This window comes from Neolamprologus multifasciatus, chromosome 17, assembly GCF_963576455.1.
Source record: "Neolamprologus multifasciatus chromosome 17, fNeoMul1.2, whole genome shotgun sequence".
Lineage (NCBI taxonomy): Eukaryota > Metazoa > Chordata > Actinopteri > Cichliformes > Cichlidae > Neolamprologus > Neolamprologus multifasciatus.
The window spans coordinates 712,148-829,040 of NC_140455.1; the positions used below are offsets into that span (position 1 = coordinate 712,148).

The 116,893-nt window shown below is 39.3% G+C and overlaps 2 protein-coding genes across 8 annotated transcripts; one reads left to right on the forward strand and one right to left on the reverse strand.

The window, feature by feature from the left end:
- Positions 1–242: 242 nt before the first annotated feature.
- Positions 243–76,397, forward strand: ano2b (anoctamin 2b). Of its 6 annotated transcripts, XR_014870371.1 has the most exons (28): positions 243–469; positions 7,399–7,595; positions 9,139–9,180; positions 12,700–13,110; positions 24,245–24,343; positions 24,687–24,838; positions 25,230–25,284; positions 25,377–25,428; positions 28,703–28,758; positions 30,757–30,804; positions 31,481–31,545; positions 33,083–33,217; positions 33,785–33,945; positions 36,311–36,393; positions 36,693–36,779; positions 38,245–38,505; positions 45,524–45,598; positions 46,050–46,251; positions 47,517–47,628; positions 47,759–47,816; positions 47,934–48,034; positions 49,883–50,025; positions 55,720–55,872; positions 56,451–56,503; positions 58,216–58,394; positions 67,435–67,540; positions 69,678–74,022; positions 74,083–76,397. XR_014870371.1 is itself a non-coding variant. In XM_085138748.1 (27 exons), exons 1-27 carry the CDS (start codon positions 433–435, stop codon positions 70,056–70,058), a joined length of 3,504 nt encoding a protein of 1,167 aa, XP_084994874.1. In that variant the 5' UTR covers positions 243–432; the 3' UTR covers positions 70,059–76,397. The 6 variants fall into 6 exon arrangements, 5 of the variants coding, with proteins under 5 accessions (XP_084994874.1, XP_084994875.1, XP_084994876.1 ...); XM_085138748.1 differs by having other exon boundaries at positions 69,678–76,397; XM_085138750.1 differs by having other exon boundaries at positions 244–469; positions 38,245–38,328; positions 69,678–76,397.
- Positions 76,398–88,153: 11,756 nt separating this feature from the next.
- Positions 88,154–103,678, reverse strand: LOC146498639 (uncharacterized). Of its 2 annotated transcripts, XM_085138758.1 has the most exons (5): positions 101,611–103,678; positions 100,185–100,295; positions 99,996–100,064; positions 89,122–89,217; positions 88,154–88,571 (listed from the first exon to the last, which is right to left on the reverse strand). In XM_085138758.1, the coding sequence occupies exons 1-5, from the start codon at positions 101,671–101,673 to the stop codon at positions 88,482–88,484; spliced, it is 429 nt and encodes a 142-aa protein (XP_084994884.1). In that variant the 5' UTR covers positions 101,674–103,678; the 3' UTR covers positions 88,154–88,481. The 2 variants fall into 2 exon arrangements, with proteins under 2 accessions (XP_084994884.1, XP_084994883.1); XM_085138757.1 differs by having other exon boundaries at positions 88,154–89,217.
- Positions 103,679–116,893: the final 13,215 nt, after the last annotated feature.

The window sequence follows — 116,893 nt, forward strand, 5'->3', positions numbered from 1 at the left end:
TTTTAATTTGTCCCAGGATGCATCTCTCTGGTCTTAAGTCCTTTAAGACACCACAGGTTTGCAGCTAAATCTAAACAGAAGGCACAGTAATTACTGCACATTTGATGCCCCAATAATCTCCGCTCAAGTATGTGGGGCTATAAACACCCAATCAGCCAGCTGGTCTCTTACCCATGAGCCTGGTGTACAGTGCATTAAGCAAGTGTACACAATAATCTCAGTTACGGAGTTTCTGCCGCCCTGCCAGCCAGTTGGAGAGGAGCATTATCCCGTCAGAGCTAAGCTTCATCAGAGCTTAGGATTGTATACTGAGTCAGAGTGTTGTTGTTCTTCCTCTTACCTGCTGCTCTCTGCAAAACAGCATGGTTAACTGACCGGCTGACTGGGAACTTATGGGAAACGAGTCTCTGCTTGAGTCACAGAGTTGGTGAAATGGCCTTCCGCAGATCTCCCTCCTCTACCTGTGCAGGTGAGTGCTGCAGACACTGATAGAAAGGCCTTGTCTCTTTCCTTTGTGTGGCCTGTGTGGCCTGTCCCTCCTGTATCTTCACCTAACAAAAGACAGGACCACTGTAGAGTAACCCACCTTTTGTACCTTCCCTGTTCCCCCAGTGTGTGTGTTTGTGTGATTGTGTCAGCAGGCCACGTGGGGCAGCCATCAACAGGCAGCTCTTTACAGCAGGCAGGGTATATGGTTGCATGTGAGTTTAATACAGTTATGCAGTCAGGCCCCTCTTGAGCCTCTTGCTGTTCTCAGCTTGTCTCGGAGAGGAAATCCTTTGTCATATTTGAACAGAATTAATCAGTTTTGAGAGATGACTGTTTCTCAGACATGTGCTCTCTCGGGGTAAGCCTCAGGCAGAGCAGTAATCCCAATTTATTTACATGGCTGACTGCTGCTGTGATTCACTGTTAGTCAGGCGAGGAGCCTCCTGGGCCTAAGGTGAAATTTTATTTTTGGGTTTAAACAGCAACAATAAGGCAACATTCTCAGAAACTCAGAAAGACATAGGTTAAAAGAAACCGTCCTTTTATGCCCCACCACCCCCACCTGGAGGCTTTCTCTCCCAAAGTCAATAAGAGAATAATGACTGATAATTTATAACTGTCTTTGATCTACTGCCCATGTTACCTTCTTTTTCATTTAATAGTGTGTACAGTATATGTAGAAAATACAGACACATGAATGAATCTGAAAGACACAAGCAGAAATCTGTAGTTTTTCTTGGGGGAAAGACATGGTGTGACATAAGGTATTGCCGTTGGTAACTTATGGTAACTGTGAAGCATGGTGGCTTTGGCCTGCTTTGTTACCTCAAAGCCTGGATGCCTCTAATTGCTGGGACAAAGCCATTTACCCATATTGTTCATAACAGAGAAAGGCCAACATTTTGCAAGACTTGTACTGAATAATTTGTTTAATTATTAAGTTATTCAGGTAACATATTGGTACATTAAAAAAACTAGTTCTATACGATATTAGACACAAAATACCTTTTACTTCACAGAAAAGTGCCTTCTCATGGATAAAACAATACCATTATGTGGGCTGGACCATGACTGGTCTTCAAACCATTAACTAAGACTGATATACAAAACCCATCAAGAAATGTGAAATTAATTTTTCATCAAAGGGGACTTTGATATTTGTGACAAAAACTCTTGTGCAATTCAGCCCAGCTCAGTGCTCAGCTAATGGTGGAAGTCTCCAGCGCTGTAACACAATCATTTCCCCCTATAATTAGTAGTTAATAACATAAAACCAAATAAGACACCGTTCAGGCAGAGGTGTCCGTGCAATCAGTCAACTAGAGCTGAGGCAGCATGTACTAAAAGCATCAGCATTAAGTCTATGTGCCGTGCTGCTGCCCATTAGCTGTTCTTTAAAAGGTGCCCTTTGTCTCTGCCATTAGAAATCAGCGTGAAAATAGAGAGAGAGTTTATCTTACACAATCATTCTGAGAAACAGACGCTGGATGAAACTGCAAGAGCGAGGAAGCTTTTTTATGTCAGGCACCTCAAAAGAGATACAGCGTCCCAATTTAGAATAATATGTCTCATGGGACACTCCTTGCAGTGCAATCTCTGAACACAAAATACAGAATAAACGTTTTGTATTCACATATTTTCCAATAAATTTTCAGAGTACAGAGATCAAGCTATCACTTTTTCAGATTTGGACCCCCGCACGCTCCCTCTAAGACCCCCTGCTGCTCCCCAGAAAACATTTCATGAACAGTTTGTCATTTGCAAAACATATATTTAATTACCTGCTGTGTTCTTTTAAGTTGGACTGCCTGTTGGTGTGTATGGCATCAGGGCCATAGGGGACACCTCGGGTAGCAGGAATAACCACAAAGGTGGTTTGGAGTGTACTGAATGGTATTTATTAGAGCCTGAATGAATGATTTTGGCTTCTTTTATGGTTTTGGGGAGATACAATATTAGCTTATTAGCAGATATTTGTTGTATAAATGCTGTTACTGTTTGTCCACACACTGAGTTATACTGAGCAGAGAAAATGATGCGGTCATTATGTCACAAGCTAGTTCGCAACTTAATGTAAAGACCGCGCTTGACTCATCACCTGTGCGGCTGTGATGCTACTCTGCGATGTGCCGCAGAGAGTGCTGCAAGCAAGGAGTTGGAGCTGCTCTCCTGTGCAAACTGTGTGATGACCATTGTTTGATGACCCTTTCGGAATAACCCCTGGCATGTTTTTCTGCATTATGTTGTGTAATGTCGAACAAGCTGGTATCTGTGTTAGGCCAATATCAGATGATAATATTGTCAGGCTGTCCTGTGAAGACATGTTTATGTTCTGTGGACTGGGTTTGTCAGTACAGTAGTTTTGCAGCTGTGTAAAACTGTTGCAGGTGTTTATTAACGGTCATGTATGAAGATGGGCGTGGTCTGGCTCAGCACTACTACTATATCGCTGGTACACATTCTTTTTAATTAACTCTGCCAAAGAGGTCGTGTTTTTTTTTAGCATTTGCATATCATACTGTCTGTAAACATGGCAGCTCACAAAGATTTAAATGAATTCTGATGGCTTACATCCAACAAGATCTCCGAGGTCAACCCAATAATTTCTTGGTTGAAAATTGACAACAACAAAAAGATTTTTACAAGTATTGTGTGTATTGTCAACACGTAGAAAATACCATTTAAAGATTTCAAATAACATATTTGACTTCTGACCTCTCCTTCAAGGTCAATAGATTGATCCAAAGGTCAAAGTGATAAGAATGCTTCATGGAGCTGTTTATTAAAACTATGTTTCCACCTGCTATTGTTTATACTGACAACATATATGCATATAGGGAATGATATAGGGTGATTCTAAATGTCATTAAATGTCACTACTTTGGACCTTTGACCTCGTCTTCAAAGTCAAATAAGGTTAAAAATTCAGAAATTTTCCGTTTATCTTTAAAACGATGCTGAAAATTCTACTGTCTTTGTTCGTATTGTATTGTATGTAGGAAACGATGCAGTTATGTGGGGGTTTTGACTATCACATTATAGTTTGCATCCAAATATCATCTCACATTTAACCTCAGATCTCACTTTTACATTTCACATCTGCCTTTCTTTTAATTGTTAAGAGAAATTATTAAGAGAAAGAGAATGAACTGCCTAGTTATTTAGAAATATACCGTAGTATAATATTATATAATAACCTAAAAATATTCTTTACAAATCAACACCTATTATCCGTGACCTACTCCTACATAATGTTTGTGTAATCAAAGAAAACATGTCATACTACCCTGCACTACAACTTTTTTGGTCATCTGTGTTTGAAGCTTGTGAGCTTTGTGTCTCTTCTTGTGCCCTTATTTTTCTTCCTGCTATTCCCTGAGTAAGAGTATTCTTTTAAACACTTTCATTTAATCTAATTTTGACTGTACCTATTTGTTCAGAGTGTTTTTACTTTTTTGGGGTGTGTGGTGTTCATCAAAGTAAAGGTAAAGTTTGAAGATGGGTGTAGTTGGAGAACTTGCTAAGATGATCTCAAGTTCATGTTTTATTTTACAATTTAGACACACTAACCCTGTTTTCAGCAAAGCTCTGCCTTATTTTTTAAAGTAGGGCTTTACATAAACATAACGTTTATGGGGATATTCTCAATAATTTCCCCCTCCTACCACATTTAAATTGGTATATATATATATATATATATATATATATATATATATATATATATATATAATTGTGTGCTTGAAATCCTAAAAACATTTTACCCCTGTTGACCTCACGGATAGATCTCATTGTCATACCATATTTTTTAGCATGGTGCAACTATTTGGATGACCAAGAGAAAGAGCTGTCCGTGGTACTGAAATGAGAGCACAGCACGTGGCCTGGTGCGTTACTATGGCTACAGCTGTCTGTATCCCTAAAATAACCATACACACACACAGAGAGTAACCTTATTACAAAAAAATGGCAATCTGTTCAGTTCCTGACAGCACAGTGGTCACACTGATAAAAGCGGACAAATATCGTTTTTGTCACTAATGCTCTCAAACTCCCTCCGAGGTACCATTTGGAAAATCAGCACTCAGTGCTATGCAACAAGTAACCTGCTGTTTTTTTTTCCTTCATGCCCTTAATGCAGGATAAAAATGAAGGCTGCACATTTACAGTATTTTTTGGGTTTTTTTTGTTTCTTGTATTTTTTTTTTTTGTGTTACAATGTGTCCTTTGTGCTCTGAGGCAAACTGAGAAGTTGGCACTTTGTAGGCTTGTCTTTTGTAAAGTGCTTTGAGACAAACTTTGTGATTGACTGACACATGCATCAATTTGCACAGTGGGAAACAAAGCTCCACCGGGCCACTTTGCATATTTGCAGCTCCAAATACAGAGAAAACTGGCTGAAAATGTTGAACGCAAGACTGCCAAACCTGTGTGACACACTGACCTGGGGATAAAATAGTGTATATATCCATTTTCAAAAGGACAGATGGCAGCACGTTTATTGGTGGGTCACCTTACTTTTTGAAGCTGAGTATATATTATGTTGCATTATGGAGAAGAAATGCAGTAAACAAAAGCTTAAGATAGTGAAGAATGGTGGAACAAAACAGTTCTGGGATATAAATGATCTTACTGAGAGTTAGAGATGATACCTTCCATTCTCTTCTGCTTACCCAGTTCAGTGTCACTGGAGTGCTGGAGCCTATCCCGACTGTCACAGGGTGAGAAGACAGGGTACAATCTGGACAGGATGCTAGTATTTCACAGGAGAAAATACTAGAATTATTTATGTATTTAATATACACCAAGCAAATGTTTAGAATGTTTTAAACTTTTTAAACAGATACAGTGCATCCAGAAAGTATCCACAGCACTCCACTTGTTCCACATTTTGTCATGTTCCAGCCTCATTCCAAAATGAATTAATTCACAGTACCCCAAAATGACAAAATGAAATAAGTTTGCTTTGAATTCTTGCAAATTTATCAAAAACAAAAAACAAAAATATAACATCTAAGTATTCACATCCTTTGCTCAGCACCTTGTTGAAGCACCTCTGATAGTAACTACAGACTCTTTTTCATTATGATGCTACAAGCTTGGCACACCTATTTTTGGGAATTCTCTCCCATTCTTTTTTTGCAGAACCTTTCAAGCTCATCAGGTAGGATAGGAAGTGTTGGTGCCATTTCTCAAGAGAGGTTCAAGTCTCAGCTCTGGCTTGACTGGTCAAGGACATTCACAGAATGATTTAAAGCCACTCCTTTATCTTGGCTGTCCAGAGTGCTCAGGAGTAGGTTGTCATCAAGGATGTCTTTGTACATCGCTGCATCCATCTTTCCCCAACCGTGACCAGCCTCCCAGCTGCTGAAAAACATCCCCACAGCATTATACTGCCACCACCATGCTTCACTCTAGGGATAGTATCGGCTACGTGATGAGTGGTGCTGGCGTGGCTTTCTTCTGGCCACTCTACCATACGGGTCTGATTGGTGGAGTGCTGCAGAAATTATTGTCCTTTTGGGAGATTCTCCTTTCTCCACAGAGTAAAACTAGAACTCTGGATCGCTCACTTCTTTCCTTTATGGATGTTGGAGCCGACTGTGCTCATTGGGACCTTAAATACAGGAGAATTTTTCTATACCCTTGCCCTGATCTGTGCCTCGATACAATCCTGTCTAGAGGTCTACAGACAATTTCTTGGATTTTATGGCTTGGTTTGTGCTTTGACATGAACTGTACATGACTAAATCTTGTATAGACAGGTGTGTCCCTTTCCAAGCCATGTCCAATCAACTTAACACAAGTGGACTCGAGTTGTAGAAACATCAGAGATATGATCAGTGGAAACAGGATGCACCTATGCTTAGTTTTGAGTGTACCTGTTATATTTTTGTATTTGCTTTTTTAATACATTTTCAAGAATTTCTCTTTGTCATTATGGGGGATTTTGTGTAGAATTTTGAGGTGAAAAATGAAGGAAATCCATACAAGAATAAAGCTGTAACATGACAAAATGTTGAAGAAAAGAAGTGCTGTGAATACTGTATCTGTATGTAAATGTGCAAAATATGTAGACCAAGGAAAAGCTTTCAGGCACTGGAAACTTCCTAGTTTCTGTTTGTACTACACCTGTCGTCCCAGTTTTATTGACTGGGCTTGTATGAGCAGTCTTTGGTTACATGCAGGTAAACAGTCCAGGTGGAGAGTAAAAGAGCGATTTCATTTCAAAAACATCTGCTGTCATGTGATGTTGGACACTAACTTTAAAAACTGTACAAACAATTAGTCTTGAACTGGGTAGCCATTATCTGCTATCCACAGATCCTGGCTAAGTGAACAGACCAGCAGATGTGTCCCACAATAGTCTGCAGCTTAGCATTAAAACATAAGTCAGACAGAAACAATTGGACAATGGTCGCACAGCCTGACTGGCGACCTGTCCAGGTTGTACCCTACCTCTCACCCTAAGACAGCTAGAATTGGTCTAGTTTGCTTCAAATGTAACTAAATTTATTGTTAAGTTCTTAGGAAGTTTGCTGGTTAACATATTTAATCTTAATTGTGGTCAGTTTGGGGTTTTACGGAGAGATTATGTGTTGAACTGTGTCTTGATGGGGAAACAGCAATTTCCTGAGACATGGAAGCCAGTAACTTTAGAAACTCACTGCACCTGGTTACTCAAGTCACACAGTGAGTGTGACTTCACATGAAATCACACACGTGAGACTTGTGTTTCATAATAGACAGATATTTCTACATATACATAAATTACAGCTAGCTCATTGTTGTTTCTTCAGTAATCGTATTAAATAAAGCTAACTGATATGTGAACAATATCAGTTCACAAACTGTTAGAATTAGTTGAATAATCTGCAGCTGTGTTTAATTTCCAAAATAAATGTCTTGCAGAGTCATGGCTTCATGGTGCAGGCTTCAAGCGAGTGGCCACAGTACTCAGTGAATCTTCCTCGATCCATAGTGATGCGCTGTGCTACCTGAACAAGGACATGTCCGGGATTGGACTGGAACCCATGTCCTACAGCACCCTGGAGCCTGGACCTTATAGAGAAGACTCATGGGCTGAGGAATCACAAAGTCTGCTACAGGTAACTACAGGACCAGAGAAAATGTGCATGAGTGGGGAACTATAATAACATGCTTAAAAAGCTATAATATTTTTGGGGAACCAGTCTAATGTTTTTTTCCCCCTTTCATTCTTTTGTTACCAACTTCCTCAACTAAGCCAATCACGTAATATTTCCTGCTAGCTCATGTTTCATTGCATTGCATCATTGTATGCTTTATCATGTCTCATTAAAATGACCCCAGATAAGACTGTGATAATGATGAAGGAGGCCAGTCTCTGAGGTTTAATGATGTTTGTTCCTGTACTCTTTCAAAATAAAAGTCGCATCTGAGATATTTGAACAGCCAAGAATCACATCGGACTGACTTTGAGAAGAAGTTTAAAATGAATGTAAGAGTAAGGAAGAGACTTGAGCTGAATCTGTGTGTGTGTCTGTGTGTGTGTGTGTGTGTGGGGGGGGGGGGGGGGGGTTGTTCTACAGTACACCCTTTATAATGCTTCAAAACACAGCTCACAGAACATGTATATACTGATGCAACACGAAAATGTGCTCACTTCTCTTTCTTTTCTTTGCATACCATTTCCTTCGTTAGTCCCTCCATCACACAAACACAAACGCACAAAAAGAAAGAAAAATCTTTCAAATTTAAAATAGAAAAACTGACATGCTGTGAACAGCACAGATATGCTGCTGGGGCACAAAAGCACTGTTTCAAAAACATTTTGCTGCTTTAATGATGTGAAAACACAGGTCTCCCTGCAAGTTACATCACCGAAGTGTGGAAACAGCCAATGCTGCTCCCTCTCTCCACGCTGCAAAAAGTGTCCAACCTTACCACCTTACCCAAAACTAAAAATGAAAAGTAGCAAACACTTTGGGGAGTCCTATATTTTACTGTAAATAAATTTGGTCTTTTTTTCAGGTGGTTGAATGTCATATACACTCAAAAAAAAATCTACCCAAAATGCTGATTTTAACTAATAATGTAAAATGTCCACGTAATTTTGTTACATAGGTACAATGTAAAATGTAATTTTACATTCAGGTTAGAGATTAAGTATGTAAATAAATTAATAATTGAATATAGCGACATGTATACTCAAAAAAGGAAAAAAAAAAATCTAATTAAAAAACTCAAATTAACTGAGGGTGTTTTTTTTTTCTTTTTTGAGTATACATGTCGCTATGAGCAGCAAGACCAAAACAACATATTGGAGATGGGCATTTTTTACAGCGTGGGACGCTTCTTGCCAAAAGCGCAGGCAGCGCGCAGGCAGCCTCCAGATCACACAGTTGGATAGATGGGTATCACCAGCATGTGATCAGGCTGCCGATTGCATACGAACTGCCTCATACATCTGACAGACAAAGAAAATAATGAAACCTGAGACACTCGATCCGTCGCTCCACCTGGACTGTCGACTAACTGGAGTGACTTCATGAATCTGATGGGTGGGATGGGAGGGATGATGAATCCGGAGGTATTTTTCTGCCTAAACCGCCAACTTTCACTCCTGCTCTTCTTCTTCTCCCACTACTCCTCCTCTGTGTGTCTTTAAAGCGCAACAGCATGCAGGTCTCCCCGAGTGAAGACAAGATCCCAGTAAGTACAACGGCAGCCTCCCCGCACGCCGCTTCTCTTGGTCTTCTGGTCGTGGTCTGGAGTTAGTTTTTACTACACCTCAGTGTTCGTGACATATTTGCGACTCTCTATGGTAGTTTTCATATTCGTTTTACATTTGGTGACATTGCCGAAAGCTCGGCTTTAATTTTTGATTTGAAGTGTTTCTCCATCTACTATATTTACTTGGACCCTATAATTAGTTAATTTGTCCAGGGGACTGCAAGAAACGTAAGACGACGCTTTCGATTATACGTGAGAACATCATAATTGGCTATCATATACCACTTTATGATGAGCAGACAGGTGAGGCTCAGTAAAAGGTTTAGCGACCTCCAGGGAAGGTCTTCCCAGGAGTTTTCATTAAGCTCTTAACAGAACAACAACTACCAGGGGATTCTTGGTACTGGTTAAACTAAAGCAACTAAAAATCCCTGCACACCTGTCTCTCTCGCTCTTTGTTATGTGTGAGCAAACACAAGCACTATAGTGAAGCTCCAGGAGCGTGACTGTAGCAGCGTTTGTGTCCTGTACAGTAGTACAGACAGTATGTATTGTTATGCGGTTATGCAGTCAAAATAATTAGACCTTTCGTAAGTAATTTAAGTAATAGTCTATAGACTTTGTACACATACAGCAAACAGTTTTTGTAATAGCAACTGTAGCTGAAGCACAAGAACACCCGAGACATTAGGAACAATGCGCTGGAGTAATTTACACCGTTACACAGGTGTCTGTTGATTAGACCCTAAGTCGGTCGGCGCTATACTAACTCAGCTTTTCTTGGGAGTCCGCTCAGCAGCGACTTTTAAAGTTCACATGGAGTGTTGTAAACGAAGTGGAATCTGAAAGTGAAGACACGGTTCAAAGGTGAAATAGGGTCTTTCATCCAGCAGGTGCAGCTAATTAGCTTGATAAAAGGAAACACCTTGAACAAACTACACCGATGAGCTAATCTGGTGAGACTTGGCAACACATGCTTCAGGAACATCTAAACTTGTTTTGACTTGCCTGAGCCATGAAATAAGTCGGTAATGCACACCTTCCTGAATTTACACTCATTCGGTTTGTTCTACCAGGGTTTACATTTATTCAGTACTTTGCGAGATAGACAGGAATTCAAATGTCTAAAAAAGGCCTAGCTGTTTGGTGTGGTGTCTGTTTGGTTAACAATGGGCAAGTTAATTTACTTAATTTACTACAGTCATTTACTGCAGTGTGTTTGCCAGGGGTGTGTCCAGAAGAAGGGCATGGGGTGGCACTGCTTCTCCCAAAAAGAAACTATTTCTGTCATGCTTGTTTCTTTGCTTCTATTCTACTATATATTGCATTAACATATTATTCTTTTTTTATTTAGCTTCTAATCACATTGTTTTAAATAATGCTACTCAACAATATATAGGAAATTAAAACCATCAGCTGCATCATTAAAGTGATATAGAGTACACATTACTGAACTGGTAATCATGACATCCTCTACTTAGGATGAATTACAGATACTAGTGTTTAAAAAAAAAAAATGCGCAGGTAAAAGTTCAAGAACTGGTTCATTTTATTTACTCAAGTAAAAGTGGAAAATGAGCAGATTCTGAAATGTACTTTAAAAAAGTAAAAAGTAGCTCTTTGGAGGATGTTTCTACTACCTATTTAACACTAGTGTCTCTTTTTATGCAAAGCAAACTGAATTTTGTGCTATATTAATGTCACATAAAAATAATATTAGAAGACAGGAATACAAACATGATTTCTGTCTAAATTGTAATTCTAATAAAGGTACTCAACTTGAGTCAGGTAAGCAGAACATGAGCAGAGAAAAGGAAGGAGAAAAAAAATAGCTCCATTTTCTGTTGCCTGCATTGTAGAGGGTGACTTTCCCTCTAAACAAGAACATGAGTAGGGTACAGGTTAAAGTGGGATTCAGCAGGTGGGGGAACCCTAAAATCAGCTGAAATGGCCCAACATCGGAACAAGAATCACAACTCACAATAATTTTTATCGAGTGGTCAAGTAGATTTTCTTAATGTACCTGCTGTGATCAGTTGATTGGGGATACTGCAGCTCTGAGGTTTACTGATCTTTGTGGATATACACTGAATTTAACACGATGTCAGCAGGTGTTTCATGAGTTGTCCTGATTAATCTCCATCCTCTACACTGACAGTATGCTGTTTATGCTGTCTTTATACTCTAGGGTATACAGTTGGCGTGAAAGGTGGAATTCAGTTAATGAATCTAAGCATCATCATCATTAAACTAAATTAATCTCTGGTGCCCTTTAAACCATGCCTCATTTTGATTTGCTGCATGTTTCACAATATGAAAACCCTCCCTTAATACCACAAAAACATGAGGACTTGCATGCAAGCTTTAAATTTCCATTCATCAAACACAACTCAGCAGTTCTTCCCTTTAAATCTAACTTCTCTTCTTCCTCTCCTGTCCTGTCTTTCTTATCTTTCTCCATTTTTGAGTGAAGTTCACTCTCTTTCTTTTCTCTGACTGTGGAAAACAAGGATTAGGCCTACACTGTTGTCTCAAAGTTGCTCTTGTAATGTAGTTTTCAATCAGCTTTAGTGATATTAAGTATTGGCAAATTCAACAAATTACTTTCAATAGTGATGCTAGCTTTTTCTAGCTATATCATATCAGATATTTCTGAAAACCAAGCTGTTAAACTTAGCATGTTTTTTTTTTTTTTGTGTGTGTGTGTGTTTGTCTATTTCATGCACAAATAGTTTAAAATGTAAGCACTTTGTGATCGTTCATGTGGTACATCTTCTCTCTCCCTTGGTCTCTGTTTTGTCCTGTTTCTGGTCACGGCAGATGGTTACCCCCTCCCTGAGCCTGAATCTACTGGAGGTTTCTTCCTGTTAAAAGTAGTTTTTCCTTTCTATTCTCACCAAGTGTTTGCTCATGAGGGATCGTTTGACTGTTGGGGTTTTCTCCAGAATACTCTGGTCTTTACTTTACAGTATAAAGATGACACTCGCTGTGATTTGGCGTTATGTGAAAAAACCTGATGTGTATTCAACCGAAGCACAGTGTGTGTTTAGGTTAAAGTGTAACAGAGTAATACAAGAACATACATTGCATCGCTATACTGCTGTCTGGTAAGAAATCTCCCATCATGCTCAGAGTATAGAGCTTTGCCTCTTGTGTCCTCCATGTTTAGTCTCGCTCTCTGCTTTCCCTCTGTCTAAATAAAGAATAAAACAGCCAAAGGTGAGCTGACTGCCCACTCTGCTGCTGAAGGTTCTCACTTCAGTGTTTTTGAGAACCTGCCAAAAGCCACTTGTGGTTGTGTGCACTGACACTGCAGTAATGTTTAAGTTCATTCAAACACTTATTACATAACTCCACTGCTGCTTAAAGGTGTTGTATGCTCTCTATAACCAGTTTGTATTTGATTGGGATACACTACTATAATTATTCTAAATCTTTTAGGTTTTTTAATATATAGTGCACCAGTATTGATGTTTGCTTGATATTTATATTTTACAGGTCATGGGATCAACTTCAGGTCCTCATGCCATCGGAGAAGGCCTTTACTTCAGTGACGGCCGACGGAAAGTCGACTATGTTCTGGTCTTTCATCAGCGAAGGCACACCTCGATACGATCTCCTGCTAGTGCCTCCGTTTCACAAGACCGGTTATCTATTGTTTCTAATGGCAACTTTCCTTCAATGGCGGCCTCAGATGTGGCACCAGGTGGAAGTGGTGGTGGTGGTGGTGGAGGCGGCGGCGGCATTCCAGGAGGGGAGGGTGCGGGTGCCAGCGAGGTGTTCATGGAGCTTGGAGGAGCAGGAGATGGCGAGCCAATGGAGCCCGGTGACCATGAGATACGTCTAATCAGGCAGGAGTTTGAGGCTAACCTACTAGAGGCTGGTTTGGAGATTGAGAGAGACAGAGAGGTGAGTGTGTGTATGGCCATGTTAAGCTTATTTTATTCTCATTTGCACAACACTGGCTAAATTTAATGCAGCTGACAGGTAGACTTTAACAGACACTTTCCAAAGACATGTAGTTAGTGGGATCAGGTTAATTGGTCATTCTAAATGGTGTCAGTTGGCGACCTGTCCAGGGGGTACCCCACCTCTCGTCCTATGGTAGTTGGAATAGGCCCCAGCCCCCCTACGACTCTGATGAGGATAAGCGAAAGTGGAACTGAAAGTGGTATTTTTAACAAAGTGGAAGGAAGCAATTGGGAACAACAGCAACTAAGCCACTGAGTGGTAGAACACGTAAAATCGCAGAGCTAGGTCAGCCAATGCTGAGGTGAATAGTGCGCAGAGTTCAGGCATATGTAAAAACCATTAGTTTTCATTAAGGCTTAGAAAAAACTATAGCTTTGTGGGGGTTTTTTTGTTTGTTTGTTTTTTTTAAATTTATTTATTTATTTTTATCCCAAATCCTTGAGAAATAAATGGGATTATAATTTGACACACTAGACTCTAATGTGTTTTTGAACACAGGCTAAATTCTATAGCTTCACTGACTTCACAGGCTTTTTGAAGTTGAACCTCTACACAGGATCTCACGTAACATATCTTGAGCTATTTAAGGTGAGCGCCTACATAGGAGCCTGGCTCAGATAGTAGAAGGAGGTGGGAGAGACTGTGTAACATTAGCAGTTGTACTTTGCTCCAGCAAAATGCTTGTCTTGAGGTTTCTGCTGATTGTACCAAAGTGTTCAATCTTCTTTAATCATCCTGCTGCTGTGGGACAAAACGACAGAAAACCTACATGAGTCATCTCAATTTAGGGCAGCTGCAAAGTGGGTTTGTCTTTAGGGGCTTTAAGTTGGTGATTATATTTTAGCCTAAACCATATTACGATATCACCAGTTTCTGTCTACTTATGTGAAATTATGAAACTTTATTCCTCTACACACATCAAAATAGAGATGCTTTACAAAATGGAAAGTCAGAATAAATGTCAGCATTGTGGGGAACATGGACAAAATTCATCACTGAAGTTCACCAATAAAAGCAAACAAAAACCTCTAGAACTTATAGCAGTTTCACGGAAACTTCAGTAACATTGTGGTTTTAGAGAATGGCGGCTTTCTGTGTCAGAAATGGCTTGTATCCAAGGGCAACCCACTGATGCATAACTTGGTGCAAGCTGCACCAAACCTGCAAACCTGAGTGATGGGAGAAAAAAGTCAAGCCTGAGTCATTCAGCCTTCTGCCTTCATCCGTAAATGCCTGCAGAAAGGAAACCTTTAACTGTCAGTGTTTTCTACCATTATAGATGGATCTGTGTCTACTAAAAACACAGAGATTGCTCTCTGTTGAGCATGGGCTGGAATATAGCCAAATTATCAGCTCAACAAGTTGAATTTGGTGTGTGCACATTCTACAGCGTTCCCGTACACTGGGCTATGTCTATTTACCACAAGTGATTTCATCACGTCAGATGTTTTGCGATGCACCTTTTGCCGCAAGACATTTGCAAAGTCTTACCTTGTGGCTTACCTTTGCTGCTGTTTTCTGGTTACTGGCAGTCTAAATTTTAATTTTTATTTATTTTAATTTAACATATCAGCAACTTGATGCACTAAGGCAGGTAGACCTGGTCGAGATGACCTGCAGAAGTTCAAACTGAGCATGGGGAAGAAGTGACTTTGAGCATGGCATGGTTGTTGGAAATGGTTGTTTGCGTTGGTGGACCTCTTGCTAAAACCCAGGTATGCCTGCCACTTCTGCTGTCTAAGAACAGGAAACGGTACCTGTTATACAACCTGGTGTGATGAGTTTCAATTACTGCTGTGACATTTTGATCTGAATTTGGCACAAATAAAATGAGGCGTAGATCCATCCTGGCTTGTATGAACTGTTTAGGCTAATGGTGGTGGTGTTTTGATATGGGGGGTGTAGTTTCTTGGCAGACCTTAGTACCAACTGAGCATCAAAGCTCAAATGATCTCAAACTAGTTTCTTGAACATTGTACTTAAATGGCTTCCAGAGTCACAGCTCTCAATCCCGCAGAGCACCTTTAGGAAATGGTGGATCATAGATTATGGATATGCAGTGGGCAAATCTGCAACAACTGTGTGATTCCTATATGGCACTATGAAGCAAAAGGAATATTTAAAACACCTTGTTGAACCATGAAAAACAAAAAGTTCTGATGGCAAAAGGGTGTCCAAGCAGGGTGTACCTAATAAAATGTCCAGTTAGTGCAGATCCTGTTTGTTTTGAGTCAGCATCCACAGTGGCCTTGATGTTTCATCGGTGCTAAAAGCCTTTAATTCTGGTCACTTTAGCTGACACAGCTGCTGCTCTGACCTCTGCATCAATTTCCTAATTTGGCCTAAAACGGCTAATTTTGTTTTGACACACACAAATCACTTTCGCTCTCATTGTGTGTTACTGGCGCTAGCTTGTGTGGCTCTGTCCTGCTTTTGTTGTTTGTGCGTGTGTGTGCGCACGTGCATGCATGCATGCATGCTTGTGCGTGGAACTTGGCACAACACACGGCCTATGTGCTCTGCCTGCTTGTGGTAATGATGCTCCAGGCTTACTGCCACAAAGTTGTACAAATGTAGTTTTTGTTAAACTTCAGTTTGTAGTTAATGAGCTTCTGCTGCACTTTGGCTTCAACAAGAGGATTAAATTGTTAAATTTAAGCGATGCTTACTTGTTTCACTCGTTAAGTAAAAAAAAAACAGATTTTTTACACAGCACAAGGCAAAAACAGCACAACATGTACTCTAAAATGTTTAAGAAATAATAGTGTACTGTAGTGTCTAACTTACCAGTGCAGGGCTTGTCGTGTGTATGATACCCATTTTGCTGTGTGTGTGCGCGCGTGTGTGTTGGCTGGCAGCCAGTTGGCAGTGTGTGGAGTCTGCAGGCTAGTATTAATCAGATTGTTGACAGTGTGGCAATGGAGCCTAAGCCAGGATGAGATTAACTGACTGACTGATAGCTCTTTATCTCATCTCACAGATCTAGGGCTAAAATCTGCCACAGAGAGAAACAAACATCCCAATATCCTTAATTTGAACAAAGTGGGAAGCACTCTGACAAACATAACTGCTCTCCTTCCATCATTGTATAGGCCGCACTGGGTGAGAAGAAGCCTTACAGATATAAGTCATGTACCAAAAATCAATTCTCCACTGTACTCTGTGTGCACATAATAAAATCGGGTGAAGCTGTTCAACATCAATCATAGTTAATCAAGTGCATACAACAGAAGTACAAACTGCACCTCTAACTTAAAATAAAGCAGGTAATTAACCGATGGCCTGCTGGCGTATGCTGGTAGTTAAGTGTTTTCCAAAGGCTTTGGAAGACACTTTTATTTTTGAGAGATTAGGGTCAGTGTAAGTGTCTCACTCGACACTGCTTGGGTAATGATAAATGTCAAATGTCATTTTGCTTGAAATGTTTTAGCATTTTGAAGTTGGTAACATTAGTCTTTTTTCCCCCAGTGAGAATCTGATGCGTTTTAAAATGTTCCTTTATTTACATCTAAAAGCTTTCTATCTAACATTTGAACACATTCACAGTCTGATTAACGCATCAGGAGCAACTCACAGCTTAGTATCTTACGCAAGGGTACTTTGGGACGCAGACATGAGCAATCAGGGATTGAACCACCAACTCTGAGATTAGTAGATGGCCTATCTACCTGAGCTACAGCTATTCTTGAGTGAGTTAGTCGGGATAGTTTTTGCTTTTCTGTTTTAAAGATATATACATTGAGCATCACCAGTAGCAAAGTATATTTTTATATAATAAAAAAGATGATCCTTATTGTGCCCAACCTGTTTGACTTCAGATTAACTTGATGCTGGTAAAGAAGAGTGACTCAAATGTCAAACTTGTTGATTGTGTCTCAGGATTATTGCGCTGACCTTTGATCTCTTAGGGACATCCTCTTAGAGAACACGCTTAATTAAATCAGAGCGAGATTTTAATTGAAGAAGTAGAGCTGGGACTTGTCAAGATTTCAGTCCATGGGGTTTTTAGAAACATTTTAAACACTTAAATGTTATGTTAGTATTTCTAGATGAAGGCATGGGAACATTAATAATCGGAAAAAATAAGCATGTTCCACTCGTCTTCTAAAACATATTTGTGTTGCAGTGGACTCCATGCTAGGATTCATCCGGCATCTTGCCTTAGTTTTAATTAACCAAATGAATAACAGCTCTATACTTGTGCTAAACATGCAAACTGCAAACCATACAGTATTTTTATACATGAAACACTTTTCTTCCATTTTACACCGATACAGTGACTGTGTATTTGGCAGTAAGTGCTGCCAGAATGCAGCACTATGTAGATAAAAATGTAGCGCCGAAACTGGTGCTCTGCTAATATTTTTGTCCTGTTCTTCCCACGTAGACACTTTGTCAGCAAAGTAATTGCAGCTTCAGTCCATCACCTGTCTGTGACTGAGTATATGCATACACAGTATCAAGTGTATGTTACCTGCATTTTGGCTGCGCTCTTCATCTAATACACCAGCAATGTTTAATTTTTTTTTAATTGTTTTCAGTGTAAAGGTCAAAAATCCAACAACACTTGTGTGTGTAGAACACCTTGCTAGTCTAGACCTGTGTGTTTCAGAAGTAGGCTAAGGTGTATGAAAACCACCTACTCTGTTCCTAGTGCAAAATGAAAGAAATATTTTTTTATTTTATATGTATATTTTACTTGGTGAATTGCCTTAAAAAACACACTGCACATTACGAAATCCAGTATGAATCAGTCTACTGAACAGAATCTGAATCAGTCTAGCATCATCTGAACCAAAATAACTGTTAAATCCACTCTGTTAATGTTGCAGATGGGCCACACTAATGACTGTTACAGCTTAGCCTCGACTATAACAGTTACGTTATTGTTAGCCTTAGCAGCTAGCCAAAACCGTCATGATAATAGACCGCTAATGTGGCTAACACTTAACTGCTAATAGTTATATGGGTAGTAGTGATGGGATTTCCGGCTCTTTTTAGAGATCCGGCTCTTTCGGCTCGGCTCACTAAAAAGAGCCGGCTCTTTCAGCTCCGAACCGGCTCTTCAGGTTGTTTTGTTGCTTTAATTATTTAATCATTAACAATAATATAAAATTATGCAGAAAAGGAATTATTAATGTAAAAAAGTGGTTTTATTTATATATGTTTATATATGGCCCCTAGAGACAAAGCACGTACAAACTCTAAAGCATATACAAACTCCAAAACACATTTCTAGTGTTAACTGAACTTCCAAAACAGAGCTACCCAGATCACTTAAATTACACAATTGAAAGCATGTGCGTATTGTTTGTGTATTTATAGACAAGCACTCATATTTATTCAAATAATTTAAAAAAAAATTCATTTACCTGTTATTACCACACACCAAATCCGGTTCTTGATACTTCCTGGCTTGTGTAGCCACTAGGTAACAAACGCTCAACACTGCGCCCAGCATCCTGGAGCACTTCTGTTGACTTTTGTACGTGATTCTGAGTTTGTACGTGCTTCTGAGTTTTTACGTGTTTTGGAGTTTTTACGTGTTTTGGAGTTTTTACGTGTTTTGGAGTTTTTACGTGTTTTGGAGTTTGTACTCCTTTGTCTCTAAGGGCCACCATAAATATACTTTATTTATTCACTCCACATAAAATGTAATAAATAAATCATATAATACAAAGAACAACTATTTACATTTTAAACTTTTAACTATTTAAATTTTCTGCTTTTTCCTTTTAAACAAATTTAACGTGAAACAACACAAAACACTGCAAACCACAACACAATTAAATATAAATTAAAATATTAAAACAAAAAGAAGATGCACATTCTCTGTCATATGGGCCTGTATGATTTCTGAATCCTTTATCATCTGCAACTAAAAATAGTGGATGATTACTATACCTTTCTAATGTGACGTTGTTGTCCCTCGCTCTCTTTCTCTCTGGCTCTGATCCTGTGCTACTGCGAGTTTAACTAACGCCCCTCCCCCTCTGCCCAGCGCAAAGTACAGGCCGCGCGTGCGGAGTTTAGCGGAAAAAAGGGCGAGAGAGAGGGTGAGAGAAAGAAAAAAAAAAACCTCACGGCTCCCAATAAGGAGCCGGCTCGCGTCGTTCACTTCAAAGAGTCGGCTCTAAGAGCCATTTCGTTCGCGAACGACCCATCACTAATGGGTAGCATGAAAGTGTATGACGGCCAGGTTAACGTTAATGAAAAGTGTTTAATACTTAACTGTTTTCAAAACGGGAGCTTTACTCACCTCTCAAACTTTCTCAGTGTTATTTAGTGTTGTCAGCGTCAGCTACGGTTAATGGGAACTGAGTTGTGTGTGTAGGGCTGCTAAATGTCCCGTTTTAGCCGGGACATCCTGTATAATGAGCAAAATTTGTTTGTCCCTTATTCCAACTTAAATGTCCCATATATTGACCATTACTTGAAATGTCACTTTCTGACCAACAGATTTGCATTCTTATAAATATCTGATTTGACCACAATTATATCAGACGAGTGATTGTGTCCTGGACTAAGACGTGACTCGTAAAAAGACGGTGCTGTTTGGTCTGCGCAGCATATTAACCTGGGTAATTGAAGCCTGTATTTACAGTATTTTATTTTAATATTTTTTCTCTTTTGCTTATTTTTCAAAGGAAATGCCCATAGGATTTCTGTCATCACTTAATTTATTTTTCTTTATTGTTTTAGATGAGGTATTGTTTAAACTTAATACTAACATTTTACTGGATTTTTATTGTAAGAAAATGAACATACATGTTTTCACTATACACACCTGTCTGTGCATTGTGCTTCTGGCACACCAGGCTGTCGCTTACTTGATAGTTAAAAATGTAGCAACCCTAGTAGTGTGTCAGCTGCATTGCATTTAGTTTGAATGCTATGCACCTCCTGCATTTAGTTTATTTATTTTTGATGGCTGGAATGACTTCTTGCTGGGGGCTTCATGATAGGCAAGGTACACCCTGAACAGGTGTCCAGTCCATCACAGTGCTAACACAGGTGAGTTTTTGCTAATTGATTTTAACAACAAAGAAAAAATTTAGCTACCTACAGGTACGATCCGACCACTTAGAGATCTGTAGAAAGTTACTGATGTCATCCTAACACCTAGCTATAGATGCTGTAAAAGAGAGACGTACCTTGTAGATTGGAAAATAAAAGTGCCTCAAACCTGCATCTATCTTAAGGCCACCACATAGCGATAGCTGTGGTTGTAAAAGGACTTCTGGTCCTATAGAAATCTGACTTGACCTCTGTAAACACTTTCTTTATCTTCTATTGGCTGCTCCCTGTAGGGGTTACCACAGCAGATCATGTGTCCACGTCTCACCCTCTACTACCCTCCTCTGTCACACCAACCCTCTGCATGTCCTGCTTCATGACATCCATTAACCTCCTCTGAAGTCTTACTCTTTTCCTCCTCTCTGGCAGCTCCATATTCAACATACTTTGTTCAGTGTATCGACTATATATCCCTCCTCTACACCTGTCCAACCATCTCAGCTTTGCCTCTCTGTTTTCTCTCAAACACTCAACCTGAGCGCTCCCTTTGAAATACTCATTCTATCTTGTCCATACTGTCACTCCTGATGAAAATGTTAACATCTTTAACTCTGCCACCTCCAGCATTGCCTCCAAATTCCAGTCTTGGAATTTCGCCTATGCCCATGTTTCCCATGGTTCAATTTGTTGCTTTCTTTTGTATTTTCTTCGTTTATCTCACTCAACCAGTCCTCCCTCATCTCTCTTGATTTCTCTCCACTTCCTGCTATACTTTTCTTCCCAGCCATCCCATCACCCACCTGATCACCCTCTCATAACCCACCACCCTCCTACCCAAAGACGCCCCCGGCTGCGGCCTAGTTACGCCCCCCAACAGAGATAAAGAGCTAATTGGAAATCGCTCTACTAATTAACCTTCTCCAGGCTAAAAGGTATTTATATCATCTGCTTTTTGATGGAGCGATAGCAATGGGAAGAAAGGTTGAGGAGGAGGAAGAGGGAGGAAAGGATTGAGGGAAAAATGATAAATGTTGATTAAGCAGGTGAAACAGAATACTGGTGAGAGGGGCTACAAAAAATTTCAAAGGAGCAAGTCGAGATGGAGTACATCGGCAATCCATTGCTTATTTCTCAGTTTTGTGGCAGATGGTCAGTCCATTGTAAGGTTGCAAAATTTTCAGCCATCAGTTTGCTGCTTGACAAACACAGAAAAACCAGGTCAGTGTGGAGTGAAACCTGCTGGATTGTTTTGTCCTAAATTGACTGAAGTGTCTGCGTTTTTGATGATGGCAGATGGGGAAAGGGGTGAGGGTAAACCCTTGGGGATGCAGAGGGACCTCGGGGGAAATGTAGTCTCTGGATACGTGTAGTCTAATTTTGTAAAAACTTTATCGAACAATAACACAGGCAGTAGAGTTCAACGGTTCTATCAATGGTACTTACGACAAGGATTACAGTTGATTACGCCAGAAGTGTTTACATTTTTTTACTTTTAGTACTATGAATATTGTCATGAATCTAAATTTTGATTTAGACAAGAAAAGAAAACTTTCCTGAAATGATTAGATGAATTGTGGGAGTATCAAAGGAGATTGAAAAGGAACTGAAATATAAATCAAGAAATGCCCACAAATATAGGCCAGGCACTGCAGATTGTATAACGTGTCTCTTAGGATATTCACCTAATGTTCAGGGGTTTCTTGAAACTCTGTGAGGTCTATAGTATTTTCAGTGTTGCACAAATGTGGTCGACACACATGCAGAGTATCTGATTAAAGAAAGGAGACAAAAAAATCTCCTCTCCAAAAAAAGTATGATATGACTTTGTGAAAAGTTGTGAAAAACTGTGTCTGGTGTCAAATATTTTTAGTTGCTGCTTCCCCCTCGACTAAAGATTTCTGGGAATTGCTAAATGCTAATATTTCAAATATTTATTTCAACATACAACTGTTATACAAAAGAGGTGAAAACCATGAGACCATGTTTCACAGGTGTGATAACACAGTTGTCCTGCAGTGGAGTAGCTCCCTTTACCTGAACATAAAACTTCTCATTAAAACAAAAACTTCTATTTTGGTCTCATTCATCCCAATAACAGTCATTGTTTAAGCAGCCATCTGGCTCATCCATGTGATCTTTAGCAAACTGCAGATGGGCAGCAATGTCCTTTTCCTTTTTTGTTTTAATCCTGCCATGTACACCACGCATTCAGTGATCTCCTGGTGATGGACTCATAAACCTAAAACAGTAGACCAGTTTTAGTTGCAGGCTTTTGCTTGATTAGATGTTGCTCTGGACTTTAACACCTCTTACTCGTGGAATGATCTTTGCTGATCGACCACCCGTGAGGAGAGTGGTAGTGGTCTTCGATTTCCTTAATTTTTTACATTATCTGTCTGTTTGGGGTGAATTATGTAACCCTTTTATAGTCTGATAAGCATAAACAACCTCTCAAGTCCTCAGAAATGTAAGCTTTTTGCCATGACACATAAACATACTGTGATGTGACAGATCAGTGTGTAACAGGACAGCAACAAGGTGAAAGCACTTCAATTTCACATTCAACTCAGTCTCCTCGTACTTTAGTGAGATAATTTACTCACTAATTAATTTACTTTTAGTTTCTTTTGGTCATCTGTAAATGGTAAAAGTACATTTTGTGTGTGTGTGTGTGCGCGCATATGGATTATTTATAACAAATACATCTTATTAAAGCGAGGTGAATCTCAGGTGCCTTCGCATTCAGCTGTATGCGATGTGTGGGACTAAAGTCTGTGTGGATGTGACAGAGGGAGAGAGATGATAATGAAATAAGAGCAGTAAGAGTGACAGTGAGGCAGTCAATCAGTCAGTGAAACAGTGTCTAGCGGGCAGCACAAGCTACAGTAATATATGTGAGGAGGGGAGGGTGGTGAGGGGGAGTGAAAGATCTCAGGAGAGTAGGAGTCGAGAGGAGAAAGGGAATAGTTTCAGGTTTCTGTCATTTGCCATACCACCTTTCTCTTTTCACTTCCCCCCTCTTGCAGAACCTAATGGGGGGGTCTAAGGAGGGTAAGGTTACCTGGCTGTCATCCCCCACTGGCTCCGCTTTCATTTCATTTACACTCTCACTCACACTAAAAACCAGGTCCATCAGGCCTGCTGCAAACAATTTTTTGAATTTCTTTTTGGAACAAATGTCTTGGAAATGTGTTGCTTCACTTATACTTTCTATTTATATTCAGCCACAGGAATCCAGAAGAAGTTTTGTCATTGCGCTCGTATTCAGAAATTCAATCATGTATCTCTTGGTGCTATTTGAAGCAACCAATTATCAAATTTTGCTAATGCATATTAATATTAATATACTAATTACCATGTGGGCACTGGAACATGATTCATTAGCAGCTAGATGAGTCAGAATTTCATCTTACACACAATTAATATATTACATTTGAAGTTGGAGGTAAAAACACAAAAAACAAACCTCCAATGTGTTAGGAACATTCTGCACCAAACGGCTCCAGGCTTTGCTGTAGGAGCAGAGGACACATCTATCTTTAATAGATATCAGAGGAATGCTGCTGGCTAAACAGGCTAGCCAAAGCTTTTCTGTAGGTCAGAATGATGGCAACGATTGGTTGCACCTGGCTTGGATTTCAAAGAAAACTCCGTGTTGAATGCAAAATGTTGAGTTGGCCCTTGCAGATGTCAACTGTAAGGCCTCAAGGGAAAAAGCACTGAGAAGCGAAAATATCAAGTGAGGAGCAGAATGTATTTAGGTCTCTCCTGCTAAAACAAAGTCTGCTGTATTGGATTGCAAAGCAGTATTGGCAGATGGTCTGGTAAGCATTTTTAAACAGCAGGTACTGTCAGCCAAGCAGTCTGCTGATACATTTCCCCGAGCATAAAAAGTTGAGGGCAATAAAGCATTATTGGTAGAAAACAAGCTCAGTCATGGTAAGTGCTTGTAAACACTGAATCATTGCTAATCAAAACTGTGTTGCATCTGATTAGCATGTTTAATTTCCCAAATTGTTTACATAAACACAACTGATTTTTTTTGTTTTTTCAGTTAAAGAGCCATGGCCCCAGCTTTACCAGAGTCCACGCACCATGGCCAGTATTATGTCGAGAGGCCGAGTTTCTCAAGATTAGAGTCCCCACCAAGACGGTAAGATCAGAGTACCTCACTGCAGCAGTTTCTTGTTAGGTTAGCAAACAGCTGAAGTTGATATTGTGTCTTTGTAGTTATTTTAAGTATAATGGCTATTGCAATAAACTTAAGGGTTGTAAGATTTTAAGAAATTAAGTCCAAGACTTTGGTATGCCAGTTTTTTTTAAATTCAGTTAAAAGCACAGAGACAGTCATACCCATAATTATATTTACACGTGGGGTTATTACTGCAGCACCACTCAGTGTTAGGTCTTTAATTCTCAGACAGTGTTGAGTTCTTTGGATGTGTGTATCTAACAGGTAGTAACATGGTTAACTCTGTATGTTTTGGTTACCCCAGAGTTATGAAATCAAAGAGGAAACTGGTTTCGGCTCCAGTATGAGCACAGTGTGGAGAACGCTGACCAAGCCTTTCCAGCCGAAAGTACCACATCAAGATCATGGACGCACCAAATTTCTTTCACACTGCTTCTCCAGGGACAAGCTACACTTGTGAGATAAATATGAACACGGATTTATTTTTTATAGAGCCTTATTTTATGTTTTCAGTATAAAATAAGACTAAGTAATGATAAAAAAAACAACAACTGTCTGGTACCAGGGCTGGTCCTTAGTTGGATCTGACTATGGATGCTATAGTCACAACCTTCTATTAACCTAAACAACAAATGATGTCAAATCATTTATTCTGGAAAAAAAAAGTCACTACACTTGGTGGTTTTTTTTTGGTTTTTTTTAAGCCACAAAAGTGTAACGCACAGCCACCTGTTTGGTGTTGTTGCAGGTGTATTTTGTGCTTAAAGTTGAAAAGACTATGTTTTGCAAAAACCTTAGCAGCCCTGCCATAGTGTACCATAGTGTTCATTGGTTGTGTTTCCTTCAGGTACAACATCACATCTAAAGACACTTTCTTTGACAATTCTACAAGGGGCAGAATAGTAAGTCTCTATGTTTACATCACTACCTCCTGTGTCATATTTTTTCAAGATTAGTCAATTTTTCCAGTCTAACAAGCTGAATTGTTCCACAGGTTTATGAGATCCTGAGACGGACGGTGTGTGCGCGAACCTGTCAAACCATAGGTGAGGGTACAAAGCATTTAATTAGAAGTTTGCTGTGCCTCTGCTTTATCAGTGTTTAAATGTGTATTCCAATAGACTCCAATAGCAGATCTCAAGTGGTTTGCTGAAGGCATCAGTGTCTAATAGAAGTCACGAAGTTATTCACTCATTTTTTTTAATTGTCATGTTGCTAGTCTAAAATAGTTTGCAGTATAATTGATCTCATTCACCTGTGCTGGAAAGCAGCAACACTCCTCCAAGCATATCCTTCCCAGCCTCCTGAAATTTGGTCAGCCATTGGTTACTCCCAGAACTAACTCATTTTAGATTATTTCTACACCAGTGCTTCTTACCAGATGGTGTGGAGAGACACACTGGTATGTCTTGAGGAAGGTTTATGTGAATTTATCATTTGCTAGCATAGTGTCAAGCATTTTTTTTAATGCAAAAGGATCTGGTGTTCCAGATGACATAAACACTCTCTTCTGCAGATATAAAAACAGGTGTTGCTGGAAATTTTGCTTTGCTCTTTGGTGTGCCATAAAAACCTCTAAACCACTGGTCTACACCAGAGCTTATGACAATAAAACCCTGCTTCAAAATATGTTTGCATTCAATATGGATGTGTAGGTTCTCAGTCATCCAGATCATGGTAATCTAAGGCACTCGGAAGAAACGTGACTGGACTTTCTGTAGGCTTCTACTGCTGCAGATATGTGGATGACACCTGGGTCAGAATCAAAACCCAAGAAGTCGAAGCCTACACTGTTCACCTCAATTCAGTGGATAGAAACATAAAGTTCACCAGGGAAGACAAGAAGGATAATAGTTTGCCATTTTTGGACTGTGCTGTGCACATTGAGGAGAATGGAAACCTCAACATTGGAAGTTTTCTTAGAAGCCCACACACAGACCAGTACCCAGTCTTTGACTCCACCGCCACCCTCTGGAACAAAACATTGGAGTAATCAGAACCCTAGAACACCGGGCTGAAAACATTCCCTGTAAGCCAGAAAGGCAAGAAAAGGAACACACACATGTAAAGAAAGCTCTTTACACAGGTGGTTATCCCAATTCATCAAATCTGTAAAGATGCACAGGATAAAGGTCAGACACCAACTAGGAAGAAGCAGAATGACAAATGAAACAACATTGTCTTGTCATTGTCCACTTTGGGGTGACTTACAACACCAACTGTCTGCCAACTTACAAGCCAGTTTTGAGATCCCTCCCCAGACACCTCAACGCCCTCTCACATCTTCTGTGACTTGATCTCAATAGGTCACATGATCGGGTGAGCCAAGGTCTCACAATAGTTTCACCTGAAAACTCTGCTGATAATGACCCACACCCTTTTTCACACCTTGGCTCATGTGATGAGGCACATAATCAATAGCGGGTCAACAGCCCTCTTAAGGGACACTCCCACTAGGGATTAAATACTCCACCATTTGGTCTTAGAAATGAAGAAGCTTCTCTGATGAAGGTGAAACATCTTCAAGAAACCTAAAGAAATCCATTGGCTTTTCCTTCCAAGCTACTTAGATCTGTATACAATACATATACAATACTGTAACAGCAATCAGGCAACATTTATTTGAGTCAATGATGATAAACTAAATAACACCCGAGCATCTCATTGTCTTGTTCTCTGTTGTGAAGCATTAAAGGTAAAACTATAGATTTGTAGTTAAATGTTATACAGCAATAATTCTTAGTTTAGGAAGAAGAAGGTACTAGAAGGACGCAGAGCCATGCAAGCTGTTTGTGCACTAGAGAGATAAAGTGACGTTCAAGTGGTTGTCTAAACAATGAGTGCTGTGCTGCATAGTTGGATGACACAGAGATCATTTTCCCAACAACCTATTCCCACCAGGCCGTTCCTAGAAAGGCTGCTCAATAACATTTCCTTTAACCATAGACACCCATAGGGACATTCAGCAGCTAAGTCAATATGTTCAGCCGCACTCTTTGTTTGTGCAATTGTGCGTGACCCATAATTTGTTGAGGTAATCTAGAAAATAAACATGCAAGGCACGCAGATGACGACTGTCTTAAAGGCTTCATTGTACTTTCATTGGAATTTCCATTAAAATATATCCACCACTGTTTGTCTGCATGAGACATGAAAGAACTGCATGGTATCAGGTATCCCCTGATTCCTTGTTAGTGCAGCTCTTTCCTGTTTATATAACTGTAGCATTTAATTAGACGCAGATTATGGTTGCATCTGCCCGTCGCACTAATGCCCATCGGTCCCATATAGATATGCTGATCCCAGTTTCATTTCTAATGTCCACCATATGTCTGGTTGGCTTGCCTATCACAGCAGAAGGTCTCAGCCAGCGGGTACTAATGAAGCTGTAGGGCAAAAAGGGACGAGAAAAATAGAATTGCATCTTTTTAACCTCTATTTTCTCCCCCCCCCCCCTCCCCAGGCTCACACAATCCCCACACACACTCTCCCTCTCTGTCTCTGCTGCTTTACTCCATCTCTTCTGCAAGTGGGTCATACTTCCCGGGTCAGGCTGAGATTGAAGCAGGGGCCACTGGGAGTTGTGGTTGTTTCTGGCTGGTTGAGTGAGCATTCATAAGTAGGTGTATGTGTGTTGGTCGTGATGTTCATTAATAGCACAGCTAATCGCTGCATAGGTCCGTGTCCCCTTTGAGGCACTGATAATTGATTAGTTAGTTTGATGGCAGAGGTAGTTGTGTATGCCGCGTCATGTCATGCATCAGCGTCCACCCCTGACATTGACAGGTAACGGGCAGGCCACGATTTAACGTGTGAAAACTTTCAAGGGCAAAAGACAGAACCAGTCTGTCTGACACTGAAAACCAGACTTTTTAAAATGTTACAGGCTATACAATACGTGTAGGAAAAGAACCATTTTTCTTTTTTCTTTTCTTTTTTTTTTAATATCCTTTTGGGATTGATTCAACAAATCCTTAAAAAATCGAATCACAAGTATGGAGTGCTGGATATTGGATAAATAAAAGGAGGTGCTCTTTTACATTGTCTAAAAATTAATTTCCCCTTAGCCTGGAACAGTTATTTTAACCTCAATCCTTAATTCTTTTTCAATAAAAAATGCCTCAAACACTTCTTTTTTTAAAAGCCCTGCCAGCTGTTTGAGTTTCTGGTTGAAACCTCACTTGCTCTTTCAATGCAAGTAAAAACTGTCGTCTTTTCAGAGGATTCAATTCACGATGCTTAGCAGGAAAAGGAAACCCCTCATAAATGACACTCAAACTCTCTTGGGGTTGTCTCACGTCTCTGCTCTCTCTCTTTCAGGCATCAGCACATTGATAGCTAAAGGCGTGTATGACGCTGCCTTCCCTCTTCACGATGTAAGTGCAAAGTCCCCTGAGACGCTGATGGTTTTAATGTGTTTTACTAGATTTCAATTTTCAGTGAGTGGAAACATTCTTGGAGTTGAAATCTTACAGTCTGACAAATGACGTAGCAAAATACTGACTAGTGCAGGAATTTCTCAAGTTTTGAAATTAACAGGTACATATAAGGAAGAATTACCTGTTCTGTGTTAATTTTTGATTATCTAATTATATTTTGTGTGTGATAATTCAATTCAGTTTTATTTATACAGCCCCCAATGACAACAACAGTCGCTTCAAAGCACTTTGTATTGTAAAGACCCTACAATGACAGAGAGAAAAGCCCAATAAACATATGACCCCCTTTAAGCTAGCGCTTTGCGACAGTGGGAAGGAAGTCTCCAAAAGTTGATTCTGTTCATCTGGACGTAGCATTTTGTGGAAGAAACGTTTCGTCACTCATCCAAGTGACTTCTTCAGTCTGCAGTCAGCTGAGTCTGAAGAAGTCATTTGGATGAGTGACGAAACGTTTCTTCCACAAAACGCTACGTCCAGATGAACAGAATCAACTTTTGGAGATTTACTTACCTGGATGATTGAACATGTATCAAGAAGTGGGAAGGAAGAACTCCCCTTTAACAGGAAGAAACCTTCAGCAGAACCAGGCTAAGGGAGGGGCGGCTATCTGCTGTGACAGGTTGAGGGTGAGTGGAAGGAAACTGGACAAAACATGTACTGAGGAAGAGAGCCAGAATTGAATATCTGATAATTAAATGCTGAGGCAAAAACAAGTGAGTGATAAAGAATTGCTAAGTGAATCATGGAAAGCCCCAGCAAGCCGTGTCTATTGTAGTGTTTAGTTACACTAAATTCAGGATCACCTGATCCAGCCCCAGCTAAGCTTTAACAAGAGGGAAAGTTTTAAGCCTGAACTTAGAAGACACTCTCTCTGCTTTTAAGTTCAAGCTGGCAGCTGGTTCCACAGAAGAGGGGCCTGAATGCTGAAGACTCTGCCTCTCATTCCACTTTTAAATATCCTAGGAACCAGAAGGAAATCTGAGAGCAAAGTGCTCTACTGGGGCCTAATTATTTAAGACCTTGTTTGTGTGGACAAGGATTTTAAATATAATCCCAGCTTTAACAGTGATTGAAGAGGAACCAGTATGGTGAAAAAAAGCTGTTTGTAGTCCCTGTCAGTACTCTTGCTGCAGCACGTTGGATCATTTTTCCTAGAACAAATAAATGCATGGAATAGTTTTTCAGCATCACTCTTAGACAGGATATTTCTATTTTTTAAGAGATTGCACAAATGGAAGAAAGAAGTCCTAAATATTTGTTTAATATAATAGATTCCTTACGGTGATACTGGAAGCCAAGGTAATGAGGCCAAGCGGCCACCAGATTTCTAAGATCCTTAGGAGTGAGTCGAATAACCCCAGTTTGATCTGATTTTGGAAGCAGTAAATTAGAGGTTATCCAGTCTTTTTCTTTAAGACAGCTTAGCTAATTGGTGTGTATCATTCACTTTCATAGATCCCCTGAGTTTCATCTGCATAGAAATGAAAATGTATGTCTAATTATGCTGCCTAAGGGAAGCATGTGTAATAGAATTGGTCCAGCATAGAACCCTGTGGATCTCCATATTTAACCTTAGTGTGTAGAAAAATCCATTTAAATGAACAAATTGGAGTCTATCATATGCCTTCTCTGACCTAAAATGATAATTTCAGTTTCTGAACAGTCTTTGGCTCTAAATTAAAGATATACACTGGCATGGCCCCGTGGTTTAACCAGCTATAAAACTGACAATAACTCTGACATCTAACTTGATTGATATTAACACTTCAGACAACCTCCTCTTACCACATTATCTGCTCTTAACAACTTCAAATACTGTATTTCGAGTGTTTTTAATTTCTGTATTTCTACATGTTTTCCACAAGTGCACTGTGCTGCCTGTTGTCATGCGCCTGTGTGCACTCATGCTTTTCATCCTCTCTTCTCACTGCTCAGGGTGACTACAAGGTCATCGGACACCTGGAGGAGAGGAACGACAGACAGGTGCGTTGACTCAGCCTTTCATTCCTGTCACCCCCTTTGTTCCTTTAAGTGATGTGGTACAGCTATGAAAACTGAATTGTCTCAATCAAGTCAGCTGTCCGAAACATGTTAACTCCCAGCAACTCAAAAAGGGACCTCCACTTTTCTGAACAACTGAGCTCTAGTTTGCCATCCTCATCTCATATTTAATTTGATTTTTTTCCAACATCTGTCTAACATGTTTACAAAACTCCTCTCAAAGTGCAAAAAAACAGGATCCGACTCAAATTTCAAAGCAAAAATATTAATAGAAAATTGAAATGTGAAAATTGAGAGGATCCTTGTTTACTCCAGTTTTTGTAACATGTTCTAGTTCAACCACATACCTTGTTAGATTTTTATCTTTTAAGCACGAGGAGCACCAGGCTTCATAATGCGGTTTTCCTCCTCTCTTACTGCATTTCACTTGGCTGCAGGATAATGTTACTTATACTGCAGCTTGTTGGCTTCATCCACTGAGGTTTAATTCGGCCAATCAGAATGTTACTGCCTACAGATGAGCTCTACCTCTGAGAATCATTTTCAACTTACAACATGACAAAATACGCCCACACTGACTCTCTCTCTCTCTTTCTCTCTCTCTCTCCCTCTCTCTCTCCCTCTCCCTTTCTCTCTATTGCTTTGTCTTGTCTGTCAGGTTCTGCATGAAGAGTGGGCTAGATACTCAGCCTTTTACAAGTACCAACCCATTGATCTAGTCAGGTAAAGTAACCACAGCATCAACACGAAGACCTCAGTTTTTCTTTTAATTTAATATGACTCTGCCATACATGATTAGTGAAAGATGTACATGGGGACCTGCCAGGCACGGGAGCCGCCGCCAGTCCCCTCAGAGCCCTTCCCCAAACAGCAGCTCAGTTCATGTTTATGCCATTCACCTTTATCTACTAAAAAAATGCTGTCAAACCTAAAATAAGAATGTCGGCCAGCTAGTGAAATGGTTCTTAAGATATTCACATGCCCATTTGTTCTTTGGCGTTACTAGTCACCATGTGTATACTGGTCATGAATGATTCCTTACCAGCCAAACCACCTTGTAAGACTGACAAATCAAGAATTTATATTTGTTACAACTCCAAATTTTATATCTCAGCCTGACCCAATATTAACAGACTCAAGAACATAGGAGATTCTAGGAGCACAGAAGTTGCTCTAGGAGAGCTGGACAGGGCTGTACCCATTAGCAGGACTGGTATGTGCTCAAGGAGGAACAGGATGAGCACTACCAGAGCTACAAAATGACCTCCAGCAGACTTCATACAGGTGGCCTGAAGGCCCGATGTCGCTTGTGCTCACTACCTGGCACTGTGGAGCCCATTTGACATTTACCATTGAACACCAGTCATAGCAGGTCCACTACTTGCACCCTGTGCTTTTCATAGATGAGAGCAGGTTCACCCCGAGCACCTGTGACAGTCGTGGGTTTGTAGAAGCTGTGGAGAATGTAATGCTGCATGCAAGCTCATTTAGTATGCCCTGTTTGGTGGTGGTCGGTGATGGTCTGGGGAGGCATATATCCATGGAGGGATATCCACAGACCTCGACATGCTGGGTGTTGGCACCCTGACTGCCAGTAGATATGGGGATGAAATCCTTCGGCCTGCCGTCAGACCCTACTCTGACGGGTTTCACCTAGTGCTCGGCTTCATATGGTGAGAGAATGCAGGCAGTTGCTTGAATATGAAGAAACTGATACCATTCAATGACCCCCGTGCTCGCCTGACCTGAATCCAATAGAACACCCAATAGACTAGGCTGAGGGCTAAAATACTATGTACTGACACAATTATTGACTCAGCAAAATTACACAGAATGAAGAATGTTGCTTATCTCATTACATGTGGACACATTTGCTTTGTGGTAATAAACCTCTAACAATCGTAAAAACTTGATGCTGCTATTTACTATATATTCTGTTGATTTGTACTTCTAAATAGTGTAACTAATTATACTATTTTGATTACTCTCTGCAGTAAGTAGCACAGATTTATCCATTGTTAAGGTTAATTAAGTCCATGTTGGAGTCTTTAGATCTTGCTCAGGCAGAATTTGTACACCAGTCTTTAAGAAGCAACTATTAAAGGCTTTGCAGAGGTAGGAAGCACCTTAAATAATAAGAGCATTAGCCCTCTTAATCTATTTTGGGGTCAAACACAGCATCAGGATCCTTACACCTGTTTTACATACTAATTGCATCTGCTGTGCCCTAACCATGAACTGCATTATTCCTTACCCACAGGAAGTACTTTGGTGAGAAGATCGGCCTTTACTTTGCATGGCTCGGCGTGTACACCCAGCTGCTTGTACCAGCTTCCATAGTGGGTATCATTGTGTTTGGCTATGGAGTGGCGACAATGGACACTAATATACCAAGGTACATTAGAAATCCACTGCAAAAAATCTCTAGTTTTACTGTTGCAGTTTCATTTGAGAGAGAAAATCATTGTACAATCCCACACTGTAAAAAGTGGTTATGGAATGAGATGTTCCCTAAAATACTGATTCTAGCATAATGCAGAAAATAAGGATTTGTTCCTGCCATTGCATGCACATATGCCCATACACACATTTACTAGACAGGGATTGCCCAGATACCTGCTGTATCTGGCTTTAGTCAGGGTTGTGTGGGTGGCGCACAAAAGGCTCAGCTGGCTCTGTGTGTGTGTGATGAAGTGGAAGGCTGATAATTCAGCCTACACCAAGTATGAATAGGGTCAAAGTAGAAAAGCTTGTGTTGTGGTTATGTGTTAAAAGTTCCATTCATTTATTGTGGTTAAATGTAACAGACCCAAAGATCCATGCGCCTTTTTAGCTGAGAGTGAATCCACAGACAGAAATATAGAGCCTCAGTTAATCTTATAGTCATAAACATTAACACTACACCACGTGTTATATAATGGTGGGCACTCTAGACTTGATATTTTTTCCCCCTCTTCTTCAGTCTGGAGATGTGTGACCAGCGTCTCAATTTCACCATGTGTCCTCTGTGTGACCGAGCATGTGACTTCTGGCATCTCAGCACTGCCTGTGGAACCGCCAAAGCTTCACACCTCTTCGATAACCCTGCCACTGTCTTCTTTGCCATCTTCATGTCTCTATGGGGTAAGGTTATGTGTTTGTGCATATGCATACCAAGATGACAGGTGGGCTGGTTATGAAAATGCTCAGAGATACAGTCCCGATCAAAAGTTTAAGACCACTTGAAAAATGGCCAAAAAACCATCTTTGGCATGGTTGGATCTTAACAAGGTTCTAAGTAGAGCTTCAACATGCAACAAGAAGAAATGGGAGTGAGTCAAAACATTTTTTTGAGCATGCAATTTACTGAAAACAATGCTTAAACTGAAACAGACTGTTTTACAGCTGATCAAAAGTTTAGGACCACATGCCTTTAAAAGGCCAAATCTGTGCAAAATGTGGATTCATTGTCATTTTCTGTCCGGTAGTCACACTGTCATGGCGTTCTGATGGCAAAGGCAAAATGTTCCCTGTTTGAACGGGGTCGGGTTGCTGAACTGCATAAGCAGGGTCTCTAGCAGCGCACAATCCACATTTTTGCACAGATTTGGCCTTTTAAAGGCATGTGGTCCTAAACTTTTGATTGGGACTGTATCTTATGACCTGAATTTTATGTCCTGAGAGAATCTGTATAAAATTACATGAGGCTGAACACTAAGGAAGGAGCAGCAGGTTAGAGTGGTTAAGGATAGAGATGGAATTCTACTAATGACTGAATAGAGTATGCTGAGAAGATGGAAGGAGCTCATGAATGTAAAGAACATGACAGAGGAGGATAAATGGTGTATTAAGAAGTGCAGAAGATTAGTAAGGAGGAAGTGAGGACAGCTATGAAGAGGATGAAGATTAGAAAGGTGGATGGTTCAGGTGGCAGACCTGTGGTGGTATAAAGATGTGTGGGAGAGAGGGCAGTGGGCTTTTTAACCAGACACAATCTTGGAGAGTGAGAGCATGATTGAGGAATGGAGAAGAAATGGCTGATGTGCAGAGCTATTGTACAGCAATCCCCAACATTTCTTGCACCATGCACTGGTTTAATGCCCAACAATATTTTCACAGACTGGCCTCTAAGGTGTTGCGGATAAATACAACAAAATAAAACCAGTAACGGTACCAAAAAGAAGATTTATGCATAACACATGGGAAAAGACCCAGGGAAACGGAGTTAACGATAAAAACAATAAAAAAAAATTATGATAAAAAAACCGATAAAAACCCTGAGAACCATAAATTTCACACCCGAGCCTCAACTCTCGCAGCTCGATACCAAACGACTCACGGACCTGTACTGGTCCGTGGCCCGGGGGTTGGGGACTGCTGCCATAGTAGATACAATACAGAGGGATAAAGTTAACAAGCCACACCATGAAGCTGTGGGAAAGAGTTGCTGAAGCTGGGTTAAGAAGAGAGGTGACAATCAATGAGCAGCAGTGTGGCTTCGTGCTGAGAAAGAGAACTACAGATGTGATGTTTGGGTGTTGATGGAAAAGTATAGAGACTGTCAGAAGGAGCTGCACTGTGTCTTTGATGGTCTAGATAAAGCATATGAGAGGGTGCCAAGTGCTGAACTGTTGTACTGTATGAGGAAGGAGTGACAGGGTGAGAGTGCTGGTAGATGACATGTATGAAGATGGTAAGACAGCTGTGAGGTATGTGGTAGGATTGACATATGTTTGAGCTTTGAGTGGGATTAATCAGGGATCGGCTTCTTGTTTGCACTAGTAATGGACAGGCTGATTAATGAGGTCAGGCAGGAGTCTCTGTGGGGTGTCATTTTCACAGATGACATTAAGATCTGTAGTGAGAGTAGGAAGCAGGTGGAAGAGAGCCAGGAGAGGTGGAGGTATACAGTGGAGAGAAAAGGACAAGTCCCTGGAAACAAGACAGAATAAGTTTGTGTGAAAGAGAGGGTGACGGGTGTAAGAGTGAAGCTGCACTCAGCAGATGTTTTGAAGATAGATGAGTTAAACATCTGTTGGCAGCTATCCAAAGCAACATACAGCACATGAGAGGTGAATAAGTGATTTTGTTGATAGCAGGATTAGCGGCAAGTGTGAAAGCAAAGGTTTGCAGGACAGTAGTGAGAGTTACTATGATGTCTGGTTTGGAGACTGGTACAAAGGCAAGATGGGAGGTGGAAGATGTTAAATCCTTCATTGGCAATGACCAGAATGGACACGATTAGAAATGAGTATATATGTTACAAATAAGTCATAGGAACAGCTCAGGTTGGGCAGCTGCAAATTAGGGGGCAAATGCATTATGTCTCTCTTGCTTTCTTGCTTGCCCTATATGTCGTTGAAGCAAATGAAAAAGAAGTAGTTTAGTCAACTCTACAATAAAAACTTAGGGTCAACTTTTAAGTCATATGATGCAGTTGGAAACTTGCAATTGGAGATTTATGATACTGTAACCTTTATTAAAGTTCCTTGTTTGTGTGATCGTGCAGCGGTGCTATTTCTGGAACAGTGGAAGCGACGTCAGATCAGTCTGAGCTTCAGCTGGGACTTGACAGGAATCGAGGAGGATGAGGTAAATGCTTTCTAAAGTGCAAACATAAACACATCAAACCTACAAAATTAGCAGAAAAATTTCTGAACATTCAGATTGGCAGAGGTTTTTTTTTCTTTTTTCTTAACCAGTTTCACTCCTACAATCCGCGTGTGGCCACACTACCTCCTCCTGCAGTGACACTTAACATTGGCACATTATCATCTAATGCTAATCCCACACTAGCCTGGAATGTCCATATGGCATACACATAGGTTCTGGTCATTCTATCCGACTCTCATGTGGGCATCTAACTCCTTCTCACTCCTGTTTTCTTTCAGGAACACCCCAGGCCAAAATATGAGACCGTCCTCCTGCAGAAAAGACAGAAGAAGCAGAACAATAAGAAAAAGAAGAAAAAGAATGAGGTAGGAAGGCAAAGAAAACAAAGCTATACTATTAAAGTGCTTACTATAGGAACGTGTTATGGTAACAAGTCATGTTTTTCAAATTCAGTTATCTGTATACATAATCAAATATGAAGGAAATATATTTCCTTTCACCCATTCCACTCCTATTCCTGTCAGTAATATAAACGGAAAGGTATTGCACAGTAATGCTCATCCCTCATTGATTTACACGGGAAAATACTGCAGTGCATGTTGGTGATGGTTAATAATGAGCCTAATGGTTTGGTTTTCAACATGTCCAAGATTATCTCATGACTGGGAGTGATCTAGATTCTCTGTGTAAACCAGGTCAATCACACTGAGTCCTGTTGGCCCACATACTTTTGCAGTGGTAACAGATGGCTGCCTGCTGCTGCCAGAGGGAAGCAGGGAACTGGTTCACATGACACAGGATCACCATTACACCATCCCAAAATTGATTAGGGAAGAAAATAAGAAAAACGTGAAAGATCTTCCTGGGAGCTGATCATATATAGTTGCAACTCAGGATTTAGTATCTTGCCCACAGATACTTTGGCATGCAGGCTGGAGCAGCCAGGAACCCCCCCCCCCCCCCCCCCCAACCTTCTGATTAGTAGACTCTACCCCCTGACCCACAACCACAATGAAGAAATTGATAGAGCTGTTAGTGTGCCACTTAAAGATTCCTCACCATCAGTGGGTTCAACTTCTTATACGTCGGCGAAAGACTTGCGAAAGTTAGCTGCAGGTCCTTCGGTGGCTTTCAGCCAATCAAATATGGGACACTCTTCAGAGCCAGTGCACTTTGTGTTTGACCAGGTGTTTCCTCAGATTTGATGTGTTGCCATTTTTTTTTCCTTCATTTTCCTCTGCAAATGTTACAGAGAGCAATCGCGCAATTTTTTTTTTTTCATTTTTATTTTTTGAAAGTGTAACCACACCTGAGAGATCTTTTGGTTAACTTGAGTGATAGTTAGTAATAGTCATGCTCTTTCTTACGCTTACCTAAAATTTGGCACCGAATGATTTAGTGTGAGTTGGTTTTCAGTAGATAATTAAATCAGTACCCTAAAAAGTGCAGAGTTTGGTACCCAACCCTGACTTTATCAGAGTCTTTAGGTCCTTCATGTTTTTTTTTTTTGTTTGTTTTTTTTTAGACATTTAACAAACTTGTATAAGGTAATATAATGTGGAGTACAGGAATGCTTGTTGCTGAAAGTGTGCCTCTGTACACCTACACAGATGGCCCATTAAAAAGGAGGTGTGATTCATAATTAATAGAATTGTTGTAAATTGATGCAACTTAAATAAATATGTTATATTTTATATAAACAAATATGCTTTATGTGCAAAGAGAAAAACATTCTCCAAGCTTTTGAGTGATAGTGGGTGTGTCTGTCTGTCTGTGTATCTGTCTGTCTGTCTGTCTGTGTGTCTGTAACTTGTCCCCCCTGTCTTTCAGCCAGCAAAGCAGGAGGACGGGACAGTGACAGGGAAGGACAGATGGAGACAAAAACTACTGTCAGCCATGTCTGCAGGAATACCGGTAACCCCTCCTCTCCTTCCCCTGTCCTCTTCTACCACCTGTCCTCTTCTTTTGTTCTTTTCTTTTCCCTACTGCTCCCACCTTGCTTTCCCTATCCTTTCTTTCCCCTCCTGCAGGCTGCTGTCTGTTCTTCTCTTCCTGTCCCATCCTCAGGGTGCTACAGTTTCCACTTTGCAGGTATTTCTTTGTATGTTTTCTAGCATACCCCTTATATATATCAATCCAGGTATGTGATGACCACAGCAGGAGTTAAAATTGCCCATATAGTTGGGCTAGTTGATGAACCCAAAAGCAGAGCACAGATATGAACAGGAATGCAAGATTGCTCATTGTTGGTGGGAGAGAGTTGGGTTTGAATGGAGGTCACGATGAGGTTGAAGCAATAGGCAGGGCCAGGGCACTAATGCAGCTAAGGACTGCTGTATGAGAAGTTCAGAGAACAGAGAGCTCCGAACTGAGAGAGATAAGAAGGGGCTTAGGCAGATGAATGCTGCAGACAGAGAAGAGCAGGTGTTGGTAAATGCGAATACATGAGTGGGCAATAAACTAACAGAGACTGCATGATCTGGCAGTTGTGTATACACTGTTTTCACAGTCAAAGTGTTGGATCTAGGTATTTATTGCAGAGCAGGATGATGACAAGCAGCTGGCAGTCTGACTTCCCCCGCTCATCACATCCTGCAATCAAGCAGGCAGAAAACAGAAACACAGAAAGTAGGGAAGGAAAAGAGTGCACTTGCCAGCTTGGTGGGAATGATGGCACAAGTGAAGGGCATGACACACAAAATTACCCTGCATTCCACTGCCCACGTCACCCTGTAGAACATGTGCTCTGGGAAAAATTCAGATAGTAGTGTATGATTTTTTTCTTTTTTCTCAGAATGGAATGAAATCCGGCTCAACTTGGGTGCTGGTAGGTGACCCATGTGCTGCAAGGCCCGGTTCTATTCCACCCTGGATGAGTTCGTGCATGTCTTTCCTTTCTCAAACTGCCTTGTCATTAAACAGGCTAAACACACGTTTTACACACTTCTTAAGAATCAAAGAAGTATTAATCCAGGTCTGAAAATAGTTCTCAACCAAAGCACTGTAGTACTGTTTTCCCAGGTAGTTAAGCTAATTAATGTTAAGAAATCCTTCCAATGTAGTCTTTAAAAAAGAAACATTCTTTATAACACAGCAAAGGTAAAATGATTTGTTGGATCTAAAGGATTTCTTTTCTACAAACCTTGTCGCTGGACAGTTAACAGGACCCCCTTATGAATTGGGTGAGCTGCTAATCCTTCTTTGCAACCTTTATCTCTGTGGGCTTTTTCCTCATCGCAGGTGTACCACATGACATTAATGGACTCAACAGAGACATACTGTTTGTTACACCTTTGCTCGTATGACAAGTTAATTGTGGTTAGGTATACTGTCAAAAAACAAACAAACAAACAGCTACAAGTACCTGGGGATCCCACAGGCAAATGGGAACCATGAAGAGGCCAATATGAAAGCTGCAAACACCAAGTACCTCCAGAGGTTAAGGCAAGTCCTGAGGAGTCAGCTGAATGGCAAAAACAAAATCTAGGCTATCAACACCTAGCTCTGATCAGGTACCCTGCTGGGATAATAAGCTGGCTGAAGGAGGAGATGGAAACCACTGACATCAAGACGCGGATGGAATTCTGTGAATGCAGAAATGACTAAGGCTACGTTCACACTGCAGGCGAAAGCGCATCAAATCCGATTTTTTTTGACCCTATGCGACCCATATCCGATCATGGTGTGACAGTGTGAACGGCACAAATCCGATATTTTCAAATCCGACCTGGGTCACTTTCGTATGTGGTACTGAATCCGATACATATCCGATGTTTCAGAAAGCGACTGCTGTTTGAACGGTCAAGTCGCATTAAATCCGTCTTTTACGTCACCGACACAAGACAGACGCTAATTATCAGCGCCAGAGAAGACATCGTGAACGCTTCATGGCCATCCGGTGAAACTGTTGGGAAGACAACGTTGGAGAAACGTGAACATTTTATTTGTACTGTATAATCTGCAGATTCTGACAGAAATCTGCAACTATCCTTTGAAGCTCCGCTCCTCTAAAACAGCAATAAGGATAATTATTAGGTTATCTACATTATTATGTAAATAACAAAATAACTTAAAGCAAAAATTGGGAAACGTGAAGTCCGAAGTCTTTATATTAAGGGCCATCAGTCAAACAATACTGTTGCTCTGGGTCTAAACAGAGCGCGTTGTGTGTGACGTCTTCTTTTGCGCATGCGGGCCGCTTTGAGCGTTCACACTAGAGCGTGTTTGCTGTCGCATTTTATTTGTAGTGTGAATGAGCAGACAAAAATTTGGATTTGATCAAAAAATTGGAATTGAGCATTAAGACCTGCAGAGTGAACGTAGCCAAAGTGTGAGACTTAAAACACAAATTTATATGACAAAAAGATGCACAACACAAATAAGCCGACTTGGAGAAGTAGAGGGATGGAAAGAAACGAAGGGAGGGCGGGCTGAGTGGGAGTGATGCATGCTGGGCAGGAAGCCAGGGGTAAGATTAGTGACCGTCACTATGGCGACACACAACTCCCTCTCTCACACTTGAACCATTGTTACCTGAATGTGCTGTAGGATCAAATCAAAAGATTATATGAACATATACGAGAGTAAAATGGGTCTTTGGTTTTTGAGTCTTCTACGTTGGTCTTGTTATTTTAAAGCAATATGCCTTCGGCATACTAAGCACTTATAAATGTTGGGTAAATCAAGTTGAGCATTCATTTTGGCTACTTTAAGTACAGGCTGCATGCTTACATTTGCAAACTGACAGTAAAAGTGCCGTAACTACATCAGTGGCTAATCTTCTGTGACGGACAAATCACTGTCACAATGTTTCAAATCAGTTTTTGAACTACAGGGCATGTTAGTGCTAATAATACAAGACAAACTAAAAAAAGAAAGGGTCACATGTTTTAAAGCCCAGAATCCTAAAGGGAAGCCAGCACAAGCACTCGGTCTCAGACACTTACATTGCATTAGATGTGCCTGACAATGGTGAAATGGTACTTTATGTATAACATCATTCTCAACATTTAAGCAAATGTAAACATTTATTTGCTAAAACAGCCATGTAGTATACCAGAACAGTTCCCCACTGCTTAATATATTAAATGCAGTGTTTTTCTGCATCTGCTTACATTTTGCAGCAATCAAGCCAGCATAGTTTTTATTGATTCTGGTCCACAATACTCTGGAGCAACTCAAATATTCAAGCACGATGAAGTAGTGTTTTGCAGTCTATCCATAGTGAGTGCAGCAATACGTACTTTAAAAGGGCAACTGGAGTACGAACTGAAAGTGAAATTTAAAAAAGAAGCAATTTAAGAGCCAGGGTTAGTCTGTCACAAATGCAAAGGCTTTGTTGGTCTTTTCTCAGTGGGCATTACAAGCTAAATATAAAGTCTGACCTACCTTTTTCTTTCTCTTGGTCAGGATGGCCATCACACTCTGAAGGTCTTTTTGTATACGCTTTGTGTATGTAGAGGCTTCAGGGTGATAGTGAGGGAGGGAGAGCAAGAGGGAGAAAGAAAAGCATTTATTATGTTTGAAATGAAGGCTCATGTCCAAAAGGCATGATTCTCAAAATTATGATAAATGTACAGATTAAAAAAGTTGCTGATTTCGTTTCTGGTCTTTTATCAAAATATTTTTCACGTTATACTCTGCTCACTGCATAGAAGTGAGAGACTGCATAAATCTGAATAATGGACTTTAGCAGAAAAGCACATTGTGTTCCATGTAACACTTTCATTTCCATTAAAGTTTTTATATTTAATATGTGCATGTTCAGTTAAGACAAAAGGCCCTCCGTTTGAAAGGCTAACGACTCTGTTCCAACAGAATAATGAGAAAGAAAAATGTTAGCAAAATTGTGTATTTTTAAATCAAATGTATTTCGTCACTTGTAATCAGGATAAAACCTGTTTGTTATTTCTCAACATTGCACTCTGAGTGCAAACAAACACACTTTCCAGCGTTCACAAGTTTAAAAGACTCAACGAGGTCGTTTTCAAGAAGCTTGCCAAAACCATCCGGTAAGTTAACTAAATGTGTTGGTTTGTTGTCTGAACACAGTGTAGACATCTGCTGCTGGTTACCATGTAAAAACAAAGTAGAACGCACAAGTTGATTTACACACTTAGATCTAAACTGACAAGTATGCACATAGTGCCAACGTTACATTCAAGTGCTAACATGTTTTATTATTCTAGTAATAGTCTTTTAAAAAAGGTTAATATGAAGAATTTATACTTGGTAGCAGTAATAGTAGTGCATACATAGTACTATTTAAAGTGGTCGTGGTAGTGTCTGTGAAAAGTAGAAACTACTGATGATAACTTGTTGCAGTTTAACGCAGCCTTATTTTACATTTCATTTAAATCTTGTTTTGCTCTTCTGTCTCTAGCAGATTGGAAATTTGTCACGAGTCCCGGTGTGATCAAATTTTCCTTTAGCACTTGAACCAGGCTAAGAGAGAGTCTGGAAAAGGGGGAGGAGAAGTGAGAAGATGGTATGGCTTTATTTTGATTGTTTTTGGTTTTTGCTGAAATATTGTTCCTTTTAAATATTTTTGGTGTTAATGGTTTCTTGGATTTGTTACATGATTTGTCCTTTTGTAGGTCATTATTTAACAAATTAGTAGCTGAACTTTTGAAACACAGCAATGGAGAACCAGTGAGGTGGAGTCTAATTCAGAATGCCAGAGAGATATAAAAAGTCAGTCTCTGTTTTAGCTTTTATTTATTACCTAGCAAATTCTCATTTTTAACTAAAACTTAATTAGGATTGGGTTTTTAAAATGACTTAAGTGTCTTTTTTTTTGTTATAGGTCTTCAATCAGCAGCGAACAACCTACAACCTGACCCCAAGTGAAAGGCTTCTGGGCTCACTGTCTCTCTGGGAATACATGCCAAAAGCTGCAAAGTGAACAATGTTGTAGAACTGAAGTGACAATAAAAAAACTTCACATTTAAGAGATTTGTTTGTAATCCAATAATTTACATGGCAAACACCTCATAATTAATGTGTCTCTTAAAGTTTGTAGTGGGCTTGAAAAACACATTATTAATTTTATAAAAACATAACTTGAATGTAGCATACACACCCCAGATCTGCAGTGCAAATGTTGGAGCAACCAAAGGACTACCTAATGATGTATGCAAGAAACATGCTTTAATGGTTAAGGCTGTCTGAATGTGCATTTACTATTTAGTGAAAAAACCAAGAGGTCCTCAGATGACTAAAGGGCAGAACTCTTGAGTGGTTGAAGCAATTAGACCAGTATTAATGTAGTTCTAATAAATGTCAAAATGTGTCCTTGCATGCAGAAATGTGTACTTCATTTTAATTCTACAAGGTTCAAAATCCGTATTTTGAACCTTGTAAGACACCTAGAGGTGGTGTCTTACTCTAAATCTCAGATTAAATGTCTAACACTCCTCTTTCAGCCCACTGTATAAGCTTATTCGTCACGGTTCATGTATATTTGCCTGTTTCTGTTTTTAAAAAGCTTGTATTGCACGGAGTACAATGTCATCATATTCACTAGATTCACTAGATGGTGCCATTGCACTGCCAGGCTGCATAATCCTTCTTCAGAGTATACAGGGTTTTGATCCACTCAGTTCTGTGTGTGCAAACTGACTTCCTATCACTGTGTGAAGATGTTCATGTATGCATTATTTCCATATGCCTATAAGGTGGTGCACCTGGGGCTGGAAGATTTGAAACAGTTTGACAGCGGGTTTTGTTCTACTGTAAACTGTAACTACTTTCAATTCAATTTTCAATTTCAATTCAATTCAATTTTATTTATATAGCGCCAAATCACAACAAATGTCGCCTCAAGGCGCTTCATAGATACAGAGAAAAGCCCAACAATCATATGACCCCCTATGAGCAAGCACTTTGGCGACAGTGGGAAGGAAAAACTCCCTTTTAACAGGAAGAAACCTCCGGCAGAACCAGGCTCAGGGAGGGGCGGCCATCTGCTGCGACCGGTTGGGGTGAGAGAAGGAAGACAGGATAAAGACATGCTGTGGAAGAGAGACAGAGGTTAATAACAGATACGATTCAATACAGAGAGGTCTGTTAATACATAGTGAGTGAGAAAGGTGACTGGAAAGGAAAAACTCAATGCATCATGGGAATCCCCCGGCAGCCTACATCTATTGCAGCATAACTAAGGGAGGATTCAGGGTCACCTGGTCCAGCCCTAACTATATGCTTTAGCAAAAAGGAAAGTTTTAAGCCTAATCTTAAAAGTAGAGATAGTGTCTGTCTCCTGAATCCAAACTGGAAGCTGGTTCCACAGAAGAGGGGCCTGAAAACTGAAGGCTTTCCCTCCCATTCTACTTTTAAATACTCTAGGAACAACAAGTAGGCCTGCAGAGCGAGAGCGAAGTGCTCTAATAGGGTGATATGGTACTACAAGGTCATTAAGATAAGATGGGGCCTGATTATTTAAGACCTTGTATGTGAGGGGCAGGATTTTGAATTCAATTCTGGATTTAACTTTCCATTATTAAAATTTCTGACATTCCGGGCGAGACTTTTGTTTGCACAGGGTTTAGTAGCTGGGCAAAACCAGATCCTTCTGTCATCTCCTAGCACTTTAAATTATGCATTGCTGTAACCTGGTTTTTGAGGTTGTAGAAATCAATCTTCCTATCTGAATCTTGGCAAGAAAGCAGATACTTGTGTTTTCTTACACCTGAAATCGCTCCAAAGTAGAAGCCAGTTAATGTGGTTAATGCCTGGGAGAATGGATGAATCAGCTGGGAGTCATCTGGATGTTAGAGATTCTCTGGAATAAAACAATGTCCTCAAGCTAGTGTTTGAATTTAGGCTGCGTACAGTAAAACACATTTTTATGCTCCCTTATGTCTGTGCTGAGATGTGGTAATGTTCCCCGTGGTCGTGTGAAATTCACTGGCTGCTTGTTTCGCTCTAAACTCAGTTTTACAAACCATTTAAAAGGAGGAAACGGCTTTCTTTTTCTCTCTTTTTAAGACGTCTCTGTAGGCTCTCTGTTCTGGATGACAGATTTAAAAACAAACTTAAAGATCCACAGATTCCTGTATGACTGATTTGGAATTTTCCCTCTTTTGTCCTCCTCTGTTCTTTCTGTCAGTCTCCTATAGAGAAGCTGACCTGGAAAGATCGCCTTCCCGGATACTTGATAAATGTATCCTCTATCCTCTTCATGGTGAGTATTTAAAGATGTGTTTTAGGGCCAGTGTAGGATGAGAAAAATGTATATGCAGAGCTGGGAATAAAAGGGATTCCTTTTTTTTTCTTAAGATCCATTTGACTTTATAAGGTTGGATTGACCTCATCAAGCAACAGCGGATAACAGAATACAATTAGATCCTTCTTTCCAGTTGGATTTAGCAGTAAAGAAATACTTTTAGCTCAAACTTACCAAAGCACACATTTTTTTTCTTCTAAAGTTACCACTTTAAGCACGAGTTTCTCAACATTACTATCCCCCTCCCTGAGATATGTATGATTTTAAAATAAGGTTTGGTTACATCTGATCTAGCCTAGCCATTTCATTTTCTAAGAATTGAAGTGTGAGAGCATAATAAGTCTAGCCATTGCTCTATAACGATTTGAGTAATAACTACTCTTCCTTTGCTTGTGTTTTTTGCTCCCAGTTTGCGCTGACATTTTCTGCAGTTTTCGGCGTCATCATTTACCGCATCACAATCTCTGCGATCATGGCGATGAGCCCTGACCCGGAGATCAGGCACAATGTTCGGGTGACAGTCACTGCCACCGCGGTCATCATCAACCTTGTGGTTATCTTGATTCTGGATGAAATCTACGGCGCTGTGGCAGTGTGGTTAACTGAGCTAGGTACACACACAGATGTCATTTTACTCTATTCTAGTAAAGTAACTTTGGCTTCAAGTACCAGAGAGAATGGGGGGGAAACTGGATCCACTGGTGAACACTGCTAAAAACCTTGATTGGTTTTCTTTCCTGCCAAGAGTTAAGTAAAAAGATCATTAACATTTGAATATCTTTAATAATGAAGCTGTAACTGCACAAGATGTTAGCTTAGCTTAACAGTCACCATGCATGATATCAAGTTTCACAGTCATCAAAGTCTGATTAACTTTAGAAATGTATTTTTTGAATTGCTATAAGTATAACATATAGTTTTAAAAAAAATATTGCAAGTGGGTCATAAAGTTACTCCCCAAACTGGTCGTTTCTGTGATTTATATATATATATTTATTTATTTTATACAAGCTATTCATACATCCTGTTAACTACAGTTTATTTACCAATATAAACAAAAAAAAGAAAAACAAACCAAAATTTGGAAATCACTTTTTGGGAACATGTACTGGCATGACAGTTGCAACAGACTGATATTTCCTACGTTAAGGATAGGCCAGTAGATTGCCCTGGTTTTGTTTCTAAGCTAAGGTAATCATATCCTGCTAGTAATTTACTCCTTGAATCTAATCTAACCCTGATTTCTGGAAATCAGGGAGTTGTTTCAAATATCCAGAATGACACGTTTACAAATGCTAGGAGTAAAATAATGCCTAGGTCTCTTGATAAACATGTAATCATCTTCATCTTCTGTATCTGAGAAAGAGTCCTTCTGCCTCATGGTGGACAGCTTGATAAAACTTTGATGTTTTCATGCTCCAGCCATCCCATCAGTCATCCCAGGAGGGTTTTCCTACATTTATATTCATATTCAAAACCTCTAAAATAGAAAAAAATTAGATGGAGAAATGTGTGTGTGTGTGTGTGTGTGTGTGTGTGTGTGTGTGTGTGTGTGTGATGATGTGCAATGTGAAAAGTTCCGGTATTTTAACCTACTTCCAGCACAGTGATCATGTTAAACTCTCTTCACTTGCAGAGTTGTCACTTTCTGCTGAACAGATGCCATTCTTATGTAGTCATAACAGTCTAGAGTCACTGTAGAAAAAATAATGTGGACGCCTTAGAAATACAAGCCTAATAAAGCTGTGCATGTGTTTGCTTCATGTTTCTTTTACATGGGCCCCATTTCATTTCTATTAGCATGCCTCTTTTTCTGTAGCCCTCATGAAATACCGTGCTAACTCTTTCTCACTGTTTCACATCAACTATTTTTCAGAGATTCCTAAAACAGAAACCAACTTTGAAGAGCGGCTCATCCTGAAAGCCTTCTTACTCAAGTTTATGAACGCATATGCTCCCATCTTTTACGTGGCTTTCTTCAAGGGACGGTAAGCCCTCTGTGTTTGTGTTCACCATTGTACCATGAACACCACATCGGAAATGTCAGCTATAAAATGACACCAACTTCTTTTTAGTGTCACTACAAGGACCTAATGTTTTTTTTGTATGTTTTTGCAGGTTTGCTGGACGCCCGGGAAATTATGTGTATGTGTTTAATGATTTTCGGATGGAGGAGGTGTGTGATTTTATCTTTAAACATAAGTTTGTTTTTCATTTGGATTAGCAAAATTGGATTCAAAAGTTACAGTGTAATGTGTAAAAAAAAAAAAAAAAAATGATATGTATCCCCCAGTGTGCTCCAGGAGGGTGCCTCATTGAGTTGTGTATTCAGCTCAGCATCATCATGTTGGGGAAGCAACTAATCCAGAACAACATCTTTGAGATTGGCATCCCGTAAGTCCATCGATTTGTATGAAGATAAAAATGAAAAGAAGCAGTCAGGCAATAAGATCGTCCCTTGTATGTGTATTGCTAGTGTTTGATCTCATTTGGACATTGACATAATAACACCCACTTCTTTCCCCAGCCGCTTACTCTAACCCTGAAAATCAAAAATGAATACCTAACCCTTACCCTAAACCTATGCCAGTGCACTGAACCTATAATTAATGGCTACAGAAAAACCAACAATCTTTATACCTAACCATAACTCAATTATAAACCTGACACTAAAACCACATTTTGAGCCTCAACAATGCCTTCAAACACACGGGGACGAGTGTTTTGTGACTGTTGGTCCCCACAAGTATAGTAGCATGCCAATTTTCTATTCCCACAAAGATGTCTAAACACACACACACACAGGCGCACACCTATATATTTGCTGACAATTTCTTGCAGCATCTGCTCTGCCCTTTCTTGTTCTAGTAACATTCCTTCCATGTCTGGACAGTGGTTTTGTGTAATAGCTTAGCATTAACGTGCATGTCTGAAAGCTCAAAGGTCATCTACGTTTATAACAAATGTCAACCTTACACCCTTTTTAGCTTCAGGCTACACTTTTATTGTTGCTTTACTCCCTCACTCATTAGGTGAGCTTCATCAAAAGCTCTGTTAGTCATCTTGATGGATCTGCAAGTCGCAGCACATGCAATCATATCCGCATGCTATCCTTTCCACTGTTACACATTCATCTCCTTAAAAAAGTTTCACACCTGGTAGAATTGCTGTGTGCAGTTTCCAATCTTTGTTTTTCTTTTGACGATGTACCTGATCCTAACAGTACCTGTCCGTATATCTAAGAGACTGATAAAGCCAGCTCAGAGTGTGTGGACATTATCAGTTTGTGCTAGTTATTGAACTAAAATCACGAGAAAAAAATGTACAGATAAAATAAAACAAATACTGGGTTAATCACAAGTATCAAGTCTTGAATTATGTTTTTGAAGGTTGTTACTGGACATTCCCTGTATCCGCAAAGCGTAGAATACATCAAAATACACCTACCCAGTGCAACATTAATAACTCATTGTAGCAGTTGTTCATGTTATTTTTATTTTTTTAAACAACAGCTGCTTAAAGTATTTAGGTGTGTGGCTCGTCACATGTGCCCTGTTGCTCCATGTGTGTTTATGCAAACAAGACATAAAAAATATTTAGGTTGTATTGTATATCCCTTCACCAAACTGCAAACACGCATGCATATTTATGGTTGTATTACTCGTGTAGGAGTGCATTCTTAGAGAAACACCCATGCTCTCACTTGCCTTCACTGTCTCGTCAGTTCTCTGTTGGCTGTTCCCTTTTTCGCTTACATGAAAACCCTAAAACATTCAGCCCCTGGCTGTCAGTTCACTGGGTTTTCAACAAACATCAGCATTTCAGCACCTCTGTAAATACTTATTTTGCTATTATGTTTCACAAGCAGTCTGCAAATCTTTTATTGTTCCAGCTAAGGTCTAGAGAGTTTTAACGACTCTGTGCTGTGCTAGACACTCCAAATGCGATCGTTTTGTTGGAGTCATTGCACTCATTCAACTGCATCGGTGCCACCTATTTTAGTTTCCAGCTTTGATATCTTTTACTGAAAGTAAACAAGAAAGCAGGAATTGTGAGTGGAAGGTATTCATGCCCTGCCTGTGACAACTTTGGAATGGATTTTTGCAGTAGGGATAAATCACAGCTATAACCCAGCAGTCAGCCGGAGCCTTACACATATACTGTATGTGGATTTCAGTACAGTTGCAGTAAAGGTAAAGTCTTTTATTCTCTTTGCACTTTCATCTTCCTTCATTTTAACAGGAAATTGAAGAAATTGGTCCGTACATTAAAGGAAAAAGAAACGACACCAAAGGCGAAGGAGGAAGAGAAGCCACCTCAGCAGTGGAACCTGGACTATGCCCTGGCTCCCTTTGAAGGCCTCACTCCAGAATACATGGAGATGAGTGAGTATGCATGCACACAGAGGAAAATGGCCTCACAGCCTGTAGCCTGAAAACTTATATAAGACATATAAGACGTTTACATTATGCTGCTTTCCAACAGATGTCACTGCAAAACTGTGCAGTGCTGTGAGTTGATGAACTCTGTATACTACAGTGGAATGCAAGGACATTTACAGGAAGGCAAGCAGAGACGAAAGACAGAAAATATTAAAACAGGAGGCATTAGTTTTTAAAATAAGAACAATAGTATTTATAATATTTATTTATAATAATGGCAAGGATTCCAATAAACCACTTTAAGCTGGAGCTGCCCAATTTATCATTGCCTGACACCACTCCATGCTATTTACGCCGTTTTAAATGTATAGGCTTGCCATCAGTGTTGAGTGTTTAATAGCACCTTGGATAAGCAACAACTTCTCAGTTCTTTGTATGGCATCTTAGACAGGTAAGATGCCATACTCCTCAGATACAGTATCGAGGATACTTGAGGGCGCATGAGAGTTTGGCCAACAAGTTTGTGTTTTCTGGACTTGGACATGGCATTCGACCTTGTCCCTGGGGTGTCCTGTGGGAGGTGCTTCGGGAAGCGTGATACAGCTGTTGCAGGAGTTTAGTCCGCTGGCAATAAGTCGGACTCGTTTCCGGTGGGTGATGGCAGAGCTGCCCTTTGTCACCGATTCTGTTCATAATTTCTAGGCGTAGCCAAGTGGCAGAAGGCTTCCACTTAGATGGTCTCAGAATCTCATCTCTGTCTTTTTGCAGATGATGTAGTTCTGTTGGCTTCATCAGGTGATGTCACCCAGTGCATGCTGGAGGCCATGTTAGATATCAGTGAGGTTGCTGACTGGCAGCTTTGAACTCAGTGAAACCTTATAAATGTTGTTTTTTACAATACGGCTGAATGCTATGCTTTACTGTAAACCCTGACAGAACAGACTTCTTGTTTTATTGGATTTTAAATCATTTTGACCATGTTTTTAACTCTGTGGTACTGACAGGTTTTTGGTACCTGGTGGCACTGTGATTAGCACTGTTGCCTCACAGCAAGAACTCCAGGGCCTTTCTGTGTGGGGTTTTCTTGTTCAATCCGTGTCAGCGTGGCTTCTTTTCGGGTACTCCGGCTTCCTCCTGCAGCCCAAAGACATGCAGTTATTAGGGATAGGTTAACTGGTGATTCTAAATTGTTCATAGGCGTGAATGTGAGTGTGAATGGTTGTGTCTCTCTGTGTTAGCCCTGCAACAGGCTGACAATTTGTCTAGCATACTGTTACGAAATCAGTTTCACCCCGGTTCTTTTTATTCCTCGGGCATCCAGAGACGGCACCGGAACTCAGTAGTCATTTCCACAAAACCTTTATTCATCTTTATCCATCTTCATTTAAGCATGCATCTTCTAGAAGGGAAGACGTGCAAGGCCGGTGTCCCTCTGCAGGTCTTCCACTCCTTTGTTTGTCAGCTTTATAGAAGCGACCCCATCATAAAACCCCCATGGTGTGCTGCAAACTCTGTGTCTGTGTGTGTATGCACGAGCACGTGAGTGCCTGTGTGTGCGCGTACTCGTATGTCTATGTGAGTGCACGTGAGTGAGTGTGCATGTAGGTGTGGGTGCGTCATAACAGTCAAAGCACTGTGTGTGTGTCTCTGTGTTTGTGACTTCCTGCCGGTCATAAAAGTAATCTCCTCACCTAAGCTACACCAAATTCCTCTACACAACAGAGAAAACAGAGTTAACATATTACAAACACTGAGACCCCCACCCAGGTCTCCCCTGGGGAATTTCCACTCAACATTAACTTCTCTTTTCACAGTTCAAAGTGGGGGAGGGCCTCCTAGAAATCTACTCCTAAATTCATGACACACTCAGGCCTTTATTGTATCCAGGGCAGTGTCAGTGTCTCTACAATAATTCTGCACAGCCTGCTATGGGGCGAGTTGGATGAGAGGAAGAAGATGGATGGATAGAGGAGCATTTGGACCCAGAAATTGTTACTTACTTCAAAATTAAGAAGGAGATTTCAAAATTTTTTTTAAGCTCATTAGAAACAAAACAAAGCATTTTGTACCTCTCATCAAAAGGCACAGCTAAAACACAACAGCCAATACAGTGAGGATAACCTATGACAGGGGAGAGTAAATTCCATGCATCCATGCCTGTTTTGCAAACAATGAAGCTAGTGCTATTTTGACTGAATTTCATTTAAGCCCCAACATTTTTCTTTGATTGGTTGATTACATTTTTTTGAGTCAATCTAATTTAGAGTGAGCTTGTGAAGCTGCCTCTTTCAAAAGGTTTTACTGAATAGATAAATGAACATACATTTGAACCCAAATTTGTACAGAGAATAAAAGAAAACAAGAAACTGAGATACAATCAACAAACAAATGAAAGACGTGCAATGTTTGAAGGAGACATGCAGTGCTGGCCTCCATGCTGCACGGCTTGAGGTGTCTGATCATTTCCCCACTGCTGATAGAAGTCTAAGCGCTGCAGCAGTTTCACAAACATGCATCAACAAGCTTGACCTGTAAAAGAATTTCGTGTTGATCTCCGTGAACCCATAAAATGGGCCGTGTTTTCCTTGGATATCAGTGCCATATAGAACTTGTGTAACAGTGTTTTCAAAGTGAAGTTTTCTTGGCAGAATTTGATGTTTGTGGGAACCTTACACTTGGTTTCTATTAAGAACATCAAAATGATGGTAGTTTTATACTGCTGTAAAGTAATCCAGGTCAAACTGGATGAAAACCTGATTTTTATGTTTCTGCTGTGTTTTAGTCTTTTGATCATGCTTGAAATGATTTCATGTGACATGAATAGAGTGAGGACGGGCGGAACAAGAAGACTGATGTAGCTGTAGGGCACACAGAGGAATGTCAGAAATGTCTGACACATGCACTATAGCGAGTGTGTGACTCATTTTTTAATTTAATGTATGCGCATCTTTCTTTGTGTGACTGGGTCGAACTCGTTAACCTCGGCTCAGGTAGATGTTGGGTTATTCTAAGCTTGCCCTTTAGCGCTCGCTGTGCCTCGGCCGTATTTTCTTCCTTTCCACTCATTGTCTCAGTGTAGTGTCTTGAGGTGAAGCCGTCAGTCTTCCGCTCGCTGGAAATCCCCGTTCCCACACTGCTAAAGTTCCAATGCTCTGACAGAAGTCCTGCATTGGCCGCAGTCAGGAATACTGCCTTGTGTTTCTCAGGTTTCCTTTCAGCATTCTTCACAAGCGGGTGAACTGATCATGAGACGACTTGTTAGACAATTTATTGCTCCAAACCCAGCCCCATTTTGCTTTGTCAAACCAATCAGACTGTAAGTTAAACAGGTTATTGATGCTAATATCATATGAAAGCTTTTACAATACTAAGTGGGGAAAAATTAGTATCACAGCACAAGATTTCAGCTGACGTCACAGCACATTTGCTCTAACAAATGCCAGTCCAGTTCTACCCAGTGTCCAAATAAACTGCCTAACTGCCTTTATGGTCCTCAGCCAAAAATCCAGACTTTATACTACTTTCTAGGTTACTGCTTCCACTCTGTGTGGTTCATCCATCTAAACCTATTGTTTTTAACTAACATCTATGGTTATACAAAACCTACACGGATATATTGATTATGATGTTTGACAAATTCAGATTAAATCCACCTGATTAAATATCTCAGTCACACAGCACACAGTGTAGATGCACTCTCATTAAACACTGCTTAATCATAAAATGCCTCAGCTTGGCTGCTGCAGCAGAGGGTTTAACCATAAAAGGCATCTTCTGAACCACCAAAAAGCCCAGACTGACAGTGTGACTCTTGACCAGACAAATGACTGTTCATAAATGTCAATCCGAGGGTGTATTAGTGGCTACTGAAAAAATGTGCTTCCTGTGTTGTGGGTTTGATTTCCTTCTCATATTGCGTGAGATGTGGAAGAGCAGAAACACAATTGGAACCCAAAGTATTTGAGCAGTGGCGCTTCTTTGGTAGCTTGCCTATAGTGGATTTTAAACAATCAATATGTGATTGAAGTACAGACTTTTTCAGCTTTAATTCCTGGTCACATCCCCACATTTTCAGGGCTTGTTTCTAATACTTTGCCTTCAAAAAATTTGCATCTGTTACCGCCTGAAGTCTATAAGCCATCAGCATCACCAAATGTAATAGTTTAAATTTGAGATGCTCTTTCAGGCCTTTACTGCAGCTGCTTTCTGTTGCTGCTTGTTTGTGGGTCTCTCTGCCTTCAGTTTTACCTTCAGTCACCGAAGATTGCTGTCTTGGGTTGAGATCAGGTGACTGACTTGACCATTGAAGAATATCCCGTGTCTTTGCCTTGACAAACTCCTGGGTTTCTTTTGCAGTATGCTTTGGATCATTATCCATGTGCACTGGGAAGCACTATCTGATCTGTTTTGCAGCATTTTTGTGAATCTAAGCAGAGAGTACAACTCTGTGCTCTTCATAATTTATCCTGTTACTTCTATCAGCAGTCACATCATCATTTAACACTATTGATGTGGTTCCAGTGGTTGCCATACTTGCCAATCCCATAACACTGCCTCCTCCATGTTTGACAGATGACGTTATGCACTTCAGAGCAGATTCTCTGCTTCTTTGTGTTTTTTTTCTTAACATCATTTTGGTACAAGTTAATCTTGCTTTCATCTGTCTGTTTTCATCCCCAGACCTGTGCAGGCTCTTTTAGATGTTTTTTGGTCTAATCTGGGCTTATTCTTTGTAAATGTGACCAATGGTTTGCACCACTGGTCACATACTTCTGTATTTTCATTCATACTGGCAATTGTAGACTTTGCCATTGTCACCTCTTTGTTGGTTTGTTGATGTTGTGAAGGGTTTTTTCCTAATCAAGGAAATAATTCTGTCATTTTGCACTGCAGGCATCTTCTGTGGCCTGCTGAGCTGCCCCAGTGCATTCATTCTTTTTATGAAGCTACCAGATTGTGGAAACTGGATCGAAAGATAAAAACTGCTTGTCTCTCAATTGTGCGATTTCTTTTAAGCCTATGAAAATGGGAGACTGTGTATAAAAGCTGACGTAAACAGTTAGTCTAATGCTTTTGTTGAACCAGCTGAAAGTCTGCACTTGAATTACATCCTGATCATTTGATTTAAAACTCTGTGGTGGCGTACAGAGACAAAACTGCCAAAAACAAGCATCATCGTCCAAAAACCTGTCGACCTAACTGCAACTTCACAAGGGTTAACTTGAAAACAGTTTTGAGGTAGATCCAGAGATTTTCAGTTAAACAACTTTTCTCTCCAAAGCAAAATGTGCCAAACACTGGGGCTTATGTTAGCATGTGACATAAACTTGAACGTTGTAAACATCTGATTTGTTTTACTTTTCAATGGTTCAATGTTCTTTGTGTGAAACTTTCATGAGTCCCGTTTTTGTTTTGCATGAGGCTTTGGGAGCATGTATTGTTCATCTTTATACTTAGATCATCACATCATCTACATGTAGAATGGCCATTAATATCATCAGCAAAATTACAGTAGGAAGTATGGGATATATCAACAGTTAACATGTAAGCAGTGATTTTTTTTAAATTGGTAATTGTAAGTATTGGTTTAAATATAGAACTTATTTATCTGAATACATGTAGACAAATTACCAAAAAACGTTTTAATGTCCTATATTATACATCCGATAGATGTAATAACTGTTTCTCTTTCTGCAGTCATCCAGTTTGGTTTCGTCTCTCTGTTCGTGGCTTCTTTCCCGCTGGCTCCTCTCTTTGCCCTGCTGAACAATATCATTGAGATCAGATTGGATGCCAAGAAGTTTGTTACAGAGCTGCGTAGGCCAGTCGCTGCTCGAGCTAAAGACATTGGTAAGCTAATCTGACACTCAGTTTATGAATCGCCATTCTAAGCATCAACACGATGCTAAAATCATCTTAAACCAGTCTGATTTGATTCTTTGAGTTAGCAGTGGCATCAGGCAGTTTGGCTAATCTCACTAATACAGACTGAAACCTCTCAGCTTGATTTCCAAGCATTTTTCGCTGTACCCAGATACTTTTAAAGAGGTTTAATAAGCCCAAAAGTCACACTGTAAGGCAACTGATTCAATAACATTTTTCTAGGTAACTGATATCACCAGAATGATGGTTTGCCAGCCAAATAATTCAATTTGGATTTTTGAAATAAGTAAATTCATGATCATCAGATGTATTATTTTGTCTATGTGTAGCTAAGCTCTGGTCTATATGCAGATCTCTTACAAATTAGCAAACATTTGCATCACACTCAGTTATAAATATATCCTTTAAATACTTTATAGGTAAAGTTTAACTGACTGTCTCAGTCCCTATACAGCTTTATTACTGTACCTAATACAGACTTTCCTGTTTTTCCTGTTTATTCCCTTCAACTTGTCCTTCTGTCTTTTTTGCTTCTCACCTTACAGGCATTTGGTACAATGTACTAAGTGGAATGGGCAAGTTCTCAGTCATTATAAATGTAAGTATAAACACAATGTTCCACTCTTCCAGGTTTCTAAATTAGTAAATGAGGAAAAATAAAAACCTGAAGATAATTATTCTACAAATATTGTAGTAATATGTGTGTTTTAATTACTTCACAAAACACCCGAAGACTTAAACATTTATCACTGTTGGTGTAATTGGTAGTCAATTTAAAGTCCTCTACAGCTCAGTTTATCTTGGGGAAAATGGTTGTATAGTATATATGTTGCATATACTGCATGGATCTTCCACTTCTTCATGTCTTTATAAGATTAAATGTTACCTGTTTTTAGAGACCGGAGACAGGAATGCACTAACAAAGTTGGCATAATGGTGCATTTCCAGACTTCTCTAACACAGATCTCTGTGCTGCTATAAGATTCAAAGTGCCTTAGAAATTATCAAAGAACAGAGAACAAGTGTAAAGTGCAAACGGGTCCAAACAGATCTCCTTTGAGCAGCACCTGGTGAGGAAATCCTCCTTTTAAAAGGTAGAAACCTTCAACAGAACTAGTCTCTGGATGGGCGGCCATATTTCTTGACTGATTAGTTAATAAGTAGTTAAATAATTGTGTATTATAGTTTTTTAATAAAAAAGATATTTGCAATTTTGGGTCAAATTTTACATGCAGGCATGGATAATGTGTGAAATACTCTTTTGGATCTGCTGATTAGACCTTTTGTCAATTTCATAACCTCATGAGATCCCAGAGTTGTATCTGAAATACATAAATATGCAATGTTTGTGGAGGGGAGGGGGGGGGAAGGGGGGTCAGGAAGGTTCTGCTTTGCATTTGTCTCTGGCCAGTGAGCTAAAGCCCATCTAGTTTACTTTTAATACTAAACAGATTTGTGGCGAATCCAAAAACAAGCAGCAGGAGTTTTTAATGTAATCTAGATCTGAGGGATTGGACACACACTGTGGACCGTGGCTCTGTGGGTCTTCTCAGCCTGGCTGGGGGGCTTCTTTGCCTCCCTCCTGCTGCGTGCCCAGCCTGGAGGCTGCGGTCCGTGACCGGCTCCCGGTGCAGACGGTTCCCTGTGATAGTGTTTCCTCACCTGGCTCATGTCTGTCCAGCCCAATTTTACTTTTTTTGTGTGTGTGTGTGTGTGTGTGTGTGTGTGTGTGTGTGTGTGTGTGTGTGTGTGTGTGTGTGTGTCCATGATTGTTTATGTTAATGAGAGAGTGGGGAGTGAGTTGGAGGGCAGGGTGGGGTGGGCTGCTTTTAACCATGTAAATGTGCTGCATTGCTGTATGAAAAGTGCTTTATAAATAAAGATTGATTGATTGACCAGGAGCTTCACAACAATGGCAGATGTGTATCTATCAGTTCTACTGACTTTAATGTTCCTTAAACTCAAATGTATATTAAACAAATGCACAGTTTACCAGATTTTTGCTCCTTGTAACCCCTGTCCCTCCTCTCACTGAAAAGAACAGGCATCAGTCTGAGGTTTTCTGTCCTTTACAGCTACAGATAGTTTGGCTTTGAGTAATAGCTGATCGTGTTCTGATTTGATTCTGGTCTTACAGCAGCTTAATAAGCTGCATTCTTCACTGTGAGAATGTTTCCTTAAAAACCAAATTGAAGAAGACGTGAACAGCATAAAACATGATTCAGTTTTTATACTTTTATATATCACTGGTCCTGACAGACAGACAGTTTCACTCTTTCTGTTTTGGTGTCTTTGTCTTTCTGTCTACAGGCCTTTGTGATCTCCTTTACGTCCGACTTCATCCCCAGGCTCGTTTACGAGTACATGTACAGTCCGACGGGCACCATGCACGGCTTCATTGACCACACGCTGTCCTACTTCAACGTGTCCGATTTAAAACCTGGCACAGCACCACACAACTCTGAGCTTGGAAACATAACTTTATGCCGGTAAAACACACACCCATGCTCACGAAGTATATTTGTAGCAATTACGTTTTGCTCACATTTCTTTGGGACGAGCACTTCTGTATTCAGCAAATAGCCAGTCAACATGGCAACATTGTTGCTTTTGTTCCCTCAACTGCCAGTGAAGTATTTGGTGAGCATTCAAGAAAACATTCAGGCCAATTCATCTATTTTTACATCTGAGGAATTTAATTTGGGGAAGGATAAAACAGCATTACTGTGTTTTGTCATAACTTATCATTTTGGCCTTTGCAGAAACATGCAAACAGTCTCTGTAGTAACAATGATTCACTCAGATTATTATGTATAAATATATGTATAAAAGGTTAATGGCCCTTTAATCTTGACTAAAGAATGTTTGTTTCATGGAGTTGAAATCGTCTCTTTATATCTGAACTTGTATTTGAGTTTAGGAACTTTATTTAGTGCTTTCAACATTTATCACTGGTCTCAAAAATGTTTCTGAGATAAATTTAGTTAAACGTTGCTAATTTTGAAAATCATTACAAGTTTGGATTGCTTAAGAGTGTTTTGTTTGGGGTACAACAAACACTTTTTAATGCTCAACCTGAAGGCCTGTTCTGCATCTAATATTATATATCTAATATTAAACTCCACTCTGAGGGAGGGACAGCTGATTTATTGATTGTTTTTCACTTGCTTTTTCTTGAGTTGGGTTGTGCTACAGGGCTAAGGGCTGCAGTTGAATGAACCAAAAACCTTTTGTAGTCGTCATTATCATACCAAATTGATGTATTAATATTTTGTGCTAGCTACAAATATGAAACACTCAATTAAACAGCGAGGAACTAAGTTCTTCATTAAGACTCACCATCGCACCCTCATGCAAACTGTAATGCCACTTTGAATGTGGAAACAACAAGAATGGATCGGAAAGGCATTATCGCAAAATGCACAATTGTATCTTTTATGCATTTTCACTCATTCCGCTGGTAAGCATCTTTCATAATATCAATATAAAGCTTTGCAGAGGAAAAGGTCATGGATGCCGGCGCCCACAGACAACTGAGGCCGACCTGCTGTTACATAAGATGGCAAAGAATTACCATGCGAGAATGCAGTCTTTGTACTACTGTAGGCTGATATGTCACATCGCAAGAATGACCAGATAGTGTTCGCCTTGAACGTTTCATAGGCGTGAAATTGACTGCGGGATGTTCCAGGAAGATTTTGTGTGTCTGCAGTGAGCAGAGCTGTGTAGTCATGTATAGACTGTATCTAGACAGTGCTGCTGATGTGGGCAGTGCCTCTGGGCTCAGGGCAAATGATTCAGCTCTGAATTTCAGATTCTCCAGACAATGGTTGCCTTTTTTTTTCTTCTTCTTCTTTCTGGCCCAGTTAATTTGGGGTTCGGGACATATGGATGAATACATGCAATAGTCAAGATGAATGGATGGATAGTTATGTCAGAGGATGCAGAGATGAGGGGAGATATCATTGAACTGATGATCAGATAACAAACCAAAGGAATGCTTTTTAAGACAGTAAGGAAACTGTTGAAATGGAAAGATATAGAAATACCAGTGAGGAAATGAATGCAGAGGGGGCAGGGGGGAGGTGCATATGGATGGATGGATAAATAGATGGATGGTGTGACAGAAGCTACCCACCAAGGTTTTACATTTTTAATAAAATTTTAAAAACAGCAGTGTGAGGAAGTTGAAGATTCTGCATCAGTGAGCACAGCATGACTGGACATCTCCGCAGTCCTTTTTGTCCTATTGTATCATCAGTGTTGTCGGTGTCATCAAAATTCTGAATGTGAAACAAAGAGTTTTAAGACTATGTCAAGAAAAAGATATTTTCCTTTTCTATTTTCCATCTTTGATGATGTTGTGATGCTGATGTTAGCTGTTTTGTGTAAATTTATATGAAAATAGCAGTAACAGTGTATCTGGTTAAAACTTTAAACAAATAGTTTTTATATTATTATATTTTTTTTAGTGTATAGCTATTTCAAAACTGTTTATTTAAGGAGATGAAATTTGAAGTGTGGGATGTTGAGTAGCCCCTGACGTAGAGTAAAAGTTCACTTTTAAAACAAACAAAAAAATCAGTTTTAAAACACAGATTTGGAGTGGCTGTACCTCCTCTTATATCACATCTTTGACCTTTGACCTCCATGTGTCTGACATCTACTGATATAAGTTGGTTATAATAAAATTATATTTAGCTTGAAAGTGTAGATTTAGAGTGATTTACAGAAAACAAGGAACCTACCATTATAGATAGAAATGTATTGAAAATCATAATCTTAGAGGAAAACTGTTAAAATTGCCATTTAGGTATATACCTGCTTACAGTACTCACTCCTGAGCTGACAGGAAGTTGGCTTTGCTAACAGGCTTATCAGCAGGAAGTCAATTGAGGGTTAAGCGGTTTTGCAATGGATTATCAAATAATTTGTAAGGAGAGGTTTCCTCTCAGCATTAGGAGAAAATATTCTTTATTTTCAGTGCTTGGTTTAGTAATTCAATTCAATTTTATTTATATAGCGCCAAATCACAACAGCAGTCGCCTCAAGGTGCTTTATATTGCACAGTAGATCGTACAATAATTGATACAGAGAAATCCCAACAATCATATGACCCCCTATGAGCAAGCACTTTGGCGACAGTGGGAAGGAAAAACACCTTTTTAACAGGAAGAAACCTCCGGCAGAACCAGGCTCAGGGAGGGGCGGGGCCATCTGCTGCGACCGGTTGGGGTGAGAGAAGGAAGACAGGATAAAAGACATGCTGTGGAAGAGAGACAGAGATTAATAACAGATATGATTCAATGCAGAGAGGTCTATTAACACATAGTGAGTGAGAAAGGTGACTGGAAAGGAAAAACTCAATGCATCATGGGAATCCCCTGGCAGCCTACGTCTATTGCAGCATAACTAAGGGAGGATTCAGGGTCACCTGGTCCAGCCCTAACTATATGCTTTACCAAAAAGGAAAGTTTTAAGGAGTTTTTAGGACATCGTGATAATAATGAATTGCAGTGGTCCAGCCTGGAAGTAATAAATGCATGAACTAGGTTTTCAGCGTCACTCTGAGACAGGATATTTCTAATTTTAGAGATGTTGCGCAAATGGAAGAAAGCAGTCTTACATATTTGTTTAATGTGTGCATTTAAGGACATGTCTTGGTCAAAAATGACTCCAAGGTTCCTCACTGGAGGGTTACTCCACAAGGTTACTGGAGGCCAAGGTAATGCCATCCAGAGTAAGAATCTGGTTAGATACCATATTTCTAAGCTTTTCAGCGCCGAGTACAATAACCTCAGTTTTATTTGAATTAAGAAGCAGAAGGTTGGCGACCATCCAGGTCTTTATGTCTTTAAGACATTCCTGCAGTTTAACTAATTGGTGTGTGTTATCTGGCTTCATGGACAGATAGAGCTGGGTGTCATCTGCATAGCAGTGTAAATGTATGCTATGTCTTCTAATGATGCTGCCTAAGGGAAGCATGTATAGTGTAAACAGAATTGGTCCTAGCACTGAACCCTGTGGAACTCCATAACTAACCTCAGTGTATGAAGAAGACTGGATTTACATGAACAAATTGGAGTCTATTAGATAGATATGATACAAACCACTGCAGTGCAGTACCTGTAATACCTACAGCATGTTCTAATCGCTCTAATACAATATTATGGTCGACATTATCGAATGCTGCACTAAGGTCAAGAAGGACAAGCACAGAGATGAGTCCACTGTCAGAGGCCATAAGAAGATCATTTGTAACCTTCACTAAAGCTGTTTCTGTGCTGTGATGAACTCTGAAACCAGACTGAAACTCTTCAAATAAACCATTCCTCTGCAGATGATCGGTTAGCTGTTTGACAACTACTCTTTCAAGGATTTTTGATATGAAAGGAAGGTTGGAGATTGGCCTATAATTGGCTAAGACTGCTGGGTCTAGAGATGGCTTTTTGAGTAAAGGTTTAACTGCAGCCACCTTGAAGGCCTGTGGTACATAGCCGATTATTAGAGATAGGTTGATCATATATAAGATCGAAGAATTAATCAATGGCAGGACTTCTTTGAGCAGTTTTGTAGGAATGGGGTCTAAAAGACACGTTGATGGTTTGGAGGAAGTAATTATTGAAGTTAACTCAGAAAGGTTTAGTAATAAGTGAATAAGAGTAAATATTCATTAGGAAACATCTGTTAAACCTGTTGACAGCACTAAACATGAGACATTGTGTTTCCAGTATCGACTAATAGTACAACAGTAAGTGATATGACAAAGCTGTGTACTAACACTAACCAGTGCAACCCTGTTAGTCATATTAGCACCAAAAGACAAATTACTTTCAAATTGTCTTTCCTTTTTATAAAACCACATTTATCCTGTGTTGTACTATACATATTAAACAAATATGTTTTAAATACATATAAAAATTAGTAAACATTTCTGTAATCCTGAATATTTGTCACATTTATCATACAGTATCAGCCAAAAGTAATGAATTCCTTTAACCTGCTATCATGTGTAATCCTGTGACTCTGACTTTAACCCTGTTATAATGTAATTTTTAATCAATTAATCATAAATGGTTTGATTAGCGGAGTTGGGTTTAATATATTGCCTCTGTATTAGTTTGCCATTACAGTATATTAATACTGTATTTGAGCAAATATTTGAAAATAAACTGGTATTACAGCAAAAACAAAAATGTCACAAGTGAAATGTTGAACAAGAATTCTAAAGCTGCTTAAACTAATGTCTGTTAAGTCAAGAATTTATGAAACAATAATTTAAAAACTTACTTTTTCAGGTTGGAGAGTACGGGTAATAGGGTTGTGACAAACATAGCACAGTAAAAAAACGTGAAACTTATAGGGAACAGGTCAGGAGAAAGGTACAGTAATCTGTAAAACATAGTGGAACACTGTCATGGACTGGCCTCCCCAGAGCCCAGACCTACAACATTACTGAAGCAGTTTGGGATAATTTTGACAGAACAGAACAAAAGTCAGTCGAAATCCAAAAAGCTTTGGAATGTCATTCAAGAAGCCTCTTAAAGACCGCTACCAACAGACTGCTACTTTTAGCTACTCCCTTATGTATAAGGAGTTACTACAGCTCTGTGTGATTTGGGAGTTTTATTTTGCCAGATGCCCTTCATGAAGACTACTTGAAGAAATTACAAGAAAAATTTCTTAAAGAGTTCAGGCTGTGTTGAAGAACAATGGGTAGCTCTGAACATTTGATTTGATTTTCTGTCAGTTTATTATGTTCTTTGTGACGTAATACCAGACTGATTTGGCTACATCATGGCAACACCGAAGGTGGTCATATAAAATATTGACTTTACATTTTTTATTATTATTATTATTATTATTATTATTATTATTATTATTATTATTTGAATTGTACAACTGTGGTTTTGCCTTATGTTTTGTATTTCCATGCATGTTTGCACATTTAACTGAATCACATTTTCCTAGTGAAAGAGAAAGAGATGGGGACTGGCTCAAGACTTATATTACTGTATGCTGATTGCATTGATCCACATATAGTGTAAAGTTTAATACAGTATATGCTGCCATTTGCCAGCATTAAATAATCCTCCATGTTTTTAGTTTGAAATGAAACGTGACCTCATTGGAAAAACAACATAAAAATTTGTGCCTCCAAAGTCTGCCCTCCTAAAGATTGCATTCAGCTCCATTTTCCTGCCTAGAGCGATCTAGAGACAATAAATAAACTGCACAAGGGTTAAAGGGGTTTGGGGCAAATGTGGGGTGATGCCAAACCTACCAAATAGATCCAATATGAAGCTCATATGTTCGTACAACAAACAGGATGATAGCTAACAGCAACCATGTTGCGTAACACAGGTTTACTGTGTATTTATTTATTTATTTATTTATTTATTTATAGATGGGAATAACCTGACCCTTATCTGGTCTGACCCCTTGGTCCCAGATGAACATGCTCGTCTCACATAGTAACTATAATCTTATTGAGAGGTCTTCTGAAAGAATATTGAGTTAAATGCTTCAGTGCTGCAGAGCTCCACTATTTTAGCCAAACATGGAGCTTTGAGAAAACGCATGAGTGCACACACACAAGAACAGAGAGAAAAATCATCTTTGATAGCACAACTGTATTTGTGATTCCACCTAAGAAGGGTTAAGTGAATTAAACTGACAGAGACTGGTCTTATTTTATTTTTATTTCATTTTTTTTTTTTTTAATATTTCAAGATGAACTAAAACAAAATGTTGCAAAAATATTACTGAGAGACGGAGAGACAGATGACTAGATCAAAGGAAAAAGAAAGGGAAAGAAGACTGACTCTCACGGACAGCATTCCTCACTCATGACTGTATAAGGAGAAGGAGTCAGGCATCATAAGACCACGCTAACACACACACTGGCCCTCCCCTCCCTCTCTGTTATTTCTATACTGTTAGTCAAGTGCTTAGTGAAGCAGCTCATTCAGTCCCTTTAATTTATTTTGACTTCAGAGGAATTTTTTCATGACAGTGTGTGGAATTGAAAGACTTTAGTTGTGCAGTCATTTTAATGTAAAACTTTGATGTGAAACATCCTGTTTGCGTGATGTGTTAAACTGCCCTGCAGTTCGAGCTTCCTGCATTTCTTTTCTGTTATGCTTTTGTTTTGTTTCTTGGGGTTTGCAGTTTTAAATACATCTATGTGAAATATAAGTAATATAGTTTTCAGGTTCAAGCTCTGTCATGATTTGCAGGTTTATTTGAGCCAGTGTTGTTGGGGCTCTTCCAGAACTGATCGAGTTATAAATGCAGGAAAGAAATGACTGACTTTCTGACTTTCATGCTCAAAAGAATATTACAATCTCTGTAATTTCTGTGAAGGCTCTCAGTCATCCAGGTCATTGTAGTCTAAGGAGCTTGGAAAGAAAAGCGTCTGGACTTCTTTGCTTGAAGACGTTTCACCTCTCATCCGAGAAGCTTCTTCAGATCTAAGGGTCAAATGGTGGAGAGTCCCAGAATCTCTGTAATCATGTTTCCATAAATTGCTGTAGAAATGAGAGAGGACCTTTGCACCACACTTGATCCAAGCATAGTGCAGTGTATTTTTTTTTTTTTTTTTTAACAAGCGGTTAAAGTTTGAGTAGTTGATTGAAAATCGTTCTTTGGTTGTGCTTTTCATAACATTTTAAGTCTCCACTAAAGTACATTTTTAAGTACGGAGTAAATGTTGCTTTTTAACCTGATTTTGAGTGTCTCCATGTCTTAAATGTGCACTGATTTGACCTAATGTGAATATGTGACTGCTGTCTATAGCTACAGCTCCAGATAAAGCCAGTCTTTGTCTCCACACTCTTCTGTACATTTAGTGGTTTCGGACGACGCGTTTTCTGCCTAAAGATGTGCTTGAGGTTAACAATAAGAGGGACTGTCTCCTAGTTCTTGGCTTCAAAGGAATGCTCTATGTTGTACTTTGCATCCCACAGAAAAATGCAGCCTCTTTTACAATAGCTGTGAAAACAGAGGCCAAAAGCAGTGTAACATAAAGCCAAGTGTCATTCTCTACATATTTGTAGAAGGTTGGTCGATGGTCAGATTAGTAACCTGCTGCTGAACTCTGGTGAGCTTCAGCGTTTCAGATGTTTACAGGTTAAGGCTGTTCAGTGCTTTTACTGGCATTTTAGTGATATTTCATAACATCTCATAATGCTGCAGGTTGCAAAAGTCTCTCAGCCAGTTCCATAACATGCATAGTAGTATTGTAACTTGGAGTTTCAATACCCACAATTTTACTAAATGTGTTTAGATGGAGGTATTTTAACCCACAGTTATTGCTCATTGCCTTTCTTTTGAAAATGCTTTTTTAAAAATCCTAAAGTAGGATGTAAAGAGGGTGCAACCTTCATTAAGGAGCGAGTGAATTTAAGGAACTTGGAAATCTAAATAACCTTGGCTGTGCTGAAGTTTGATCATCTAGACTGTTAGTTTATGTATGCAGTAGCTCAAATCAGATGCCTGTCCACTTTTATTTTCTTGGGAATTTTTTTTGTCAGTTTCACTTATTTTATTTTAAGAGAGAGTGGGTGGAAAATTGCCAACAAACCACTGAGGTTTTCTCCAACACTCACTCAGCAGGGTCTCTTTGATTTCATAATACTGCTGAATCTCAAACAGTCCAGTTGCAACTTGACATTTGTTTTCTAATCCTCTCTGGTTGCATTTTAGCCAACAGATACAGAAGCAGCAGCAGCTCTGGTTCCTGAATGCACCAGCTGTACCAACTATATTATTCATGACTTTCTTCCAGCAGCAAATAACTCACATTTTTTCTCCAGTGTTAACAAACTGCTTTAAAAAAAAAAGAAAAAAAAAAAGTTAAAGATATAATGAACCAACTGTGCTTTATTTATTTTTTTAACTTCACGTGTTCACTCCTCCTTGAACTGAATTTGGACGACATCTTTCTGTGATGATTAAAACAGACTGACACAATTTCTGTATCACATCTGGTATTGCTGATCCTGTGGGGACCGCAATCGAATTACTCAAGATTTGGGGAACGACAAATCCCCATAATCTCAGTTTGTGCTTTTTAGTATGATTGGTAAGGGTTTGGGTGAGGATAGTAGTAGTTATGGTTAAGTGAAGTTTCCAGGTGAAGTGGTGGTAAAATACCCTGTCTACCTTTCTGTTGTGCACTTGGCTGTTATTCTTAGTCCTTGTTATCTTATTCTGCCTCTGTCCTTATTTGGAGCATGTAGACAGTTTGTACAACATGTGGTTTGAGTTTCCCCATGTTTGTTTTGAAGGTACAATAAAGAGTGTTTACCACAAGGACAACAAATGAAAGGAATCCTGATGAAGTTTATTGCACTTTAAGTTTCTCGACTGAGCCAAGGAGCAATATGTTTTAATTAGGCAAGGTCTCAGCTAGATAAAGATGCTGTAAATCAGTTTAATCTTAGGTTTGCCTCATATTCTCAAACTCTGGACTCGCAGATATTCTTGTCTCCATGGGTGTTTTATTTTTTTATTTTTTTGTTCTAGGTATAAAGACTACAGGGAACCCCCATGGTCTCCAGACGGGTACCAGTTCTCTAAACAGTACTGGTGTGTCCTGGCTGCAAGGCTCGCCTTCGTCATTCTGTTCCAGGTGCAGTTTCAGTGTATTACTCAGTTCCTGTTTTTTTTCTTTTTTAAAATCCTGTCTGCATTTGCAGCGATGCATATAAAAGAAACACATGCCTGTGTGTGTGTGTGTGTGTGTGTGTGGCCAGTCATTCCAAACTGAGTGGATCACACTCTGCTCTCATTATGGTCAGGAAAACAACCAGATGCTTCATGTTTCTCAAATGTCCTTGAACAAGTTGTTAAAGTTTCATTCTTTATTTCCGTTAAGAAATAATCATGACCAGAATTCAGGCACTATACAGTTGCTCTTAAACTTTTGGTTCAATAGTTTTTTTGTGATGTGAATGGAACAGTGAGAAATCATTTTTAGTTTTACCCACCTACGTCCTTTATCCGTGATTGCTGCAATTTCCACTAAAAATCCTACTCCTATAAATAGCTGCATTAGTAAAACTATCTGAAATAGATGTAAAATTGTTGTCCTGAATAAACTCTCATACGGCATCAGAATGTAATCAAACTGTTTGTCAGAGGGGAATTGTAATTTTTACGACCCTTAAGCCTAACAACAGAAAAAACAGCAGTGTTTACAGACTGAAAAGTTCGGGAAATCCTCAACAACTCACTTCAGTATTGCTGTCATTGGTCAGAACTGAGCTTCTCTCACTCATTGGTCCATGTTGGACTCTTTTCAGAATGTGTCACCCAGCACTGACAGCTCAGGTTAACAATAGACTGACGGCCCGCGCAGATAGGAAAAGGTCCACAGTCACTTTGGTATCTGAGTACACACACTACCAGTGTTGGTCAAGTTACTTGAAAAAAGTAATCAGTAACTAATAACTAATTACTTCCCCTCAAAAGTAATCCCGTTACTTTACTGATTACTTATTTTCAAAAGTAATTAGTTTCTTAGTTACTTTTTAAAAACATGATTTACAACCTGAATAGGTGATAAAGCGATAGATCTTTCAGCCCAGTTCTACTTTCTGCCTAAACCATCATATAAAATGAAATCAAATGGAAAAAGTCTCTTTTTAAAATTTGTTTTTATTAGTTTTAATCTTTATGACTTGACTTTATGCATCAAGCAAAAATGTAATTATATGCAACATTCTCTGACTGGAAGAAATTTGTTTAACATTTAAACCTATTTTCTGCACATTCCAGCACATAAAATAGGTTTTTGTGTTTACACTCAGTTTTTCAAATAGATGCAAGTAAAACAGCAGAAAATAAATAAAGTCAAAGACTAGCGGTCCTGTTGCTCTATTTTCACCTGTATAGCAGGAGTGGGGTAGGCGGAGGTTTGCCCTGGTGCAGGTGAGCCGCAACGGTCAGTGGAAGAATCCGCAAGTTTGTCTGTGAATTTCCCATTACGTCGTAGCTACTCGGTGCTTGCTCGGAAATTTAGGGGGTTTTTTGCTGTAAAAAGAAGTTTTCTTCCCACGCAGTGAACAGCGGACGCTAATGTGTTTGTCACTTTTTACGGAATTAAGCTCAAAGTAAGGTCAGTACTTCCACGCTTTAGACGCTGCACGCTCATACTCTCTCCCGCACTCGATATATGCCACAAACGTCGCACTCGCTTACGTCATTGTCATGAGACACTCACAAAAAAAATCCCGGTTTTAGTAACGCAGTGTGCTTACGGGAAAGTAACTATAATCTAATTACCTTTTTTGCAATAGTAATCCCTTACTTTACTCGTTACTTGAAAAAGTAATCGGATTACAGTAATGCATTACTGCCCATCTCTGCTCACTACAGATGAATGCAATCTTCAATCTACTGACGTGTTGCGGTGAAAAATTTACAGACTGTACCTTCTCGTTCTCATCACTTGAACTGGTTTGTCTTTGATTTGACCAAAGACCTCAAAGTTGCACAAACATCAGCTTCTGCATTAAACGGGTCCAAATTGCTATCAGGGATCATCACTGATCAGCTGGTTCTCAGGTATAACCCAGTGGACAATTGTAATAGTGCCAGGATCCATTATTGCAACTTTGGTGTGTTACTCTAGCCGCGTATATATTTTTGACATAATGGCTCAGTGACATCGATATGGTTGATATACAGTATGTCACTGTCACAGATATCATCAATCGCACAATCTTTCTATCACTTATATTTCCACTTTTCTCCTATTCTTCAAGAACCTGGTGATGTTCCTCAGCCTCGTGGTTGCCTGGGTGATTCCTGATGTTCCCAAAACCATCGTAGAGCAGCTCAAAAGGGAAAAGAAGCTCCTGGTCGATGTCTTTTTACAGGAGGAGAAGGAGAAATTACAACTCATCCAGAGCCTGTTTGCCAAGGATGCCACCCTCCAGCCCAGCGGCAACACGCTCCCCCCAGGGCAGGATCTGCCGATCCCGGGTCGCTACAGTACTTTACCATCGGGGCCCACAGCTGGAGAGGACCGAGGAGGAGGAGGGCCAAGGGCAAGATGCAGGGCAGCCAGTTTCAGCCAGTTCAACAGGAATATTGCCTCTTCGCCCATGAAGGAAAACGAGAATTCAAAACACACAGCGGTGTGAGATGAAACACACGTTACGGGGGTGCTTCAGCTGGTTCTATGGATTGTCACTTGGGTGACTCGGTCCATGTATGTCTTTTCTGTGTCTTTTGTGTCCCGGTATGTGTGGTTTACCTTTTGAACAAGTTTCAATTCACTGATATGTGAGTGGTTGACTCTGCAATGTTCACATTGATGGACTAAATGGGTGTGAGCGTGTGTGTGTATGTATGTGTTGTTCCTACTCTCACTGACTGTTTACCTGAAAGAGTTGTCGTTTTTACTTTTTGGTCAAAATAGTGAGGCATACTAGCTTCATAGCGTAGAGAAGCAATAATCATCATGTTAGGTTAAACAACTAAATGTTGCAGGAACCTGGAAGAGACTGAAGATGAAGAGAGGACTATGAACTAATGGGTAGTCTTAATAAGCATTTAACCAACATGATTAAAGTGAAAGACATTGTGGCTCCTCATTAGGGCTGTCAATAGTTTCCTGCTTTATGTGCTTAAGCTATTCATGTATTTTTGTTTACAGAATTTGTAGCAGTTGAAAAATACCACATTTTCTGTACTCTTCTCTTTAGAATTCAGGAATACACTTTGAACCCCTTTTTTCAGAATTCACTAAAATTGCCACTAAAGATTCAGCTGCTGGTCATTGTTTCTCTTTACCTTGCCCTGAGTTTAAAATGATGGAAAAATGCTAATGTGACAAATCATGTCTATGGCACTCATTTCAGTTGAAGCTGTCGTGACGACTGTTGAATGACTTTAATAACTTGTGAATGCAAAGGAAAAGCCATCTCTTTTATAGACTGAGTCAGGTGAAAATGATCACACTGTGTCTTATTGACAGCGAAACAAAAGGCATTAACTGTCCTTTATTATGAAACAGCTGACAGTGTACCTTGACATTCCTTCAGGTAAGTAATCAATCTGAGCCCGTTCTGCTTAAACAGAAGACCTTAACGTGGACCTAACATGCCCATTTAGTGGAAATCTGCATCTTCACACACACACAGATTTCTTTGATTGCGGTTAAATCACGTTTTGGTTTTTTATTAGCTTGTTAGCTAGCTAATATGTAGAATGTTAACCCTAAGGTTCCTGTATTATGAAGGCAGTTTCATTCTCAACAAGTTACATGCAATGGGAACTTATTTTGTAATTTATGCAGCAGACCTAATCTGCTGCGGTGCAGATTATACTCTAGATTAAATATGAACACGTAAGAAATCACTGCCTGCTGACCAATCAGTTCTCTGGAAAATAATACCCCTCTGACTTTGGCAGGAAACTGTTTTACAAAAGTTACTCCTTTGAAAACGAGGCGCCCATTTGTCTTTGTAGACCTAATATCAAATTGGCGTGTACCCTTGAATTCTGTTTTTATATTTATTCTATTTACTCATTCAAATAGCAACATGACTGCAACTGAAATAATGAAAACTGAAATTTTACTTTCAGACCAATAGAGCGGTGATATTGGTAAGCCTGTTAACTTAGCCCATACAATCAGCATTTCTGCTAGCTTTCCTTATTGACTTTAAATATGCCCAATTTTATTAACATGAAAGGTATTCACAGATTTGACTGACCAAAGCAATTCAAGAAGAGACACATTTATACAGCGATTTCCCCCTCTCACAGTCATCCTCTCACTATTGTATTATTCTAATATGATAGTTATGTCTTCCAGATGTTCTGCTGCAGTAGAATTTTCCATGTTTGTGATTGGTCAGATAATGCCAGCACCAACCCTTTCATGTGAATGTGCTCTTAGCCAGATTGATGAACCCTGGGTTAAAATATCCTGACATCCTAGGTACATCAAACTTGCTTTGTAGTAAAGACCCCAGGTCTGTTGGTGTATAGTTAAATGACATACATATTAAAAGAGCTTTTGCATGTTATTCAAAAAATTAAATTCTAAGAAATATAAGCTGTGATCATATTGTAGCTAATGTACATGAAATGGCATAAAACAGCTTCTCAGTAGGCAGTTCCTTTGCAGTCATTGATCGTCTCTTGGAAGTCAATGTTCATCGATGTACCTACTGAAACAGTCCATAGCTATGTAGCCTACAAATGTTAATTTAACAGCTGGTCTCCAAACAAGCCCGCTTGTTGATGGTGTAGAATTTGTGATTTTAGAAAATTTGTCCCTTTAAAACATCCAGTGTCTTGCAAGACCTTAAGCTATTAAGCTACTTTCTTTTATTCAGACAATGTTAATGTGATGTGCATATCATACTGGAGTAAATAAGTTCCCATCATGAAGTAGCGCTCACTCATAACCAAATCTGAGAAGGTTGAATTTGCAAAGCGGTGTTAAAATTAAATGGACAAAGCTACACTGAACACAACATTTTTAAACATCACACATCCATATCAGCATTATTGCTATCTGATATTCCAACAGTTAATACTGTTGTCAGCAAACAATTTGAATGTGCAAAGAATGCAGCTAAGATTAGTTTTTATTTGGATTTCTTCATGTTTAGCGTTTAGGACCCTAATGGATGAGAAGCCAGCTGTTATCCAATAAAAGTGGGTGTCAGTGAGAGAGGCTGGTTACGTGACAGACCTACAAAAGTCATGTGCTCTATAGATGAAAAATGTAAAGGCTATTGTTAGTGGGGTTTTTTGTTTGTTTTATTTATTTTTTTAAAGGGTGAATGCATCATGTACTGTAGTCTGAATACTTTCAGTATTGATGAATCCCCGCAAGACTGCATCTTCTTTTTAAATTCTTGAATTGATGAAGCTTATTAGCTTAGCTTGGTAACTTATTTCAACACCTATGAAATTCAGCTCCTGTACACTTGGTGCTGTGTTCATCCTACATTACAGAAGAAGGTCTGTCATGAGGTATGTTAAATATCTATTTTGTCACAGTAATTGTGATCAGTCTGTGTTTCATAACATGAAATAGACATGGTATTTGCAGTAGGAGTAGATCCGCAAGCTACTATAAACTATTTGTAGGTGTCACGAGATATTAGACTGCTCAATTAACCAAAACTGCTTCAATTCATGCCCTCTTGGAAAAGAAAATGCGGAGAAAGTGTTGTTAATTTTAATCTTCACAGATTTAACAGTGTGGAAGAATCACTCCTGCTGCTAATGTGTATTGCTGGCCAACTGCATATTGTATACTTTTCAAGGATGTGTGATGGGACCGTGAATCTTCACTGGAATGAAAGGGTACTTTCTTGACACTCAATATCTAGTTCTTGTAATAATGTTAATATGCCGACATGCTGTAAACCTTCAGTGCTGTTTCAGAGGCCTTGTAACTGCTCTTTACTTTGCATTTGTCACATCATCTGCCCATCTAATACTCAGACAGACTGTTAACTTTATTTGTATCGACTTTAGGAAGTTGTAATTAAGATCTATTTGTTAAACGACTTTCTGTTGTTCAAAAAATGTTGCTCCTAGTTTAAGATGGTGTACAAAATCCTAAATACAGAATTGTTAGATGGATTGGTTCTTCACATTGTGTGATGTGTACTTTTATCCCATAGTTCTGTTTATTTATTGGTCTTTTTTTGGACCAGGTAGTTTTAGTGTGATTACTTGGTCAAAAGAAAAATACAACATGATGAATATATGAGGCTGTTAGAGCATGGCATTATCAGTAATGTCTTCTGGTAAATCCACATGAACAGACACTGGAATTTATTGACCATTAAAAATCTGATGCATCAAAACTGCAACCGATGAAGAGAATAATCCTCATAAGGGAGTCTCTTCGTGCCTATGTCCAATGAAATACCAAATTAACTTAAAGATGGTTTGCTTCAAAGTACGTCTCATTCTGCCAAACACTGTCATAAAATCTGACGTCTCTTTGGACTCCAGCAAAGGTTGTATTTCTACATTAAATTTATGAAAACCACCTCTTTTGGATTGCTTATACTGCCCTGTATATGTCCATAAACACCTTGATACAAAAGTTGTAGCAACTGTTGTTTTAGGGTTGTTTCTGATTATTTCTGCCACCTGGTGGACAAAAGATGCCCGATACAGCTTTAAAAGTCTATCTTGTATTTTGACCATTGGTTTATGGTGATTTTCTGCAAATGCAAATTGCTGCAGAGAATTTTCCAGTGATGTAATACGTTAAATCTTACTGAGTGAAGTCACTCCTTTGCTGAACCGAAATATGAATTAATGGTTGAGTAGATGCAAAAATAAATACTGCACATTAGTAGCATCTGAGCTTTAACCAGATAAACAGTACTGTTTTGTAATTCAGTTTAATACAGCAGCCAACCAAAACCTGTAAAACGCAGTCTTTGCAATCAAAATTCATACATTATATCCAAAAAGAGGTGAAATAAACCTCATAGGTATATCTAAAAAAATGTATATTATGCATGAAATTAGTACTGATTTCTACCCACATGTTTTTCTACATTCAAATATTTTTTTCAAGGGAACTTTGACAACTTTTTTGCCAGCTTTAGTTGATAGCAGTTGATATCAACTTAAGTTGATATAAGATGTCCTCATGAAGATATGGATTCGTATTAGTTTGTGTGACTTAAAGTTTATGTTGCTAACTGATAATTGAATATCTGAATGGGCAGCCAAGATACTTTCTACAACATAACTGTAAGAGAAAAGAGATGATGTGACACTTTGTAATATGTTTACTCTCTGACAGTATCCAGCTGCAAGTGTGAGCAAGTTGCAGCTGCTCTTCCTTCTATCACTGGACATGTGGTTACTGTTCATACTTTATCTGCTACAGCTGTTCATTCTATAGCGCTGTTGCATAGTGAGTCATTTCAACTTGTGATGCATCTGTGAAAGATGCGTTGTCTTCACCAGCCATCACAACAGCCATGTCCACACTGTTTCATCATTTAGATCAAACAGTCCTAATCATAACAAACATAAAAACAATCATTGCTAGTTGTGTCATCCAAAGTCTGAAATTTTAGTCCTAGATTTGTCTTGGCAGAGCTCTTTGGGAGAGGCAGTCAATCTCTGTTTTGATTGACTTTTAAATGCTGTGACACGAACGGGTGCCTAACCGCGCAGCTGCAGCTGACGGTGCACAGACTCTTACCATAGTCACAACAAGCAGTGCATGATACTGTATCATACAACAGCACTACTCCATTGGTTAGGTGAAATGCAAATGGTATTGCAATGCAAGGTAAATATATTGTTCTTGCATTTTTAAGAATTTAGGTACCAAGATGGTTCGCAATGTTAGAGTGACACTATCCGAGGCTAATGGGTTTTGCCTCTCCCTGTGTGATGGGCTGTTGTCACAACAAACAAAGTGGAAAGTAATCAGATGACAGCTGTGTGAACAGTGTTGACAGACAGTACTGTGATGCAGAAAATGAAAGGTTATATGCAGGCTGTTCTCAGGTGTGTAGATGCCAGCCTGCAGAGACGGAAGGCTACTGGTGCTAGCACTACTAATGTTAGCCACACATGTATACGGTGCAAGGTTCCATACATTTCAGTGTCATTTAAAGCTTATTAACCAAGACTTTGACAGTCCCATATATCTTATATATATACACCCCTAGTACGTATATACACCCCTAGTATTTGTATTGCCAATGTTTATTACAAATATCATTAACTGGATTTGATTTTTCTCATGATTAATCAACTACAAATTAGTCGCCAACAACATTCGTAGTAGTCACTCTAAAAATAAGAAACTACACCCGTAGATGATATTTAACAAAATGTGTAAATATGTTAAATTATGGCCTCATCAATAAGGATTATGCTTTGAATACTTCTTTAAAGTAAAATTTTTCAGTCTGATGCTAGTGCAAGGTAAGAGCACACAGAATGTACTACAGTAAAGTAGTAATGTACTACATGTAAAAAAGTTGTCTCTTTTGTGTAAGATATTTTAAGTGTTGTCAGAATACTGATCAGATACAATAATACACACGTTTAACTGACTTATTAATTACAATATGTTGTTATTTGCATTGAGTAACTGACTATATAATAATCTGGCCCAACCCTGCAAACATGATTGCAACACAAGGCACAGAAATCCGACATCAACACCAAGTAATATGTACTACTGTTTGCGGCATTGCGCTTTCAAGTGTGTTGCAATGAAACACTATGAAAACATAGTTTTCCTTTTTGTAGTGTGATGCCAAATAGCTATGTTGTTGTTGGATGCCTAAGGAAAGCTAAACTTCACCACAGAAAAATGAGCTTGTGGTTACATCAGACGACTGATGCTGGAAATGAACATGCATGGGCACAAGTCTAGCAACCTCTTTTCTCTGCCAACTTGTCCCCAAAGCCAAAATGTGTGCCCTACCATGTGCTGTGCAACCAGTCCACCGGAAACACAAGAGCTAAACGAAGTTAACCTTTGTTCACCATTTGTCAGCTGATTGAAACAGAAGAGAGCAACAACTCACAGAAATATGTGAATTATTCATGACCTCTTAATTAATCATGTGGTGGTAAGTGATGTGTTAAAATTACATAGCTACAACAAAGAAACAATGCCACTGGATGGTTAATTGGTAGCTGTGTTCTTGTGGGAACATAGTTTCCCTTGTGCTTAGAAACTGACAAAAACAGTCTGGCTTAAAGCGGTAGTTACTTATTGAATATAAGACTCTTACTTTGGAGACGGGTTCAACTCCCTTGTTGGACCATTACTTTAAAACACGAGGTTTTTATGTTTATTTTCAGCTATTGTGTGGTTAGGTGTACACCTAAAATGCTGGCTTCCAGTGGCATTCTGTTTTATAAATCTAAACGGCCATATCTTCTTGTGTAAGAGTGCAGTTAATTCTGCTTTGCTTGCTAAGCAGAAAGACAATTAGCAACGCTAACTAGCACAGTTTTGGTTATGTTTAGGTTAAAGAATCTTTCTGTTTGTTTTTTTCAGTTTTACTTCCTCCTCCCATTTGATTACCAAATGTTTCTAATTAGCCATTTCAGCTTAGTCAGCATCTCCTGCCAGCTGCCAGGTTGTCTTTGTGCTTCATGAGCACAAAGAAATGACATTTCTTTGTTTCTTTATTGGATTCATTGTGTATGTTTTTTTTTTCCTGTTCACATTTAGTTTCCAGATTCCATTCCAGATATTCTCCATGTATGGACTTACCCCAGAAATGCACTGGACATGACTGTGATTGCTTGGATGTCTTCCAGTGTGTTCAGTCCCACCATTGGCTTTCCACTCCATGTTGTTCAAAATAGGTCTATTTTTATGGGAACTACATTATGCTGTACAGGAAAGAGGAAAAAGGCAGTTAGGGTGTCTGCTGAAATACTGGGTTGTTGTGAGAGACTCCACTCCTTTCTGGGCTACTTTGAACATCACCTGATGCAGGTATTAATACAAATGTCTGATTTAAAAAAATCTTCAGTCTGTGACCTCCCTAGTACAAAGCCAGAGGCAAGTAACGGCATGTGGTCAATTTTACAGAAAGGTAAGGACGTACACCGGGTGATGCACACACAAACAAAAACATCTGCTTCCACTATTTAAGAATTCAAGAACAACTGTATCAGTTAAAAACAGACTTGCTGTCTGCAATCTACATGGACGTGTTTCTGCACTCCCTCCTGGTTGAACAATTGGAAAATTTTATTACTGCTATATTTAAATAAATAGCTACTATACTCCAAATATACAAACATACAAAGAAAGAGACAGACAGCTACAGTTTCCTATGAGCACCTAACAAGCCCAACTTTCAGTGGCAGTAGCTGACTGTCTCACAAGGTGGCAGTAACGTATGGATTGATGGGAAAAGATCAAAAGCTTTATGACAGCAATGTCTAAGATGAAAGTTGAGAGACGTTGTTTTACTTTGGTATGTTAATTTATATCTATTTTTAGATTTGACAAGGCCTTGTCTTGACAAAACACCACTGGGTGATTGTCCATGAATTCACTGAGGCAATGGCTGTCCTGCTGGCTTCCCGCTCTACCCAGACAGCTCTCTTTGCCTAAGCCAAAGACGGTATTTCCAATGGTGAGAACAGAATCTAGTGTGGACTATCTCCTGCTGAGTGCAATGGGTTGCTTATTCATCTGTGAAAGTAGCTTAAGTTAATTTAGAGAGAGAGAAAAACGAGATAGCAAATAACCTTGTGGCTTTCTGTGGGCCAGACGCAGAATGTAGCAAAAACAGGTGGTTGTTCAAATATTTGTGTAAAACTAGGCTGAAGGACGTGCACACACTTCTTTAGACATGGCCAAAATCTATAGAATCGGTCACAACGGTGTCTAATCACAATCCGCTTACATGATCGTGACACTGAGATTAAAATCAACACCAGCTGCCGAGTTGTGGGTGGTGGCAAACACATTCCTACAAACCGACATCCTGAGTGTGGCATTATGGGATTCACATTCCCCACATGGGTTAGGGTAAGGTTTAGTTGTTGCTAAAATGTGTTTTCTCATCTGTCAAGCAAACTTTTGTCTGACTTTTGTAAGTGGGCTGAGCGATCCAAAATTTGGTTATCTGCTCTCTAAAAGAGAGAAAATCACAGTTGCAGGTTAATGATGATGTAATGACACCGGAAATGTTCAAATTTCCTGTTAACTCAGCTAAAGCCGGATATGCAACGGATTTTTAACCTTATGTATTTGTCAGTCTGGTTTGACGGTCTGATCTCCTGAGTATATGTGTGCTTTCAGGGAGGATTACATTGGCCACGGGCTTAACAGGCAATGTATATTAAAGCCTGTAGCTGGGTCATTTGAAAAAAAGAAAAAAAAAACAAAACAAACGAAAAAACCTTGCTCTTGGGGACCAGAGGCACATAAATATTTGGATTTATTGACTTAGTTTTAGCATGACACACAGTCTGAGCATAAGCTGATAGCTGACCACAAAATCATACGTACCTGTTGCACTCTCTCTGTCTTCATGACCGAAGGGTGTAAATGTAAATGAGGTAAGGATATGCAAAGACACAGAGCTGAATAAATGCAAGTCTGGTTTGAGGCTATTTGATTGCAGAATATCGTATGAATAATGTCATGAAACATAATGAAAACCTTAAAGTGAAAATGTAAATATAAGGGAAGGTTACCAAATGTTTTGGGCTGTTAAGCTCTACAAAGAAAAGAAAGATCAGCAGACAAAGAGTCAGAGAGAAATAAAAACGTAAATCCTCCTTTGTTTAATAAAGGATGTCTGGCTTGTCTGCTAGTCATTTGCTGTGATAATATTTAATTTATACTACAAACTGATTTATATTCTAAGCATGTGACATTTAGTTGCTCTTGTGGTGATTACGTCGTTAGTCTGCAAACACCATAAATTAATGATGCATATCAGACCTTCACAATGCAAAACGTGAAATTCGACAGTTCTCACATAAAGCTTGTGCAGCTAGTTTCCTGGTATGAAAGTGAATGCTGGCACACAGACAACTTTGGTAATAGTACATGTTTTTTTGGGGTTTTTTTTTTTTTGTGCGCATGCACCAACCAGCGTGCAGCCTGTTACAGTCGCTCCTGCTCTTTCTCTTAGTTTAGCTCTGTTTTCTTCTGTCTTTGTTAATGGTTGTTTATAATGGAGCACTGTAACGAAAAAGAATTTCCCCTAGGGATCAATAAAGTATTCAGATTCTGATTCTGATTAAAAGTGATCCACCAGGCACTAAAAGTAGATGACTCTAGATGACATGCACGTGGTGTGCGTTTCATAAATTGTGTTTCATAAAAGTGTGTGTGTGTGTGTGTCAGTCACCTGCCTCAGGCTAATTCCTGACCTGCCCAGATTTGTCTCAAGTCTCCAATAGTGTTCACACTTCTGCTTATGGTTCTCTGCACACACAGTTTGAGAACTACATGTTTAACTAGCTCATCCTCCTTTATTACATTTCTATCATGAATTCTATTTGCAGGAAAAAAACCCTTCATAGTCATAATACTGTTTACTTTTCTGAAAAGTGCTCCTTTTGTCTCTAGGTGTGTCTCTTTAGATGACAAAACTGTATTTCCTCACATGATGCATCAGCTAGGAGCAGTTAACTTGTCTTGTTTTGGGTGTAATAACATGTTCTGCAAACTGTGGCATGTAACAGAGTTTCGCTGTCAGACTTATGTTGGTCACACAAATCTTACACTGAATAATTGCAAGACTTATAGCCAGTCCTTTAAAAAAAAAAAAGTTCATTTAAACAGGCCTCTGGGGCCTGTTCCAGCTGTCGTGGGTGAGAGGCAGGATAAAGCCATCACAGCTGTTTGAGTGTTTTAGTTTTACTATCAACATGATCTGATCCTTTTCTTAAAGTGTATTTATTTATTAATCAGACTTTTCCGGTTGGGTTTTTAATATTTTCTGCATGTCAGACCTGACACAATGCTGTGTCGCACACACTTTTAGTGATAGAAATCAATATTTCCAAGGAGTCTTACAAACTTTTTTGTGGACTATGCAAAAGAAGTGCAAGACAACACAACACTACAGGTTAGTTTTCAACCACTGCTGTTCTCTGCGTTAATATTAGCGTAACGGGAAAGGCTGTCTTAAGAGCTTGTAAAGAAGGTAGCTAGATTTTTTTTAGGCATGTGTAGATGTTTCATCTGTCATCTGAGAGGCTTCTTCAGCTCTAAATACAAAAGGTGGAGACTCACAGTTTTATCCCTGTGTGTGTTTTCCCCCTGAGGGTCATTGACCTACTATTGAGCATGTGAGTTGTCAAATGAGCCAAAGTGTGAAAACATTGCGTGGGGTGGGGGGATTGTTAGAATCACCATTGGGGTTAAGGGTGAAACCACTGTGAGACCTTGTCCCACACCATGATGTGACCGGTGGAAGGCACCTGAGGCAGTGAGTGGGGGTTGAAGCACCTGGTAATGCATCTCAAGACTCCACTGTAGGTGGTGGACAGCTGGTGTCGCTATGGTCGTTCACAGTGAACGCAGATGTCCTCTTTTACCTCCCCTTTAAACCACCTCAGTCTAGAATGTGAACATTAGAATCATTGAAAGAGTGTGCTTTTCTTCTTCAAGTGAAGGTTTATGTTCTCCAAGGTTCAAGTTCCGAGCACATCATACACTGTGCTGTGTAACTTGTGTTTGGGAGCTTGTCCTTGAGTTGAACCAGTTTTTGTTTAAGAGTGTTGCTGAGTCTAAAGTGCACCTTGGCCTATGTGACGACATGATCAATGGTAGTCCAACTACCCCGAGGACCACGTCTAAAGGGGACAACACCCACTAAGAGAACAGAATCAACTTTCTGGGAATTTCCTACCTGGATGATTGAGTATGCATCAAGACAACCCCCACTAGGGGTTAAATACCTGGGACTCTCCACCATTTGCTTTTAGAACCAAAGAGGCCTCTTGGATGAGAGGTAAAAATGTCTTCAGAAAACTTAAAGAAGTCCAATTGCTTTCTTTTCTTAAGCACTCAAGACTACCGTGACCTGGATAACTGACCCTACGCAGACAATAAAAAAGGTCCTACATGCTAATGTGAGTTTGCAATTCTCCAGGAGGATGTTTGAGAACTGAGAAGTCCATTTTGCTGGATATTTGGGAGAGGAATGTTGTATTCTTGTGGACTCATGCACCTCTATACAATCAGAGATGCAGGCTTTTGAAGTGAGAGCTGATAACCTCTTAACCTGTCTTTAGTTCAAAGGACGTGGGGTCCATGTTTTCCAAAAAGAATTTCGATTCCTAAGACAAGGAATTTTCTCATTTTTCAACTTAGCCTCAGGGTAAGAGTTGTTGTTGAGCTGTTTTAGAACACTGGTCAATTAAAGTGGCATCATCCTAAATTTATGCCTTAATAGGATCCAAATGGATGTTTGTTTGTTTTTTTAATTCATCCAGTGAAATGAAATGAAAAGGGAAACCTGAATGGTAACAAAAACTCTTTTTTTCCACGCCAGTATGGTGGTGTGGTGGTTAGCACCGTTGCCTTACAGTAAGAAGGTCCTGCACGTGTTACTCTCCAGGTACCCCAGCTTCCTTACACGGCCCAGAGCTATGCAGTTAGTGGGGTTAAGTTACTTGGCGTTTCTAAATTGCCCACAAAACATATTAAGGATTGTACATTAACATAAAACTGTTGTCAGAACCACACTGAACTTCACCACAGAAACATACACACACACGAAGAGAGAGAATATGCATAGTATGAGAACAGGACAAATCAATGTCAACAGGAAGCCCTGGATTTAACAGGGCTTCCTGTTAAATCCAGAATTGAATTCAAAATCCTGCTCCTCACATACAAGGTCTTAAATAATCAGGCCCCATCTTATCTTAATGACCTTGTAGTACCATATCACCCTATTAGAGCACTTCGCTCTCGCTCTGCAGGCCTACTTGTTGTTCCTAGAGTATTTAAAAGTAGAATGGGAGGGAGAGCCTTCAGTTTTCAGGCCCCTCTTCTGTGGAACCAGCTTCCAGTTTGGATTCAGGAGACAGACACTATCTCTACTTTTAAGATTAGGCTTAAAACCTTCCTTTTTGCTAAAGCATATAGTTAGGGCTGGACCAGGTGACCCTGAATCCTCCCTTAGTTATGCTGCAATAGATGTAGGCTGCCGGGGGATTCCCATGATGATTGAGTTTTTCCTTTCCAGTCACCTTTCTCACTCACTATGTATTAACAGACCTCTCTGTATTGAATCGTATCTGTTATTAATCTCTGTCTCTCTTCCACAGCATGTCTTTATCCTGTCTTCCTTCTCTCACCCCAACCGGTCGCAGCAGATGGCCGCCCCTCCCTGAGCCTGGTTCTGCCGGAGGTTTCTTCCTGTTAAAAGGGAGTTTTTCCTTTCCACTGTCGCCAAAGTGCTTGCTCATAGGGGGTCATATGATTGTTGGGTTTTTCTCTGTATCTATGAAGCGCCTTGAGGCGACATTTGTTGTGATTTGGCGCTATATAAATAAAATTGAATTGAATTGAATCAAAAACTGACAATGACTAATTAATATTAAAATCTGTAAAATAATGTATTGTTTTGAGTTTAGTCTGTTACTGTTACTATTTTTACCATTTCTTCTTGGAGCAACTGTAACCAACATAATTTCCTTAGGGATTAATAAAGTATTCTGATTGTTTCAGGATGACCTGCCATTATCCAATGACACATTTGCTTACCTGTATCTTTTGCTTGTTTCTCGTCCTCTTCTTTTCTCTTTTTTCTAAACTGAGCACCTGATGGATTTGAACTTTTCTTGTCCATCTTCCAGTAGTTTTAATTTTGCACTCCAGTATGAACATCCATCCCCCAACCCGAGAATCACCACAACATAACCTAACAGACCTACACCTTAGTTCACAGATTCTCTTTGTCTAGGGTTTATTTCTGGAATTTCACACAACCCAGGATTCAGATCAGGAATACATAATGGGCTTGGATTTACATCATTATGAATGAAATGTGCTCTATTTGGCAGCAGCCGGCCCCCCTCACCTTTTGACAGGTTGTGTGTGAGACTTTAAATCATCAAACTGTAAATTATAAATTTTAAACTGTTATTGATCCCTTTACCCCTGGTCCTGAAGTGTATGTGTTTATTTTCTTACTCTTCTTATATTTATTGTTTGTTTACTTGCACTGCTGTAACTGGAGCCTCGTCGTCTCGTCTCTCTATATACTGGACTGTATGTAGCGGAGATGACAATAAAGTTTTACTTTGACTTCAGCAGCAAGCAGGCGCACGGAGGGCTCTTGCACTCTCGCGCTCGCTTTTTGCGTATTGAATTTCGAAAAAACACCGGTGCAAATTATAAGTCTGTATTATAATGTCTGGTGTTTTCGTGTTTGTTGTTTTGTTTTTATTTTGTGAGTTGGTTATCTGGTTGTTAAGTGATGACGTGACAAATCCTACTTCCGGGCCTAAAGTAGTCTGCGTTTAATATGGCTTTGGTGTTGTTAACATGTTTAATGTTTTGTATTTTCTTCTATTTAATCTCAAAAAGCTCCTAAAACAGTCAGTGATCACTGTTGACCTCCCTCGGCTTTTATTACCGCTAATCATTTATTTAAGCTCAGTTTTTAAAACATTAGGATGTAACTACAGCCCAGCCCATGCAGCAGTATATGAATGACTAACCTCATATTGTGGATGGATTATCTCAGTTGTTCTCCTGGCTGAAGTTTGGTCCTTTTACAGCATCCTGCCATGCGATTACATTTGTTCCTGACCACCAAGAACTCACACACTCACGTTAACTTTTATCGAGTGGAAAAAAAGTTAGCTTGTTTATATTATGCTAACATAGCTGTGTCGCTAGCGGTCACGTAGCACATCATTATATACCAGCTAGCCAAACTTCAGTAACCCTACAAATGTCACTGCTGTTTAGTTTTCTGTCTTTATTTATGTTGAAAGTGATAACAGAGCTGTACGTTTTAATTTGTTTCCAAAACCCCGCAGTCAGGACATGCTATATTGTATTTAGATAGAAGCTAGCGAGCTAACTTCCTGCTAACTTCTAAATCCGTTAAATGTCATAAATTTTGTTTTCATGGATGCCTGGATGTTAAACTCAATTGTTACACCTGGTAGAGCAGAACGCTGATCATTTTATTAAAGATGAAAGACTTTAGACAGTTTTTCAACTCTCAGTAATGCCATAGTGATCGTTTGATATATGGACCTGCAGCGGAGTTTAGGCCCAGACACGGCTAGTGACGTCAGACTTAACGACTGGATTAGATGCCGCTCCAGCCAGCCAGAGACTCCCCTGCCACCCCGCCCTTTCCTCCCTGTGCCGCAAGCAGCAGGTGCACCTCGCAAACGGAGGGCGCCCTTACTCCCAGAAAATGGGCAATAGAAAACCGATCGGTGCCTATGCCATTCCCAGTATGCGCTGGCATGACGTCGGGCAGCATTAATACGAGCAATTTTTTTTTTTTTTTTTTTTTTCTTTTTTGCCGATGCCCATGATGCCACCCCCCACCACGATGCCGCCCCGGGCAACCGCCCGTGTCGCCCTTATCAAAAACCGCTACTGGGTGTGAATGGCCGTCTCTCAGTGTTAGCCCTGTGGCAGGCTGGTGATCTGATAAGGATAAGTGGAAAAGGATGGATGTTTTTTTTTTTTGAGCTGGCTGTGAACATCCTTTTAGGTTGAATTTTAACACGTGGGGTTTTATAACAAAATTTTGCAATTCACTTTTGAAATCAGCCTCAAGTGGCCACGCTGGGAACTGCAGTTTTTGGCCTTTGCATGTTGGCTTCATTTTTCAGCCCTGCAGGTTGCTTCTTGGGTTACTGAAGACTGTTTCACTGGTTTGCAGAAACATTTGAGACACTGTCTCTTAACCTGTTCTCTCTCCTTGGCTTTCCAATCTTCTCTTCACTATCAATAAACAATAAAAGCCCTCCCAAAATACACTTAAAAATTAACTGTTTTTCTGTTCTGATTTTATATGTAGCAACTAGTAGATTTCAAATTATCTGGAAAACTGACACATGCTGATAAATCAGCTAATACTAAAACTCCCAAAAATTTTCAAGGGAGCAGATTCTGATTGTGCTGTATCACAGACTTCTTCTGCTCCCTTTATTGTTCATCACAGCAAATCAAATGCCTTTATCTCATCCTGTCCTTACCATCCTCCTCTGTCACACCAACCCTCCGCATGTCCTCCTTTGTTATATCCCTGAACATCCTCTGAGGTCTTCCTCTTTCCTCCTGCCTGCCTGTTCTTTATTCAACATCCTCTGTACAGTATATCCACTATCCCTCCTCTGCACATGTCCACACCATCCCTTGTCTCTCCCACTTTGTCTCCAAACTGCTAAACCAGAGCTCTTCCTTTAAAATAACAAAAATCTTATCATCTCCAACTGTTCAACATCAAGCTCTACCACATCGTCCATCATCTCACAGCACTGCAGTCTCGTAAACCTTCCCTTTCAGTTTTTCTGCTATCCTTCTGTCATCTCCACCCTGTCTGCACTCTTTTCTCCACCTCTCTTGTGCACTCTATGTTGCTTTGGGTGTAACAGTTGAAAATGCAAAAATGAATAGTTAACTCCACAGAGCATTTGCTCTGCATATAGTAGGGGCTTTTTGTTCGTTAGAACATTGTGTTTTAATTGCACAATAAAACAAGCAATTAGAATAATAAAGCCTCTTTAACGTGGGAAACCTGTCCACAGTTTTAATAAATAAATATATCATATAAAATATAATAAATAATTATAAACACAGAAAAGGCTCACACTGTGGTATACTATTGAAGAGACACTGTGGGAGGGAGGGAAACGGTTCATGTTCCTGTATGTCTGTGTCCTCAGGCAATACTATACTTTGCATTGTAGGACATATTCTCCTCTTTTCTTTTCCTGATCTGCTCTTACACACTGGAAACTCCTGTTCCTCCTCATCTCACCTTTGCTCACTTCATCTCTTTCGACATGTTTTGTCCTTTTTTCCCCCTTCGGTGCACTGATGAAAGGGTCCTATAGGACCCATGCCGCACCTTAAATTCTCTCACTCACACACACACACACACACACACACACACACACACACACACACACACACACAAAAAACAAAAACTGGTGGGTTAATGCTCTATATAAAATGTCCACACACATGCGCAGACAAATAAGTAAAAGTACTTTATCGCGCATGCAAAATGCACATGCTTGCATGTGAGGATGTGACCGCACAAAGCAGGAACTTTTATCTCCCACACACACATTTACGTATAGAGGGTTCACAGCTGAGACTCACCAAATTGTCTGTCCATCTGTGTCAATACATAAACTTTGAAGTGTGACAGGAGGGTGTGTGTGTGTGTGTAAGTTGTTGCAAGTCTTTCCTGAGTTTTTTCTTCATCGTTTCTTTTTACTTCCAAAAAACCCCAAAAAACTCCAGAAAAGACATTTGGAAATGACGAGTGCTTACAGCAATCCAGCTCATATTACCTTAATCTTGTTTGGCCTTTGCTGGGACATTAAAGCAAAGGCATGCAAAATGGATGTTTACAGTGAACATTTCATGACAGTGTACTCAATCGATGGCTATGCCCTCTTTACACTTAAAACTGGTGGGTTAAGTGCTCTCTTAGCGTAGCTCCTCTCCCTAGAATTTTCTTTTTAGTCAAAAGCCTATTATTAAAACTAAATTAAAATTTCAGTCAAAATTAACACTGCAGAAGAAGCAAGAATGCAATTAAAATATTTCCCACAGTAACAAATTGCTCACACAAATTTTAGCCTAACGCTAACCACCACTGGGACATGGCGTGCGAGCACCTGCCTCCACTGTCAAAGTTCTAAGTAATGTGCTTAGCAGTACAGACTGATATACATACTTGGGGATAACAACTCTGACTATGTTAGGCCTGTTATTTGTTTCCTCTATGACCCTAAAACTGCAGTAGACTTTGAATATATAAAGGACTATTTTCTATCTTTTCCATTTAATCCCTCTATTTAGCCAGGCTTTCTTGACTGTCCTGAATGCACACACCATATTAGTTACATTGTGTTGCTGGAAGCCTAAATCCAGAGACCACTATCAGAGCCAACATACACTGAAACATTTTGAAAAATGCACCAAAGTGTGCATTTTAACATGCTGAAGATTTACGTATGGGTATAATACCTCACTTAAGAAGCTGACCTGTGGACCAGAAGACATTGTTAAGTCTCTCTGGAAACGAAAAAATGAATTTACTTTCAGGTTCATAGTAGTTTTCAGGGGCCTGTCTTTTTGAATGTTCTTTTGGGCTTTTTTCCTCCCTTTAATTCAAACTAGGCTATGTTCTCCTGATAACACATGAGGCAGCCTCAGTAGCCCTTTGGACAACTGCGGTTTAATATAAGAATTTAACAAAAGAAAAGAAAAGAAACAGAAGTCATACAGTGGGATGAAAATGTATTGGGAACAGTCAAATATTATGTGAGCACAAGTTGCTGCACAGGCTCCCAAACTCGCCCTTCCTTAATCAGCCTTCGGTCGTGTCTGCTGTATTAAAATAAGACGTCTAACATTTGCATCATGTCTGGTTGCCTGATGGCTGGTTTGAACTTTCTGAAGAGAAACAGAACTCGATGCTGACAATCTATTTCTTGGATATCCTGTGAAGAATTTTAGAGACATTTTGACTGTTAGTGCCCCCCCCCCCCCCCCCCCCCTCAAAAAAAAGTCACACCAGACAAACAGCCAGCTGATTTGCAACAGCAAGGAGAATGCATGCTTCATTTAGGCAAGATCACAATGTAACCAGTTCTTTGTTACAGTGTATTAAGATTTTTATCTTAATTAGATTTTTTAACACTTGAGGAAAAGAACAGCAATCTCTGGTATAATCCCCAAGAAGCACTGTCAGATACAATAACTAACTTTAAAAGATTAAAGCAGTTCATTCAGTATGTGACTGTTAAATTTATATTTGCATTAGAATGCTATGTTCTGGCCACTGAAGCAGCGGTCCAGCCTTCTTCTTGATTATCCTTTAATGCATCTACATCCTGGTGAGGAGTTGATTGACTGCCTGGCTGCTTGGTGCACCCTCCTCTCCAGACTCCTCTTCCATCACCTTCTTCTGGAACTCCTGCATGAAAAAAAAAAGACTCAGAGTTTTTGAACATTAAACACTTACACATTTGATGATTGCTAGGTGCACAATATGTGTGTAGACAGCAATGGCATAAACCTGACCAGCATAGGAAAAAAAAAAACCCTGATAGTAATATTTGACTGAAAAACAGATCAATGATCTTTTGGCACCAGAATGAATGACATAATGACAAACTCATGAATATCGCTTCAAAGCTACTCACTAGTCTCTTTATCCAGCACCTGATCAATGACCCTAAATTGTAACTGCTCTGTAACTTGATGACTTCGTCCATGACCGCTCAGTGTCTCATAAACTCCATGTCCTTTATTATAAAAAAAGAAAAAAAAAAAGCTTTTCTGTGTTGCTGGAGCAGTGAAACTCTAGAAGCTTTGCGGCTGCTTAGGCTGTCGCTTTGTGGTGTTGAATCTCGTATGGTTAATGTGAATTTCAGCACAGCAACCACATCAAACAACAGCAGGTGCGTGTTTTTCACATCAACAGTTGGTAATGAGATATGGGTGTGTTTGCCTGTCATCCTCACCCTGAATCTGCGCAGCCTTGCCAGTCTGTCTTGCAGAGTCTTCTCCTGGCTGGAGGTCAGCTCTGCTACATGAGTGCGCCACTGCTGCTCTTTCTCCTGAAAGACCAAAATGCAGTTTTAAGAAGACTATATATAAAAGATGGACACATTTGTCTCAGCTGCTGGTTTTGTGAAATCCCTTCATTCCTTTTGAAATCGGATGTTAAGAACAGGAGGTGGTTCTTACTGGGGAAACAAGTACATGGAATAATACTGCATGGTAACAAATTGTCAAACTCATTGTGGGCCACATACAGGCTGCTTTGATATTAAGTGTAACTCTCCATTCTGCCAGTGTAAAGAATCTGAACTGAACCCTGCTTACAAGCAATATTCCATGTAGAGTAGTCCAGCAGCAGGCACTGCCTTTTTATACTCCATTTGTCTTAATCAGCCTGCCATTAGTTTCCATGTGGCTGAAAAATGAGTTTAACTACATCGGTAGTTTCATAATTACAACAGTAACACGTCTGCTGACGGTTAATGTTTCAACACAAAGCCCCTCTGACTGATCCTCACAATGACACTCCACAATCATCAAAACTTGGCAAATTGCTCCCACGAACTTGTCAGTGGAGTTGAGACGGAAAATAATCAACTCAATTTGTCAACTTGTCAGTGATCGCCAGTCTGAGCAAATTTGCACCAAGCGTGCTTCCCCATATCCCTCTCCATAATCATTCAAAGGCCTTTAAAGAAAGAATGTCTTGGTTGTTTGTCTGGAAGTGTGTGTGTGTGTGTGTGTGTGTTCGCATTGACTGTGTAACTGCTTTCACCTTCACTCCATATGTGTCAGCGAGTCTTCCTCTTGAAACTGACTGACATTAGAGCAAATGGCTCCCTCGCTCACATCGACTTCCTCTAAACATTACGGCTCCCCAGACCCACACACAGCATGACGGGAACGCTAATTAATGACAGGCGCTGTTCATTGAGCGCAACTCGCATCGGCCTTCTCTCTCACACACATGTGTGTAAATCCTACTTAAAAATACACACAAACACACTGCAGGAAATTGGATCCAAAAGATTCAACAAGAGATTCAAATTCGAGGTCAGGAACACACCCACCAGCAGACCCAGAACTTTTCATCACACACACACAAACACGCCTACTTAAGGCTCTGCGGTGCAAGCCCAGCAGAATGTATGTACTGTTATATCACAGTACCAGGGGAACTTTAGCCATCAAAATAATCCTACAGAGCCTCAAAATATTATGGAGGATTACGTGAGAATGATTGTGTGTGTTTTCTGTTTTTCTGTCTTCTGAACTGGTTTTTCTTAGATTTTTTGGATGGATGTATAAGCAAGTACTGGATGTACTTGCTTATATAAAGAATTACAGGCGGACACGTGGATGTAACCTCCAGGTCTGTGAAGTAAAACTTCACATGGCCCTGCTGCTCACAGGCTTTACAACCTCTTACATACTTTGAGTTTATGGTCTCAATAACTTTTAAAGTGTCATTCCAATTAAAGTGAAACTTTATAACAGAGCAGTTAAACATAAGGGCCAGAATCAGCCTGGCAAACACTCTAATTTGTTCCACCGGATGGATGGTTTTGGAAAATGTAAAGGCAGGTCTAGATTTTGGATGTTTAACCCTGTAACGACAACTATATCGCATTTGATACATACATAACAAAACAGGAAAAACACAGTTTTTCAGACCTCTACTAAATACATTCACCCTGAAAAAATGAAATAAATTGCAATATACATGTTTAAGCAATAAATTTCCAGCTGTGACTTTTAGTACTAGTAGTAGTAGTAGTAGTAGTACTAGTTTTTAGTTGAATTAACCTTTTAAAGTCTGAACTATGAAATAATTGCCAGAAAATTTAGATTTTGGAGAAAAGGAGTGTTTGGTAAACTTTCTGATAATGTCTTTAATTAAAACGAATTTGCATATATAAGTTTAAATGTGAGAGTGAGAAAATGTACCATTTTAAGAAAAATATTAGCTCATTTTGAATTAGATGGCAACAACACAGTTTGGAACAGCTTAGACGAGGCCATGTTTATCATTATGCAGCATCCCTCTTCTTTTTACAACAGTCTGTAAAACATTTGGAAACTACAGAGACCAGTTGCTGTATTTTTGAGAGCACAGTGTTGTCCCACTATTGTCTGATGTAGGATTCTAGTTGCTCAATGGTCCCAGTGCTTCATTGCTGTGTTTTCTGCTCCATGATGCGTCAGATGTTTTAAGGTGGTGAAAGGTCTGGACTGCAGACAGGCCAGTTCAGCGCCTGGACTCTACCTCAAAGCCGTGCTGTGTTAATAGCTGCAGTGTGTGGTTTAGTGTTCTCTTGCTGAAATATGAAAGGCCTTCCCTGAAAAGAAAAAAACATCAACAGGATGGGAGCATGTGTTCTAAAAACTATATATTGCTGTTGCTGTTCCAAATGTGCAAGCTGACAGCTCTATAGGTACTAATATAGCCACATACAATCAGAGATGAAGGCTTTTTAAAATGAAACTCCTCTTTCAAATCATCTAACTACAGATATGTCTGTGAAGGTTCTCAGTCATCCAGGTCATCGTAGTCAAAGGAGCTTGCAAAGAAAAGTGTCTGGACTTCTTTAAGTTACTTGAAGACGTTTCACCTCTCATCCGAGAAGCTTCTTCAGTTCTAAGGTCAAATGGTGGAGAGTCCCAGATATAAACCTAGAGGGAGCATCCCCCCACAGAGGGACAAAAGGACCTCCTGATGATCCTCTAATTGCCTGAGCCAAGGTGTGAAACTGGAAGCTTCTCGGATGAGAGGTGAAACGTCTTCAAGCAACTTAAAGAAGTCCAGACACTTTTCTTTGCAAGCTCCTTTGACCATCTAACTACAGAACAGTTTTCCCACTTTGCCTCTGTCCATTTTAAATGAGCTTTAACCTGCGTTTGTGGATGGTGCAGTGAACTGTGTTCACAAACAATGATTTCTGGAAGTGATCCTGGGCCTATGCTGCGATTTCCAAGACAGAAAAAATGCAGTGCTGCCTGAGAGCTTGAAGACCACAAGCATCCAAAATCAACTGTCACTGCCACTGTCTCCAAACCACATCACAGCAGGTCCACCATCCTCTAAATGTGCCCATTTACTCTTGCTCCTTCTGTCATAGTTATCCAGATTCTCCAAATCTTTTAATGACATCAAGTACTGGAGATGATGAAAATTTTATTTTAAACCCTGCCTCTCAAAAAGACTCTTTTTATACTGAGTCATGTTACTGACCTGTTGCCAATTAACTTTTATTTCCCCCAGCTTTTTTGATATGTATTATTGCGATCAGATTCAAAATTTGCTAATAATTTTTTTCAAAAATTTAATATTTTCTTAGTTTAAACATTTAATATTTTTTTCTTTTGTACTGAGAATAAAGAAATGGATCTAGATTTTCAAATCCTTTCATTCTTTTTTTTAAAAAGTTTTTTAAATTTAGTTACATTTTGTTTTACATGGTGTGCCAACATTTTGTCAATTGAGGTCGTAGTTCCTAATTAACCTTCATCTTGGCTCTAGTTAAATGTGTCCTGAAAGCAGTCAAAGTGCAGCTAATGAACACATAGTACAAAGATGTACGTAGTATGAAATTTAAAGTTGCTAACTGCAATTCAAAGGCTGGAATCAAGTTTTGATCGCTGCACAGTCCTGTCTGTTTTCTGTGTAATGTTCACTCAAGACTGAGTCACAGCAGCTTTTGTTAGTAATCACTAATGATTTGGAAAAAGTTACAGAAATATGTAAACAAATGTGCGTTCTCTCTCTTTCTGTTTTTAGCAGTTTACATGCCCCCCCCCCCCCCCTTGTGCAGATGACACTAGATGACAGAAGGTCATAATTATTGTATTTCACAATAAAGTTATATAAGCATTTTAATCTGCACTACATGTGTGAAACACACCAAAGTTTGGATGTCAACTATAAAAGAACAAATATTTGGAGGAAGGTCACACTTGGTTAACGTTGGTCTGTCATCTCACAGAAGACTGGAGATGCTATAAGCCATTAAAGAAACTAAATAAAAACGTACTCCCACAGGATGCTGCGGGAACTGAAAGGTGAAGAAAGGTGAACTCCATCACTAACAGAACTAACGTGCAGACATTGTTTGTATTAAAAACCCAAAGGAATGGCTTTCAACACATATAGGGGGAGTTAACAGTAAATATGAGCTAATAGACTGCATACAGCTATCATTAGTTAATTACTAAGTACTGAGAGTGAGACCCTCACCACACGAAAATCTCCTCTTTTCAGTTGAATTCAGTTTTATTTATACAGCGCAAAATCACAACAGTCGCCTCAAGGCGCTTTATACTGTAAGGGGTAAACTTTGTGTTCAGATAAACTTCAGGTTGACAACTTCGGCGATAAACAAAACATCACTATTGACAAAGGCTCTCAGCAAATTCTATTGGTTCCAGGAGTTTTCAATGCGTCCTATTGCTAGTTAATATTTTAGCTTCTCAATCTAAAAACTAGGAAACTCTGAAGAAGTCAGAAGTCTGTCTATCCAGTTTGCTTCAAGAAGGAAAGATGCCAGACACATGTTGACGTGTCTTTGAAGGTCAGCTCTGTGTTGTCCGTTAGAATTAGAGATATAAAAGGATGCCGTAGCTGACCTGTTTTTATGCTGCACCCTATAACTTTTTCCAGGTTGTCAAAGGAATGGGGGGAAGAGGAAAAATGCACATTCCTCAATAGATGGTTCTGAAGGTCAATGTGATAATAATGTTATATAGAACTATAAAATAAGTAAGTTAAAGTGCTGAAGCCTGTTGTAGTTTATAAAACTAAATGTTTTTTCTGTGAGATTTCAGTTGCTTGTTCGGTTTGTCGGACAGCAGAATGCCTCCTAACCATTAAGGATTCTGGCTAATGAAGTGTCACCTGGTAGCAATCAGGATGGTACCTGTCCTATTTAATGTGAAGGACAAGATGTAGATGATCTCCATTTTGCCTCATCTTATTAGAGAAAACAGCAGCTTTCCTAGTTCTGGTTGATGTACAGCATGATCTGTAACATGAACAATATGCATGCAGCAATGAACTATGCTAAGGTTTTCAGAATTTTCACTACAGATTCATAATTTGTATGTGTGTGGTGTTTTTTAAGGACTTTTAATGCAGCGCCAAAGTTGAGCAGCACAAAAGAATCTAATGTAGCCAGTAGTACAGTACTACCACTGTAACTGCCTCCATGTTAGTGATGGGATTTCCGGCTCTTTTTAGAGATCCGGCTCTTTCGGCTCGGCTCACTAAAAAGAGCCGGCTCTTTCGGCTCCGAACCGGCTCTTCAGGTTGTTTTGTTGCTTTAATTATTTAATCATTAACAATAATGTAAAATTATGCAGAAAAGGAATTACTAATGTAAAAAAAGTGGTTTTATTTATATATGTTTATATATGGCCCCTAGAGACAAAGCACGTACAAACTCTAAAGCATATATAAACTCCAAAAAGCACGTACACACTCCAAAACACATTTCTAGTGTTTACTGAACTTCCAAAACAGAGCTACCCAGATCACTTAAATTACACAATTGAAAACATGTGTGTATTGTTTGTGTATTTATAGACAAGCACTCATATTTATTCAAATAATTTAAAAAAAAAGTTCATTTACCTGTTACTACCACACACCAAATCCGGTTGTTGATACTTCCTGGCTTGTGTAGCCACTAGGTAACAAAAGCTCAACACTGCGCCCTAGAAACCTGGAGCACTTCTGTTGTCTTTTGTACGTGTTTTGGAGTTTGTACATGTTTTGGAGTTTGTACGTGCTTCTGAGTTTTTACGTGTTTTGGAGTTTTTATGCGTTTTGGAGTTTGTACATGCTTAGGAGTTTGTACGTGTTTTGGAGTTTGTACGTGCTTTGTCTCTAAGGTCCACCATAAATATACTTTATTTATTCACTCCACATAAAATGTAATAAATAAATCATATAATACAAAAAACAACTATTTACATTTTAAACTTTTAACTATTTAAATTTTCAGCTTTTTCCTTTTAAACAAATTTAACGTGAAACAACACAAAACACTGCAAACCACAACACAATTAAATATAAATTAAAATATTAAAACAAAAAGAAGATGCACATTCTCTGTCATATGGGCCTGCATGATTTCTGAATCCTTTATCATCTGCAACTGAAAATAGCGGATGATTACTATACCTTTCTAATGTGACGTTGTTGTCCCTCGCTCTCTTTCTCTCTGGCTCTGTTCCTGTGCTACTGCGAGTGTAACTAACGCCCCTCCCCCCTCTGGCCAGCGCAAAGTACAGGCCGCGCGTGCGGAGTTTAGCGGAAAAAAGGGCGAGAGAGAGGGTGAGAGAAAGAAAAAAAAAAACCCCTCACGGCTCCCAATAAGGAGCCGGCTCGCGTCGTTCACTTCAAAGAGGCGGCTCTAAGAGCCATTTCGTTCGCGAACGACCCATCACTACTCCATGTCTCTGAACCAAAGGCCTTTGATTTAGGTGATGTCAGATGCTTATGTAAGACTTAAAAAATGTTCTTTTTTCTTGCAATCACCAGTGTTGGGGAGTAACGGAATACATGTACCGCCGTTACGTATTTAAAATACAAAATATGAGTAACTGTATTCCGTTACAGTTACCATTTAAAAAGGTGGTATTTAGAATACAGTTACTTTGTTGAAATAAATGGATTACACGGCGGTACTTCCCTGTTTCATATTGTGGCAGGTCAGGACTGTTTGGGTTTTGTTTGACAGCTACGTTCTGTTGTTCCAGGCGGCAGCGTTACGGTTGCCATGGTTACAGGGTGACGCTCTCTCTGCGTGTTTCCTGGGTGAGAGAGCCAGTGTTGCCAACTTAGCAACTTTGTCGCTATATTTAGCGAGTTTTCAGACCCCCTTAGCGACTCTTTTTCTAAAAAGCGACTAGCGACAAATCTGGCGACTTTTTCTGGTGTTATTGGAGACTTATTTATGACGACTTTTTGACGTGAAAACGCGTATCGCTCTTACTCTCAACAAGCAGCGGTGCTGCCGTGGGCGCCTCACCCGTGCCAAAACGCTCACGGGCGGAGGATAGTCCTCCCCCAGCTGCTATCAGGGCAGGTGATGTTCACACCTGTGCGTCCAACCGGCAAATGAATCGCGCATGAGCAAAGCCTCTGCTCCCGCACTGACTGTAACGCAGTCAGTTCTTTTACTGTTATGCTGTTTTGTGGATCACATGGTTTAAAACTACTTATAAACACACACACTCTCACACACAAAGTAACTCCACCAGAGTGCCAATTTCGGGTCACTTTTGCCGGTCCAGGCCCGGATAAAGGAGCAGGGTTGGAATTGTGACATTAAAAAAACCAATAATTTAATTTGTAGTTCTAAATAAATTCTAAATGCATTTAGGACGTTTTTTACTCACTTTATGTCTCTTCCACGACGTTATTTCTCTCTCCAACAACGTAGGTTACAATTACATTAGCATGACAAATTATGCAAATTAGGTGATGACGTCATTTGGCGACTTCTAGCGACTTTTAGGACAGCTAATAGCGATTTTCCTTACTAAGGAGTTGGCAACACTGGAGAGAGCGCCTTTTTGTCGTTGTTGTGCTAAGCTAATAGGCAGAATGCTACAGGTATAGCTCTAAAGAATGTAGCATCATAGGCAGTGTAGTCCGTGCTGCAGGGAGAATGGACTGCCATACACGTTATGTGTCTGTGAGCGAGGGAGGGAGAAAAAGGAAAAGTACGAGCTGTCATCGAGCAAAAACGGGAGCTGGAAGCATGTAAATATAATAATAACCACTGCAGCCAAGAAGAGAGCCTGATGAGCCCAGTTGTAAGTAAGCTATTAAAACTCGACTGTACACCGTGTTCGTGTTTTCCTCCAAAAACAATAAGTTCTGTTGGAGCAGCCTTTCAAAGCCTCTCTCTGTCTCTCGCTAGCAAAGTTGACCCAGACAACAAAGTAAAGCTAGTTTTCGGCTACGAGCCGACACAGAACCCACCGTATTAGCCAGAGGTCCCTTTACTACGGTTCGGAGCCGCGGACCTTCAGTAACAGTAATAAATCACAGCAATAGTACATTCATGTAGTTGTAAACAGCATGATAATATATTAAGTAATCCAAAGTATTCAGAATACGTTACTCTCATTGAGTAACGTAACGGAATACGTTACAGAATACATTTTGGGGCATGTATTCTGTAATCTGTAGTGGAATACATTTTAAAAGTAACCTTCCCAACACTGGCAATCACTATTCAGTGAGTTTGCCTATAATAGTACATAATTTAGCAAAAACAGGCTCTAAACCAAGAACTTTTTGCCCCAACTTCAGAGAACTAATTTGGAAATGCACAATATTGAAGGCAGACAAGTATGCACTTGTCTGCCTTCACACGCATTCACCAATTTCCTTCGGGGCCAACCTTCAGGATCAATAAAGTTTATTGAATTGAATTTGAACTTGAGTGTCATCCCATTTTTAATGCATAGGGTTTAATACCATGTTGGCCCACACTTTGCAGCTATAACAGCTTCAACAGCTTCTTCTGGGAAGGCTTCCACAAGGTTTAGGACTGTGTTCCCATTTCAGAGGTCAGACCTGGCCTGCAGGCTCTGCTCTATTTCATCCCAAAGGTGTTCTGTCTGGTTGAGGTCAGGACTTCTTCTTCACCAAAGGTATAATCATCCATGGAGTTTGCTTTGTGCACCAGTGCACAGTCATGTTGGAACAGGAAGGGACCATCAACAAAACTGCTTCCACAAAGTTGTGAGTCTGGAACTGTCTAAAATGTCTTGGTATGCTAAAGAACTAAGGGGCAGAGCCCAGCTCCTGGAGATAACCTTACACCATAATCCCTCCTTCACTATACATTACACTTGGCACAATGCAGTCAGTAAAAGTACCGTTTTCCTTGCAACCACTAAACCCAGACTCGTTCTTTGGATTCCCAGGAAAGCATGATTCATCACTCCAGAGAAATGCTTTACACCACTACATCTGACACTTTGCATTTTGCTTGGTGATTCAAGTCCTTTTTCAAGGACTTTCAGTTGTCCGAGACGAGGCTGTAAAAATCAGTAAGTCCTGGATGCAGCTGAATTAATTCCTCACGACAAGTTCAATTATGAGGATATTACAACTGGACTTTTTGCACAGGTGGCATCCTATCACAGTACCAATTCGTTTGGAATTCACTGAGCTCCTGAGCGCGCCCCATTTTTTCCACAGATGTTTGTAGAAGCAGTCTGCATGCCCAGATGCTTGATTTTATCAACCTGTGGCCATGGAAGTGATTACCTGAATTCAATGACGTAGATGGGTGAGTGAACGCTTTTGGCAATATAGCTTAGGTTCAAAAGACACCCATCTATTAAGTTTTTCGTTTGGTTATTTTGGTTGAATTCATTGTAATGCACTCACTTAAATCTCCATGTTGACTTGTCAACATTACAACGGTTTGACACATTCCAGTGGTGAGCACGTGTGACATTTTATACAGATTAACCCTTGTTTAATGAAGACTGGAGGTCTGTTTGGGTTCAGGTTGCTTTTCTGCATTGGCTGTATGTTTCTCTGTGCATATGTCAGAGGTCATAAGTCACTGAGTCCATGCACATTTGTGTGTACTTTTGATGTGTGGCTCTGGGTTAAGTTAGGGTTCAGCAGAAAGTACATTCCATACTGCTGTGAGAGTGACTGTCTACTCTATCAGGGTAAATGTTGTCATCAGCTTCCTGTCTTTTTATTTTTTCTGCAGAGAAGCAGAAACACTGACAGCAACAGCAAGCCCTCGTCCCCTGTTGACCTTAACACGCTCTTGTCAAAAATTGGGCAACTGCTCAAAGCGTCCACAGCTGTTTAGTGTATGCTGCATTCCAAGTCCATGAGAGTGTCCATCTGTTTTGGCAAATGTTTATGTGTTGTGTTGTGTTTTGAATAAATCCAACTATCAATGCAAACCACTTTCTTTTGTTTCATACTGCCAAATGTCTATTTCTTTCTTCTACTGCGTATGTGTCTACATGCTCTCCCAAATCGACTGATAAACCCTGGCAGTCTTGACAGAGGGCCAGAATTGTGTTGCCTAGACTGTTAATTCCAGGGAAGTCGATCTGATTTCGCCCTGAGCAACAAAGTGAACCTCAATGGTAGATTAATGCTCATTGATTTGGCGTCACACCACGGCCCGTCTACTTGATAGTTCAGCTTTCTGTTTCCATCAGACTGATTACTACAACCTGGTCTCACGAAAACCCAAGCTTGCCGTCTTAAAATGTGAATAAATGAATCACCTTCACAGTGTGTGTGCCTCATAAGTGAAGGGAATAAAAAAACAAACAAAAAACACTGAGTTCACATTTGGTATTTGCTAATAACTTAATAAGGAAGCTCATTTTCACACAAAACCCTTGAAAAAGCTGTTTAAAAAGTGTTATGGAAAGCATCCTCCCAATCAAGAACATTCAATTATTAAACTCTGAAAGGCTAAAACCAGTCAGTGCCTGGTTTCCAATAAATAGTGCTGATGGCCGGCTTGATCTATCACCGCACCGGTCACATTCAGTTACTATTGCTTGGCTCCTGGGTCCAACCTGTGTGTGTGTGTGTGTGTGTGTGTGTGTGTGTGTGTGTGTGTGTGTGTGTGTGTGTATGTGTGTGTAACAGGCATGTGGTTTCTAAGAAGAAACAAGTACAAGCTGTTGAGCCTAAGCTGCTGTCAGTTAGCACAACCCTTCATGCTGTGCCAAAGGTTGGAAGTGAAGACTGTTTGTTTTGCAGATGTATGGACTTGTAGAGTGTGAACCATCCAGTCATGTGTGTATGTGTGTGCACGCGTCTGCTCACCTTCTTGCTCTCCTCTATTTCTCTGAGTCGTTTTTTTTCCTGCTGCTCCTGCTCTAATCGCCTGCGGACCTAAATCACACAGACACACATACATGCACACACACACAGCACACACACACACATGGATATACATGAAATTTGTGCATCATAAGTGGGGTGTGATATTTGATTTGGTCACACTTGCCATACCCTCTCTTCTTTCCTGTCCCTCCAGTCGTTCCCCAAAGCCGCCGCTCCTTCTGTCCTTTCCGATGTTCTCAGAAATGCATAGTCCTCCTCTTTACACAAACCTCTCATTGACTAGAACCAGAAAAGTGGCTTTTGTGAGTGTCATGAAACAGCGTCAATGCTGGAACACAGGCAATATGGTGAAGTGGCGAAAAAGTAGTTCCTTGGTGGTGTCTGGATATTTTCAGTATTTCAGTATTCAGTATTTATTTCTTACTAGACACTCATTGAAGTTACATTTCTATGTGGCATTCATTCTTACACACACCACACTTTCTGATTCACATAAAGCTTCTGTTCATAGTTTTATGCCACATATGTTACTGTAAGTGCAACACACGTGACGAGATGCTAATGTCCAGTGATGCACGCTAACAATGCTAAATGTTTTTTTTTCTAGAGAACAGGCAAGTAGGTATTTGATTTGGGCAAAATTACCAAATACAAAAATAAATGTATAAAAATTTTTAGAAAATTTTTATAATTCATTTATTTTTGTGTATTTTAATTCACTTTAAGAAGTCATCAGATTTCAGTACATAAGGGTTAACTTACTTGCCTTTGGGAAGAAGCCATAGCATTCAGAGAAAATTTAGGCACAGGGAGAACATGCTAACTACACACACAGAATTGCCATCAATGTTTCAATCCAGGAACCTTCTTGCTGTAATGCCACAGCGTTAACCACTGCCTCACTTTGCTAGCATGCTGCCTGAGTCGGTATGCAGCCATGCATTGGTTTTTCTAACATGTTTTAGCTAATTATGACATGTTGTTTTTCTTGTCTGAGATTATTTTTTTTTTACTTTTTTACACCACTACATTTTCTGGAAGGTCTGAATGGCTTGTAACTTTGTGGTGACTGGTGACTGTTTCCCCCTTGGGCATATTGACAGCAAAAGACATATAAACCTGCAGGCATCACCTACCATGATGCCTGCCTTCCCTGCTTCCTTCATATTCACTGGGTTGAATCCAGGTTTTACAAATGTTCACTTATATAAACTTGAAGCAGTCAAATGTAGGACATTGTCAATATGTAGGACAGCGGGACAAGAGATAAGTGCTGCTTCATAACTAGGTCACCCTTTTACTGGGATCACCAAAAGGTCTCATGCATATAACAATGACACTAAATGACATCTGCTATGACCTCAGCTGCCTCACAACATCTCAACCCAAATGACAAATACACATGTGGAACAAATGCACCGAGGAAATGGAAACTGTTTATTTGATTTACTGTGTTTCTTTTCTTGGCTCTTCTCAGAATTGTTCTACTTTATGTTATCTGAGGATAATTATCTATCTGGTTGGTGAAGAACTATATAAAGAAACTTTCAACCCTACACCCATGAGTCTTCAATCCCAGCAGCATGTAACTTACCTTTGACATGGGAATGCCTTGAAACCTCTTCTCGTGCGTCATCTTAACAGATCTGCAGCTCATGACACACAGATGTTCACATTCTATTAAGTCTCAGTGATGCTTTTATGTCACACATTTAATTTTCTTTCAAAATCTGTGAAAACTTTGTAGCATTTAGAGTTAAATAGCTAATCAGAAATTAGCTCAACTCACCTGTAGGTCAAGAAGAACTGTGTCCTCTCTTTTTACACACTCTTTCGGGTTCAATGTGTTTTGAGATCTTTCTCACCCCGCTCTAATTGCCTCCTCTTCTGCTCAATCTTTTAGAATACCCACAGATGTGTCCTTACTCAGCTCAGAGTCCCAACAGAGAGCTGACGATCGGAGTCATGGACGTTTTTGTACAGTAACAGTGCAACACTTAAATGCTGGTCATTTCCACAGTGCAGTGATAGAATTGCCACTATCCTGCTAATAAAAAGTCAGGAAGCCAAGAAGAGCATAATAAATAGGTGACGCTTTTTAAAAATTAAAGTTCGTGGGTCACTGTACCTTAACCACGATGACACACAGTAAGAATTAAGTAAAAAAAAAAATTACCCTTGTTTTTTTTTTTTTTTTAAAGGTACAGGCACATTTTAGTCTGTATGCTAATCGAAACAAACCAACAGCTTACATCATTTAATTTAACTATTTAATAAAAAATATGAATCTTTGTATCCTCAGGTATAGAAAAGTACCATTTTAATATGCCAACATGGGTCAAAAATAATTGTCAGCATTGTAAATATACAGCTTCATTTGTGTTTGCAGCTGGCATTCTGCTGCTGGGATGAGTAAAGTTCATGATACTCTGTTATTTTAATTAATAGTATTTTCAGCAGGCTGCTAAAAAGGAGCCTGACAGCCACATTAGCTGCTCTTGTGATGGATATGCAGCACTGAGGCTCTGAGTGTTTCCACTGAACACGTTCTACCACAGTGTTGTTACATTGTTGCTGTATCAATTCAGATCAGGAGATGTGACCAAGAGAAGTCAAAGCTGAGTGAAACTTTTCACAGCAGGGATCACTTCCTTTCCAATTTCTCATTCAGATTCAATGAGACAGTGGATTCTGTCTATAAAACACGACAAAGGCATGGATTTCAGTGCAGATATTTTGCATGAAACGGATCGCAGTAGAATGGACTGAAGAATGAAGCCGACACTGATGCGCCTGCATCTCCTAAAACGACCACTTGAGGCTACCTCCAAAGTCATTCTGGGATTAAAATGTTCTCATGAAAAATCTGACCTGCTGTATGACACAAATCATCAACAAGTTTGTGCTTCAGTTTTAACAAGTAAACTTCTGATATTTTATTATTCTGTTACTTAATAAAATCAAACACAATAACAACAACAAAAATAAACATGGTGGTAATGCTTAAAACTATAAAGTCCAGAAACCGTCTTTTATGTACAGTCTGTGCTGCTATATGAACTTTGAACTTTATTTGCCAGGAACTTTCCACAGATAACAAAACAGTGATATACGAATAATAAAGAACTACAAAAACTTCCTGGTAATAGTTCATTAAACCTCTTTTTAGTTTTCTTTAATAATGTCAAATATTTGAATTTCCCTCAAACAACTCAACTTTGAAATGATTTGTACAGCAGCAGAATACAGTTATAGTCTGGTGTCTATGCATCAGAGTTCATCACTCTTTGGTATATGGTATGGAATTGGGGGTTGCTGAACAAAATCCAGCCAAAGGTGGATGACGGGGTGGTGGAGGGGTTGGAATTGCAGGTAACAATGCAAGGCGACGGTGGAACTGACATGTCAGAGGTAGATATTGGTAAGTGCAGGATAAATTGACCACCAAATTGGGGGTTACTATGTAACTCACACCAATGGACTATAGGTTTGAAAACAAAAATTTATTTCTGTGGACCACATGAACAGACTCTTTCTCCTTTTGCTTGTTGCTTTTTCACTGCTCGTCTTTGAGCTTTCTCTTTACCTCCACTGGTAAGGCTGATGGTCATTCTCTCTAATGCTCGTTCTGCCATAGATTATGTCCTCTGTCCTCTGTCCTACAAATATATATATATATATATATATATATATATATATATATATATATATATATATGTATATATATATACACAAATATAACTGAAGCTATAAAAAAGCTTTAAACAAGTTGTTGACCCCAGGAACAAAGTCACAGAGAAAAATCACATAGTAAAAGACCTCTTTTTGTTGTAGTATGCCTGCATGTGAGTCTGAAACCCGCACAGCCTAAATGAAAGCCATGCATGCTTTGTCCTGTTTAAAACATTTGGTTATAATTAACGATAATTGAAAGGCGATGATCCTTCAGCACTGTAACAGTCCAACAGTTACTGCATTAGTCCTGATCATAATATTGGATGGAATGAGTAAGAAATAACTATGATGACAATAATATCATGGTACAGCTTAGAAACAAGAAACATCTTGAAATCAAAGACCACAAATACACTGATACACAAACGGGAAAACAAACACACACCCTGGTCCTCTTTCCCACATCACGCAAGAATGCAAAACCTCTGGATATTCATCAACTTTCTCCACTGAAATACAGCATAGGGAAATGTGATCCAACTTAAAGTATCAGAGGTGGTTATGCAAATGTCTTTCACACAATCACTATACAGATCATTTGTAATGATTTTTGAGTATTTTGTTTGTGCTCCATCTCATCCCAGACTCAAAACCGATGCTTCTCCATACATGGATTCAGTCAGTGTCATTACTGCCCTCTTGGACTCTTTCATGCCACTGTAATCCATTTTTATTAGAACAAGTCTTCACGTTGTCTTTTATGGGCATGTGGGGAAAAACACACAGAACCAAACTTCTGTTTTAGGATTACTCACTTAATAACTATAAGTTACAGAACAGAGTGGGTTACTTACCATTTGCACAGGCTGGGTGTGTATATCATTTGAGGAAGAATGCTAAACTCCCACTGGGCCTCTGATTCTAGTTCCCATCCTTTTTTGACCAGTGGCATCAGGCTAACTAAGGTAGCCCAGATGTCTTTCTACTCAGTCACATCCTACAGCTTCTCCCTGGAGGCTCCCAAAATGTCTGAGAATGTCGTTTCAAGAAAAATGAGGCAGTTGTCTGGCAAATGCCTGACGAGGGCATGTTTTTAATTCCAACCGATGAGTTCGTTAATGTGAACACAGACAATGTTAATGAAATGAAATATGTTCAACAATATGTTCAAAATGTATACTCGCTTTCATGAAATTATTTTTATATTTGCCAACATGCTTTAATTTAATAACTTCTACATGATTTTAAAAAATCAGTGAGGAAATTTTCTTCACTGCCAAGTGCAAGGCTAGCCAGAATTTTGATGTCAAATCTTTAGTTTTGTTGTGTTGTTATTGTTGTATCAGTTATGCTGTATTTAGGTTTTCGTCATTGTGGACATGACTGTTTCCAGTCATGAATTCATCTTGCTGGCCAAATTTAGCAAGCAAAGGGCTCCTATAGAGAGACTCCTGGGTGTTCAGGATAATTGTTATTGTTGATTAGCAGTGTCTTAGATATGACTGTGTACAAGTACTTCTAATGCTCATCAAAAAATAAAGCTAGGCTTTCTATCACATAAACAAAAGCACATTAAAAGTTAATATGAGCTCACTTACACTATGTTTTTAATGAAATAATTTAAGCTTTGTATTTAAAATTAACAAGTTATTCCAGCTTTCCAGTTCAAAGGGGATCCATTAGCCCAATTTCAGCTAGTTGTATTTGTGAATTCTACTTGATTGACCTTCAAAATATTTCTTATTTATTTTATGCTGGGGCTTAGTTCAGGTTTGCGGTTTATATGAAATACATTTTTTGCTCCTTCCCCCTCAGTTTATGACAACTTTTCTGATTGGTTTCCCCTCAGAAAGAGAACACAGCAAATCCAGCATGTCCAAATTAACACTGTCAGATTTGATTTCAACACTTTTAAAGTGTCTATATGGGTCCACACCAGAGAGTGTTAATTTAACTCTTTTTGGAGAGTTGGTACGTTAACTCTGATTTAGTGTTAAACACCAAATCTGTCTGGAGTTGATAATTTAACACTTACTAATGCTAACTAGGTGTTAAGAGTTTATATATTAACTCTCAAAGAGTATTTTAGTTTAACTACGTAAGAGTTATCTTCTAATTAATTCTAAAAAGCAGGAATTTTACTGTTCTGAACTTCTAGAAATTTCTTTTGGAAATAAACATTTACTAAAAAGATGCAATGGTTTTTGAAAAACATTTATTCTGAACTGTGCACCACAATTTCAAAACATTTTCTGAAAGATGTAACAGTGTACATGTTCTCACTTTCATTAGAATTTCGTTTATCAAAAGGTCTGACATAGGTGAGCTGGTAAATGCAAATAACAGCATTCTCATCACTTATTTCAATAAATACAAAATACAATATACATGTCCTTCATTCATCACTTTGTGGAACTGCAACGCACTTCTGCTCTCCCCCATTTTCCATCTTCACAAGCATATCCTATGTGGAGATTGAATAAAAATTAGTTGACACTAATTAATGGCACAATCAATTGCTGCACAGTAAAAAAAAAAAAAAAAAAGAATCCTTTTTGAGCGATTACTTGTGTAAAGTATTTCCCCACAAGACAAGGACACAGACAACAGGTAATACTGAACTAAATGTAAAACCTCAACCTTTTTCATTTTTACCTAAACCGTGTGCACAAAACTCTGGAGGAATCTAAGTGCTAACGTAGAACCCAGTCAGGACGTCTGCTCCTGCTGTTTGCTTGTTTTTGTTTTGTTTTTTATGGGAGATAATTTTCAGGCTTCAAGTAGCACCATTATTCCAACATTTCACATTCTAGACATTGTTTTAGGTGTATTTGACCAAAGGTTTGACTGAAAATTCACATGCAAGCTTTTTTTCAAGGCTGTGGTATTAGCCTGCAAACAATACCTTTCAGCTAGCTAAAACAGAATATTATGCTATCAGCGAGCAACATGGCTAATGCCTTCCACACAGCTTTGTCTCAACTCCAAAGAGCCACAGAAGTAAAAGCTAATAATAATAATTGAAACAATCTTTGAAAAAATGACTTGCCAAGCTTGGCAAACAACTCAAATATGTAGAGCAAAGTGTTCTGAAACGGCTTCACTTCAGCTTCGATTGGAGCCGTGCTGGGGGCGGAGTCTGTGAATTTACTCTATTGGTGTCATAGCCCCTGTAGGAGTTCAGAGTTAAGAGGTCAAGAGTTAATGTTTCCATTGTAACACCTCCAGATTTGAAATAGAAACACTCATTTTTAACACTCGATTTTAACTACTATCATTTTACACCTCAGAGTTACATTAAAAGAATGTGACTCTACTTAGAGTAAAATTAACTCTAAGACTACTAACACCAAAACATTTAACACTTTTGAATTTGCTGTGAAAGAGCAACAGATGCAATGACCAAAGTCTGAACTTTTGTTTGAAACTTTAGCTGTGTTTTATAAGAGCATCCAACTTTATTACTTTATATAAGTGACACAACATTAGGAATAGAAATACTGGATTTCTAACACGTGTCTTCTGTCTATCTGTCTATCTATCTATCGATCTATCGATCTATGATTGGATTCTGCTAGAAGTTTCTTCCTGTTATAAGGGATTTTTTCCTTCTTGCCATTGAGTTCTTGTTCAAGTTCTTGCTCAGACAAGGTCGTCTGATTTTCATGTTTTCTCTGTAAAATTGTAGGGTTGTAACTTTACAATATTAAGTGCCTTCGGGTGACTGCTAAAAATAGTGCTATAAAAATAAATAAAATTGAACTGAGTTGATGCTCCTTATGCTTCCTTGATTAAGTTTTTTTTCTAAAGCATTAAGTTTGAATTTTATTTTATTTATTTTTTTTGTGTGAAGACTATTTTATAGCACTACATGGTGCAGTAATTAAAAAGTCCAGTTCTTTGGTTGAAAAATGGGACACCTGCATAGGTGACAAAACCCAGCTGTATCAGCTTTGGCTTCTTTAAACTAACTTGTAACAGGCTTGCGATATCTTAAGCAATAAAATCTGATCGAACCTAAAAACTTATATTGTCACATAAGATAAATAGTTTTCCACACTGTCTTGTAATGGTTGTTTTTTGTAAATGCACAAATTGCTCTTTGACTCTACTAATTTTTTCCTAATTTTCAAGGGCATTATCCAAAGCTCATGACTGCAGCTGAGTGTTGGAACTTGGGCAGATTGGCAGGTAAGTTGAGAGCTTAACTACCTCTTTACCACAACATTAGTATAACACCAATCTGTCAGTCTCTGTCAGCACATGTTCCCCTAGCTTTTGAACACAAACCTGAGACACTTTGACGCTCTTCAAGAAGTAATTGTAGTTTTTATCCACTTTATATTCTTAGTTTATGTCACTGGATGAGGGATGTGCTTGGAAAGAAAAATGCAATATGATGAATAATTATATGAGAATAGACTTTGTTCAGTAGTTCAGTTAGAACTTTCAATTTATAACCCTACAAAGGCACACAAACAAAAATAAAATAAAAATCCCCAGAGTCTAAATATGGTCACATTAGACTCCAATCCTACAACTTCCTCCAAAATTCTCATGAGATTTTAATGTCCTCTTGGTTCTTCAGTGATAGCCATCCATCCACAGCTGCAGATAAATACTGATGGTAAAGTTTTATTAAGCACAGCAGTTAACTGAAATAACCTTCAAGTAATCAAGTTCAAATTCCTTTACATTAGAAATATCTTAATGCTTGAGTGAACTTATATGTGAGTGTGTTGCTGAACTGGAATGACCCTTCTTAAAAGCTCTTGTCATGAACCATCCTAACATGCTTTATGTCTTAACGCCTGATCCCTCTGTCACTAAGTCGTGCTTTGCAAGAGGCTTAACTTCCTATCTGTATACGTTTGTCCAGCATAGCTCCAGGCCCCAGTGGACTGCGTCTCACCCACAGGATAGTCATTACAGTGCAAGTGAAAGTATGTGCTTGTTTGTGTGAGCCCACAGATGGTGACCACAGGGATTTGAATATCCCCCTTTTTGCCTTTTTACACATGTACATCAATGTGTGGATACAAACTGACCAGTTGAAACATTGTGTGGCTCACAATGCAACTCATAGGATGCAAGGTTCTTCTTAAGTTCCCATGCCAAAAGCTAAATTAATTTTGTGGCTATGTATTTACTATATGTGTATATTTCTGATTTCAGATCCTGTTATCTTATCCCAGGCAGCATAGTGTTTTGACTGTATGAGATTGTTGTTGGCGTGGCACTGTTTGGACAATCCCCTGACCTCAATCTCTGTCAGGGCAGGATGTGTATGTGGGTGATTTTCTTTGGATGTTGCGTTAACAAGGCTGTGTTGAACATCATCCCAATCCCAGCAGAAAAAACCTATGTTTGAAATAACCATGCATGTATTTGGGCTTATTTTTCCTGCATAAGACATCTCATTACATTCAGTCCAATGGCTCCAATATCTCCACATCATCAGCTTCATCTATTTAAAGTATGCAGTTCAACACAAGACTGAGCACACCTGAACATGTTAAATTTGTTTGCCAGCTCAGAGTTTCTTCGGGTTATGATGTTTAGATGTTCAATTCAATTTCTGATAGGGTTTTCTTATAAACACCCCCGGCTACAATAAACCAAGTATAATTTAGCTAAAAGGAATTTGGTTTGTGTTGCTAACATGGAGACGCTGCAGATAAATACAGCTCAGAGCTGTCAGGTTATTTGGCAAAACAGTGCTTTGGGCTAATTCATGAGCATGCTAACATACTCAAACTGATGAATCTGCCGGGTCAATGATTAGCAGGTATAATATATACTATGTGCACCATTTTAATTTGCCATTTGGCATGCTAACAAGGTATGCTAACAAACAAAAAAAGATTATATTAAGGTGAGGCGATCACATTTTTTTTTTCAGTTTTTCCCAAGGGTCTGATTTCACTGTCTGTTGCTTAGGGCTTAAGCTTAAGTTGAAGCTTTGTAATGCTCAAACGTTTTAAAATCAAGTCAAGGCTGAGGGTTACTTTACAGGATTTACACACAGTGCAAAAACTTCTGTAGTTTGAGCAGTCACTTGGGAAAGGATCATGCCAAAAAACAAAACAAAAAATCTATTTAGATTCAAGAAAAAGAATAGTTGATGCTCACAAAGCAGGAGATGGATAAATACATTTTTACAGCTTTTCCAATTATCATCTGGAAATTCAAAGTGAGGCACACAACACAAAACAAGCCTGGCAGGCTAAAACTGAAAAATTACAATTTCCGTTGTCCCTTTGCCTGCTTTTGTGTTCCATCAGTGGGTACAAAAACAACCACAACATTTTCTGATCAGGTAGGAAGCAAAAGATTTTAAAGCCTGGAAAGAAAACTAGTGGAAGATATGTCTAAAGACCCCAGAACTCCTGCAAATGACTTAGCCAAGTTGGGAAACGTAGTCTCAAAGAAAGAAGACAATCACTTGAACCCTGCACAGGAATGGACTAGCAAGAAAAACTCCACTTATGCAGGAGAAACACCTTATACATACAGCACATCTTATGCTAAGGATAACTTGGAGAAACATTAGAGAGACTAGAGCGCTTTGGCCACAGAGAGGCTACTTATGTTTGGAGAAAAAAGGGAGCACCATCGAAATAACACCATCTCCACAGTGAAACATGGTGGCGGGAGGATTATGCTGTGAGGATGCTTCAGTGTATCTGGAACTGGGAATCTTGTCAAAGTGGAAGGAATCATGAAGAATTTGAAAGAAACCTCAAGCAGCAGCAAAATGATCTGGGTCATCACGTTGTATACCATGAAAATGGATGCACAGCTGACTGGTAGCATCAGAGGGGTGGGTATACCATACATATTGTGAAATAACTTCATCTATTATTTTTGTGTTCAAATTAAAATAATGTAAGCATCCAAAACAAGATCCAACAAGGATTTTTGGAAAACCTGCGTTAAAAATTCCTGTTTACAGGTAGAATTTTCTCCTTATTTCTAACTATGGTAAGTATAATATTTCCGAAATTCAATTGCTGTCATCCTCAAGGTGGTGCCACAAGTCAACAAAGACAACTACAGCTTCATTTGGGACCCAGTTTAAATTCTAGGGTTTGTTTTTAATTATTTCCTGTTTTATTTTGACATCTTTGTGTGACATATAGATGTGAGGTCTAACTTCAGTTTTGTGTCCTTCTCTTTTTGGGCAACACAACAGTTCAATTACCCAATCAGTCCAGCCTATATATACCGTGCTATATCGTGTCTAGCACTCTCTAGTTGCCTGTTTGTCTTTCTATCCCAAGCTTTCCTGTGTCACCTGTGTTTTTTCCATTTAAGCAGGACTCTTTGGACTGTTTCTAGGCCTGTGCCTTTCCCCTAGTCCTCACTTGGTTTATTTGGCACAATAACAGTAAACCTGTGCATAACCTGTTGTCTGTTTGGGAATATACACAGATTTGATTTTGTACTATTTCCAGTTATCCTGTGTTCTACATTTTGATCCTTTCTCCTGTGACACAATTACACAGAGGATTTCATTATGAAATTTCAACACAATTCATCAAATAGACATTGAGAAAGTTTCAACAAACACATCGCTATTTAGAGCCAGCGTTGACTAGTTAAAACTTCAGCTGTGGCTAAAAACTGGTTGCTCTGGATGATCTATGAGTTGTTTAATAATAACAGTTTATATTTGAACTACTTTGGACCTCTAAATTTTTCATATTGTCCCTAAAAATGACTCCAACCATCCAGACTAGAGAGTTATAGAGACCTACAGGTCAACATGTAATTAATGTATTTATGGTTTTCAGAAAAAAATGTTTAATCAAAATATTAATCTTCCATTCAGTGCTGTAAGATGAATGTATATGAATATACATATTAGTCTAGTTTGTCTGGTAGCGAGACTCAGTGATTAATGACACCATCTCTGCATGAACTGCAGAAAAATGAATGATATTTTTATAGTGATCAATCTGCCCAAAGGAGTGATGTTTCCATTTTTTGTTACTAAGAAATATAAACATTAATATTTTATGACTGAAACTAGGCCAGTCAGAGAGTGAGAAAATGCTACGAGGTATCATTTAGAGTTCCTAGGTCACGACTTTTCTCGAGCAGGAACTAAAATAACATTATGTCAGTGAGTTATGGGAACAGGAGTACTGTGGAGAAGATATCTGTCTCCTCTCTGAAGCTCAGGGTTCATGTTTCCATCACTGTCTTCCACGAGGCTTTGATGTGGCATGGGAAAAAGACTAATTCTGTAGGACTTGACACAGTGCAAAGTCTTTAAAATAACACGTACAAAAAGTACTGATTCCACAGAGAGTAAAAAAGAAACATAAACCATTTATAACAAAAAATGAGAAAAGACCCTAATAAAAGCAATTTAGTGTATAGAGTGTCATTTGAAATGTCAAAGGATTTAGTTCTATGGCCTTGAGAGATTTTATAAAAACAGGAACGATAGACCTTGAATCCGTTGGGGACATGAAGCAGCATGTGTTACGGAAGCGCCTCTTGATCTATTAGCATGCATCTAACCTCCATTACTGCTGTCAGAAACTTTACCCTGTCATGTTTTTTGGAGATTTTTTATTTAGAAAGTTGCGTTTTTTTTAATCTGGTCATTGCGTGTAGACTCCATTGCTTTATTTTACTATTTACAGAGATCAGCCAAAGAACCCGCACTCTTAACAACTGGGAATAAAAGAATTGGTAATGGAGACAACTGCCTGACAACTTTTTCATTTTATTTCATTTATATAAATTCTTATTTGTGAATGAAATGTGGACATTTAAAAGACTTAATCACTTCTGTGGAGCTTTAATCAGTGATTCTCAAAAGCTCTTGTAGATCTACACATACTTGATCAGACATGGAGGATTTTATATTTTCAAATGCAGCTTCAACCACTTCATATCACAAGCTGTATAAACTTGAGCTCCCAACCAGAGGAAAATAAAAGAGCACAATCTGTATTCTCGGTGGATTTCCAACCAAAATATTCATGCAATAACACATACAAAGATTTCGATGGGTGTGAATCATCCACCAGTGGAAAACAGAAACACACATGGGTTAGGTTTGCTTAACAAAAGACACCACACAGGCAAAAATCCTGTGGGATTAATTTCCTTTTCTGAAAAATGTATAGGCTCACGAGAGGAAAGAGTGGGTGGAGGAGGGGAGACCACATTTTTTAAAATATTTTTTTTTCTTATCTTAACTCTTAGTGTGAACATATTGGTGGTTTAGAAAGATGTTTTGCCACAAGGACTGTAGACATTAATTTCTCACACTGGAGTCAGCTTGGGTGATGCGACTAATCACTGGTTTTTAGGAGCAAGAGGGTTTTGAATTAGAGTTGCATTAAAAACTGTAACTGTGATGCAAGTATCCTGCTTTAACTTCCAGTCTAAATTTACAGAGAGAAACGATAAAAAGGAAGAACCAGTTTGTTTTTTTAACTGGGGTTAATGCTAGACGAAGGGTTGAGTGCCTGACCATCAGTTTGTTACTGTATATAGCAATGAAAGAAATATGATCTTTCCCAAACGTGGTCAAATTGTTAATATGTAAAATCGTTTTAAACAGTTTTTTGATACTTTATAGAAACATTGTACACTGACTGACAACTGCTCTGAATAAAGTGATCATGTGGGTGTTGCAGACCTCTTTTTACAGTAAAGGTTATCAAAGAACCGTTCTTTTCTTTAACACGTGATTTATTCTTTTAAAGTATGCAGCAAATTTATAGCAGGGTTGCCAAACTTCATCTAATATTTTGAGCAAGAGCCTGTGGGTTGTAGAAGTATGAAAGTGATATCCAGTGATGGGAATAACAGCTTTACAAGTAACGGCGTTACCAACGGCGTTACTTTTTTCAGTAACGAGTAATCTAACTAATTACTATTTCTATCGTTACAACGTTGTTACCGTTACTAACAAGAAAATGCGGTACGGTTGCGTTACTTTTTTTTAACAAACAGACGGTTGAAGCTGTGTTCAGCTTACGCATCTTGTATCAGTTGCACAAAAGTAGCTGTAAGTAATCTGGGCGCTACAGCTTTAAGCAGCTGCGCACGTTCCCGCGGACGGCAATCACTTTCTGCACGACGATCACTTTTTTGGTAGAACACCTGGAGCTAAGGGGGCAAAACAATCGCATGAGTGCTGCTGTTTGACTGAAGTAGTCGTGGTAAGCCAATCATATGACCCCTTCAAGATGACAAAGCAACAATGTGCCAGTTTTTAAATTGTGTTGATAGGCCACGTAAAACCAGAGTCATGATAAACAATATATACGCGGCGTTTTTTCCTCAGTACATTCGGGACGAATGTATTTACTGTCTACGGACAGCGCTAGCAAGCACTCTCTGCTTATGACCAAAACAAAACAAAACAAAATAAGCAAAAAAAAGCAGGTATCAGGCTGTGATGTTCTCCTTTATAGTGGACAGAAATTATTTTTTGGGGGGAGTGGCACAAATAATTTGTGTGGCATCTTATTGATTGCAGAACAGCTGATGGTTATGTAAATAGTTTAAAAGGTAAATAGCTACAAATAACTTTGTTGTTTGCATATGATTTTAAAATTGACAATTTATATTTGCATTTAAAGTTGTGAAATATGATTCATTGTGGTTGTTACAGTAAAAAATATAACTTTTTTTACTCGGATTTTATGTTTTTTGTCTGATTTTAGATCAATTGTGTTAATACAGTATGTCAAAATGAAAACATAACTGTAAATTCAGACATGTGAGGTTGTGCTGAAAAGAATGATACCAAACAAGGCAAAGTAAATAGTTTTTAAAGGTGAAATGTGGAGGGAAAATCAAAAGTTGTGAAAAAATGGACAATTATACCCCGGACTCCAGAGGGTTAGACTTTTTTTTTTTAAGTAACGCAATAGTTACTTTTCAAGTAATTAATTACTTTTAGAATCTTGTAACCCAGTTACTAACTCAATTACTTTTTTTGAGGAAGTAACTAGTAACTATAATTAATTACTTTTTCAAAGTAACTTGCCCAACACTGGTGATATCTTTGGAACAAAATACTGAAGCCAGTGCTTACAGTAAGTATGGCGGCCCGGAGAGTTCAATTGCACTGCAACTAAAGAAAACATCCGCAAATAGAAATGCTTCACAGACATACTAAATGAGCAGAAGTTGAACAAGATGGCAAAATACAAATAGAAAAAAAAATCTCTGAATGAAAGTGTTTTTGGGAAGATGGAAAAGCTGCAAACGTGACAGGAACTAAAACTCAGAAGGAACCCGGCGTATTAGTCAGAGGTCCATTTACTACGGTTCGGAGCCACAGACCTGTGGCGGAATAGTTTTCTATACGAGATCGCTGCTAAAAGTGCAGCCTCACCTAATGTCCACCCTACTGTCTCATTTTATATTAAGATTTAAAACGTTGGTATTGATGTGGCGAATAATCTTCAGTAATAGTAATAAATCACACAGCAATAGTAAATTCATGTAGTTCTAAAAAGCATGATAATATATTAAGTAATCCAAAGTATTCAGAATACGTTACTCTCATTGAGTAACGTAACGGAATACGTTACCAAATACATTTTGGGGCATGTATTCTGTAATCTGTAGTGGAATACATTTTAAAAGTAATCTTCCCAACACTGGTCAACACAATCATCCTTCAGCTCAAGAGTCATAATATTAAAAATCATCATATTCTCATTGGCATTCGTAGAAATTAAAAAATAGGAAAATCAGATGCACTTTGCTTTCTCGTGCAGCAAAATACATGTGTTTGTCCACATTTCTATTAGGGGAAAAAAAGTGTTCATAGTTCACTTATGTTGTTTTAGTGTCAAGCTGTTGATTGTAGCTCTAATTCGACTTGGCAGTTGAGAATTGCAACACTGAGATTTCATAAAGACCAAATGGATTTTATTTATGCGTGTCTGCACCTCCAACATTGTCGCTTTTCATCGCCCATTTGTTCTGTCTGCTCACACACACACACACACACACACACACACACACACACTCTGACCCAGTGGGTGGTCAGTTCTGCAGTTGACTCCAGATGTTCACACCACAGACCAGCTACCCAATATCGCAGGAAATTTTACCTGCCAATCATCTCAGTGAACTGCGCCTTCTCATTTCCTCTCTTATCCCCTGAAGTGTATGTACACACCACTGTGCACTCACCTACTACCATGTACACAGGCCTCCCATTGTCACCCAATTAAATGCCTCCACGTGGGCTGGCTTCTATCAACCGCAGCCAGTGTCAACACTTGATATTTTGTGGTTTAGAATCATCCTTTAAGACTTTTGATCAAGCCTTTGGCATCACTTCTGTTTTTCTTTTGGTTTCCAGTGTCAAAGACTGTCAGCACCACTATCATCTTTGTGGTGTGCTAAAAAAGAGGAAAACAGATTATGGGTAAAGTGCTGTCTATACTTCCACTTCATAAAATGCTTCTGTCTTTGTTCAGGTGATGGCATCAGTTTGCAGATTTTATGATGCCTTTGTGTTCTAACCATTACTTTTTAGGTAAACATGTCAAAGTGCTATACTTTTAACTGTATCTTTTGCAGGACCTGTGAGTGAATTGTTTGCTTTAAAATTTTGCTAAATTCACTGGATCCCTACCTACATGTTCCTATCCAAAGCTCTTAAACAATCTTAACCCAAATTCCAGTACATTGAGTGGCATATTGCACCATTAATATGCAGTTCAACAATGACTCACATTTAAATGATACTGTAGAACATACCTATTTTGGTGATAATGTGAGTGGGCCTCCTTGAGGACCATATAAGGCCATTTGTCTTGAAATGCAAGGAGTTTAAAAAACCTAGTATTAGTAGATCCCTCAAAGCCGTTTTATGGAATGCCTGACGTTGAACAAAAAACTAGCTTTGGGTATGATCTGCTGCTCTGAAGTGCTCTTTAATCCTGAGGTCAAAAGGACTGCAACTTAATAAAACGGCAGCGAATAGAAAAACCCTACAAAAGCTTATTTAAAATAAATAAATAAATAATAATAATAATAATAATAATAATAATAATAATAATAACAAAAATAAAAATGCCGGCTATTTTAATCGCATAATTCATTTAATATTATAGATAATGTTAGCTTGTCACTTCTGTTCTGTCATATTACTGTTTCCATAAAAACACTTCTGTTTTGTGATATATATAATTCAGCTTTTGCTG

Bases quoted from the DNA above. Each gene is read 5' to 3' on its own strand.
- ano2b (XM_085138748.1), top strand. From the start codon at position 433: ATGGCCTTCCGCAGATCTCCCTCCTCTACCTGTGCAG. The intron at 24,839-25,229 runs GTGAGATAAATA...TGTTTCCTTCAG, and splicing joins TCCAGGGACAAGCTACACTT to GTACAACATCACATCTAAAG. The intron at 30,805-31,480 runs GTGCGTTGACTC...CTTGTCTGTCAG, and splicing joins AGGAGAGGAACGACAGACAG to GTTCTGCATGAAGAGTGGGC.
- LOC146498639 (XM_085138757.1), bottom strand. From the start codon at position 101,673: ATGAGCTGCAGATCTGTTAAGATGACGCACGAGAAGAGGTTTCAAGGC. The intron at 100,296-101,610 runs GTAAGTTACATG...TTCTGGTTCTAG, and splicing joins AAGGCATTCCCATGTCAAAG to TCAATGAGAGGTTTGTGTAA. The intron at 89,218-99,995 runs GTGAGCAGACGC...TTGGTCTTTCAG, and splicing joins AAATAGAGGAGAGCAAGAAG to GAGAAAGAGCAGCAGTGGCG.